The sequence below is a fragment of the Pelodiscus sinensis genome, chromosome 25 (assembly GCF_049634645.1).
Source record: "Pelodiscus sinensis isolate JC-2024 chromosome 25, ASM4963464v1, whole genome shotgun sequence".
Classification (NCBI taxonomy): domain Eukaryota; kingdom Metazoa; phylum Chordata; order Testudines; family Trionychidae; genus Pelodiscus; species Pelodiscus sinensis.
Window position 1 is genome coordinate 12,677,026 of NC_134735.1, and position 127,119 is coordinate 12,804,144.

The 127,119-nt window shown below is 51.3% G+C and overlaps 3 protein-coding genes across 7 annotated transcripts; 2 read left to right on the plus strand and 1 right to left on the minus strand.

Annotated features, from left to right (window-relative positions):
• Positions 1–12,411: 12,411 nt before the first annotated feature.
• LOC102453141 (heat shock 70 kDa protein 1A-like) lies at positions 12,412–14,713 on the minus strand. Its single transcript, XM_014572517.3, has one exon. The coding sequence runs from the start codon at positions 14,496–14,498 to the stop codon at positions 12,546–12,548; it is 1,953 nt and encodes a 650-aa protein (XP_014428003.2). The 5' UTR covers positions 14,499–14,713; the 3' UTR covers positions 12,412–12,545.
• Positions 14,714–19,999: 5,286 nt separating this feature from the next.
• On the plus strand, positions 20,000–63,292 carry FAM76A (family with sequence similarity 76 member A). 3 transcript variants are annotated; one of them, XM_075909140.1, is made up of 10 exons: positions 20,000–20,270; positions 20,975–21,039; positions 22,458–22,512; positions 23,072–23,224; positions 24,244–24,401; positions 28,903–28,989; positions 29,777–29,908; positions 41,160–41,295; positions 42,064–42,165; positions 56,586–63,292. In XM_075909140.1, the coding sequence occupies exons 1-10, from the start codon at positions 20,190–20,192 to the stop codon at positions 56,658–56,660; spliced, it is 1,044 nt and encodes a 347-aa protein (XP_075765255.1). In that variant the 5' UTR covers positions 20,000–20,189; the 3' UTR covers positions 56,661–63,292. The 3 variants fall into 3 exon arrangements, with proteins under 3 accessions (XP_075765255.1, XP_075765254.1, XP_075765256.1); XM_075909139.1 differs by lacking the exon at positions 56,586–63,292 and adding an exon at positions 44,811–50,336 and having other exon boundaries at positions 20,008–20,270; XM_075909141.1 differs by lacking the exons at positions 29,777–29,908; positions 56,586–63,292 and adding an exon at positions 44,811–50,336 and having other exon boundaries at positions 20,013–20,270.
• Positions 63,293–70,876: 7,584 nt separating this feature from the next.
• SESN2 (sestrin 2) lies at positions 70,877–96,604 on the plus strand. Of its 3 annotated transcripts, XM_075908598.1 has the most exons (10): positions 70,877–71,281; positions 84,380–84,445; positions 87,242–87,439; positions 88,227–88,409; positions 88,904–89,116; positions 90,401–90,551; positions 91,598–91,716; positions 92,278–92,468; positions 92,805–92,949; positions 93,470–96,604. In XM_075908598.1, the coding sequence occupies exons 1-10, from the start codon at positions 71,192–71,194 to the stop codon at positions 93,554–93,556; spliced, it is 1,443 nt and encodes a 480-aa protein (XP_075764713.1). In that variant the 5' UTR covers positions 70,877–71,191; the 3' UTR covers positions 93,557–96,604. The 3 variants fall into 3 exon arrangements, with proteins under 3 accessions (XP_075764713.1, XP_075764715.1, XP_075764714.1); XM_075908600.1 differs by lacking the exons at positions 70,877–71,281; positions 84,380–84,445 and adding an exon at positions 86,341–86,705; XM_075908599.1 differs by lacking the exons at positions 70,877–71,281; positions 84,380–84,445 and adding an exon at positions 86,341–86,701.
• Positions 96,605–127,119: the final 30,515 nt, after the last annotated feature.

A 127,119-nucleotide genomic window follows, 5' to 3' on the forward strand; every position in this document is an offset into this window, starting at 1 on the left:
TGGGTCCCTCCCGTCTCCACAAGAGCAGCAGCATTGAGTTATCTCTGCAGCCTGGTTGCCAGGAACAGGGTCATCACGCCCAATAAGGAGCCGCCTAGGACACCATGACATTTGGGACACATGAAGCAGCCGCAGCTTGGTGGCCCAGCCCCCATCCATCGGCTGCTCTCCCCCCAACCCCCTGCACCCAACAGCGCTGTTCTTAGGGGAATGTGGGGCCTGGGCCAGCCCCCGCACTACTCTGCCATCCCCCCTTCCCCTCACCCCCTACCCCGCCACTCCCCACCCCTGCTCTGCCTCCCCCCTGCCAATGTTCCTTCTCATTTTTCCTTGCTGCCTGTGTGGAATGAATTTTATTATGAGTGTTAATATGGAGGTGGTGTGGCCAGGGTAGGGACAAGGGCTTTGGAGTGTGGGAGGAGGCTGGTGGTGCGGGGGGTGGGGGGCTCTAGTTGGGGGTGCAGGCTCTGAGATGGGTCTGCGCACGCGGGGCTTGGAGTGAGGCTGCTCAGGGGTGTGGCGGGGAGAGAGGACTCCCCATTCCTCTCCCTGGCCGCTCAGCATGCTCCGAGCCCCCCCTTCTCCACCACCCCATCACCAGAGTTCCCTGTAAGGAGCCCCCCTGCGTGGGCCTACACCAAAAATGTCAGTCCCGCCCCACCCCCACGGCAGAGCTGCACAGTCACAGCCCCAGCTGCTCCCAGGGGACAAGCTCCTGCCCCATCCCAGGAGCAGCCACCCCACGGCCCTGGCCCGAATGGAGCTGCAGTCCATGTGGCCCGCACTGCGAGTGGCAGCTGCTCCGGCGGCCCACGTGGTGACTGCTCTGACTCAGCCCTGGGCAGCCAGATGCAATAGCTCCATGCCCCGCCTGGGGATCTGCAGCTCCAGCTGGGCATGGAAGGGTCCAGCTGGAACCTGCTTTGCCTCCCCACTGCCGGCTGCTTCCTCCCTGGGCTGCTCTTGCCACTGCCAGGGGCGGCCCTAGACTAGCTGCCTGCAACTGGCGCCCTAGGCGAACCAAGCAATCGGCGCCCCCCCCAACACCAAGGACAGATATCAGTGAGGGTTTTGGTTCTGTGCTGGGGAGAGGGTGGCGGGGGCGGGGGCGGGGGCTGGGGGCTGAGGGGCTGGGGATGGAGTTCTGGGACTGGGGGCCAGGGAGAGGGAACTGGGGGCCAGTCGGGGGAGAGAGTCCCATGCACCCGCCTCCTCCCAAGATCCCCCTCCTCCAGAGAGAAGCCGGCATGTGCATCTCCCGGGGTGACCCCCCCTCCCTCGGCACAGGAGAAGCTGGCGCCTGCCTCCTCTGGGGCCAACCTCCCCTCCCACGGTACAGGGGAAGCCCCCGCATTCCTCCTCCCTCAGGGCCGAACCCCCCTCCCGTGGTGCTGGGGAAGCCAGTGCCTGCCTCCCCTGGGGCCGACCCCCCTTCCCACGGTACAGGGGAAACCCCCACATTCCTCCTCCCCCGGGGCTGACCCCCCCCCACGGTACAGGGGAAACCCCCCATGTTCCTCCTCCCACAGAGCCGACACCTCCCCCTCCCAAGGCACAGGGGGAACCCTCGCATTCCTCCACCCCCCAGGGCCGACCCTCCCTCCCATGGCACAAGGAAAACCCCCCCGCCCGCCGCCTCTCCCAGGACTTACCCCCCTCCTGGCTGCAGGGAAGCCTTGCTCCAGGTAAGGCACCGGAAGGGGAAGAGGAAATGGAAGTGGCAGGGTATTTGGAATTTGTCACCCCATGTAACTTGGCGCCCTAGGCAGCTGCCTAGTTTGCATATAGGCATGGGCCGCCCATGGCCACTGCCAGGTACCGTCCTTCTGCCAGTCCACTCCTCTCCCTCGAGGCACGAAGCCCTGCTCTCCCCTACCCTGCCACTGGTCCCTGCCACCTGTGTGTCACTTGTGTGCAACACCTGGACACATCAGACGAGAGTGCCCAGGAGTAGCAAGTGGGTCAACAAGCCCAGATAATGCTAATCCTGTTGTTCTAAACACCCAGGTGAGCCCCACAGGGCCGAGCGCTGGGGCACTGTGTGCAAATGTGTCTGTTGTCTCTAAAGGGCTCAACTGTCTTCCAGAAGTGATTAAACCTTCGGATCGCTACCCCTTCCTGCTTCTCCATGTAGGAACTAATGATACAGCCAAGAATGACCTTGAGCGGGTCACAGCAGAGTATGTAGTGCTGGGAAGAAGGATCAAGGAATTAGAAGCGCAAGTGGTATTCTCGTCCATCCTTCCAGTTGAAGGAAAAGGTCCGGGTAGAGACAGTTGAATTGAGGAAGTCAATGCGTGGTTGCGCAGATGGTGTCAGAGAGAGGGCTTTGGTTTCTTCGACCATGACACTCTGCTCCGGGCACAAGGATTGTTAGGAAGAGATGGGATCCACCTAACCAAGGGTATGTCTACACTACCCCGCTAGTTCGAACTAGCGGGGTAATGTAGGCATACCGCACTTGCAAATGAAGCCCGGGATTTGAATTTCCCGGGCTTCATTTGCATAAGCGGGGAGCCGCCATTTTTAAAACCCCGCTGGTTCGAACCCCGTGCAGCACGGCTACACGGGGCACGAACACGTGAAATGAGGAGTAACAGTAGTTCGAACTAGGAAGCCTAGTTCGAACTACCTAGTTCATGCCCCGTGTAGCCACGCTGCACGGGGTTCGAACCAGCGGGGTTTTAAAAATGGCGGCTCCCCGCTTATGCAAATGAAGCCCAGGAAATTCAAATCCCGGGCTTCATTTGCAAGTGCGGTATGCCTACATTACCCTCCTAGTTCGAACTAGGAGGGTAGTGTAGACATACCCCAAGAGAGGAAAGAGCATCTTCGCAGGCAGGCTTGCAAACCTAGTGAGGAGGACTTTAAACTAGGTTCGTTGCGGGACCATGACCAAAGCCCCGAGGTAAGTAAGGAAGTCAGACACCAGAAAGAAACACGAGGAATGAGCAACAAAGGAGGACCCCTGATTCGGATGGAGAAAGTAGGGAGATCAACTGGTTATCTAAGTTGTTTATACACAAATGCGAGAAGCCTGGGAAACAAAGAGGAAGAATTAGAAGCCATGGCCCAGTTGAAGAACTATGATTTGATTGGAATAATGGAGACTTGGTGGGATGACTCACATGACTGGAGCACTGTCATGGAAGGGTATAAACTGTTCAGGAAGAACAGGCGGGGGAGAAAAGGAGGAGGAGTTGCACTGTATGTAAGAGAGCAGCATGATGGCTCGGAGCTCCAGTATTTAGAGGGAGAAAAGATTGTTGAGAGTCTGTGGGTTAAGATTAGAGGTGGAAGCAACAGGGGTGATGTTGCGGTTGGGGTCTACTCTAGACCACCGGATCAGGTGGATGAGGTAGACGAGGCTTTCTTTGGACAACCGAGAGAAGCTTCCAGATCACAGGCCCTGGTTCTCATGGGCGACTTTAGCCACCCTGATATCTGTTGGGAGACCAATACAGCAGTACACAGACAATCCAGGAAGTTTTTGGAGAACGTTGGGGATAGCTTCTTGACTCAAGTGCTGAAGGATCCGACCAGGCGCCATGCGCAGCTTGATCCGCTGCTCACAAACAGGGAGGAACTAGTAGGGGAAGTAGAAGTGGGTGACAACGTGAGAAGCAGTGATCATGAGATGGTAGATTTCAGGATCCTGATCAAAGGAAGAAAGGAGAGTAGCAAAATACACACCCTGGACTTCAGAAGAGCGGACTTTGACTCCCTCAGAGAACTGATGGGCACGATTTCCTGGGATGCTTACATGAAGGGGAAGGAGAGCTGGCAGTATTTTAAAGAAGTCTTATTAAATGCATAGGAAGAAACCAGGGTTTTGCCTAATCTTAGGTTCCAACACTCAAAGCAAGCAAATATATTGTGTAGCAGCGCAGCACAAGTCTTTTAAGAAAAACACGGCAGTGTGGACGTGCTCTTGCACAAGGCCTTTGTGCAAGAACTCTTGTGCAAAACAGTTCTTGCACAAGAAGCCTGCAGTGTTGATGTAGCCTGCAGGTATGGGGCGGGGGGGGGGGGGGGGGGAAGAGGAAGAAGGCTTGATGTCTTTTTACCTTAACTGATGGCATGATACAGTACATTGGCACTTAGGCTAGGTCTAGACTACACGGCTCCATTGACAGAGCCATGTAAAATAGTTTATTTGGCATAGGCAAAGAAGAGGGGACTTAAATAATCCACGCTTCATTAAAATAAACATGGCCACCATGCTGTGCTGACAATCAGCTGCTCCGGCACAGCGGGGCAGTCTAGATGCGCCGCGGTCAACAAGGGAAGCCTTTGTCAACTACTCCGGTATGCCTCGTGACTGGGAAAGGGATCTATCTATATACATATAGTGGTAAGGTCAGTCCCACTCCTGGGTCTCTGACCCCTGTTCTGCCCACTATCCCACAGTTTTAGGGCTGCAGCATAAGACTCACTTGCATAGTTTTAGCACTTGACTTTCTATCCCTTAGCATAAACAATGGAGAGTTGGGCTGAAGTCTTGGGCCAGTCAGGGCTGAGTAGTAAGTCCACCTCTGGCCCCTTGGGGATAGGGAGTCTTCCAACACTCCTTGCTCCAGCCCCTCACCTCCCCCTACAGCCATTAGCAGGGCTAGTGGTTCTTCCTGTTCCTCTCCTCTGAATCTCCTCATCATCTGGTTGTTTAGTCCTGGCCCACGCCTCTCCAGGGAAGGCTTTTAAAGAGGCCCTGTGGCAGCCTGAGTCAGCTCACCTGGCCCTTAATTAATTGAGCTGCCTTGTCTCAGCTGCCCCTAATTAGCCAGGGCCATTGCTGTCCCTCTTGTAATGTCTGCCTCTTTCCCCTTTTAATAAGCCCTTTCAAATATATATATACACACACCCAAACAAGTGCATGTGACTTAAATATTGGTGCATAAGACAAAACTCACTCCGCTCATGGATGGAAAATGTTAGCAGGAACACTACCCATCACCCCATGCCCCGAAGCACAGTGTGCATTCCTGCGCAGACCTTGCTGGCCTCTTGCATAGCCGTGCAGATACACACCTTAGCCGGTGTGGATTTGTCAAGAACAATTCATGCCAAAGCAACCAAATTTCCTCTCACAGAGTTACTTGCCTAGTGGGTGGGAGGAGTCTTTTGACACAGTCCCATGTGCATTCCTCCCTCACCTTTATCGAAGGAAAAGCCATGTGACAGGGCCGGCAGGTGCGCACTGGCTGCCGGTTTGTAAACACTGGCCTCATGCTGGACGAGGCAAGCTGGCTCCGCCCCTTGCACACGGATTGGCTGGAACGGCCTGCACGTGGGCAGAGGGAGGGGGCGCTCACCTGCCCTGGCTCAGAGATTTGGGGGAGAGGGAACCCCTGGCCTTGCCCGTTACACTTCCCAGCTGTGTCCACGCACGTCCCCAGGGGGACCCGGGCCACTTTCACCCCTCCCCCAGGGCGCTCTGATGTTTCTGCGCATGCTGTGGGGAGGGGACATGAGGGATTGGCGGGGAGAGGGAAAGGAGACGGAGTTCAGTCAGTGGGGAGAGGGGAGCTGGGTCCGGTCGGGATGGGGGGATCGGGTTTGGCTGGGAGGGAAGAGAGGGCACAGGGTGGATTAGGTGGGGGAGAAAAGAGGGAGTGGACTGGGTCCGGTCACTGAGGGGTCGGGTTTGCCTGGGCGGGGAGAGAAGGTGGAAACTGCGTTCGGTAAGTGGTGGGGGGGGGGGGGTGCTGGGATGTGTGTGGACGGGGATGTGTGTGGAGGGGAGACAGGACATAGGCTGGGTTTGGCCGGAGGGGGTGGTGGGAGTCAAAGAGCCGTAAGGTGAAAGGACCACTTTCCTCCTCAGTGCCTGTCCTGCAGCAGCGGGCCAAGGGGGGCGGGTGGTGAAGCAGCGGCCAAAAATTTTTTTGCAGGGGCGGCAAAAAACCTTGAGTCGTCCCTGCCATGTGAGCGGTTTCAGAGAGGGAGCTGTGTTAGTCGACTTCAGCAAAAGCAACAAGAAGTCCCATGGCCCCATAAAGACTAACAGATTGATTGGGGCATAAGCTTTTGTGGACTGCAGCTCACTTCCTCAGATGCACGAAGTGGAAGCTTCAGTTGGCAGGGATGTATACAGAGATGGGAGTGTTACATCAGGGCTAATGAGGCTAATCCAGTCTGGGTGGATGTAGCCCACTTCCCACAGTTGATAAGGTGAGAAAACCTAAAGGAGGAAAATTACTTTTTTGTAATGAGCGAGCCATTCCCAGTCCCTATTCAGATGATGTCAAGTTTGCATATGAATTAAACCCTGCAGTCTGTTTTTGAAGTTCTTTTGCCTAAGACTGGCAACTTTCAAGTTTGTTACTGAGTGTCCAGGGGGGTTAAAGTGCTCTCCTACTGGTTATCGTTTGCATGTTACCGCTCTTGATGTCTGATTTATGCCCATTTCTTCTTTTGCCTGGAGACAGTCTGGTTTGGCCAATGTACATGGCCAACAACGTACATTGGTGGTACAGTCAACTAACACAGCTTCCTCTCTCAAACTACTCACATGGCTTTTCCTTCGATAAGGTGAGGGAGGAATGCACTTAGAATCCCTGACTTCCAGTCATCACACACAATGGCCACTTGCTTTGAAATGAGTCCTTCCTTCACTTGCATCCATCAAATGTGATTGAGCTGTGTGGGTTATTTAGTTACAGGGGTTTCCACAGTGTAAATGTGTGTGTAACCCTTCTGCCAGGGAGCGCCGGCAGCAGCCATGGCTGGGTTCAGTGGGGGGGTGTTCCTCTTCATCCATCCCACACAGAACTGGCTCGAGCCCCAACCCAGTAGCCTGGAAAATCCACACTCACCCCTGGGCGCCTCCGAGAGGCAACGCTTCCCACTCGCAAGCAGAGTCTGAGCACAGAAAAGAAACTTTTAATGAAAGAGGGAGAGAAGTAACGGGGCATTAATGTGGGAAAACACCACAGACAGAGTTCATAACCAAGCCACGAGTGAACGTCCCAGCTCAAGCGGATTGAGCAATGTCCTTTGCCTCTCAGGCTCACAAGTCCAGCAATGTAAGTGTCCCATTCACATGCCCAACCTGTCTCCGTACCCCACTCACAGTTGCTGCCCTTGGCCAGGGCAGACCAGAGCTCTGAGGTGATTTTCAGAGCTCATTTCCTACCCTTGGGGCAGGTGGGAATAGGAGGCATCTCACCCACTCCGTCGGCAACTCATCGCTGCTCCTACCAACTGCTCCTGCCAGCCACGTGCTCCTGCCAGCCACCCTGCTGGCCGCCTGCTGCCATTGGGTTTGGATCTGGGCCAAACTTAATGATTTCAGCTCTCTGAGATTCCAGCTTGTCAGTGATTGCAGCTCTTGACCCACAGTGCAGGCCAGCAGAAAATAAAGAGACTTCTTATGGCATCTGTTTTAGTTCTATCATTAGAAAAAGGGTGGGGAGGGTAGAGAAACAGGTTGAACCAGTCTTACAGTTCACGTCTAGAGGGCATGTACCTTTTGATTCAGAGCTAAGCTCTGCTCTCTCTCTCTCCTCCCCCAATCAAATCCACTTGAGTCGGGAAGGGAAAGGCTTGTCCATCTGAGAGTCTTTACAATGACAGTATCTCTCCTGCAAGCACTGGTGTCATATTTTATAATTCCTACATTTAGTGTTAACATGGTTTGTGACCTCACAACTGTGAAATTAATTACCAGGGCTCGACAAATACTCTCGCCTGCTCGCCCATGGCAAGTAGATTTTACCAGCTTGCGAGTGCAGGGGAGGACTGGCCTGGTGGGCTGTTGTGATGGGCTGGCCGAAGCCTGAACTATGGGTGGTATGGCCCCATCCAATCCGCCGGCTGGCGGAGGAGCAGAGCGCTGCCGGGGAGGGGGAAGTGCGGCGATTCTTGCAACTGGGCTGCCTGCGTGCAGCTCCAGCGCGAGGAGGAGGGGCGCGAGCCAGAGTGCGGGATACCGGCAGATGCCAGGATGCTGGCGTGACATGGCCCCGCTGATTTTAAAGGGCTGTAGCAGCTCGGCTCTGGCCGCGTGTCCCTGGGAGCTGGCTGTGGCGTGCAATGCAGCCTGGCCCCACCCCACCCCGCCGGCTCCAGTCCTGCCACGGCCCCAGCCCCCTCACCGGTGAGAGACCGCTCCCTGTCGACCGCCCAGCTCGCTGCGCCCTTTGTCTCCGTGCCGCCCGTTCCCCACGCCGCCCCAGTTCCCCTGCACTCCGGACCCCCTGCTCTCCCTCTTTCTTGCAACTCTTTGGCTCTGCACCGCCCTTGCACCCCACACCCTGCTCCACCCAATCCCTGCCCCCCCAGCTCTGTGCTGCCCGTTCCCTGCACTGCCCCTAGATCCCAATTCCTCTGCCCCTCCCTTTCCCCGCGTCCCATTCCCCATGCCTCCACCACACCCCACACCCTGCTCCTCCCAATCCCTGCGTCTCTCTGGCTCTGTGCCTCCCGTTTCCCACGCCACTCCTGTACCCCCCACCGTTCCCTGCACCCCTCTGGCTCTATGCTGTCCCTGCACCTTGCTCCCCCTGTGGGTCGGGGGTGAGGGGTGCTTGTCCATAGGAAGGGGCTGGACAGGGCAGGGAGAAGGCTGCTGTGACCCAGCAGTGAGTGAAAAGGGGAGTTCACTTGAAGCACCTTTGCCTTTATGGAAAAAAACGAATGAAAATGCTATTTGCTATTTATTTATAGGGCTAAAATGCCGGGACAAAGACAAAAACAAACAAAAAAAAACCATTGCAAAATGCAAACCTGTGTAAAAGACAACCAAAAAGGGGGGGGGGGGCTGCCTAAAATGTTTTGCTTGGGGCAGCAAAAAACCTAGAGGTGGCCCTGGGAGAGGGGAAGGGGCTGGGCTGGGCTGGGCTATGGGGAGAGGAGGGGAAAAATATGGGGAAGGGGCTTGTGCTGAGGAAAGGGGAGGGGAGGAGGTCAGGAGAAGAAGAAGAAAGGGGAAGGCACCAAGGGACAGGGGTGCATAAGAGACAAATCCCAGGGGGGCAAGTGCAGACAATGAGGAAAAGGGTTAGGGTTAGGGTTAGGGTTAGGGAGAGGAGAGGGTAAGGGCACTGGGGTCTAGAGAGAGGAGGGGGTGGTGCTGGGAGAAGGCTTGAAAGAAGGGGTGGGCATGAGGAAGGCAGGGATGGAGCAAGGCATGTGTGAGGGCACAGGGGCATTAGGGTGGTGAGGGGGTGGGTATCAGGGAAAAAGAGGGCAAAGGGGGCGGGGGCAGTGAGGGAAGGGGGAGGCACCAGGAGGGTGCAGGGGTAAGGGAAGGTGCAGGTGCCAGGGGATTCTGGGGGTGATGCAGAAGGGCAGACACCTGCAGGGAAGGGACCAGCACCAGAGGAGAGAGGCAGGGCAGGTGTGTAGAGGGAGGTGTTAGGAGAGGGGATGAGGAGGGGTAGCTCACATGATCAGAGTGGGGCTACTGGAGGAGTGGGCACAGAGGGGAGAGAAGGGCTGGTGGAGGGGGGCTGGTCTCAGGAAGGCTGAGGGCAGTGAGAAGGGCAGGCGTCAGGACAGCAGAGGAGGGTGAGGAGTTGGGGGGCAGCAGGCACCAGGGGAGCTGATGAAGGAAGGGGAGGAGACATGGCAGCAGAGGGAAAAGGTAGAGGTTTATAAGATATTTATTAATAACATTATTAATTACTATTCTTATTCTTATTAGGAATTTATGCCATTAAAAAACACTTTTTGTGGGGGAGGGTAGCAAGTCCCTTTTTTGTCTGGCAAGTAGGGTTTTCCATAAGTTGTCGAGCCCTGTTAATTACAATCGGCAAAATATCATTCTAGCAATTGAGCATCCATCAAGCCTATAGCACTGACTGAACTGGATTTACATAAGCACAGACGGGATTTTTCTTTCCCATTCCAGCATGAACTGTATTTACATAACAGTTGAATACCTTACAGGGATAAACAACTGAATGAGCATAACCACACCCAGGGTTCCTTTCCCCTTCCAGCTGGCTACATTGGAAGTAGTGATTCAGACCCTCCTTACATGGGAAACTGAATTATAACAGGATTGAGATAAGTGAAAACAACGCAGGCAACATTGGCTAGCTTTTGTGAAGTTTAAAGATCAAATACACTTAACCACTTAAAAATCACTATGATTTACACGAATACCCTAGGAATTGGCCTGAATACCCTCTGACATGACCTGGCTTGCCAGCATCACAGCCCTCACGGAGGCCACAAAGGGGTCAGACGTAAAACTGGGCAATACATTTCCAATGAATAGCAAATATGCCAAAAATACATTTTTTTTGGACACTGAAACTCATCTCAAATTCAGACTGAACTCAGCAACTCATTTTGGCTGGAAAAAAGCAGAAAATGTCTAAATGTTCTGCCATTTTAAAAATAAAGATTGCAACTTTAAATTTCAAAACAGCCCTATGTTTTGAAATTCAGCTAGTTAAAAAATGAAAAGGGGAGGAGGGGGGAGGGAAGCACCCTAAATGAAAAAGAGTTTGGTTTGGTTTGAGCCTTTTTTCCAGCGGGAGTTTTTTGGTTCAAACCACAAATTTAAAAAAAAATCAGTTATTTGCTCCATTCCAGTCACAGGTGTAGTAACTTCTGGAACTGTGACAGCTGACTCCTCTCCTCCTCTTCATGGAGAGTCCTGGGTTTTTTTTCTGGCATTAATGAATGGATGGAGGTAGCCCAGTCCCTTGTCTCCATCAAGAACCCAAACTAGCTCTGATTCATGGATTAGTCCATAATCAGTCCTGTGTCCAACAGATAGGCTCTCTCTGGGTCAAAGGCCTGGTCTTAACAGTTTTTGTAGTTCGCTGGTTAGAGATGCTGATTGTTGTACTACTACAACAGTTAGGGTAGATGCAGATATAGATGTGTTTATATCAGAACAGTCTATTCCTCTTTCCAAACAGGAATAAGATATGCTAAAATAAGCCACTTTTATGCTGATGTAACTGCATCCACACTGGAACTTTATCATTTTAACTGCACGGTTGTAGTACAATTTGTGCAATGATAAAGGCCTGTGTGTCCTCCTATTTTTACCACACACAAGAATCCTCATGTGGCTCAAGCAGGAGAAGGCTGACACCAGGGTCCTATCCCAGTTCCGGACAGGGTGAGAATCCTCCCTTTTCAGATCCTCCTCCTTGTATGGTCATCACCCTGAGAGCGACTGATCTTCTTTAGGGGGTTAGGATTTTGCCCAGTAGAGGGCAGCAGAGGATTTTCTTGTTTTGTTTCACTTCTGGTTAGACTGATTTTATTTTATTTTACAATGTACTGTGATGACTCTGAAAATGAGCTTGTCCCTCATTCCCAGCAGGCTGCTAACTTGAATTCCTGTTCTACAGACAGAAGGGAGGACGATGCAGGAATAATGCAGAGTGTCAGCTGTATTTGCAAATTATCTTGGGAACTCAATTTTCCAGATCCTTTATCCCCTTGAGCACAGTCACTAAAACACAGTTTTGACTTTTAGAGGGTCCTGAATCTGCTCTTTTCTTTCAACTTGTTAGGAGGTTTTCTATTTGTTACAGAACACATGGGTGAATTGACAAGTTTGTGGGTTTTTTTTCCTTTTCCATAGAAAACGTTTTTCACACTTTTGGCATACTAGCTATGGAAGAAATGGAAGGGATCCAAAGGCAGGCTGATAAGGAATTGTTTTGGAGACCTGGACAGACTCAGGCTTTGTCTACACTGGCATTTGAGTGACAAAGCTTTAGTCCTTCACAAATGCTTAACACTCACCCACCTACCCAACCACCATCACCACCCACCACTAAAACTTTGTCAGGATAAGTACTGGTGGAAACAGTGCTCTCCTGCTGACAAAGCAAAACAAAAACCATGTTTAAGCTGCCTTTCAATTGACATGACTGCGTTACACAGCCGTGTGGCTATGCAGACATACCCTCAGTCAGTTTGAAACAATATGGGCTGCTTAGATTACAGAGAAGACAAAGAAGAGAGAATATGTCTGAAAAGACATGCATCTCCAGAGTCAATACAGATTTACTGCTGGGTAGCAAATCACAATCTGAACCTATTTTGACTTAACTGGAGTTATTCCAGATTTACTCCAGTGAAGCTGCTCCTTACTCTGGTAGCTTCAATGGAGTCACCAGATTTACTCCAGCATAACTGAGACTAGACTCTCTTACTAAAATTCAGGCATTCATAGAAAGGAGACATTTTCTACAGGTTCTGCATCAAACACATAACCATGTTCAAAAGTCCCTACACAAATGACAGATTGACACCAAAGCTTGTATTTTAGGAGTTTAAGGAAGTTACATGCCCAACTCCCAGTGAAATTCAATGGGATTTGGCTCCTAGCTCTCTTAGGTTCCTTTAAACATCCTTTCCAAGCCCTAATACATCTGTGTCACACATTCCATTGAGTGTGCAACTGGCTTATTAATTAGTAAATACACCTGTATAGACATTTGAGAGGCAGAATTTATTGAGAGGCTGATGGTAGGGTCCCATTTATGAATTGGCTATATCAGATGGTAAATCCAGGTAAATCAACAGCAACCAACAAACCTAGCTTCTTTGGCTCCTGCTAGGACTTTCTATGGGTAGATCACGGTGGTTGTTTGGGTAAATTGGAATGTCCAGCTGTACGTGGTGACCACAAACTTGTTTGGTTTTGTTCTGTTGATGCCTGAGGTGCTGTTACTGAGGCGTTTAAGTCCTGGGAGGGAGTTCCCTGAAAGCATTTTCATAGGGCCTGACCTCCTCCTCTTCAGCCATCCAGCTGGACTCAGCCAGGCGAAGGCCTGTTGGCATTTCTCCACCATCTTCTTCTTCGCCTGCAAGGTGAAGTAGTTAAGGATTTCTTCTGAGGTTCGCTTCACGCTGAAAGCGCAGGACTGAAGGTAGTTCTTGGTGGCCAGTTTCCACTTTTGTGCCCGGTCCTCGGCTTGATATTTCTCAGCCTCCACCGCTAACTTCTGTATCTCCTCTCTGCTCAGTCGCCCCTTGTTGGCAACCACAGCAATGGGGTTGGCATTGCCGGCGACTTTATCCAGGGCAAACAGAGTCAGGATTCCATCTGCGTTAATATAGAAGGTCACCTCCACCAAGACCATGCCGCGTGGGGCGGGGGGAATGCCCTTCAAAAGGAAATGGCCAAGCAGGTGGTTCTCCGTGGCAGTAGCTCTCTCCCCCTCATAGGCTCGGATGAGTAGGTCAGGCTGGTGGTCATCGAAGGTGGTGAAGGTACGAGTTACCACTGCGGGGATGGCACTGTTGCGTCTGATCAGGGTGTGCATCTTCCCTGCGCCTGTCTCAATCCCCAGAGACATGGAGCCCACATCCAAGGCAAGGAGGCCCCTGGTGACCTCGGACTTGTCTCCCATGAGGATGGCAGCTTGGACAGCTGCCCCATAGGCGACAGCTTCATCCGGGTTGAGGCTTCTGTTCAGCTGCCGCCCGCCGAAGAAATCCTGCAGCAGCTCCTGGATCTTGGGGATGCGAGTGGAGGCACCCACCAAGACCACATCATGGATATCAGCCTGGCTCAGCTCTGCATCCTGCAGCGCCCTCTCCACAGACTTCAGGGTCTCTTGGAAGAGGTCGGCACACAGCTCCTCAAACTGGGCTCGGGTGATGTCCGCATGGAAATCAATCTCTTTGTACAGGCAATCCAAGTCAATACTGGTTTTGAGGTTGGAGGATAGAGTGCGCTTGGCTGCCTCACAGGCCATCCTGAGCCTCCACACAGCCTTCCTGTCCTTGCTGATGTCCTCCTGATGTTTCTTTAGGAATTCGCCCATGAGGAAGCTCACCAGGCAGTTGTCAAAATCGTCCCCTCCCAGACAGGCGTCCCCGGTGGTGGCCTTCACCTCGAGGATGCCTCCATCAATGGTGAGGACGGAGACGTTGAAGGTTCCTCCACCCAGGTCAAAGATCAGCACATTGCGTTCTCCATTGCTAGGGTTCTCTAGGCAGTAAGCCAGGGCGGCAGCTGTAGTTTCACTAAGGATCCTCAGTACATTGAGGCCAGCGATCACTCCAGCATCTTTGGTGGCCTGGCGCTGGGAGTCATTGAAATGGGCTGGCACAGTAACAATAGCATGGGTGATGGGGTGGCCCACATAGTCTTCAGCCATCTCCTTCAAATGACCTAGTATCATGGCAGAGATCTCCTCTGGGTAGAAAGCCTTCTCCTTTCCCTTGTAGGACACCTGCACCTGGGGCTTCCCCTCAGCTCTCACTATCTGGAAGGGCCAGAACTCCGCATCTGCCTGTATAGCAGGGTCCTCATAGGTTCGGCCAATCAAGCGCTTGGCACTGAATATGATATTAGGAGAGTTGAGGGCTGCCTGGTTCTTGGCCTCATCCCCCATCAACCTCCCTGTCTCAGTGAAGGCCACACAGCTGGGCATGGTGCGGATGCCCTGGTTATTGCCCATTATTTCCACCCTGCCATCTCGGAAGAGGCCCACACAGGATTTAGTAGTGCCCAAGTCAATACCAATTGCTGGGTGTTTCAGTGCAGGCTTGGGGGGATTTTTCTCCATGACATTACTCTCTGCCAAAGAGGGATTCTCTTCATAGGCTGGTAAACTCTCATAAAATTCCCTTTAGCAAGGGCTGTAACCCCTTCTGTGATTCAGCTTTCCCTCAGCAGGGTTAGTACCCTAACCAATTCATCGGGTTCCCCTCAGCAGGGCTGCTGGTAGCCCCTTCCCCTGGGTCCCCACCCAGTCGCTCAGTGCTCTTCCTCCTGGCTGCCTCTCTTGATCAATGCCATCTGCAGCCCTTGCATACGCCTTGGTGACCTCACAGCATGTCACAATACAATTGAAGGTCTCCAGCCAATAAGAGCAGAAACTCTGGATGCAGCCCTCAGCTCTGTCCACTTCACTCACCCGCGGAGCGTTCTCCTGATTATCTTAACCACCATCCCAGCATGGGGGTTGGCAAATAATCATAAGGTGGGAGAGCAGGATGCTCAGGCCCCTAAATCTAACTCCGTGCATCAACAGCAAGCCCCAAACATCCAGAAATAAACCTAGACTAGCCCCCAGATTGGAATGCGTAGATCGAATAATCACATCGTAAAACCAAGCCCCTTCGTGGCTCAAGTTAGGCGTCTTGCTGGTCAGTTTTGAAAGTCTCGATCTGGGGTTATAATGCTCATACTCTTGGGGAAAACAGCAGGGGATCCTTTTTACCAGACACATTCCAGTCTGGAGGGCAGCCTAGATATTTGGACAGAGTATTAGGATGGAGCTTGCTCAAGTTTTTAGCCCAAGCCAGCTAACTCCATCTTTTTTCCCAAGATTTCAAATGGATTGGGTTTTCTCCTCACACTAAACTGTTGCACGACCTGCCATGCCCCACCCCAGAGACAGCTGCACTTTTGGCTGGGGCAAGTGAACTTTGCACAGCTCTGCTAACAGCCTCCATGCTCCATCCCAGAGACGGCTGCATTCACACATTGGATGATTATCTCTGTGAAACATTTTTCATGACTGGCTGAAAAGCAAGTTAATTATTCCAAGTATTGGGCACAAGGAGAGTTAGAAGCTGGAAATATTTGTTTAGAAAACGTACTGGAACAACTGACGGAGTACTGAAGAATCCTAGAACGTAAAAGAGAACAGAAGCGGAATCAAGTTTTCTTTGGCAACTTGTTGTACTCCTTGACCTGCCAGACAATTTCCTCTCCAAGCTGTTGAATATAAACTTCCAAACACAGACTCTATGGAATGGGATGCAGGCTCATTACAGCACCCATTCAAGTCTGAAGAGCCCTACATATCCCCATTTCATATCTGTGGTTATTGATGGACAGCAGAGCAGATACACATGCAGGGCTCTCCCACACACACCCAGCCCCCAGGCAGCGGGGAGGGAGGGAAGGGATGCCAGAGCAGGCCCCTGCACTGCTGGCAGGGAAAGGACGCTACAAGCTATGTCCTAGATCTCCCTGCAGAAGGGGCCATGTGTGGACCCTGCCTGACCTCTTCCCTCCTCCCCCCTGCCTGGTGAGCACTGTCATGTGGAGCCCCAGCCCTGGATTCCTGCTGCCCCTTACCCCAAGTTCCTGCTTTTGTGCTTCCCTGCCCCCTCCTCCTCGCTCAGCAGTACTCCCCTCCAAATGGTTTGCTGTGTGGATGCAAGTAAAATCTGGATTGGATAATGAATTGAACCTGGCAGATGCTGATCAGGCTGGGGATGTAATAGTGGCTGATTAACCGATAACCAAAAGCTTCTATGTTAATGCTCTAGACTACACACATTTCTCCCACCACACCCACCACCAGTAAATTTTTACTAGGCTGGCCAGCAGCTAGGCTCAGTCCTGGCTTGTGCTGGATCCCGGATTTGCAGCTCTGCGTTTAAAGTGTATTAGGAGCCAGACGGGCAGGCAACCTGGCTCAGTTCCAGCTCCTGCCAGGTCTGGGAGCTTGGCACCCTTCCCTCTGGACAGGGGCTGCTTCCACCCCACACTGCACGTATCAGAGGCAGCAGCGCAGGGCGACAGGCAGCTAGTCCATGCAAAGGGAGCTGGTTTTTAAACTGGCTCCCCTCACAGGCCAGCTCCCACCTGGCATCCCACGCTGCTGCCTCTGATACAGAGGCAGCAGCATGGAGCGTCAGGGGGCTCCCCGGGAGTGGGGTCAGAGTACACTGGCTGCCGGCCCCACCCCCAGGAACTACAGAATAATTGAATAACCAATAAGAACTCATGAGATTGACTATTTGATTAACCAATATTTAATGTCCCTAGATCAGACGTGGATCCGCATTTTTGTATACACGCAGGACTCTACCAATCTGGTGCCTGCTTAAGAAGGCTGGCTGGCTCATGGTGGTTGAAGGAAATGGATTACAGAGCCTTTCACTATTAGGTTGATATTGGTTCCAATCCAGCTCCAGGTGAGCTCCGGGGATCTCCACCATTACAAAATGTTTCATCCATTACTTGAGCCATCCATGCATCAATTTTGGCTCAGATAGTTCAGCCAACGTCCAAGCCATCCACTGAGGCAAGTTAGCCTCCCTGATCCAAAACATGCCTGCCAAATTTTGCAAGATAATAAATGAGCCTGAATATTTGACTTGTGGGAGTTGTACTGAGAGACAGGGGCACTTTTAATTGTTGTATTGATTTTCCTGCAGTAGTGTGGCATCTTTGTGAACACTGCTGTTCAGCTGATCAAACACTTTTCCTTGGTGATTATAGCAGTTATGACAGCCTTGTGTTCAAAAAAGCTTGCAAAGAATAGGACATCCCTTTCCTTAGCCAGGTTATGAGGTTTGGCAGACCTCATTCTGTACTGCCATGCAGCTTTATACTCAAGTTTTTGTTCCTTGCATCAAACCAGTTTTAGTCTTTACCTTTTTGCAAGTAGGGTCACATTCAGCAAGCTGGACCGTCATGTTCCCGTATGTCTATATGAATCCCTGCTCCCTATGGGGAACCACTGTGTTTATCAGGTAGGAATTGGGGAAAAAATAACTGTCTTCAGTTTCTTCTGTCAGACCTTTAAGAGATCTTTATCCTGTCTCTTGTTCTAGTCATGACACTAACTTTTCCCAGCCAAGAGTCTCCAGTGAAGCACTATCATTCTCTGTAAAACAACAAGTTTCACATTGTTCATTATTGCTCCTCCACACTGAATACCTACCTGATAATTAAACTAGCCACTAAAATAGTTAAATACAGGAGGAACTCCCTAATTCACACACCCAGTTCCCACCAAATCACAACAGTTTTTCCCCATCTCTTCAGAGGCAAGATTTACCACCAGAGCATGGCAGCAAGACCCTCAAACTTCATTTTCACTACTTCCATAAAATATGCTAAAAACACTTACTGGTATTGTAGTCAACCTGTGGAACTCCTTGCCAGAGGAGGCTGGGAAGGCTAGGACTATAACAGAGTTTAAAGAGAAGCTAGACAATTTCATGGAGGTTAGGTCCATAAAAGGCTATTAGCCAGGGGATAGAAATAGTGTCCCTGGCCTCTGTGAGTCAGAGGCTGGAGAAAGATGGCAGGAGACAAATCGCTTGATCATTGTCTTCGGTCCACCCTCTCTGGGGCACCTGGTGCTGGCCGCTGTTGGCAGACAGGATACTGGGCTAGATGGACCTATGGTCTCACCCAGTATGGCTGTTCTTATGTTCTTATAAAGTGTAATGAAACTTCAACTCTTCAGCAGTTTCAGGTATCCCTCACTGGACTGAGGAGCAGTAGGAAATTAAACAATTATGTGCTAACTTGAAATATGGCACACAAGACTCAAGACAAAAATATTGTGCATTTTTTGCCAGTGTGTTCATAACAAGCCATTTTCTTGACAGATGTTACTTATAATATTTTTAGATCCTTAGAGAGAAAGAATCTTTTAAAATCCAACATACATGTCAGTCTGTTTTCCACATTTCTGTCAGGGAGAGCAATGAAAATCAATTACATCATTTTCACTTTCACATTATTAAGTGGTGCCTTTTTAGAAACATTTTAATTGGTTTTTCAGCTTTATGAAAGCTTTCTTTTGAAAAAAAGTGTTTGGGCCAAATTTAAATTCATAGCATAGTCTACATCAATCAAGATGGCAGTTTCTTGCTGGTTAATTTTTCTTATTACAAGCACTATAATGATGTCCTTCTATTGTTCTAGTAATGACAATTTCTAAGCCTTACTATAGTAGAAATATGGCCTGATTCCCCAACAACTGAGGAAGCTACACCCTGAACGGCAGTGCCAACTTTTAATATAGACAAAGCAAGCTGCAATTTGTAATGCTGGTCTTTACCCAGATTTGACACCAGTGGCAAAGTGCAGCCTGCTTTGTCTCTGTTTCAAGCTAGCAGATGTGCACCGACACTGGCAGCTGGCCCTCAACTGCTAGAATTCCCACGACAAGAAAAGATAAAGTCTCTGGGGTTTTCACACACAAAATCCTATCTCCCTCTCTCACTTCTCTCTCTGACCTACTTTTCTTCAGCTGCTGATACACATACACCATCAACTTCCTCTGTCCCTCACTGCCACTGGCTCTCACACAGGTCTCCCATCACATCTGCTCCTTCTCCAGTGCTCTTGTGTGTCTCCTCAACCCATCTACCCCAATTACATCTCTTCCTTCGGCCCTCCACCCCCCATGTCCTCTGCCTCTTCCTTCGCCCCTCCCCCCCATGTCCTCTGCCTCTTCCTTCGCCCCTCCCCCCATGTCCTCTGCCTCTTCCTTCGCCCCTCTCCCCCCCATGTCCTCTGCCTCTTCCTTCGCCCCTCCCCCCCATGTCCTCTGCCTCTTCCTTCGCCCCTCCCCCCCATGTCCTCTGCCTCTTCCTTCGCCCCTCCCCCCCCCATGTCCTCTGCCTCTTCCTTCGCCCCTCCCCCCCCCATGTCCTCTGCCTCTTCCTTCGCCCCTCCCCCCATGTCCTCTGCCTCTTCCTTCGCCCCTCCCCCCCATGTCCTCTGCCTCTTCCTTCGCCCCTCTCCCCCCCATGTCCTCTGCCTCTTCCTTCGCCCCTCCCCCCCATGTCCTCTGCCTCTTCCTTCGCCCCTCCCCCCCATGTCCTCTGCCTCTTCCTTCGCCCCTCCCCCCCCCATGTCCTCTGCCTCTTCCTTCGCCCCTCCCCCCCCCATGTCCTCTGCCTCTTCCTTCTCCCCTCCCCCCCATGTCCTCTGCCTCTTCCTTCGCCCCTCCCCCCATGTCCTCTGCCTTTTCCTTCTCCCCTCCCCCCACGTCCTCCACTTCTTCCTCCTCACATCTGTCCTAAGTCCCCCTCCCCTCCACCCCGGAAGCCTGCAGCCCCAGCGAGGCCCCTTCCTTCTAACTGATTCCCCCCCCCCGCACTTCCTGGTCGCCACCGCGCGGGGGCTTCTGGGACTCTTCCGCCTCTGCGAGGCTTCCTCCTCTCGCGTGAGCTGCCGCACGCTGGAGGGAGCTCCGGGGACGCGCGAGGGGATGACGTCACCGCGCCGCCCACACCCCGGATGGGAGACCTCCCCGGTGACGTAAACGCTCCCGCTCTACCCAACCTGAAGGACCTCAACGTGCCCGCCCCCTACGACTCGAGTGGCAGACCGGGCCACCAATAGGCGCCGTGAGACGCGACTGGGCCGCGGGCCGCGCCCTCTGAGTGACGTCGATGGGAGCCAATGGCGGTGACGGGTGAATCAGCCCCGCCTCGTGGCTGCCCGACCGCCCGGCCTGGGTTAGGCTGCGCCTGTCAGTGAGGGTATCGGGATGGCGGCGCTTTACGCCTGCACCAAGTGCCACCAGCGCTTCTCCTTCGAGGCGCTGAGCCAGGGGCAGCAGCTGTGCAAGGTCCGGGGGTGGGGGGCGGGGCAGTGGGGGGGATTCTTGGGAAGAATGGGGGAGGGGCTGGGAAGAGTGGGGGAGGGGCTGGGGAGTCCTGGGGAGGGGCTGGGAAGAGTGGGGGAGGGGCTGGGGAGAGTGGGGGAGGGGCTGGGGAGTCCTGAGGAGGGGTTGGGAAGAGTGGGGGAGGGGCTGGGGAGTCCTGGGGAGGGGTTGGGAAGAGTGGGGGAGGGGCTGGGGAATCCTGGGGAGGGGTTGGGAAGAGTGGGGGAGGGGCTGGGGAGTCCTGAGGAGGGGTTGGGAAGAGTGGGGGAGGGGCTGGGGAGTCCTGAGGAGGGGTTGGGAAGAGTGGGGGAGGGGCTGGGGAGTCCTGAGGAGGGGTTGGGAAGAGTGGGGGAGGGGCTGGGAAAGGGCTGGGGAGTCCTAGGAAGGGGCTGCGGGGAGGGAATTGAAGAGTGGGGGATTGTAGGGGTGGGGAGCCCTGGGAGGGGATGGGGGCTCTGGGAAGAATAGGGGAAGGGAGAGATCCCCTAGGAGCAGGGAAGGGAGGAGTGGGGGGTGCACCCTGGAAGGAGTGATTGCAGGATAACGGGCAATGACCATTACCATTCTGCTTTGTCCAAACTGCTCTGTTGTCATGTTGGGGGGGTGGGGATTGTTGAGCCTTTGGGAAACCTGTGTGGTAGAAGCTCTAACTCTACTTTTTGCTGCAGGAGTGTCGAATCGCACATCCCATTGTCAAATGCACATACTGCAGGACTGAATTCCAACAGGAAAGGTAAATTTCTACTGAGCTTGAACACTGAGAAATAAATGGCATCTGCTTTTTTAGTACATATCCACAGTAGTGCCACAAAAGTATATTGATGACCTCAACACAATCCCTTTTTCTATGTGTGAAGGTAGCAGCGATTGGCAGCTCTAGAGACAAAAGTTTTTCAAAGGACAGGTACAGCACAAGCAGTGCCAAAACAAGCTTCTCACACGCTGGCCCACCAACGTAACTGAGCCCTGATCTTTAGGCAACCTAAAGGTGAAAGGCTTCATATCTTGCTACCTAAACCTTTGAGCCATCCTTTCTCTCTGCTGCTGTTTTCTGTTGCAATATGTTCCTGACACTAAACTGCTGTCTCCATCTCTTCTCTTTCCATTTATTTTTGTCTATTACTCCTATGCCATTTGGTTCCATGAATCTCTTGTTATGCCCTTTGCATTGTGCCTTCAAGGATCCAGCCAGGCATGCCAACAGTCTCCACAGGCCTTTGATCAAGGTGTGGAAGGACAGTTCTGTGCTCCTGGGAGAGGTGGGGTCTCGGGCAGAAGGGATGGGGTGGGCAGCTCTCAGGACTGACCAAAATGCAGCACTCCCTCCCCAGCCCTTAGCACATGGTGCAGCATTCCGACGGTGATTTTAAGGACCCAGGGCCCCAGCTGCTGCTGCAGAAGCAGAGGCGGCAGCCAGGAGCCCTAAGCCCCATGAAATTGCCAGGCCTTCTGGGACAACTGCCCTCTTTGCTCCCCCATCAGCGGGCCTGCATCCAGCACTCAAACACATACATCATTTTAGTGCTTGTAGTTGTGCCAGTTGATGAGGCTCTAATCATAGTCCAGTCTCTGTCAGGCAGAAACATTCTGTGCTCTTGATTTTTTTCAATGTGGTGTGTACCCTTTTTTCCTGGATGGTGCTCATCAGCTTTATCTTTCTGTGGAACATCTGGGTGCTTCTAGAAGCTATTCCCCTACAGTGTCTTTTGGCATGTGAAAATTATTCTCATTTTCTATGCTGCAGTGTAAATACCTGTCTTGTAATTCTGCATTTGCAGCAGTAAATATGGTTTTCTGCTTGGTTTTAACTGTATTTTCAAGAGTAGGAGAATTTATGAAGAAGTGGGACCAACCAGCTAACTCTTTTGCGGTGACCAGAATCCCAACTGAGTAAATACCCTCAAAAATTAAAGACTGATGTATGAATTAAATTGAAGAGACTGCCTTATGAAAATGCTGTCTGTTAGTTATACTTCACTCTGTCAGATTATTACACCAGGCGAGAATAGCAAATACATTTTAATATAAAAATGAACATAAAAACAAAATCCTGATAGGAGAAACTCAGCTCTTGAGTGAAAAGGGCTTAATCTGTACCCAGGTATTGCTGACACAGTTATGCTTCATTCTTGTTTTTTAATTTTTTAACAGCAAAACCAACACAATATGCAAGAAATGTGCTCAGAATGTGAAGCTCTATGGAACAGTAAGTACTAGGGATTCTCTTGTCCTCCCTCCTTATAATTCTGTTTCCATTGTTTTTTATCCCAAAGCATGTTAGAGTCTGTCTTTGAAGGGGTTACTTCACCTACTACTAAAATGCAGCATCCTTTGGGGTGGAACATAGTTTCTTATGGTGAATGACAATAGAGTACTTCATTATGAGTTTAGGACAGCAAATGAACTATCCCAGATCGAGTTGAAATTACACTAAGGATTTAGGGAAGCCAGGATTTAATCACCTACATTGAAATTTGACCAGGAAACTAGATAATTTTTTTCCCTTTAGAATGAGGTTTAAAATTGAGGTCCTGACTGCTTGTCATTAAAAATCCCTTGGCACCTTATGCAGAAATCAGCATAACGACAGGTGTCCTGGCCATTCGATTGGATCCCTGATTCGTGGCTTATCTAGGTACTTAAACAAATCTTGGATACTATGAAGACCGGAGCATTTGAGTAATAGAAGAAAACCACAAATGCACATATGCCATGTAATTACCAAGCATTGCTAAACTGTACAGTATCTGTCTTTTTTTTTTAAGCCAAAACCATGCCAGTACTGCAACATAATAGCAGCTTTTATTGGCAACAAGTGCCAGCGTTGTACAAACTCCGAGAAGAAGTATGGGCCGCCACACTCCTGTGAACAGTGCAAGCAACAATGTGCGTTCGACAGGAAGGATGATAGGAAGAAGGTGAGTTTCTATGTAAAGTGGGGCTGGAAAGGTAAAAGAACTAACCTCAGTTCATCTTCTGTACAGAGTCCTAAGATTTCAGCAACAGTAACATATCAGCTATAAAAGTCTTTTCTGGGCAGCCCAATAATTTACATTTGCTATGAGAGGTGTTAAAACACTAAGTTCATTTAATTGCTTTATGTTCTCAACACTGTAGGTCCTTGGTTGAGTCGTAATCTGAACTGGATTGAGTATAGGTACACACACAAGTGAGAAGGGACCCCACTCTGAAATGGATTGTAGAGATAAAGGGACTTAACTTTAGGGTAAAGCACACGCATAAGTCTTTGGGTCCCAGTTTTGGATGCTGTATACATAGTTCCCACCATCTGGACAAAGCCCCATTAGAGAAATGATTTTCAACCTGTGGTCTGCAGACATGTTGGTGTCCATAAACTTTATCTAAGCTTTAAGGAGTCCACAAAATATTGTCATTACCATAGCACAGTGATTCCCAACCTGGGTGCTATACACCCCTGGGGCCCACAGACTGTGTTTAAGACTTCTAAAAGAGTCTGCATCTCTATTTGAAATTATTTAGGGATCACAAATGAAAAAAGTTGAAAATCATTGCCATAGAGTATTAGTGTTTAGGTTCCCGAAGCATGCTCCTTAGAGGTCCAGGTGTTTATTAATGCCCAAATCACATAGGATGTGATTTTGTATTCTAAAATGACCAGGAAAACATGTGATGTAAACAAGCGAAGAAGTGTCAGCTCTGAACTGATAGCAGGCTGGGCCAAGTTTTTATCATTGTGACTGCACTGGCAGTGCTGAATGCAGTCAGCACCCTTTCCAGCCACTTTGGGGACCCCTTGAGTCACTGCTTGTGTGGTGTTTGTGATTGGGTACGTGGGGCCTGTAAATCCTGAGGATGGTTGATCTGAAGTTGCTGTCAGGCAGCTTGTCTATTCTGTGCTTGGAGTGTGGGGAGGAAATAAGGTAAAACTCTCTAACTCTCCTACTTGGCCATTCAGGTGGATGGGAAGCTGCTGTGCTGGCTGTGTACCTTGTCCTACAAACGGGTCCTACAGAAGACCAAAGAGCAGCGTAAACATCTGAGCAGCTCTTCACGGACGAGCCTGCAGGAGAAAGAGCAGTTCAGCAGACTCAGCAGCGGCAGCCACTACAACAGGTACCATGCACATAAATGCTGTATCTGTGCTCCTTTCTAGCACCTTTTTCCTTTGTGCCAGACTCACGTTTCTGGGATGAGACAGCAGGAGAAATGGGTGTTTCAAACTCAAATCCTTTTCCAGGGTATGTCTACGCTACAGCGCTAATTCGAACTAACTTAGTTCGAATTAGTTAATTCGAACTAAGCTAATTCGAATTAGCGCAGCTAGACTTAAAAACTAGTTCGAATTAGCGTTTTGCTAATTCGAACTAGCATGTCCACACAGAGTGGATCCTGAACAGAGGTTAAGGATGGCCGGAAGCAGTGCCGGCAGGGCATCAGATGAGGACTTAGAGCATGGAGCTGCTCTCTCAGGCTAGCCAAGGGCTGTGCTTAAAGGGTCCCGACCCCCACCCCTGACAGACAGTTCTCGGGGTGCCCCGCTTGCAAAGCAGTCCTGGCTTGGAGTGCCTGGAGTACCCACACTTGACACATCACAGCACTCGGCCATCAGACCAGCTGCACTTGCCGCCGGCTGCCATCTGGGGAGAGGAGGCAATTGGGGGGCTGCAGGAGAGCTTCCACCCCCAGAAACTCATAGACTCATAGACTTTAAGGTCAGAAGGGACCATTATGATCATCTAGTCTGACCCCCTGCGCAGTGCAGGCCACAGAATCTCGCCCACCCGTCTTAGAATAATCCTCTCACCTATGTCTCAGATATTGAAGCCCTCAAATACTTTGAAGGCCCCAACATGCAGAGAGTCCTTCAGCTGTGATCTGTGCCCAATGCTACAGAGGAAGGCGAAAAACCTCCAGGGCCTCTGCCAATCTACCCTGGAGGAAAATTCCTTCCTGACCCCAAATATGGCAATCAGCTAAACCCTGAGCATGTGGGCAAGACTCACCAGCCAGACACCCAGAAAGTTCCCTATAGCAACTCTTATCATCCCTCCATTGACCTATTTCCAACCGATAATGAATGGTCAATTAGTTACCAAGATCATGTTATTTCATCCAACCATCCCCTTATCATAGAATCATAGAACTGGAAGAGACCTCAGAAGGTCGTCAAGTCCAGCCCCCCGCTCTAGGCAGGACCAAACCCGCAGAGCCAGCCCAGTCCTCCCCATCGGGGGTTCGTACCCCATTCCTCCCTCACCTCCTTCCACTTACCCTTCCCTAGCCCCCCTTCCTGATGTACAAAATAAAGAAAACGTGTGTTCAAAAACAGAATCTCTCTTTATTGAACAAAACTGGGGGAGACTGGGAAAAGGAGGTGGGAGAGGGGAAGAGAGAGGGTGGGAGAGGGGAGGGCAACTACAATGATGGGGTTTGGAACAGGTCCCATATGAAGAGAGGCTAAAGAGACTGGGACTTTTCAGCTTAGAAAAGAGGAGACTGGGGGGGGATAGGATAGAGGTCTCTAAAAGTATGAGTGGTGTGGAGAGGGTGCATGCAGAAAAGTTCTTCATTAGTTCCCATAATATAAGGACTAGAGGATACCAAAGGAAAGGAATGGGTAGCAGGCTTCAAACTAATAACAGAAAGTTGTTCTTCACAAAGCAAAGAGTCAACCTGTGGAACTCCTTGCTGCAGGAGGCTGTGAAGGCTAGAACTAGAACAGAGTTTAAAGGGAACTTAGAGAAAGTCATGGAGGTTGGGTCATAGATTCATAGAATCATAGAATATTAGGACTGGAAGGGACCTCGAGAGGTCATCGAGTCCAGCCCCCCGCCCTCAAGGCAGGACCACGCTCCGTCTACACCATCCCTGACAGATGTCTATCTAACCTGTTCTTAAATATCTCCAGAGAGGGAGATTCCACCACCTCCCTTGGCAATTTATTCCAATATTTGACCACCCTGACAGTTAGGAATTTTTTCCTAATGTCCAATCTAAACCTCCCCTGCTGCACTTTAAGCCCATTACTCCTTGTCCTGTCCTCAGAAACCAAGAGGAACAAATTTTCTCCTTCCTCCTTGTGACACCCTTTTAGATATTTGAAAACCGCTATCATGTCCCCCCTTAATTTTCTTTTTTCCAAACTAAACAAGCCCAGTTCATGAAGCCTGGCTTCATAGGTCATGTTCTCTAAACCTTTAATCATTCTTGTCGCTCTTCTCTGTACCCTTTCCAATTTCTCCACATCTTTCTTGAAATGTGGCGCCCAGAACTGGACACAGTACTCCAGCTGAGGCCTAACTAGTGCAGAGTAGAGCGGCAGAATGACTTCACGAGTTTTGCTTACAACACACCTGTTGATACAACCTAAAATCATATTTGCTTTTTTTGCAACAGCATCACACTGTTGACTCATATTCAACTTGTGGTCCACTATGACCCCTAGATCCCTTTCCGCCATGCTCCTTCCTAGACAGTCCCTTCCCATCTTGTATGTATGGAACTGATTGTTCCTTCCTAAGTGGAGCACTTTGCATTTCTCTTTATTAAACCTCATCCTGTTTACCTCTGACCATTTCTCTAACTTGCTAAGGTCATTTTGAATTATGTCCCTATCCTCCAAAGAAGTTGCAACCCCACCCAGTTTGGTATCATCTGCAAACTTAATAAGCGTACTCTCTATCCCAATATCTACATCATTGATGAAGATATTGAACAGTACGGGTCCCAAAACAGACCCTTGAGGAACTCCACTTGCTATCCCTTTCCAGCAGGATTTAGAACCGTTAACAACAACTCTCTGACTACGGTTATCCAGCCAATTATGCACCCACCTTATCGTGGCCCTATCTAAGTTATATTTGCCTAGTTTATCAATAAGAATATCATGCGAGACCGTATCAAATGCCTTGGAGTGCTATTAGCCAGGGGGTAGGAATGGTGTCCCTGGCCAAAGTTTGTGGAAGGCTGGAGAGGGATGGCACGAGACAAATGGCTTGGTCACTGTCTTTGGTCTATCCCCTCCAGGGTCCCTAGTGTTGGCCGCTGTCGGCAGACAGGCTACTGGGCTAGATGGACCTTTGGTCTGACCCAGTACGTCCATTGTAAGCTCAGGGTGGGGGGGTCTCACTGGACCACCTTGATTTTCATGCAAACCTGCTCCTGGGTGGCCAGGCTGGCAGCTCTCCTGCCCTAGACGGCCACTTTCCTGTGCCTAGTGCAGAGGTCGTGGACAAGGTCCACAATGTCTGCACTGGACCAGGCGGGTGCTCGCCTCTTGTGGACCAGGGCAGGCTCCCGGGAGCTGCCAGACTGGTCCCGGGAAGAGGGGGAGGGCTGGGGGGCATCGGGTGGCTGGCTCGAGCCGTCCCAGGTGGAGAGTCTGCTGGCTGGGTGCTGGCAGGCTTGCACCTGGCACGGGCACCGTAGCCAGCCCGTGCCCCTTTAAGGAATCTGGGGCCGGGGGGGGGGGGGCAGTAGAGTTTTCCTGGTGTTGGCCAGAGTGGCCACCAGGGAAAGCTGGGGAGGGCTAGCCTCCCACTAGTTCGAGTTAAGGGGCTACACAGCCCTTAATTCGAACTAGGCTTAGTCCTCGTGGAATGAGGTTTACCTAGTTCGAACTAAGCGCTCCGCTAGTTCGAATTAAGTTCGAACTAGCGGAGTGCTAGTGTAGTGCCTATCAAAGTTAATTCGAACTAAAGTCCGTTAGTTCGAATTAACTTTGTAGTGTAAACATACCCATAGATGGGAGAAATTTCTTGGGTTTAATTACTGCGGAACTGTGGTGATCTTTAATATAGTCATACGTATTTTTTCAGTAAAGCCTGAACAATTTTGATATAACCATTATGCAAACCCAGTAATTTTTGCCTAAGTTATAAGAGCATCACAGCACTACTCAGTGAGTCGACTGTAGTGAGATCGTTTTACAGGATCTTTACTGACATGTTATGCTGTTTTCTGAAATAATTAAAGATAAGTGGCATTTGTCAAATTACTGACAGAAGTGCATTGACTCATGCAATAGCCTTGCTCTTCCAGGGAATTGAAATTGGGATACAGACAAGTAAAATGACTTGTCCCAGACGCCATAGCAGGTTAACTGGCAGAGCTAGGACTCCCGACTTCCACTCTGATCTGACCACTAAACATATTTCCCCAGCATTCAAAAGTGACTGTTTCAGATCAAACACTGCAGATGAAATCACCTGGGAGATTCTTGGTGGTGATCCCCATTTCCGACATCTGGGGGCTTCTGCTGGGATGGTCTCAGCCCTTGAATTCCCATCTTGGGATGAGCTGATTGGGGAAGGTAGCCATTTCTGTGCGTTGTGCAGTGTATTACAGTTTGGTGGTGTTGGGCCAACTTAGATTTATTTTAAAATACAGGGCTTTGAACATAGAATGTTCATGTGCCTAGAGGTTTGATTGTATCAAATAAACTCTAGTTCCTCTTTGATTTGCTTCAACCTCTCCTCTCCTCTCCCTAAGCTGCTCGTTATTTTGGGTATGATTTAGGAGGATGGTCTATATCTGTGCCTCTTTCTTGATTTCAGTTTCTGTTTCTCAAGTCTTTTAGGTTCTGACACATATCTTCATTGTTTTTCCTTCATAGCCAGAAAACCTTATCCACTTCCTCTATTCAGAATGAAATTCCAAAGAAGAAACCCAAGTTTGAGGCTATCTCAGCCAATGGTGACAGGTGAGCCAGTTGGTTGGGGAAGATGCCAGTGGGTGGTCTCATTTAATTTTGCATGAGAGAGAGTTCAGTGCAACTAGCAGGATGTTTATATGGTAGAACGAGGCTCTCAAATGTTGGGACTCAAGGGCTGCCTTAGCAGCTTTCTGGGACCCCAAAGGCCAAACCTGCCTGGAACAAAAACGTACATTTGAAAATCAAAAGATGCCCAATGTTTGTACCTACTAGAAACGGTTGGTTGGTTGAGTTCACCAGCAATTCTGACCAGCAGCCTGGATTGTCTATATGCTCATGCTGCAGTGACAAGGAGCATGGCCACAGGATGTGTGATAGGGCTCTGTTTTGCAGTTCGGGTCCCTGTGGGTTAGAATGTTATCTATTGTAGAATAAAAGCGAGGCTGCAGTCAAAATAAAGGCTAGAATGCAGGGAGACAATCACGAGAGAAATATTGATAGGAATCTAAACACCCCCCTCCACCCGGGTCCTGGGGGAGGGAAAGTGAACTTGATTCTGCCACTGCTGTATGCATGCCACTTTCATTGACAGCAGAGCATGCATGCAGCAGAAGCAAACTAACTGTATCAGGAGAATAGTAACAGAGAGGTGTTAGTCTGATCTTGGTAAAACTAAAAAAGGGGGCATGTAGCACTTTAAAGACTAACAAGATAGTCTTTAAAGTGTTACATGACTGCTTTTTTTTTGTTGTTGTATCAGGAGAGAGTGAGATGGATTTTTTTACACTCTTGTACATGCATATTTTCATTCCTCCCTTTCCTCTCTAATTCTCAGCGTTCCTTCCTCTCCCGAGATGCTTTGCCCCCCTACCCAGAGTGCCCCGTCCGTGTTGGTGCAGTGGGCTGCTTCCCAACAGAGTCCCGGTGCCCATCATTATCCTGTTTCTCAAGGCACTGACGTCCTGAAGTGAGATCACCTATTGTTTTCTCCCCTGTTGCCTTCCTGCCCTGGGAATTGTCTCATATATGGAAACTCTCCCTATTGATGACTCTCCTTCCATACTGCATTGAATTGAGAATTCAGAGCACAGCATAGCCCATTAGTGCTGGGGGTCTTTTTAAGTGTGTTGAAGTCACTGGTAAATCGCACACTATCGCTCTCTATTAGTCACCATTTATCATCAGATCACCTCTGTCCTATTGTCTTTGGCTGCTGATGTAAGAAATGCCAAAGCTTGAAACTGAGGTTAAAGAATTCTTTAGGGTGCGTAGTACTAATTGACTGGAGATTGAATGCCACCTCTTCCTGGCTAGAACAGGTACGGCACAAGCAATAGCCATGCAAACTATCCTCTGCTAGTACACCTCAACCTTGACCTCCAGGGTGATCTGTTCAATCTTTGGCTCCTCTGCTGTGGCTGCCAACTGGGTTGTAGAGCAGTGTCGCTTGTGATAGTGTAACTTTTAAAATACCTGAGCACTAGGAGTGGGAGTGAGCGCCTTTAACTCATTTTGCGTAAAGTACCACGCAGCCATTAGCCAGTCACAACGCTTGTTCACACATGACTTGGAAGCTAAAAGGATCCAGGTCTTAATACCAATTCCCAAGTCATCCAATCAGAAAAGTCACAAATGATTAATAAATCAAATTACTTCATTTCAGTTTACTCTGGTACTGTATCTTGTCCTCACTTTAAAGCCCTGGTAGGCTGTGACCCTCAACAAAACCTACTGTGGTCGAGGGAAATCCCATTAATAAGTTGAAGTACTTATAACTACTTTAAGCTCCAACAATGGGCTCTGTACTGTCCAAGACACAAGTTGCAGCCATTTTAAGTACATGTGGCTCAACTTTGGTAGGACAACGGTAACACTTCATGGTTGGTAAAGTTTAATCCTGGGGCTGTAATTCCTTGGAGATGGTTTAAAAAAAAAAAGTTATTTCTATGATGCAACTGCCCCATCTTTAGCTTAGGTGTGTGGCTCACAGAGAGTGTCACTGCATGGATGACCCCTTTGTACTAGAGCTGAGGGCAGTTGTGCTTTTATGAAGAATAGGCGCTGGCCTTGGGCTCTGTAGATTGCCAATGCCCGGCTTTCACATGGGCAAAACTTGTGTGTTCTTGGGCTGAGTGAAGTGGTAACAACCCCTTCATAGTCCAGCTTATCTCTACGCTTCACCTTTTGGGGGCTTTTCTTCCTGGTGGGTGCAGGTGGGAACTCCTCTCTTGCATTTAGCTGCAGAGCTTTCTCTTTGGGCTTCATAGGTTCTTATTTAGTATCTTTGAGTTGATGATTCTCATGTTCTGTCCCATTTGTACTGGGAATTGTTGAGCGACATTTCAGTTTATTTTAAAATGTCCCATTCTGGAGTTTTTGTGGTTAATTTAGAGGGTGACTTCTCCTGTGCTGGGAGCAGAGAGACAAGACCTGGGAGAGCACAGGCTGAAGTTCGGTATGCTTCACCACCCAGCTCTGTCACTGCAGCTCACCACTGACCTGCCTTACAACTCTAACAACAGAGATCACGCAGTTTGCTGCTCTCCCACTCATAGGTCCCACACAATTCGGATGGTGTGTTCCCCACTTTGGCTAGAGCACCTCAGTCTGGTCCGCTGCACCCAGCCCTTAGTTTCTCTTGAATACAGGCTACCCAATGTGTGTAACCCATGTTCCCCCTCCCCATTGTTCTTTGAGGGTACACAGTCTAGGCTCCCCATGCTAGAACTGTCACCTCTCTTGGCCAGAGACCCATGTCTCTCTCCCTCCTGACTGGGGTTTCACCAGGCTGCACAGTTCCCTGTTTTTGCTGTGATTTCCCCAGCAATCCAAACTGTCTCACCAGGTCAGTGTCTGCATTTTACTCAAAGGGGAAGACATGATTGAGAAAACACATTACAAACAATCAAAGAACCTATATGTATTCTCGTAAATTTACCAGAGATTACTGTGACTCCGGGAAAAATTGCTACGTGGGTTTTTGCCAGGGTTCCAAGTTCATAACAGAACTAGCATACCCACGGATAGTTCAGTCTGTTCTTTCCTTGGGCCTTTGATCTTGAGACTCTTGGAAAAGGTGATCAGCAGACCATGGTCCTCACCGGGGCATAGCTCTAAAAGGCGAGGGGCAGAGGGGGTTGCATTGCGGTGGCACGGAATTTGCATTTATCTCCTGCTAGAGGTTCTCCCTGCAAACTGCTCGACACTGTTTGTCCCGAAAGTCCTTGCCTAGTTCAGTGGTTCTCAACCAGGGCACTGGGGGCTGCAAGTAGGTTTCCGGGGGGTCTGTCAGGCAGGGTTGCCATTAGACTTGCTTGGGCCCAGGGCAGAAAGCTGAAGTTCCACCAACTGGGGCTGAAGCTCAGGGCCCCAAGCCTCACCACCCAGAGCTGAAACCAACCCCTGAGCAACTTGGCTTTTCAGGACCCCCAGTGGCATTGGGTCTTGGTAGTTGCCCTGCCTGCTATCCCCTAACTCTGATTCTGGCTTTTATATGCAGAAAAACACTTTGATGAGGCACAGATAGGCTATGGAAACTTTCTAGCATGTTGTGGGGGCCTCAGAAAGAGAGAGGTTGAGAATTCCTGGTCCAGTCCATTGTTCATACAGTCGTTTGAAGTTCATAACAGTCCCAGGGATCACATCATCTGCCTCCCCAAGAGGGGTTACATGCAGTCCCAGCCCACAATAATACATTTTTGCATTTAATACAATGAACTCCCAAGTTACTTAAACTTAGATTTCCAGAAATCTAAAGTTCCTCACCAAAAGCTCTTAAGTAAAGTGAATTGTCATGGGATAAGAGGGGAAGGTCCTTTCATAGATTTGAGAACTGGTTAAAAGACAGGAAACAAAGGGTAGGAATAGAGGGGCCATTTTCAGAGTGGAGAGAGGTAACTAATAGTGTCCCTCAAGGGTCAGTCCTGGGACCAATCCTATTCAACTTATTTATAAATGATCTAGAGAAAGGGGTAAACAGCGAGGTGGCAAAATTTGCCGATGATACCAAACTGCTCAAAATAGCTAAGACCAAAACAGACTGTGAAGAACTTCAAAAAGATCTCACCAAACCGAGTGATTGGGCAACAAAATGGCAAATGAAATGTACTGTTGATAAATGTAAAGTAATGCACATTAGAAAAAATCATCCCAACTATACGTACAATATGATGGGGGCTAATTTAGCTACAACTACTCAAGAGAGAGGTCTTGGAGTCATTCTCTGAAAACATCCACTCTGTACAGCAGCAGTCAAAAAAGCAAACAGAATGTTAGGAATAATTAAAAAAGGGATAGAAAATAAGACAGAGAATATCTTATTGCATCTATATAAAATGATGATACACCCACATTTTGAATACTGTGTACAGATATGGTTGCCTCCTCTCAAAAAAGATATATTGGCATTGGAAAATGTTCAGAAAAGGGCAACAAAATGATTAGGGGTTTGAAACGGGTCCCATATGAAGAGAGATTAAAAAGACTTGGACTTGTCAGCTTAGAAAAAGGAGACTAAGTGGGCTTATGGTAGAGGTCTATAAAATCACGATGGGGTGTGGAAAAAGTGAGTAAGGAAAAGTTCTTGTTCCCATTATGTAAGAACTAGTGGTCACCAAATGAAATTAATAGGTTTAACACAAACAAAAGGAAATTTTTTTCACGTAGTGCACAGTCAACCTGTGGAACTCCTTGCCAGAGGATATTGTGAAGACTAGGACTTTAGAGCTAGATAAATTCTTGGAGGTTAGGTCCATCAGTGGCTATTAGCCAGGATGGGTAGGAATGGTGTCCTTGGCCTCTGTTTGTCTGGAAATGGATGACAGGAGAGGGATCATGTAATGATTGCCTGTTGTGTTCCTTCCCTCTGGGGTATCTGGCATTGGCCACTATTGGCCGACAGGATACTGGGCTAGATGGACCTTTGGTCTGACCCAGTGTGACCGTTTTTGTGTTCTTATTTCATAGCTGGGAGAAAATGTCTCAATTATCTGTAGTATGATGTGAATGTTGACCTTGATTGTGTCTCTGGAAACATTATTACTAAAGTCAGGTAGTTTTACAAACAACTGAAACATCATCCCTGAGAAAAGGATGGGTCATAAGAAAAGAATAACACCCCCAAGATTTGGTTTTCTCTAAGGTTTGTGGGTATCATTGTTTCCCAGTTTGCATATGTCATGGGCATATTGTAGTTAGACTTCTTAAGATGCCCTTTAAAAATGCTTTATTTTTTTTGTAATTTAATTTTATTTCTAACTAGAAGACTCACCCGGCATTGTCCGGGACTGGCCTCGGGTAGAGGGAGCCATACAGACCACCTACTGGCTGCTCCCTGGAGGGAGAGGGGGCCAAGCAGGCTGCCCACCAGCTGCTCCCTGGGAGTGGCCCAGGGCAGAGGGGGCTGTGCCGACTGCCCGTTGTCCTCTGCTCCCCGGGGCTGGGGCGTTTGCTGCCCCTCCTATGGTCATTTGTCAGTATAACTGTTCCCTGTGCTTGCTGCCCCCCTGTGGTCATTCATGAGTCATGAGTATAATTGTTCCTACTATCGCACCCTTCCTTTTCTGTTTGATGCAAACAGTCACATTTCATGCACATCCCATTATCCTGACACAACTAAACCCTGACCTTTCTTTAAAGTTATGGTAAGAGGAAGCTGCATACCAAATGTGATGGTCCTAGCTCTGACCATTTAGGAGCAGTTCTTTAACAAACTCACTTTCAGATGGACAGACAAGTGCACAAACTCTCTCAAATATTGAGTAGATTTTTCAGCTAACTTTGTAGCTTCCACTCCTAAATTGAAGTTAGGGTTTGAGATTCACTCAAGACAGGGAAAAGAAACTCTTCTCTTATTGACGTAACTTTAAAAAAGTACCTTCTGGGTTTTTTTTCACCTTGAGGTAATTGGAGAGATACATGTTATTGCAGTTGGACCTCCAAGTACCTGATTATGCCCATGGGTCAGTTAATCAGATGCCTGACCACTATGAAACATAATCACATTTGCACTTGTATAATTATCTCTCTCTCTGTCTCTCTCTCTCTCTCTCTCTCACACACACAGAGTCTGTTTCTCTTTTTCACTTGAGGCCTCCATTCCTACTTGTGACTTGCTTATATTTCTTAATGATGCAATAGGGTGCGTCTTAAATTCTCTGTCCTTTTAACTCTCTGTTGTGGACAGTAGATGGTTATTTCTTCCAGTCTTGTTTTCTGCTAGTATTTTTGCTCGTGAGCAAGCCAAGGAGTGAAAAATTTCCTGACTGGGTGGCCCTAAGAAGTCTGTGATCTCCTGGCAATGTTTATTATCTTGGAATTCAGCAGGAGGATTCAGGGAACAATCTTGGAAACATTGGTTAGCTTCAATATTGTCTAGTAGCTTTACCAACTCTTAACAGCCCAGTAAGTAGTGGAATTGGATGTTTAGGGGTAAATTAGAGCTAAGTAACAGCACAGAACACTGAGAACTAGGACTGGTGGCTGTAAACAAACATTATGAGACCCTAGGAAACTTGGCCACACGACAAAAAGTGGACATCCAGCTAACTAAAATCATTCCGGATGGTGGATGTTTTCAGACCAGAGAGTTTTGGACTAGAGAGGTTCAACATGTACCTGTCTTTAAAAAGGAGAACAAAGAGGACCCAAGGAATTCTAGATTGGTCAGCCTAGCTTCAGTATCTGAAAAGATACCTCGACAAATTATTAAACAACTAATTTGCAAGCACCTAATTGATAATAGATTGATAAGGAGTAGCCAGCATGGATTTGTCAAGAACAAAACAAACCAAATCTCCTTTGACAGAGTTACTTGCCTAGTGTATCGGGGGAATCTTTCGGCACTGTCCCATGTGACATTATCACAGACAAACTAGAGAAATGTGGTTTGATGGAATTACTAGAAAGTGGGTGCACAGTTGTTTGAAAGGCTGAACTCAAAGAGTAGTTATTAGTGAGTGGTTTGCTATCAAACTGATAGGACATATTTAGTAGGATCCTGCAAAGGTCAGTCCTGGGTCTGGTACAGGTGATCCCCTGCACTTACGACCTAATTGGTCCCTGGAGAACCGTCGTAAGTCGAGCTGTTGTAAGTCGAACCCTTACTTCCCATAGGCGCAATGTTATAAATGACAATTCCATTCCTGGAAATCCATTTCATACCCTAAAAATACCAAAATTGACTACGGAAATGGAGGAAAACTAAACTAAATAGTTCAAATAATGCACAAAAATAACTAAAAAGTGAAGACAGATGTGGTGGAGACACTGTTCAAGCAGCAGCTGCAGGCTGGCGAGTCTGACTGACTTTGTATGTTTCCTGTTTTGGGATGATTCGTAGAGTCTGCATCATTCACTGTCATAAGTGCGAGCTGCAGACGTAAATTGGAGGGTTTTAGGAGCTATCTCGCGTGGAAAAAAATGGTTGTAAATGCAGGGGGTTGTAAGTCGGGGGTCACCTGTACTAACTAATATTTTCATTCATGACTTGGATAATAGAGTGGAGATTATCCTTCTAAAATTTGCAGATGATACCAAGCTGGGAGAGGTTGTGAGCACTCTGGAGGAGAGGATGAGAATTCAAAATGACTGACAAGTTTGGAGAATTGGTCTGAAATCAACAAGATAAAATTCCATAAAGTACTACACTGAGGAAGAAAAAATTAAATATGGAATAACTGGGGCAGTGGTAGAACTGCTGAAAAGGATTCACTAGTTATTGCGAATCACAAACTGAAAGAGCCAACACTGTGGTGCAGCTGTGAACAGTCATTCAGTGGTATACTGAACAGTCATTCAGCGGGAGTGTTGGATGTAAGGCAAGGGGGGTAATTGTCCCACTCTTCTCAGCACTGGGGAGACTTCCGTTGAACACTGTGTCTACTTCTAAGTGCCACACTTTAGGAAAGATGTGGACATGTTGGAGAGGGTCCAGAGAAAAGCAACAAACACAAGGAAAGGGTTAGAAAACTTGGCTATGGAAAGGTTAAAAAACAGTCTTCCAACATATTACATAGGGATGTAATAGTGTAGTCGATTAACTGATTAACCAATAAGCAAAAGCTTATAGGTTAATACTATAGACTACACGCATTTCCCCCCACCCCACCACGCCCCGCCAGAAAATTTTTAGCTCTGCATGTAAAGTTCCAGCTCGTGCTGTGTCCTGTGAGGGGAGCTGGGTTTTAAACTGGCTCCCCTTGCAGACCAGCTCTCAACTGACACCCCACACTGATATGGAGGCAGCAGCGCAGAGTGGCAGGGGGCTCTCCCGGAGTGGGGCCAGAGTGCACTGGTGTTGGCCCCACCCCTTGGGATTATAGACTAGTCAACTAATCAATAAGAATTCATGAGGTTACTCAGCTATTCAGTTAACCAATATTTAATATCCCTACTATAAAAAAGATACTGATTTCCGGGTCCATTGAAGGTAGGACAGGAAGCAATCGGCTCAATCCATTGCAAGGAAGATTTAAGTTAGATCAGGGTGGGCAATAACTTTTGAAGGGGGACCACCCTGGAAGGGGTAGGACCTCAGGCGGAAGGGGCCGGCCTTTATATAGCCAGAGTTGAAAGGGCTCGTGACTCCCAGGCAACAGGTTAGCAGCAGGGCTGGGAGCTGGGAGCCCTTTCAACTGCTTCTTTCAACAGCCTCGGGGAAGACGTGAGCTCTTTAAATAGCAGGAGTTGAAAGGGCTCACGCCTCCCTGGGGGCTCTAGGTAATGCCTTAGGGGGCGGGACCGGGGGCTGTCACGGGCAGGATGAAAGAGCTAGGCAGGCCAGATTCAGCCTGCTGACAGCTTCTTACCCAGTCTTGGGTTAGCTATTGGGGGGCGGGGGAGGAGAAATTCTCAGAATAGTTAAGCACTAGCGATGTAAAATCCGGTTTAATCAGTTAACTGGTTAAACATTACAGTTAAAGAGGATCCCATGGCAGGAGGGGAGGGGTGCTCCTCCAGCCCAGCCACACCCACCACACTGTGGGCTGCTCTGGCTAGGCTGGGCCGCCTGCGGGCAGAGGCTGCTCTAGCCAGACCAGGTCCACCTCAGCCTGGCTGAGGGTGATGCTTTCCGATTAACTGGTGACATCACTATTAAGTACTGGAATAGGTTTCTAAAGGAGGTTGTGGAATCCCTGATATGGGTGGTGTTTAGGACCAGGCTGGACCTTTTAGGGATGGTTTGTTTCCTTGAGCCTGCCTCAGAACAGGGGGCTACACTTGATGGTGTCTCAAGGCCCTTTCCAGCTCTGCCTTTCTATAATTCTGGGAGCCCCCTGTAGCCAAGGAATGGAATACAGTAGGCAAGGGCTTACTTGTAAACAGTTCAGTAAAGAAACTTGGCTTGCCCTGCACAGAGAGTCTTAGTTTTTGTTCTCTTCTGCTCCCTCTCTCCTCCCATGCATCTATGTGATGTGTGGTAACCTAAAGCTCTTATCCAGAGAGTGGTGGTCCTAAGAGTTACATTACTGAATTGTCACATATAAAAGTGCCAGAAGCTGCTTTGATTCCCTACTGCAGTCTGGTACCTGCTTGTCACATTGCAGAGCAGTAATGCGTTACGACATAATAGGATGCAGGCTCTTGTGTGGGATGGCTGCCTGCAATAGTCGATAGGTTTAAGAACAAAAAGTCTCTTCTACTGCATGTGCAAGAGCCATGTCTACTCTCAGCAATGACGATTGTGCTGCAGCACATTTCAATTAAAACTATGCTCAGTATAGTCAAAGACTGGCCGATCCATGTGTAACGTGGGTTTCACCTCAGAGTTAACCCTAACAAGCTGACTTGCAGGTAAATACCTCTTCTTGTTAAATGCTTTATATAAACAACATGCAAAAACAATGAGGTATCCTGGGGCATCTTAGGCTATGTCTAGACTGCAAGCCTCTTTCGAAAAAGAGCGTCTAGACTGCAAGTGCGACGAGGAGTCCTGTGGCACCTTATAGACTAACTGAAGTGTAGGAGCATAAGCTTTCGTGGGCAAAGACCCACTTCGTCAGATGCATGCTCCTGCATCTGACGAAGTGGGTCTTTGCCCACGAAAGCTTATGCTCCTACACTTCAGTTAGTCTATAAGGTGCCACAGGACTCCTCGTCGCTTTTGCAGATTCAGACTAACACGGCTACCCCTCTGATACTAGACTGCAAGTGGAACTTTCGAAAAAGCAAGTCACTTTTTCGAAAGAAAGCAGCGAGTGAGTCTGGATGCTCTCTTTCTAAAAAGCCCTGTTGGCATTCAAGAACGCCTTTTTTCAAAAGAGCATTTTCGAAAAAAGGCATTCTTCCTCGTGAAATGAGGTTTACCGCCGTCGAAAGAAAAGCCGCGTTCTTTCGATTTAATTTCGAAAGAACGTGGCTGCAGTCTAGACGCAGGTGAAGTTTTTTCGAAAAAAGGCTACTTTTTTTTGAAAAAAACCCTGAGTCTGGACACAGCCTTAGAGACTACCTAGTTTATTAGGGCATAAGCTTTTGTGGGTAAAATGCACTGTATCAGATTTGTCCAATTCATCTGATGAAGTTGGTTTTACCTGTGAAAGTTTAAGCACTAATATATCTTAGTCTGTAAGGTGCCACAGGACTCCTTGTTGTTTTTGCAGACATGTATCAATGTGGCTACCCTTCTGAGACACATAACACCATGTTCTATAACAACAAAACTCTCTAATGCAGATACACCCCCACAGTCCTGCAGTATTAAGCTTCCCTTTCCTGCCTGGCCAGAACTTCTTTCCCATCCTTGCAAGACTGCCTTATAACTTTTATCACTTACGCTAACTCCAGTCATTGAATTTCTTCCCTTGGACTCCCAGCAGTGACCTTTTCCCTCCCCCCAAATAAGGGAGGAAAATTCTTTCTCCATCAAATCCCTGAGACCCTGTCCCATGGTTCAAACTATGTCCAATTAGATTCTGTCTTTTCAAAGTACTGCAGCAACTCCCTTGGAAAGCAGGCAGCAGATATTCTTATTCCCATTTTATGAATGGGGAAACTGCTGCACAGGTGACGTGACTTGTCCCAGGCCACAGAGAGTGAGTCGGTAGCAGTTATGGTTATCTTTACAATCTGATCCTTTGCTTTCAGTGTGCTAGGCCACACTGCATTTGCCTTAGACTCTACCACTAGCAGGGCTGAATTCACAATCCAGACACAGGGTCCAGGCTGCATTGTTTGTTTATTAATTTTCAAATAACGTATGCGGCAATAGCATGTAGTATTGGAAACTGTTTCTTAGCACAGAGGGGTATTGTAACGGCTGACTAAACAGTGGTAGCTAGGAGCATACTTCAGGCAGGTGCCTGCTCTTTATTTTGTGTTTGTACAATGCCTAGAACAAGGAGGGGCGGTTGATCCAGGACCGGGGCTCGTAGGCATTATTGCAATATGCTCAATAATAAACTTCGCTGCACAGAACGTTGGTACTTCCCAGGAAACGTCCTGCTTTACCGCAAAGGGCAGTGTGTCTCACCCAAACAAGCCATCAGCCAGGCAGCTAGATTCATAGTGTCTAACGTGTGAGTGGTATCTCAAAAGGACTGTATATCTTTCCTTCTCTCCTCCTTTCATCCTGAGTAGCCTTTTTCTCCTTTGATGTGGTAATGAAGCTTTTTCCCAAATTATTGTGCCATGGCTGGAATCAAAATATGAAAAGACCAATGTTCCTCTTCCTGTTCCCTTCTCCCCCCCATAACTTTGGCTGTCACTTGGGTGTCCTCTTTCTATTGTTTGTTTGCCTTCGAGATTGAATTGGTTTCTTTTCCTGTTCCGTTGTTTACCAGCTCCCTGATTTGCATTTAGTGAAAGGTTTTCTCCCCACTTCTATTGACTCCCTCTGACCTAAAAAGGGTTCGTAGGTGATTGCATAAAGTTTCACCAACTCATTGCTTTTTCCCACTTCTTTGTTTGAAAATAGATTGTGGCTACCGTTATTTGCATGGAAACTGGCTAATGGGTGAAAACGTCCCTAACAGTCCCCAATTGTCTCTTACTGTATATTTTAAACTTGTCACCGATACAAATCAGAATTACATATCTCTGAATTCCCGTGGTGTCTGGTTACTAGGTCGTAGAGATCTCATGTCGCCTTTGAATAGAAGAAGTTATTCAGCTGCAGCTTTCTGCTAAACCTCCTTGTTCCTGATGTCATCTGTGGAAGGGCTTCCGTGCGCCGGTGAGCAAAAGGAGATGTGATGAGGTCCTTTCCCTTCTCTCTCTTCCAGCTTTTCTCCAGACCTTGCCCTGGACTCCCCTGGCACCGACCACTTCGTTATTATCGCCCAGCTGAAGGAAGAAGTGGCCACTCTGAAAAAGATGCTGCACCAGAAGGATCAGATGATCTTGGAGAAAGAGAAGAAGGTACAGCTCTGGGCCCTTCCTCACACAAACTGCAGAGGGGATTATGAACCGCTTACTAAAAGGCCATTCCTTGCATGCTCGCACAGTGTCTGTCTTGTTAGCTTTGTGGGTTACAATCGGGTGGGTGATATCTGCAAGCTGGGTTCGAGGGACCGGCACTGTGGCAGGAAGGAAGGTGGCTTTCTGGCTGTTTGGAGGTGGAGGGGCCAGGATTGCAGAGAGGATCAAATTCTTACCATCTACTGCCACGAAATAAACATTACCCCTTTTTCCTTTGCCTTGTACTCCCGGTATGTCCAGTCATCTTTGCTGCCAGTTCCTGATCATTGCTGCAGGCCATGAAATGACAGTAGGCAGGTAGGTCGCATATGGAGTTGCGTCCAAGAAAGCCCAGAGCAGCAATGTGTGCACAGGAGGAGCTGGCAGTCCTCAGACAAGGCTCCACCCCAACTTGTGGCACCCTCTGCTGTGGCATTCCTGGGCCCCAGGCAGCTCTGCTGATATACCTCTGCCCTGGCTGCTTTCACAGCATGGGGTGAGAATATTCCATTTACTGTCCAGCTGCAAATCCTTGGGCCTGCAGCTGGACAGTAAATGTTCTGAGCCCCTTGTGGCCTGCAGGATCTGGGTTACCCCAGATGGTGCCATTTCTGGACCAAGCTGGCTTCCACAGAGACACTTTCTAGGCCAGGATATCCATTGGGGGCAAAGGATTCTGGGGGTGTCCCTTTTCTCCTCAGTCCCCTAAGCTGCTTGCTTCTCAATTAGATCACGGAGCTAAAGGCCGATCTGCAGTACCAAGAATCCCAGATGAGGGCCAAAATGAACCAAATGGAGAAGACGCATAAGGAAGTGATGGAGCAATTACAGGTGACGTCATTTCTGTTCTAATTTGCCACACTGTGGTCTTTGCAGGAGTGACTGAAAACTAGAGTGGAACACTTCCCAGGCTTCTGCCTCCACAGCTCTGCTAATGCCTCTCAATCCTGACCTGAAGTACTGCCTGAAGTACTGCCTAGAATAGGACGCGGCCCCCACTGACATGCACCTGAAACTTTATAAACCCCTTGCTAGTTTCTCTCTAGGCTCGGTTTCATTGTATTGTCTGGTACAGGTGTACCCCAGTAAACTGGATGGGAACCATGAAACACATTTTACTTTTTACCAGTGTCAAGTTGCTCCACCAAGCTCTTGATTTATTAGTTCAGTAGCCAAAAAGATCAAAGGGTAACAAAAAAAGGATAGAGTTGGTTTTGTTTTGTTTTTCGTTTTGTTTTGTTTGGGTTCTTTTGGTTGGACTAAATAGGACTTCTGTTATCATTGTAAAGAAGTCTATAAGCTTATAGGAAATGTCTATTTTTTGGTCAGGCCATGAAAACAGAGACTGTTGGCAGGGGTGAATTCTGGTTTGCAGAAGAGAGAAGGTCAACAGGCAATTGGTTAAAAGAAAGAATTCATATATAGGGTTCAAAGTTCATCTTCTTAATTACTCTGGCTGGAGTTTACAATCACCCAAAGCTCTAGCAACGAGGAAAAAAACAAAGGTGCAGATAAGACAGAGCAGAAAATGTTCTTTCCCCATCACCACACACCCAAGTTAATTATTAGGGTAGGACTGTTTTTTGTGGATTACACTTGCTGTCAGAAATCTATCGGTGCTTGTGAGTTCCTCTCCACTATGCAACTTCTTAAGTTGTCTGAGACTGTCCCAGACTCTGAGTACAGTTCTGTGGTATATGGTGTTGTCATGTTAGGGATCGGAGTTGAGACTCCTTCTTTTAGAACTGAAAAATTAGAAGACGCTGGATGGCTTGTGGGGCTGGTAGCAGAAGTCAGAGCCCTCTTATGTTGATCTCTTATGTTGCCTACTTGAATCTTCCCATGTGTCCCAAAATTGTTCCCTTGTGCAGGGTGTTAGGTGGCCTGTGTAGAATGAGTTGACATTCTTATTCCAGTTCCTAGTAGGCCAAATGTTCATGCTACATGTTGTTGCCCCTGACTGGTTGTTGGCAGACTCAGCCGAGAGGCCAAGAGGAACTGAGGTCCCTTTTGTTTTTTGATTCCAGCCCTCCACATTAGGTCAGAAGTACATCTGTCTGGCACCATGTGGGGAAGCTGGCACTGCTGCAGCCTGTGCAGTACCTGCTCTGTGGCTGGAGAGAGGACTTCAGTCTCCAAAGCTGTCAGTCCAACACCTTTCAATAGCATCAAACTTGCCCGATTTTAAAATAAAAGAAGAATCAAATAACTGAACTGGCTGGCTCTGGCACACCAGTCATTCCTGGGAGGAGCATTGTGTGGTTTTTTAATACTGAGCTCTAAATGAGTCAGTCCAGAACCTGGTGGTCTTGTAATACTTCAGGTAGCATTGGCAGAGGCAAGTTCAGATTGTGGCAGTGTATTGCAGGTACCTTGAAGTGTTCATAAGAATCATTCTGTTTTAAAAAAAATCCTCTTTAATGTCCTGGTTTTTGGAGGCAGGGAGTGGAGGGACATGTTCAGGTTTGAGTGGGTGCCTCTGTTCTTAAAACCTGCAGGAGGTAGAGGCAATTCCTTTCTGCTCTAGTGCTGCCTATGTGAAGTGTTGATTCTCTTTTTGTGATCCCAGCTGGAGACTTGGCTGCCTCACACCAGCTCTCCACCATAGCACCTCGCATGCCCACTCAAGGCAGTTTGGAAACTGAGCCAGAGCAACCATGTCTGACTTTGCATATTAGCTTGTGCTATACCAACAACATAATCAGAAGGCCAGAGGGTGTGGAGAGAGGTGGTTCCGAGGGGTTGTGATAAGACACAGAGCCTTTCACTTCTAGTTGCCTTGTTTGAATCCAGTCTCAGAGAGAAGTGACTGAAAGTTGAGTGATTGATGAGCTATCATCTGTCTCCTCACCTGTTCACTGAGACCTGGCTTTGTATCTCAGAACTTGCTGTTGCAACGGTGTTTCTTGGTAACATTGGCAAAGCGTGTCAGAGGCCAGTGGTCCTGATCTAGCCACTCGCCCCTAGAGCTGGTCCGTGGAAGAGGATTGGGGGTTCAATGTGGAGGGAGCTTTCACTGCCCCTACTCACCCTGCACCTTGTTCTGTGAACTTTGGTCTCCGAAATGTTAACTCGGCACTTGTCAAACCAAAAAACGAAAGGAGATGGGGGAAGCAAAGGGACGCTTCCCAGGCGACTCCCCATGGAATTGAAAGGCCCCCTCCTTATTTTGTCTAATGAAAAACCACTTACTCAGTTGTGCCTCACGATGGAAGCTGATTGTCAGCAGCAGTTGGGAAGAAATTCCTCCCTCCTCCCATTTAGATTGGTCAGGCACACGGGCTTTTGCTTGCCTCTCTAGCTTCGGGTGCTGCCAGCTGATGGCACTGGAATACCGGACTTGCTGGAGTGATCGAATACAACAACTTTTCCATTGCTTTTGGTCTGCATCCAGGAAGCCAGCCGTGCCTGCCCAGGCAGTTCTTGAATAACAATGATCCATGCCATTAAAATACCCATTTTCACTATGTTTCCAGGCCAAGAACAGAGAACTCCTGAAGCAAGCAGCTGCCCTATCCAAGGGCAAAAAGCCTGAGAAGTCAGGAGCAATAACCTCCCCTTAAAACAAAAACAAATTGGGAGCTTCCCCAGCATTAACCAAGGAGGCATGTCTGTTCGGCTGGAATCCAAAACTTCAGTTTTGTTATTATCCGATTGCTATCGACTCGATGGAAACGCCTGGTGTGTGTTGCCTTTCGACAGCATGTTTGAGTGTGTCTGGTTTCAATATCTGTTGAAAACTGTTTTCTAGAATAGTGATCCACGGGGACCTGTGCCCCACGCATCTTGCTGGCTGCCATGCCGGGCCAATGGTCTCCAGAAGATACCTGTTTGGAAAACAGGTATTACCACTGCCACTTCATACATTAGAAACAAGGACTCCTCTTTATTGGACACCCCTCTCTGCAGTGGAAAATCTACTGGTCTCAGGCACAATCCATGGTTGGCTGTTTTTCAGGCTTGCCAACAGTTTTGGGGGCATGATGAGAGCTTTATTTTTGTTCCTTCTTTCAATGGAAGCCTTTGAATAGCCTTTCCTTGTGGGAGGGACAAGAGCAGAAGGGGGCATGCTGATCTGCCTGGCATGGTTAAGCTATCTTTCCAAAATCCAGGCTATATATTTATCTTGGGTTTTTAAATTAGAGGGTTGACCAACCTAACTGCCTGTTTTGATAGCTTTGGGTTTTAGGGTTTTGCAGAATAATTGCATATACCATCTGGTGGCCCCGTGGAGCTCTGGTCACCAGTAAACATTGGCTTTTCAGTTTATGCTAATAGTGGCTTGGGTCTAAACTAACTTCTCTGGCGCTGCTTTCTGCAGTAAAGGCAGACTGAGAGCTGGAGGCTATATTAGACACTCCCTCAACCTTCCCTCAGTCCCAAATCAAGTTCCCCCTCTTCCTCTCCACCCTACCTCACATTTTATATACCTCCCCTCCTGGCTTAGATGTAGGATGAGGCAAGCTACAAGAAGTGAGTTCTGTCAGGTCAGTAGACACACAAGGTAGGAAGTGTTTCTTGGGTGCTGGGCAGAGAAGCCCCCAACCCCCATTCCCAACAAAAGCCAGCAGGGTCAAAGGCTAAGAAGGTTCTTTGCTTTTCTGAAACAGTCTGACTTCAGAGACAGAGAAACCATAAACAGTTCCAGCAAGGGCAGCTGGAATGTGTGCTCCCAACCCACCCTCATTAGAGGAGAGCTGAGCAGAGCAGCTTCTGAGCCCAGCCCTCAGGGCATTTCTGAAAGGGTGATAAAAAGAACTCTGCTATCTGGAGGAAATGTGCGGATGGGCTCTCCCCGCAGCTTCCAAGCCCAGTTACTCCATGGAATTTCAGTGGCCAGCCCTGTGCACACAAGGTGAAGAGAGAGCGCAAGGGTTGGAGAGGAGTAAAGGAAAGAAACCACCCTATTGCGGGCAGGCACCAAAAGGAAAGAGGTGAAGGCCGACTCTTTGAGACGCCAACGGCTCTAGCTGAGTTTTTATAAATCTTTTTTAGTAGAGAGTGGCGACTTTTTTTTTATTAAAATGAATTTATTCAATGGCACTTCTTGGACATTAGCTTTGAGCGTGGATGAGCACACTTGAAGTGTCAGATACTGTTGCGTGTTTTTGTTTTTAAAAAGATTTTAGGATGCAAAGAAATCATTGCACTTGGCCAGAGTGTGACAGCTGGAAAAAAAACACACCTAATTTTATACTTCACATATTTTTAGAGAGTCTGAAACGCATTAATAGGGTTTTTTAAATGGGGGCTTTCCTTCTTAGTTTCCCTCAGGACACAGAAGTAACAGTAGAGGGAGAAGGACCTTGTATATACAATGTTGTTGTTGTTTTTTTAATTGTGACACATTGATCATGCAACTGAGTAGTTGATGGTTTGTAGTAATAACGTTTCTTTGTATGTTTGTAATAATGGAGATTTTAAAGGGATGCTTTGATTTGTACAAAACTCTGACAAACGTTAAAAGTGTTTTAAAAAAATCCTCTTGATTTGTGTGATATTTTCTGTTTGCCGTTTTTGGGGCCAAGTGTGTAAGAGGCATCTTAGTTCTCAACTGGAACCAATTTGTCTGCTTATCCTGGCTGTGCATTTGAAGCACAGTGGTCTAGCAATGCTAATTTTGGGTGTGTTGTGCACGAAGAATTGAAAAGCATTTTCTTTCATTCAGCTTTCTTGTACTTTTTGGTTCTGTCTCTTTTAATTTCCCATAGTCAAGATTGTAGCAAGAATCATTGTTACCCAGTTATGTCCACACACCCAAACATTTATCCTAGAGGTGCCAGAGAAGAAGAATCTCATTCATTTGACTTCTCTAACCAGAATTCCTTCATGAACCAAAACTAAGCAGAGAACAATGCTGACTTGACAAGTTACGAGTAAGGGATAGATTTTTCAAGGTACAAGGGCAGATGCTTAACAGCCATTTGTACCTCTCCCCTAGAGATTATTTGTTAGTAGCGCTGGTTGAAAAAAAGGGTTTTTGGGCAAGAGAAATTGCAATTTGAAAAAATTTAGTCTGACAACTGAACATTTTCAATTTGGACATGCTGTCATAGAGCCTCATACGAGATGTGTGAGTGTCTCGTGTGTGTATTCTCCTCTATTGATTGGACTTTCATGATGGACCCTGCTGAGCCTTTAGGCCTTGTCTACATTACTGCGGGCAGTCATCCTAACTTATGCAACTTCAGATACATGCAAAAATGAGGAGTCCCGTGGCACTTCAGAGACTAATAGATGTATTAGGGCTTTCATGAGTAAAACCCACCTCATCAGATGGACTGGACTGGACAGGACAAATAATGTAATCTACTCGCCCGTGGAAGAGCCGGCGCAGAGCGATCTGGCAAGTGGGGTTTCGCGCGGTTCTGCGCTCTGCACATGTGCAGATCTCTCTGCGCCGGCTCTTCCGGGTTGTAATCTACTCGCCACAGGTGAGTAGATTACACTAATTGTCGAGGTGTGTGTGTGTGTGTGTGTGTGTGTGTGTGTGTGTGTGTGTGTGTGTGTATGTGTGTATATATATATATATATATATTAAAAATACAAAAGAAAGAGGGAACTTGTGTAAATGAGGCTAATCAAGTCAGGGTGGAAGTGACTCATTCACAGCAGTTGATGTGGAAATGTAGATATCCGAAGAGGGGAAATTTGCCTTTGTAATGTGTTAACCAATTAAGATCCTTATTTAATCCTAAATTGATCGTATTAGCTGAAATGGAATTATTTACAAATGTATCTCCCTTTGTAATCCAGTTTTGAAATTCTTTTGTAGAAGGATGGTTACTTTTAAATCAAGTACTGAATGTCCCTTGCAGGTGTGTTCCCATTCCTGATGTCTGATGTGTCCATTTTATCCTTTGGTGTAGAGACTGTCCAGTTTGGCCAATGTACATGGCAGATTGGCATAGCACTTGCCATGGGCATTGCTGGCACTTGATCACATAGATCGCATCAGTGCGTGTGGATGAGCCTCTGATGGTCCTGTGATGGTGTCACTTGTATAGATCTGAGGTCAGAGTTGGCAACAAGGTTTGTTGCAGGAAAAGGTTCCTGGGCAAGTGTTCCTGTGGTGTGGTGTGTGGCTGCTGGTATTTGCTTCCAGTTGGGGGGCTGTCTGTAGGCGAGGATTCGCCTGTCCCCCAAGGCCTGAGAGAGCGAGGGATCGTTTCTCAGGATAGGTTATAGATTGTCAGTGATGTGCTGGAGGGGTTGTAGCTGGGGGCTGCAGGTGATAACCAGTGGTGTTCTGTTGTTTACCTTTTTGGGCCGGTCCTGAAGTAGGTGACTCGTCTGGCTCTGTCAGTCTGTTTCTGCTGTTCCCCAGGTGGGTATTTAAGTCTTAAGGATGCCTGACAAAGATCTTGTAGGTGTTTGTCTCTGTCTGATACAACTGTATCTCAGGGCTTGGCTGTAGACAGTGGATCATGTGACGTGTCCTGGATGGAAGCTAGAGCAGGGGTGGGCAATAATTTTTTGGTGGGGGCCACTTTGAAAAATTTTGAAGTGGCCCCGGGCTACTCCGGAAGGGGCGGAGCCTCAAATGGAAGGGGCAAGACCAGGATGCTTCCAGGCTTCCCCACCCACAGACCATGATTGGTCTGGGGGTGGAGAAGCCCCTTTGCCTCCCCCCCTCCAAAGTTCCCCATAGGCATCCATGCTCCTGGTGGTCAGAGGAGACTTCTCGTGCTCCTCTGCCCCCAAGCCATTCAGAGCCTGGGGGCGGGGAAGCGTGCCAAGCCTCCTCCCACCCTGCGACATGGAGGGTGGAGGAAACTTTACTCGCTCCTCCTGCCTCCAGGCCCTGGGGGCAGGGGAGCATGTGAAGCCTCCTCCTGCCCTACCAGGAGTGCACAGCACTTCAGAGCACCACGTGCTCCTGGCAGGGCAGAGGAAACTTTGTACGCTTCCCCCCCACCCCCAGACCCTAATTGGCCTTGGGGCGGGGGAGCAGCAGGGCCTCTGTGGGCTGAATCAACCCACTTGGCAGGCCGGATCTGGCCCACGAAGGCCCTTTTGCCCACCCCTAAGCTAGAGACATGTAGCGGTCAGTAGGTTTCCGGTATAGGGTGGTGTTTATGTGACCATAATTTATTTATACTGTAGTGTCCAGGAAGTGGATCTCTTGTGTGGCTTGATCCAGGCTGAGGTTCATAGTGGGGTGGAAACTGTTGAAATCCCTTGCAGTTCGTCAAGGGCCTCCATCAGTGTAGCATGAGTAAAGGAAGGGAGATAAGAAAACCCTGTTCTAGGCCAGCCCTAAAAATGCTGGCATTTTGTGGGGTCATGCGGCTGTCCATAGCAGTGCCTCTGATATGAAGGTATAAATTGTCCCCAAATCGGAAATGGTTGTGGGTGAGGACAGAGTCATAGACCAGCCACCAGGTGTGCCATGGCATCATCGGGGATACTTTTCCTGACAGCCTCGTGTGGAATAACGTGGCTGAATTAATTAAGTCTGCTAACCGCAGTATCTTCACTGCAGTAAGTCGACAGATGACGCTCTCCCATCAACTCCGCTTTACCCTGCCGGTTCTGGCAGCATACCGGAGTTGACAGGACATTTATTGTGACTACTATCAACCCCCCCACTGATCTGATCACTGCCCATCCAGCCAGCCTGTAGTGAAGAGACACATGCTGCCTTCCCTCTCTCTCAGGATATGGGAGGTTTAGTCTGGGCATGGAGCCCAGCCTGTGAAGAATGGAGTGATGAAGCAATCAATCCAACTGCAGCTCATATTGAGCCACCCCCCAAACATTCCTGAATCAAATATCTAGGGTTTGGATTTTGTTTTTCAAAGCCCAATGCATCTTGTCTGCAAAAAGCTGGCATCTTAAGCGCCAGTCCGAGTTTCTGTCAAAACCGTTTTAATGCAGACTTTTGGTCTGCCCTGCCTTTTAGGAGGTAAGTGCAAAAAAGTCTTATGCAAAAAGAGACTGACCATGTAAATTGAGACCGGTTTAAAAATAAACTGGAGGGAGCTTGCTCCAAAGTACCACAGCCTGTTCTAATGCTGTTGTTGTTCACAAGCAGTTGCCATCACAGCTTTTGAACCCCAGAACAGACAACACTGATTGCATCCTAATGCATTTGGATAGGGTCCAGCAACCTTAGTGAAAGGCCAGCGTGTGTTTTCTTTATACTGTAGCAGCTGTCAAAGCCCTTTTCAAACATTTGTGTGACTTGCAGGGGGAGGGGAGGGAGGAAACGGGACACAGTCTCCGTTTTCCCCTCTTATATGTTTATAGAGGTACTGCAGGAGTTGGTTTTTTTTTTTAAACGTCCGTGTTTTTCAACGGAAAAATACCAAGAGTGTGAGACTCTTGTGTCTTGTTTTGCTGGCCCTGCAGTGCTCTAAGCTGGTGGAAGGTCCCTTTAAATGTGGAGAGAGACACATACCCAGGGACTAATTGTTAGGTGGTTCCCTAATAAGGATGACACAAGCAAAGGAAAACCACAACACAGCAATAACACCAGTTATATGGTGCTTTCAGTCTGAGTTCTTTGTAATCATTTTATCCCTGTCTGCAAGATATCCCCCATTTTACAGCAACGAGGGAAAACTGGTAGGTGAATTGGGTTGCTCAAAACTACATGGAGTCAGTGGCAGGGATGGAAACAGAACGCCGTGCTCCTAAGTTCCAACCTTTGCTCTGCTCCCTACGCAATCAGTCCCCTTCACAGTGCCGCTCCTGCCTGGGAATAACTTACATTTGTGTGGGAGTAGGGGTGAAAAAGCCACCCCCCTGACATAGCTCCTGCCCCTTATGCATCTAGTGCGCCCACAGTAGGGATGTGAACAACTAGTCAACTATCTGAAAAGCAAATGCTTATTGGATAGTTGACAGGTTAGTTGCCTCCATCAGAAAGAGGCAGCAAGCAGGGAGCAGAGGAGCTGGATACTTCAAAGCAGCATCACTGCGTGGAGCCTGACCTCCGCTTGGAAACACCGTGTGCAGCCTGGGGTCAGCTGGGGTGTCCGCAGGCTGCATGCAGCGTTTCAAAGCGGCTGCGCCACATGGAGCCCAGGTCAACGGGGGAGTCCCCAGCTAACCCTGGGCGCCACGCAACACTTCATAGGCGGAGGTGCCCTATCGTCTAATTGAATAGTCGATGCAAAAATGCACCGACTATTCGATTAGTTAATTACTTGATATTCAACATCCCTCGCTGACGGGGGAGCGCTCTCCTGCTGGCAAAGAGCATCTGTACCAGCAGCATCTGTGCTGCTGCTCCACTGTCATGATTCTAGTGTCAGTTAGTCCAGTGGCTTTCAAACATGTCACAACCCAGGACTGGGGTGTGTGTGTGGAATGTTAGGCCTGGGTCTTGTTGCTGCAGGGGTATCAGTGGGCGGGCTACGGCAGGTCCCTGCATGTCCTGGCTGTGCAGACTGCGCTGCGCCCCAGAAGCAGCCGGCAGCAAGCCTGGCTCCTAGGTGAGGGAGGGGGGCAGAAGAGAGCACAGAGCTCCACACACTGCCCCTGCCCTGAGCTCTAGCTCCGCACTCCCACTGGCTGGGAACCGGTTGCTTCTGGGTTGCAGCATGGTCTGTGGTGCCAGGACAGGCAGGAAGCTGCCTTAGCACCAGGGTTCCCTCTAAGGTTTTCCATTCGTGAACGGTGAGTTTTGTCTTGTGCACCCATATCGAGGTCACGGGCGCTAGTTCAGATGGGTACCACTGTGGCACTCACCAGTCACGCTGCTCCCCGAGGGAGTCTCCCAGTCCAGAGACTCCAGCCTCATGGGGAGAAGGTGAGACCTGCCACTCCAGGGAGCGCTGCTCCCGGGGGCAGCCTGTGTGCAGGGCAGAGGCTGTCCCAAGCTGGTTCCTGCCGAGCTGGCTGCAAGTCCCAGCCTGGGGCAGAGGGAAGCAGCTGCCAGTGCCCAGGGCTTGCTGGGGGTCGGGCAACGTGGGGAATCTGAGGGGGGGAGCTGGCAGGCGGCTCTGAGAGCCAGGGGGCAGTGAGGTGAGGGAAGAAGGATGCAGGGGGCCCCAGGAGCAGCCACACTGCAGCCTGGCTCTAGTCCTGGCAGCTGCCCACCATGCGGACCTCACCCCGGGAGCAGTTGGGCAGCCATCATGCAGCTCTGGCCCCCTATTCTCCCATTAAGCCCATCACCAGCAGCAGCTTAACCTTCCACATTCAAGGACGGTGAGTGCTCTGTGGGACAGCTGAGGGGGTGGGCGGGATTACAATTCTTTGTGCGCACCCACCCTAGAGGGAATGTAGCTTAGCACTCCTGCTGCACCGGGGACCGGTAGCTGCTTGAGGTAAGCCCCTCCTACCCCAGCCCTGGCCACCCCCAAAGGTGAAGCTCTCATCCTCAGCCCTACCCTACGTCCCGGCCATCAACAATTTTCTTCAACTGGATCATGAGGGAAAAAGCCACTGGATTAGCCCACGAGGAAAACCACTGAATCAGTCCATAGAGTGGAAATGTCATGAGACTTGTGCTTCAAAGTCTTTGGCACTTTGGAAATTTCCACCCCCAGATTGAATAAGAATTCAATAGCTCCTGGCCACTAGCCAGGCTTCCTTCTCCAAAACTATGTAGTCTCTAGATTTAATGTTCAGCATTACAGCTATGGTACGAGCTGGCTTTATTGCAAAGCTTTATGAAAAGATTCTCTAATTTATTTGGTAGAAAGTGACAAGCATTTGCAGACCATTGGCAGATAAGTCTCATATTGACCCCTCCTTCCCTAAAAACAAAATTATAAAACCCACCTTTTTCAGAAACAAATAAGGCAAGAAGGAAGAGCAGAATCCATCTGTAATAACCGAGCAAGGGAGAGAGCCCTGCTATCATTCATTGCATTGCATTGCATTGCTTTGTGTATGAGGCATGGCTGAACTCCAGTGTCAATCAAAAGTTCCATTGCAATTGTATATCTATGTATAAGGGAGACCATGTGGCTTAGTGGTTAGCGCACTGGAGTAGGACTCTTGAGACATTAGTTTTGTTCCTGGCTCTGCCCCTAGCATGCTGAGTGACCTGGGGCACGCCACCCCTTCATGCCTCAGTTTCCCTATGTGTAAAACAGGCTAATGATATTTTCCTTGTCACTTTGAGTTCATCTGATGAAATGTGCAAGTTTATTATTTATTAAGAATGATTCACATTTACATATGCAACGTGCTGGCCATAACTTGGGGCACTCTGGCCGTTAGGTGGAACTGCAGCTGCACGCGTGAGTAACCACCTGGTAGCCGAGCAGCCTTTGCTCACAATAAAAGTAAATTAGCTCGACCAGCTGGTAATTCCCAACTGAAAACAAAACCTCTCCCATTCCTTGAGCACTGCCTAACAGCCCGAGCAAACAAATGAGTTTTGCAATCTGCCCTGAAGGTCAACAGGTTTGGGCGGCTTTGCCTTTTTAACCTAGGATCCCAAAACCATTTTACAAGATGATTCCGCTTTCGAGCTCCCCCAGGAGATGGGCAAACGTTCTCTTCATTTGACAGGTTGGGGCAGGGAAGGACAGAGAGGGGACAAGATTTGCCCATGGCCCATGGGAGGAGACGGTGGAATGGAACCCCCGAGTCCTGGTTCCCAGCCCTGTCTACCTACCAGGCGCCTGGATGTCCATCCCTGTCTCTTCCTAGCAGAATGCCGTCCGTCCACAATGCAGCATTCCACCTGTGCACCTGGTGCCGTACCCTGCTAGTGGCATTAGGGAGCCTTTCGTGCTGAACCCCTGCCGAGGTTCCCTTCCTCTCCGACTGCAGAACAGCCCCTGCAGAACAGTGAGCATTCCATTGTGCTCACCAATGTAACGCGCAGCAAGTACGCTTCCAGAGCAGAGGGTCAGCCTTCCTCTGGCTGCTGCTTGCAGCTCCCACACAAACCTTGTCTACATTGGGGATGTTCCATGAGTGCAGAACCCCTTTTCCAGCTGCAGACCAGGGGCTTTCAAAGTGCGGGTCGTGACCCAGTCCTGGTTGCAGACTAAGGCCCTGGGTCGCCTTGCTCAGCGCCTGGTGGCCAGCGAAGGCTGGGTCACAACCTGCACTTTGAAAACTGTTGGCCCCTCTCACCTGTTCTGACACCAGCCTGCACCCTGGAAGTGGCCAGCAGTAGGTCGGGCTCCTAGGCAGCAAGGCCATGGGGCTCCCCACACTGCCCAGGCCCTGAGCGTGGGCTTCTCACTCCCATTGACCAGAAACCAGCAGTGGGAGCTGGGGAGAGTCTGGGCCTGCAGGTGAGAGCCAGGTGGAGCTGCTTGCACACCTCCCGCCTAGAAGATGGACCTGTTGCTGGCTGCTTCTGGGTACAGCGTGGTCAGTGGTGCCAAGACAAGCAGAAGCCTGCCTTCACACCCCTGCTGATGAGAAGCCATGGGAGGTAAGTCTGTGCCCTAATCTCTTGCCCCAGCATGAATCCCGCCCCCCCAAACCCAGAGTCTCCTGCAACCTAAATCCCCCATCCACGGCTCCATCTCATAGCCTGCATCACCAGCCTTGACCCCAGCCCAGAGGCCGTCCTACACTGTGAACCCTTCACCCCAACCCCACCCCACAGTCCTCTCCTGCACTCCCAAAGCCCTTATCTCCAGCCCCGCTGGTTCTCTGGCATCAACCATGTTCGTCAATTGGGTCACCAGAAAAAAAGTGTGAAGACCGTGGCTGTAGGCTGTCTCCAGTCAGGGTTCCTGCCAGTGCAGCTGTGTCAGTGTAGTTATACAAGTGTCGAATCCTAGAATCCCAGGGCTCAAGAGACCTCAGGAGGCCGAGTTCTGCTAAAAGCAGGACCAAAGCCAGCTACCCCGAAGATAGCTAAGCCCTAGAGCAGGGGTGGGGAAACCTTTTTGGGCCACAGGAAAAATCAGCCGGGGGCCACACACAAGTGAGAAGCCCCTGACTGAGAAGGCGAAAGACCCTCCCCACATTCCCCTCGCACCAAAGCCTAGGGGGCCCCAGGCGAGTAGATTTTGGGTGCTCCAGCTCTGTGGGTGGGTGGCAGGGGAGCTGGAGTGCTAGCACGGGCTCCCCAGTGCAGGGGGGAATCCCTAAGCCTCGGAGGCTGGATCCAGGCAAGCTGGGGGCCCCATTCAGCCCCTGGGCCTAAGGTTCCTCACCGCCGCCCTACAGCCTGATTTTCCAGATGTACTGAGCATCTGCAGCTCCATTTGACTCCAGTTCGAAATGGAAGGGCCTGGCATGTCTGGAACAAACCGGGTGACGAGTAGGAACACATGCCTAAGCATGTTGCTTGGCCTCGGGTGCGTTTTGTGCTGCTGTACAGCTGGATCTTCTCATGCACTTCTTTTAACAGCTCCACTAACCCTCCACGTTCTCCAGCCCGCCGACCGCTTGGCTCTTCACTGCACCCTTGTCCACCCATTTTACACTGTGGTCGCCAGAGCTCTGTGCACCAGGGTCCTATGCAGGGTACAATCCCCATGCCGCGCTGACTCCCTCCTCCCCTGCCTGTGCAGCCATGGATCGCATTAGCCCTCTGTGCTCCGAGGCATGCGGCTGCCGAGGAAGTGGGGAGACGTTACTCTGAGAGCGAGCGTCTCTCCAAGGCACGTTCCGGACGTGGAGCGTTTGCGTCTCCACTCTTGAGTGTGCTGCGCAAAGAGAACTACAAGGCCCAGAAGGCACCTGCACTGGTTCTCCAGGCACTGGGCTACCTGGACAGCTGCAGCCTTGGCTCAGATCAGATTACCAGATGGATGAGGGGCAGGCTGGCCATCTGTCCCGTTTTTTACCGGGGCAGCCCTTTATTTAAGCCGCCCTCCTGGTGTCTCGGTGCCCTTCAAAAGGTCACGTTAGCCCGTATTCCCCCTGCGGCGGGGGAGGGTGCAGCCACCGACACTCAGGGCTCCAGTGGCTGAAGCCCTGCGCATTGGCAGATCCCCTCCCCACCCTGCATGCTGTGGGGCTGAACTTCATCCCCGCAGTGGGGAAGGGAGGGCAGGGAGCCCCCAGCACTCGGAGCATCAGCTGCTGGAGTTCCAAGCACTGGCGGTTCCCTTCCTCCTCCCCCCACTGTGGGGCTAACGCCCCGAGCGCCAGCAGCCCCCTCCCCCTTAGGGCTAACGCCCCGAGCGCCGGCAGCCCCCTCCCCCCTTAGGGCTAACGCCCCGAGCGCCGGCAGGCCCCACCCCTCTCGGTGTCCCGTACTCAGCGTAGGGCGATACGGGCACCGTAACCGGGGCGATGAGGTTGCATCAGCCAAGATGCTTTTGCAGCCTGCTCAGGCACCGCTTTGACTCAGGTCTGTGTTTGCTTTGCAGAACACGCAGCTCGCCTCTTGCAGAGCTGAGGAAGGACCGTGTCTCCGTGGCTGCACATGGCAACCAGCTGGCTGATCTACTGAGCAAAGGGTGGCTGGATGGGCGTGGCCTGTTATGAGGAAGTGGGCTGAGAGCTGCAAATTTGGAAATTCCTTGCGGGGGAAGGTCACCGGCAACCCTGGAGAGCTAGCTCCGGCTGACTCCAGGGGCGTCACGCACCCAGATGACAGAGGAGCTACTTTGTATCTTCCCTGAGCCTTGGTTTCCTCAAGATCCCTTTGCATCCCCGTGGTCGTGTGCCACAGTGGCAGAGGCTGATGTGCAGCCTGCTAGAGACGCCGTGGGGGGATGCGGCAGCCCAGCCCAGTGTCCCTCCCCTGGGAAAGCAGGAAGTGGCAGCCCTGAAGGATTTGGATCCTGGAAGATGGCGGGACTGGCTGGCCGAGGAGAGGGGACCGGACAATGGATGCTCTGGGGCAGGCGCTGATGAACTCGTTCAACGGACCTGCCCTCTCCAGAATGGGCCTGTGAAGGGGGAGCCAGAACGTGCCCCAGCGGGTCTCCGCCAGGTGCTGGTGCATCTCCTCCGGCTCCCTAGGCGCTGCCTGTGTAGAGAGGTCTCAGAGAAACGCTCCGAGATGCGTCAGGCTGCCCAGGGGAGGGCCCAGGAGAGCTGCAGTACCGGATGGGGCTTCGCTTCCTAGGCCTGGGGGAGAAAGCCAAACGGCGGCCGAGTCAGTGTTACGCAGACCGCAGAGGCAGCGGCGGATATAGGGCAGGGCGAGTGGGGCGGCTGCCCCGGGCCCCGCGCTTCAATAGGCCCCACACACATGCTACTACCTGTCGGCTGTGGCTGTGGCACATGCACGAAATTGTGCTGCCCTGGGCCCTGCAAAACTTTCATCTGCCCCTGCCTGGAGGACGTGTCCACCTCCCACTCAAGCCCGTCCTCGTGGCTGGCCCTGTCCTGTCAGACTCAGCAAGGAGGCCAGCGACTGGGTCAGCATGGAGACTAATCCACTTGCCACCCATTATCTAGAGCAGGGGTGGGGAACGTCTTTTGAGTCCGGGGGCTGCTGACCCATAGAAAAATTGGTCGGGGCCGTACACAAGTGAGAAGCGGGGAGGAAAAACCCCCTCACCGTGGCCCCCGAATGAGGAGAAAGACACTCCCCACGTTCCCCTCCCATACCAGAGCTATGGGGGCCCAGCCTGATAGATTGTGTGCTCCAGCCCCATGGGGAGGCAGTGGGGGGGGGGGGGTGGAGCGCCAGCACAGGCTCTCCAATGTTATGGGGGGTCCTGAGCCTCAGGGGCTGGATCTGGCTCTTGGGCCTGCAGTTCCCCATCCCGATCTAGAAGAAGCCAGAGTCTTGTGATTACCCTCATCAGCCTTGGTCCTGATCTCGGCCCCACCTGCTGCGGTCCAGCAGGGGGCAAAGTGGCTGGACAGCCAGGTGATGGGCAGCAGGCGATGGCCCAGCACGGGCATGGAACAGGCCAAGGGCAGTGGCAGCGAAGGGTGGTGACCTAGCAGCACGAATACAGGACTGGGAGCTGTGATGTCTTGCACTGTAAACCCAGCTCCAGCAGTGACTTGCCACAGCGTCTCCCTCTGCAGCACGGGGCAATGGTGCCAGAGAGCGGGGGCCGTGTGGGGATGAACGAGTCAACGCTTTAGCGATGGGTCCAGGACGGCTGCCCCCTGGTCGCCATCTCGAGCACCAGAACGTGAAGACTGCTGCACGCTGCCTGTTAGAAGCTGCTGGACTCTGTTCCTGGGTAGCAACGGAGAATTGGTCAGGCCTTTGCCAAGCTCATCTGCATTGCTGTAAAGCAAAGAGCAAAGCCAGTGAGTCAGGCAAAGCTGCTGACAGCCCAAAGCAGCTGGTAAATGGGAGGAAGCAACACAAACAGCCCAGGAAAACTGCTGAGATTGCAGGTGACGGATTTTATGCCTCTAATTGGCTGTGGATGGATCACCACAGGCTAAGGAGCGGTGGGAGGAGGGGGAGGGGTGTCTGGTGCCACTCCTTATTGCCGAGTTTATTGCTTGTATGTGCTGCAAACAGGCCTTGCTCAATCTGTCCTGCTTCTCTGCTAATTGGGGGCTTCTTACAGAGCTGGGGGTTGGCTCTTGTGCTCCAAATTCTCCTCTGTAGGCAATTGCATGCCTGCAGCCTGTCTTTTCAGAACGGTTGTAGGCTCTGAGCAGCTGCCTCAAGCAAGGCCTGGTCTCTGGTGGTATTTGCTGCAACATTCTGTGATTAGATTTTTTTGTTTGTTTCAAATATTTTGTGTTCTCTGCCACTGTCTCTGCTGAATTAAATCACCAGGGTCGACTGTTGTTTCCTGTCCTAAATGCTTGTATGGTGGTTTTTGTGCGCTGTTAAACAGCTGCTGCATTCTGCCCCAGAGACAGTTGCACTTCTCTGGTAAGTGAAGTGAATTCTGGAAATCTAGAACATGTTTCAATATTCTTCAAGATAAAAGATGCTATGTACACAGGACCTGTTACTGAGTGATGGATCCACTGAGCTAGTGAATCAGACACCTGGATTCTTTTCCTGGTCTCACCATTGACCTGTTCTGTCTTTGTAGTCAAGTTGCTCCCACCCTTCTGTGCCTCAGTTTCCCTTATCCGCCGTTTGCCTGTCTTGTCTGTTTAAGCTCTTCCGAGGAGAGACGCTCCGTGTAGCACATAGCAGAGTGGAGGCTGATCTTGCCGAATGCTTGCTTGCATTATTCTAACAGTGAAGGACAATGTCACTTTCAGCGGGATTGAATTTTGTACACACATATCCAACAAACAAATCAGTTTCACCTGGGATGGGGACGTCTGGCCTGGATTACCACAGGTCAGGGCCCACTATTGCACTGTCATGCTGTGACCCAGTAAAGCACAACTTGAACTGGCAGCTGAACCAGTCCCCTGAAGCCAGCCCCACGGCCTGTGTCTGTGTCCCCTGTAGAGCTGACCAGCCTACTCGTGTGACGTTTGCCTGCCTGGGCCCTGCACCTGCAGTGAGAACGCTCTGCATTTCTCTAGCGCCTTCACAACTGATACCGGCTCTGCTCTGCCTGCTCAGACCCCCTCCTTTTGAGGGCACGGGACAGCCACGTTGCCCCAGTGTGATGCCTCCTACAGAGCATCGTGACTGTCCCACCCTGAGGAGGATGTAGCAAGGGCTCCTCTAGCAGCTTTTGATGAGGCACAGGGGGGACCCCTGGCTCCACCTTCTCCCTCCTAGGGATGTTAAATATCGGTTAAGTGAACAGTCGACTCACCTCATGAATTCTTATTGGTTACTTGACTATTCTATAGTTGCCAGGGGCAGGGCCGGCAGCCAGTGCGCTCCAGCCTCACTCCTGAGGAGCCCCCTGCCACTCAGTGCTGCCTCTGTATCAGAGGCAGCAGCGCAGGGTGCCAGGCAGGAGCTGGTCCATGAGGAGAGAGAGTTTAAAAACCAGATCCCCTCGCGGACCAGCTGCTTGTCACCCTGTGCTGCTGCCTGTGATTGAGAGGCAGTAACATGGGGTGGCAGCAGCCCCTGTCTGGGGGGAGATCTGGGCTCCTGGAACTGGCACGAGCCAGAACAGAGCCGGGCTGCTGGCCAGCCTGCTAAAAATGTACTGGCGAGGGGGAGGAGGGAAATGCCTGTAGTCTATAGCATTAACCGATAAGCTTTATCTTATCGGTTACATCCCTACTCCCTCTCTCTCTTCTTTTAGGGTTGCTAGCCTGCAGCAGTCTTTGCTATAGATGCCCAAAGAGTGCAAATGTCCTTGGCTCCTGCATGGGAGAGAGAGATTCCTCATGTCCTCCCTCTGACAAGAGCCGGGCCCTCTCTGTCCCTATACAGCCAAGATCCCTTCTCCCACCACTGAAGTTCTCTGGGGTGAGAAGCTGCAGGCAGAGCACAGAAAAATGGGCAGGGTAAAATTCTGGCCAAACTCCTTCCCTCCCCTCCCAGAGGAAACCTTGCTCTGATCAGAAACCTCACTGGATCTTGTCTGGGCAGGGCAGGTGGAACTTGGGTTTAAGGCAGCACCTGGAAAATCACATGTGCACAGTGAATTCCACATGACTCCACTTGTCAGCCTTTGCCAGATAAAAGGCTGAGTCAGTCCAGGGCAGCATCATTTGAACCCCTGCTTCCAGTGAGTCTAAATGTCCCATACCTGATGCTCAGGGAATAGCCACCCCATTGACCGGTTAGCTAATGACCCACGGCTCCACAAAGCAGTGGAAAATATACCACATGTGAAACATTCTCTTTCCCTGACACCTCATGGTCATTAATTGTTACTCCTATTGTAGTATTTCCCATGTATCTACACTCCATGCCTGGACTCCTCACAGGAGATCCAACGACAGAGCTGGCAAGAGCCTGTTAGATGCCCCAGTGTTTCCATGCAAACATGTCTGGTGTGTGTCTGCCAGACACAACGCCATGGTCCGTGTGGAGCAGAATGCCTGGTGCTATGTAGGGACAGGTGGTCACTGAGTGGGATAGTACCACACAGAGGTGCTCTGAAAAGCAGGCGTGGAGGCTGGCCTCAGGCAAGACACAGCACGTCGCTAAGTCAGGTTCTGAGTGCGAGGTTCAACCACACTGATGGGAGACCAAGTGGCCATCTGCCACAGCAGCCTGAAAGGTCAATCAATCAATGAAAGCAGGGAGGTTGAGAGGCCCCTTGTAGAGATACTGTAGAGATAAATAGGATGGAGTTTAATAAAGACAAATGCAAAGTAGTCCACTTACGAAGGAACAATCAGTTTCATACATACAGAATGGGAAGCGACTGTCTAGGAAGGAGTACGGCAGAAAGGGATCTAGGGGTTATAGTTGACCACAAGTTGAATATGAGTCAGCAGTGTGATGCTGTTGCAAAAAAAGCCAACATGATTCTGGGAGGCATTAACATTTGTGTGGTGAGCAAGACACAAGAAGTCATTCTTCTGCTCCACTTTGCACTGGTTAGGCCTCAGTTGGAGTATTGTGTCCTGTTCTGGGCACCACATTTCAAGAAAGATGTGGAGAAACTGGAGAGGGTCCAGAGAAGAGCAGCAAGAATGACTAAAGGTCTAGAGAACATGACCAATGAGGGAAGGCTGAAAGAATTGGGTTTGTTTAGTTTAGAAAAGAGAAGATTGAGGAGGGACATGATAGCGGTTTTCAGGTATCTAAAAGGGTGTCATAAGGAGGAAGGAGAAAACTTGTTCATCTTGGCTTCTGAGGATAGAACAAGAAGCAATGGGCTTAAACTGCAGCAAGGGAGGTTTAGGTTGGACATTAGGAAAAAGTTCCTAACTATCAGGGTGGTCAATCACTGGAATAAATTGCCAGGGAGGTTGTGGAATCCCCATCTCTGGAGATATTTAAGAATAGGTTAGATAAATGTCTATCAGGGATGGTCTAGACAGTATTTGGTCCTGCCATGAGGGCAGGGGACTGGACTCGATGACCTCTCGAGGTCCCTTCCAGTCCGAGTATTCTATTGGGGGGGGAGGTCGCCTGCCCCTTTAAGGGCAGCCATTTTGAATTCTGTTCTCCGCGGCACACCTCTAACAGCCTCGGTGTGCCGCGGAACACCATTTAAGAAACACTGATTTAGACGGTGCTTGATCCTGCTATGAGTGCAGGGGACTAGACTTGGTGACCTCTTGAGGTCCCTTCTAGTTCTAGTGTTCTATGATCCTATTATATCAAGCTGACTCTGTTGCTTCCTCGCTGGATTTTTGTGCCTGTCCCAACATAAGCACTCGTGGAGGAAGGAAACAAGAACCTGTGTCATTAGCCCCCAGAAAGCTTTGGAGGCAATCTTGTCTGGCCTCCCACAAACCAAGCCCTGCTCTCCTCCACGCGCTGTGCGGTTCCTCAGCCAAGCCCAGTGCTCTGTTTCCAGTGGTGGCTTGGGGATGGAACGAACCTGCAGGACCTGCCCTTCTTCTTCTGCTCACTTTGCTAGTATGACACTTTGCCTCCATATTTTTATGGAAATATGTTTCTGAACATGCATAACTCATGTGTGCTTCATGCAAAACAGGTAAGTAACCTATCGTTCAAGAGCCTGTGATCTCCAGACTGTGTATATTCACCTTGTGTGCATGTATCATTCTCATGTGTGAAGTTAGAAATATGAAGTGTGAACCTGCTCATTAATCTAGAATTTCTAGTGAGAGCCATTAGTGGTGCTTAAGGAACTTAATGGCCCAGTGCTCAAGACAACAATTTGTGAATGGTTTTGTTTTTCCTGTAAGCCCAAACTGTGGTTGGTCCTACAAAGATATGTGACTATGCCACCGGGTGCCAGACTCCATCTTGAATTTGGTATTTTCCCATGGGGATAGGGCAGGGTTAAACAAAGGGTTTCCACCCTGAGGAAATTCTATGTAAGGAATGGGAAGCAATCAACTTCATCTTCAGCTGACCTTTGGAATGGCCTCTCCACCCTAAAAGGATACATAGGAAGAAACCCAAGAACAAAGGATTCTGAGGACAAGAAGCTATTAAACCTGTCTTGAACCTAGCTCTGTCTTGAACGATTTTAACTGACATAAGGAGGATGAGATGATCTATAACAATTTATCTTCATGTCCTAGACCCAATTGGCATGTTTGTTTCTTTTGGCTTAGTAACTTGTTTTGATCTGTCTGTTTTCACTTGTAATCACTTAAATCCTTTTTATACTTAATAAAACACTTTTCTATATTATCAAATCCAGTGTAATTATTGTTACTTGAGGGGGGGAGCGGGCAGCCGTGCCTGTGCATCTCTCTTTCGTTGGTAAAGAGAGTGAATCTTATGAGTTTTTTCTGTGTAAAACTTTTACACAGAGTAAGACAGATTTATTTGGGGGTTTGGTCCTTTTTGAGGGTTGTGCACTTAGGGGCTAGCAAGTCCATGTAACTGAGCACTTCCAGTGATGAACAGGTTCGGTGTCTGTGATGCATTTCTCTTGTTATCCCAACTCTGTGCCTTTGATGGAGGAGACTAGAACTTTTGGCCCAGCAAGACAGGGTGGTGGGGCATCCCATAGGGCAGGCAGGTGGGATCAGCACACTGGGTGACAGTCTCTAGGCCAGGGGACCTCTGTGATCCAAGCCATCACAGTAGAGTGGCAGGGAGTCGGGCTGATCAGTCAGTTTGTCCTTTCTCCATCTGCACGCCCCTTCTAAAGAGGGATTCCCAGGAGCAGTAGCTTGTCAGCACTGCACCGGCCCAGTGGTCGGGACGAACCCATGCAGGCTGATGATGCTGAATTATAACGTGTATGGTGGTGGTACCTGGAGGCCCCAGCCCCGTTGTGCTAGGTGCTGTATTTACACATAACTAAAATGGTCCCTGATGCCTAACGACTTACAGGCTAACCCAGTGGTGGGCATCCGGCAGCCCACAGGCCACATGCAACCCACTGGCGTTCTAAGTGTGGCCTCAGCTGCAGGTTTGCCAGATTCTGCTGGTTTCCGTCCGCATATTTTTTTTTTCCTACCAGTACTACTGAAGTCACACACATGCAAAGCTGGGGCAAGCTAAGGGAGGTGCGTGCTGATTGCACACAGCACTGACTGCCTCAGAATGCAGCCCAGGTGCTGCTATGGTTCATTTGGCACATCCCGCAAATTCTAGATACACGTTTGCAGTGAGCAAAACGACCCGATCCTGGGAGACCGTCTTGGTGACAAGGAGGTTGCCACCTGCTGCGACTAAGGAAGGCCACTCACGCGCGCCACTCACTGGCCTAGGCTGCCTGTCGCTGATCTAACCAGAGGATGAGACCCAACAAGTGGCTGCAATAAACAAGCGGGGTGGCAGAAGGTAGCAGTGAGAGGTTATGATCCTGGGAGGCTGCAGCTGAGAGGAGATTCCCCTCCCTCCCCCCCCCCCTTGTGAGAAGACAGGTTGGAAGCAGCTTCTAGGACTTGCCTGTGCACTTGGTCCTAAAGCCAATAAGAGATGGAGGAAGCAGGGAGTAGGAGGAGGCAAGAATTGCTGCCTCAGAGATCAGTGTTATAGGGGCCATAGAGGTGCTTGAGTGATCAGGAGGAGTTGCAGAGGAGAAGGTTCTTGAACCACAAAGATCCAAATATGAAGTGCTGGGGGTGGGGTGTGAGGAGGACAGGGAGGAGAGCAGGCAGGCTCCAGGGTCACAGAGGGACCACAGAGCCAAGTAAGACCAAAGATCCCAATTCTGATCTTTCATTCTGTTTACACTGGTCTGACTCCATTGATTTCAGTGGGGTCACTCCTGATTTGCACAGGGTGGGAGAGCAGAGTTAGGCTCAAAGCTGACAGGTTCAGTTTGAGCAAACCCACGGAACTGTGGCCTTGAATAACAGCGGATCTTGCGTTTGCAGGTGGGCATGGCAACATATCGCATCCTGATCTTCAGGTACAATGCAGCTCTGTGCGCTTCCATGCACAAAACCCAGCTGGCCAATCTCCTCCCCCTTCCAGGGCTCCTTGTGTTTAGGCAATAGGGAGACTTAGCAGCCTAAGCCTGGGGCTTGCAATATCCAGACTTCCTGGAGCCAGAAGTTCAAATCTCAGCCTGACCATGCTTGTGTGACAGGCAAACAGCACTCCCAGGGGCTCCCAATAGGGAGGTGTTGGGAGTGAGCTGTTAAAATGCAACATCTTGTCTGCTTCGGATGGATATTAATGATCCTGGAGCTCTTCTCCAGAGGAGGGGGCTTGCCCCAACGACCCCTCCTGCTGCTGTTGGCTCGTCAGTGTACCTGTGCTTTGGGACTCTGCCTGATGAGCTGTCATGAGAACATGCTGCCCCGTACAGCACCTTCCACCAGAGGCTCTCAGATTGGTGCATGAAGCTTCACCCTGCTCTGTGTGACTAAAGGGTCCCACCCATGTCACAGATGGGGAATCTGAGTCACAGAAAGGCAAGTGACTTGCACAAGGCCACACAGCACATCAATAGCAGAGCCAGGAATGGCAGGGAGTCCTATTCTCCAGTCACTAAACCCCACATTCTCCCTCTGGGTAGGGTGATTGTATTTCCCAATGCTGCATACAAGACACCTGGTAAAATTACTCCTATTCAATGCAGCTCAATGGCACTCACTCACAACTATGCAGTTCAAATGCACATTAAGTTGACTTGCCTGACCCCCGTTAAAAATAAACACTGCAGAGTCGGAGTCTTTGTATTTACTTTATCTTTAAGGCTTCAGAGTTCCCACGGGGGGTGACACCCCCCCACACACACACTCCCATACACACACATGGAGAGAGGTGACACACACACCTGTTCTCTTATCTCATATGGGGGGGGAGGGGGTTGAACAACCAATCAATCGTCCCTGCCCAGCACTTTCCTCTCTGGCTGAGCTCCCTACAATAGACCCACCTTGCCCGGTACCTGGTGCTGCATCTGCCCAAGGCAACACGTGGTGGGAGCCATGCATGGTTACATGCTCCCCCAGATATTCACCAGGGTCCACACCACAATGTGGTCAGTCGCCCCCTTTTGACACTGTGTGTGAGGGAAGGGATGGGAGCTGCTTCCAGCCATGGGAGGGAGAGAAGAGGGATGAGCTGGCCCGTTCTTTGCAAAGCTCATCCCTTCCTGCCCGCATCCCCTTGCAAGGCAGCTAACACCTGCAGGCCACTGATATAGCCCAGTTGCCTCCTGTAATGTGTCCCTGCATTGTGGGAACCTAATTGCAGGGCCGTCTGCAGCCACGGAGCCTGGCCAGGGAGGTGCCTCAGCCAGGAGAGGGTGCTTAGGGGATGGCTCTGCACTCCCTGGGGGCGAGACCCAGGGCAGTGTGGGAGGGGCAGGAGAGGAGGGTGCTAAGCCCCCGCAGGTTCAGGGTGGGAGCAGGTTAGAAATCACTTCCCCCGCCACTCCAGAGCCGACACACAACCAGGGCTGCGTTGATGGACCAGCAGGACGGGCCTGGCCCCGTGCACTGCCGCTTCACCCACCAGACTTACACACCCAGCCCCCTCCCTGCTTGTGGGAGGGCGGCAGGTGAGCAGGGATCCGCCAGCAGCAGGACCTGCCAGTTCTGATGGGGGAGGAGGCAGAAAATGGACAACTTGCCCATTTTTAAGAAAAAGTCGGGACACCTGCAGGAGGCCTTAAATACAGTCCTGTCCCTTTAAAAGTGGGATCTGGGGGGCTGGGAAGTCCCTGAGGGAGGGAGGCTGCTCTGCTTGCCAGGGGTGAGGACGTGTCCATCTCAGCCAGGCGAGTTATGGGGAGGAGGGAGCTTTGGGAGCCAGCCAGTCAGAGGGGAGATCTGCCCTTTCCCCCGCTGGTAACAGCTCCTGGGGCCTGGGAGGCTGTGCGGGGAGAAGAATGGGGATGTGTGCCCTCATTAACCAGGCAAAAAGGGGAAGCAGCTCAAGGGAACAGGCTGCATCTCGACCTGCTGCTGCTCCGGGCTTTGTCCAAGTGGCCGGGTGTACAAGGGTCCCTAGCGTTCAGCCTCCGTGCTAATTGCCTCAGCGTCCCCCCACACCCAGCTGCTGCTCAAGGCATCTGTCACTCCTGGGCTCCTGACAAACAGCCGAGCTGGTCACAACAGGCCACACAAGGCTCCTTCTGTGACCCTGCGCGGGGGGTAGTGAGCCCAGGAGAAGCTGCTCTAGCCTTTGACTTTTGCTGCATGTACAGCCTTGTAGGGTAGTGGAGGGGGTAAATCATGGGTAAGTTAGTCACTGGGAGCTGGTGGTGCCCCCTCCTCTTACCCACCCATGCTGCCCAGGCTTGGCAGGGACTGGCTGGCAAACCAGCCAGGAGAGCGGCAAGGGTATGAGATCTGCAGAGCACAGTGTGTTGAGATGGGTCCGATCTCCCCTGAAGAAACGTCACCCTTCTGCCGCCTGATCTACCCCGGGGATGAGGGGCAGTGATTCTGCCCTGCCTCGCCACCTCACGTACCATTTTTACCTGTGAAAAGTGAGTGTGCAACAGGAACACACGGTGCACTTTACACCTTCACGGTCCAGGGGTAAGTGGTGAGGCAGGATGTGATGCCGAGGAGAAAGAATGTCAGAATGTGCAATTTGTTCATGGACCGATGCTTTGCCTCTGCCGGGTGCTTTGCTGCCTAGAGAAATGGGGGCCGCATGGTGGAGTTTGCATTTGAATTCCAGGCTCGAATCAAATTTTGCCAAAGCTCAGGCTATTGAGAGATTCAGTGGTTCTGATTTGGGACTGAGAATAAGCCCAAACGGGGAGATCTGCAGCCCTGGTTCTGCTTTGGGACTATCATAAGGACGGGCCCATCCTTCCTCAGAATTTGGGAGCATGTGGGTCTGTCTTCATCTTAAATCACGTGCCATTAAGAAAAGCACATTACAAAGGCTCTTGCCTCACTGTTTGGCCTCTCCGGAGTTTTAAACCCTAGAGTGAGTCGGAAAGAGTTGGCCCCAATGGAGTAACACAAACTTGGCCTCCCAGATTTCCCTGGTCAAATGCTTAAGGAATCCACTTTGTTACAATGACTTGAGCTGCACCATGCCCAGGTCTGCGGGGGAATGGAAGGCAAACTGGGGTCTCTGCACAGAAGGGTGGTTGAAGGCCACAGAACACCGTCAAGCCAGAGTTTTGCAGTAAAGCTGCAATTGCACAACGCTGCTAAAAATAACACTAGTTGCGCATGGGGTTGATCTATCAGCCAGAGGGGAAAAAAATCCGTTTGACTGTATATAAGCTGCCACTGCAAGCTTCCTCTTTCCCCTTTGTTGTGCTCCTTGCAGGGACTGGCTGAGCCGCCTGCAGCCTCAGCCAACCACACTCTGCCATCCCTTCCTGAGCCGCCTGTCCATTGGCTGTCCTGGGAAGTACCACTCAGCCAAGGTGCAAAGACATTTTCACCTAACTGGCAGGCGTTCTGGATTGGAGCCGGAGGAGGCTGTTGCCAGGCAAATCCAGACCTGTTTGCGCAGCTACTTCTGTTTTCTGGACTTTGCCATGTGTGGCTCTTGACGCCAAAGCAGATTGTTCTCGGCACTATTGTCTGGGGCTCTCTCTTTTGTAGAAATGTGGTGTTTGTTATTCAAATCAGCGGGGGTGGAAATCAACGGGGGCTGCGCCAGGGGAGCAGAGAACACAATTTGGCACTGCGCTTTCTGATTGATTATTCTGTGAAATAACAGACCCAAGTTCATCTCCAGTGTAGCTCCATTCATAATGCTGCCAGTTGTCTGGCCTTCTGTGTTGCTTATGAAGATCTGTGCACTAATGTAGGAATGATAAGCTGTGTCTTAAGACACAGAAAGGACCAGGGATATGGGGTGATCTCTACTCAGTCTCAAGGGTACATCAAAAAATATAACTCAATATGATTGGGACACAGGAAAGCAGAGGAAGCTATAGGGAAGGGCTATAAGGGGACAAGGAACCCACGATGCTGACTTGCAAGTCCCTCTTTTATTTCAGTCCTGGATTCCCTCCTTCCTCTCTTCTATTAACCCATTATCTTATTGGTTGTAAACCCCCCCCCCCCAAAACAGGCACTGTTCCATTATCTCCCTGAACATCAATTGTGCTGACGAAGCACTACTCTGTCAGGGTAGCTGCACCTACACTGAGCATTTTGTCAGCACATGTGTCACTAGGTGTTGTGTTTTTTATGCCCTACGGCTGTGTCTACACTGGCCACTTATTCCAGAAAATCAGCCGCTTTTCCAGATATACTATGCTGCTCCCGTTCGGGCAAAAGTCTTTTTTCCGGAAAACTGTTCCGGAAAAGGGCCAGTGTAGACAGCACAGTACTGTTTTCTGCAAAAAAGCCCCGATCGTGAAAATGACGATCGGGGCTTTTTTGCGGAAAAGCGCGTCTAGATTGGCCACGGACGCTTTTCCGGAAAAAGTGCTTTTCCGGAAAAGCATCCTGCAAATGTAGATGCGCTTTTTCAGGAAATACTTATAACGGAAAACTGTTCCGTTTTAAGCATTTCCGGAAAAGGGTGCTAGTGTAGACGTAGCCTACAAGTGTTAAACGTAGGTGAGGCTTTAGTCCAGCCTGGTGTTAATTGATGTAAGAGGAGAATTGGGCCCAGTATGTGTGAATGTTCATTTCCTTGTGGGCCTCGTGTTCCTTTTCATAGATAATGGGCGTGATTCTCCATTGGCCTACACCTTGTGCTGCCATTTACGCACATGCAAAAGTGAACAGAGCCCTACTGTTTTAATAGTATTTTACATCCACTTTGCACTAGTGCAAATGACAGCACAAGAGCAATGGCAAATGGATGCAGGAACCTATGTGCAGATTTCTTCTCGGTGTGTTCAGAAATCCCATAATGGGAGTTTGTGATCCAGAATCAGCCCTTTGAATCTACAGGGAACAGGGTAATCGTCAACACCCCAACATCACTTCTTTTTATTTCTATGTTGTTTTTCTCCTGATTGGTTGTTTTGCTCCATCCAGGTGCTCTTAATGTTGGTTTGAAATTATTTCCTTTATTTATTTAGTCTCTGTTTGGCAGGTTCACTTAGGTAAGACTTAGGTTTCATTTCAAGTTGTGTTATTTTTAGGTAGATCCAGAGATCTGAGAAAGTGTCTGTGTGTCTGTGTGTGTGTACACGTGGGCGCTCAAAGTGCAGAGGTGGTGAGAAGGGGTCGCAGACTAGGCCAAAAAATGAGATTTAAAAATGGATTCAAGTCAGTGAGGGATGCAAGTCAAGCACTTTTACTCCCAGATTATGACCCCCCCCCCCACACACACACACACAGACACACACGTGCACTTTTCCAAACCACTTTAAGCGCTGCATGCAAACAGGTCGCTAGATTTTGATCCTGCCAGAAGGACCTTTCATATACAATTTGAGTCAGCGTCAAGTGCTTTTCTGCTTGTGCCTAATTTTCTCTCTTCCACTGCAACCCTCCCCCACGAAGGATCAAGTTCTATCTCAGTGTGTTCTCCATTAAAAAAAAAGAAAAAGAAAACCCCGTGAGGGGGCGGGTGGTGCGTGCCTCTGCAGCATTCATTCGGCCGGGTTCCTAGCCCCTGCACCCATTTCTGACTTGATCTGAGGAAGTGGGTCTGGCCCACGAAAGCTCATCATCTAATAAACCATCTTGTTACATTGTCCTGCATTTTGCTTCATCTTCCCAGGAGGTCTCCGTCTGCCCCAAAGTAAACAGCGGTTGAACTAGCACTCCCAAAATCCCCAGCGGCTCTGTCCTTCCCTATTGGAGGAGAAGTTTAGGGGGCTGAGCCCGAGCTCTGGAGGACGCTCCTCCTCCTGCGAGGTGATTGGGCCAGTGGGTCAGTGGGCCGCCGCGGGCAGCTGTTTTCCCCGCCTAGACCTTTATGAGAGGGCAGCTGGGAGGCTGGGAGCGAGTCGCGAGTGGGTTGGCTCCGCGGCGCTCTAGAACCCTGATGCGCCCGGACGTTCCAGAACCCTGATGCGCCCGGACGTTCCAGAACGCGGCCACCTTCGGACGTTCTGCCGTGGAACCCCGGGGCGCCCACCTGCCGCGAAACTGACGTGCCCAGGCGCTGCCCGGCCCGCGATGCACCTTCACCCTCCGGACAGATAACCGGGTCCGAGCGCTGGCGCAGAGCTCGCCCCACGTCTCCCCCGCACCCGAGTCCCTCCCCACCCCGAACGGCACCATGATCGTTGCAGACTCCGAGTGCCGCAGCTGCACGGGCATCGCGAGCTACTTGCCCTGCGAAGGATGTGGCGAGTTGCGGAGTAAGGAGGTAATGGAAAGGGGGGAACCCTCCCCCCCCCCACACACACCCTTTTTTCGGAAGGGGTTTGCTTATTTTCCAGTTTTCTCTTCTCTCCTGCCCTGGTCTGTAACTTCGGAGCTGTTTACTTTCCCAGTCTAAACGATTTGGGGGGAGGGGGCGGCGCTCCAGATCCAGCCTGGTCGCGTAAGGGACTCTTTAACTGTACACTTTTACTCCAGTTGCATCAGCCGCAGTGAAATGGGATGCGAAGGGGGGGCGTGAGGTTGTTCATACCGGTGGCGAATATCGGCGCATTCCCTGGGCCGGTGAATGCTAGATCCGATGGGCAAACAGTTTTGCAGCGTCTGGCATGTGCCGCGAACCGAGTTCTCGCTCCCTCTCTTCTCGACTTTTCTCGGTCATTGGAGGCAAATCAGAGTTTCCATTTGACTTGTTGTTGGGCGAACAGGGCGCAAGTACAGACATGTCCCAAGCTGTGGGCCTGTCACCCCCCTCCCCCCCGGGGTAAACGAAGTAGTCTCACTAGGAGGCTGAGGGGGACGGGTGGCTCGCTAAGGAGGATGGAGATCACTTCTAAGACCGATTCTTACTGACTTCGGAGAGAACAGCCCCTTCTGAAGTTGACAGAATTTAAAATAACTAGCTACCGCTTCCCTTGCAAAAGAAGTTTTCCCAACCTCGACTTTCCATGTTTAATTGGTTTAATTTCCTGTCTTTAATACAGATGAGACACTTGTAACAACCTGGCACCATGCATTAAGATTTTCTTTAACCTCCAGTTTAAGAACAAGATTCCTCCCCCCCCCCTTTTCCTTCCAAAGGGTGATGTGAGGGAGACGAGTCTGCTCCCCCTAGCTTACAGAAACCTCCTGTGACTCTTTAATGGCTAAACTTTAAATAGAGATGCTCAACCCCCTTGAGTTTGAAATCGCCCTTTCTCCTACTTGACTCTTGGGCAGGGAATTCTGCTACCTTAAGGCACAGCTGTCCTCTTCAGGGTGGGTATTCCGCAAACTGCAGTGCAGGACCCTCCAAATGCGCTTCGCCTCCTTTTGCTAAGATGGTGCTATCTGAATGGCGCACAAATTGGTGCTCCCAACAACTTACAATGTACCTTGCTCCTCCCCGGGTACTGAGGACAATACAGTAACTAAAAGCCTTCTTGAGGGCCCTGAGAAAGTTCAGCAGATGAAAAGGTGACCAGCTCTTCTTTTATTTAGGGGGTAAACAAACGCGGGGAAGAGGCAGGTGGAGATAAGAAGAGCAAATAATACAATAGACTGTGTTGATGAGCCCTGTGCAATTTCTCTATGTGGCTTTCATGCACTCTTAATTGTTTGGCCCCATCTGGGCACCTTGTGAGTTTCATAGTTTGAAGATGTGTGCAGGAACTTTACAGCCTAAAAATATGAGGTTGAGAAAGGAAACTGAGGCACAGAAAGGAGTAAAGCTAGGTAGCAGGTCGCTACTAGAGCAGGAAATAGATGATGTAATACCCAAGTTTCCCAAGTTCCAGCTGAGTGATTCTTTGCACATGGCTTTCATCATTCTTGTCTCCCTTATAAGGTCCAGTAGTTACATGAAGAGACCTCGGTTGTGTCCATCTGCTGTGCTTGTTTTTGAAGATGGCAGAACTGAATCCTGTGGGAACAGAACTTCATTGTGCAGAAAACTTTTGTGTCTCTTGCAGATCTGGATGAGGATGGGCAGGCAGCTTTCTCTTCCTTAATCTCTGCTAGGGAGTATTCAAAATACACTGCTGGGGTTTTTTTGTTTGTTTGTTTGTTAATGGAGGAGCTTGGGCTTTGAAACTAGTTCACTGATGGGTTTGGGAGTCCTCTAGAGGAGCAGTCACTGTGTAAGACTCGGAAGTGCTGTGAATACTGTATTTGGTACTTCTCGGACATTATTATTGATCTTGTTAATTACAGTGCCTAAGGATTTGTCCAAATGTTCACCATTGGCTAGGTGCTGTACAGAGTAGCAGACTGTCCTTGTCCTGAAGCATTTACAGTTTTAATATACTAGACAGACACAAGCAACGTGAACAATATCATGGCAGTAAAGAGAGGGGACATTAAAGGAAAAGGTGAGAGGTTGCAAAATGCTTTAGAAGAATAGCTCTCAAACTTTCCAGACCACTGTACCCCTTTTTATACAATCAGACCTTAAAAATACAAAAGTGTCACGGCATGCTACTACTGAAAAATTGCTTACTGGCTCATGTTTCTCATATAATTATAAACTCAATTGTAGTATAACTATTGTACTTCCATGTCAAACAGACTGAATATAGAGCAGTGTAAACAAGTTACTGTATGAAATTTTAATTTGTATGGATTCCACTAGTGTGGTGAATCTAGACCAAATAATTAGATGAGTTGATTTACCCCCCGGAAGACCTCTGTTTACCTCAAGGGATATTTATCACTGTTTTAGAAACTCTGAAAAAAACACTGAGCCAGCTCATCTGTAGAAGTAGGTTTTGCCCATGAGAGCTCATGATCCTATATATTTGTTAGTTTCGAAGGTATCACAGGACTGCTCCTTGTTTGTAAAGTTACAGACCAAGACAGCTACCCCTCTCTGAGACTTAGACACACTGGAGAGACAAGGTGAGTGAGGTAACACCTTTTACTGGACCAACTTCTGTTTTGATCTGGCAGAGCTCTCTTTTCAGGTCTGGGAGAGGTACTACTAGCCTCACCGCTAAGTGCAAGGTGGAACAGACTGTTTACTAAGGGACTATTCAAGATAGAGGGGGTCTCTAAACACTTCTGCAGTCATAGGACAAAAACAGGGGTTAGTGTGATGTGAATTGTAATAATCCATAACTCTAATGTCTATCTTGAATGGTCCCTTGGAATATATGCTAACTACTTATACTAAAAACAACAGAGTGGTCCCGTGGCACCTTCGTGACTAAGAAATATAGTGGATTATGAGCTCTATCTAGGTAAAACCCACTTGATACTCATGATCCTATATATTTTGTGAGTCTCTAAGGTGCCACTGTTGTTTTAGCATAACATGGCTACTTACCCCCTGAGACTTTTTACTTTGCTAAACAATCTGTCCCGTCTTGTGTTTAGCTGTGGCACGTGGAATACCATCTGTATGGCTCAGAATTTCTTTCATTCACAGAAGTTGGTTCTATAAAAAAGATCATCTCCCCCCACCTGGTGTCTCTAATATCCTGGAACAGCTACAGCTACACCTACACACTTCTCCCAACATCCCTGCTGGGTATTATCCTTTTTTATAGCGAGGGGGTGGAGGTGGAACAGGGGCACTGCAAGTTATCCTGCTTGCAAGACTGCAGAGCAAGCTGGGGGCAGAGGAAGGAATGGAGCCCAGGAGTTTGTTACGTTCGGGCATGTTTTAACTAGACGATACTAATGGAGCTCTGAATCTGCCAGGCCCTTGGATGGTGCAGCATATCCCTTCTCCTCTGAGCGGCTAGCATCTGTCTCGCTTTCAAGCCAGTGAGCACACAAGAGCTGCTTGCAATTGTTGGAATTTCAAAGCTTCAGCAAAAACTTTGCGCAACTTTCCCCTGTCTTCCAATCAAATACATGGCCAACTGAAATCTTTTGAATTTCAGAATGTTGACAATTTACATGGGGAAAATACTGTTTTACAAAAATTTGGGACACTTGCCCCCTCCAGAATTTTTTTTTCTTCCTCTTCCGCCACCCCTCCATCTACTGCACTCCAGACCTTGGGAGATTGGGTCTCTCACTCAGAAGTTGTTGAGTTTTGTTGTACAGGATTAACACACTGTAGCTTTTAAGTCCTATCACAAAGTGTTGATCCTAGAAAGAGAATGCAGCTAGAAACTACTGTGCAGCAATCAAGAACCTACATCAAAAATACCCCACGTGGTGATGGTGTAAGCTATGAAAAGCCACATAGGAATGAATGTTTAAATAATGAATATGTAGCAATGATTGAGATGCAATTAAAGTGTTAATGTAAAGCTGATCGCTGCAGATTAAAATCCAAACTGTTTAGCTTAGATCCTGTGCTGCTACACCCAAGGAGATGCCCTTTCATCTCAACTGTTAAGGTAGGAGGGGCTAAGTTCTGCGCTTTCTCTAATACTGGGACTCTAGTGTGAAAGTCAATACTATTGCATGTTTGTCCCGATACAGTGATCTGCACTTCTAAATCACCTTTCATTGAGAAGTCCATTGAGATTTATGGACGGGAGCTAGGCCAGCCAAACGTGCCAGTGTAGTGGGTTCAGGATATTTAGGGTTTCACTTTGCCCACCGTGGAGATGCAGCCATCTCTGGGTTGGAACTCATGCTATGTGCACATGGACATCTGATAGCAGTTGGGGCCTACATCGGAAGAATACCATAACCACCGAAGTTGGGGGAACATCTAGAGAGGCAGAATACAATACACAGAGCTGGCATACAGCAAGGACACTTCCTCATCCCTTTGCCAAGAGTGTCAAGACATTGGCTAACATTCCAGCTGACTCATTCCTATGTCTGAGGCCAAGTCTGCTCTGCTGCTGCTCCTGGGGGTGAGGTAGGTTACATGGTTGGTTTGGACAGCTCTGTTGGCAGGAGCGCTTAACCCAGCAACCCAGGTTCCTCCTCTTGTTCAGGTGGATTTATTATGCAGTGAGAGGGCTCTCTCCTGTCAGCGCAGTGTGTTGTCATCAAGTGAGCTGTTGTGTGTATGTGGCATTTCTACTGTAGAGGAGCCCTATCTCTCCTGTCACTGCTCCCTCCTTTCCAGATACCATGGGTGGATTGCCTGCACTGTTCATTTGCATTTACCTGTATAGATACCTGTAGCTGGCTTTCAGGCATGTTGGGATCCTTTTTTGCTGGGGGGAAGGGGCTGTAATGCTGTTTGCTTAATCTTTGGGTGTGTCTAGACTACAGAGTTTTGTCGACAAAAGTGGACTTTTGTCGACAAAACTATACCTGCGTCTACACTACCGCTGAGTTCTGTCGACAGAAGGTGTTATTGCATGTAAACTGTCCTTTGCGTCTACACTACCATGTTGACACAGCAGCTTGCTTTGTCGACAGAACTCAGTGTAGTCTAGATGCTCTTTGTCGACAGAAGCCTGTAGTCTAGACGTACCCTTTGTGTGTCCTTCTCAATGCCTGATGGGGCTGTGGCAATGCAGACATGCTGCAGTTTACAGTTTAGCCCCTGGAATCCCTGCAGTCAGACCATAAGCTCTTGTTGCTGGTTATCCTATCCCCAGGATGTTGTTGGGAGCAGGGCTTGAACCTTTGACTGCCAGAGGCCTTATCTACTGTGTCATGGAGGAGCCTCCTGATCAGTTGTATGACCTATCTGTTGTATGTCGCAAGGATGCCAGAGCCTTGCTGTGGAAGATGGACTAAGTTCACCCCAGTAGTTACAGTGCAAGAAATCAAAAGACCTGGCACAAACTCTTCTGGTGGTCTTGGGCAAATCAGAACCGTTTGTCAACCAGGATAATACATTAGCAGGTGGTATGAGGCTTAACTGGCTAAAGGGAACCATAAGGCACCCAAATGATTGCTAAACACAAAGCAGCAAAAGTACAAAATCTCCACGCTCAGCATGTCTCTGCACTGCCAGAAAATGCATAACTTCTACGGGTGACTAGGAAAGGGTGGGGGCAGGGACGTGGAAAGGATTTGTGCTGACCTCACTGGTGGAGAGTGGTTGAAATTAGCACAGCTGCCTGCCCATTGGTTCTGCAAGGTGTTCTGTTTCATGACATCAGAAGGTTCTGGTTTTGAAGAGCCATCTGGCTCCTCTGACTGCCTAGGTTTCAACACCTCCCGGGGGTGAAACATGCAGGGTGCATTGCATCACAAGAGAGCCCTGTGTAACACGGAGCAGCCAGGTGCCAAGAGTCTTGTAAACAGGGAAGGAAGGAGGGGACAGGCTGTTGGAAGGGGAGCTGCTGCTGAATGGGATCCAATTGGGGGGGGGTGCAGAGGCGTTTGGCGGAGGAGATGGTGAATTGCACATGTCTAGTTGCAGGAAGGAGGTGGGAATATGACAAAGTTGATTTCTTAAAATCGTGTTTTAAGGGACGAAGGAAAAACCAGCTGCCTAGGACAGGTTGCCCATCTATGGGGGAGCCAAAGTGAGCTGCTACTTGAAGCTGGGATTCCTGGCGCAGCGCTCGCTGTGTGTTAAAGGGCTTGAACTAGAGTTGAGGAATAAATTCTGAGTAGGCTGCTCCTTGGCTGGGGTATGGGGCGAGGGTGGGGGGCACAGAGTGACTCCAGTGGACTCCAGAGGGGGTGTATTTTGCTCTTTCCTTTATCACAGGAGAGGGTTGGTTTTGGCGATCCAGGCAGGATAGGGGCCTGCTGTATGCCTTTGTTTTTGCTGGAATGTGCCACGGGAGTCTCCGGGATGAAGTGCCCAACTCCCATTGGAATTCAGTGGGACTTGGAGGACTAGCTGCCTCAGTTGCCCATTTCTATGGGGCTGTCTGTTGTCCTTTGGGCCATGTGGTCCCTAATCCCCAGCTCTTCCCCTGTTGCCCCTCTTCGTTTGTCTGTCTCCAGCTGCTGATGTGCAATTAGTGGCACGCAGGGCATTGCCAACATTCCCTCCTGTGTCAGAGTGAGGCATGCCAAGCCTGGCCATGCAACTTCCTGTGTCTTGAGGAAGTGCTGTAATTTGATTGGCATGCTCACTGTGCTGGAAACACGGGCTCCTGCCAGACTCCTCCTGGAACGGACTGGCATGAGCCTGGCCTCCTTGGATTCTCGAAGGATCAGGAGGAAAGGCGGGTTTCCAAAGTGAAAAAGTGAGCAGGGTTTGTCCTATTTCAGTAGAATATAAAGAGAAGGGGTGGGGGGGGGGGAATCCAGTTCCCTCCCTTCTCCCCCACCCCCGCTCTCCTGTACTTTTTTACCACGGGCTCTAGCTATCCCAAGTCCCGGTGTGATGTGGCCCTTTGTCCCTTCTGCCCAGAGCCTTGGCACATTCCAGTCTTGTCTTTAATCTACAGTCGGCTACACCAGATTGCTGCCTACTGCAGGTAACTCACCATGAACTTTAGTAACCTGGTGGGCTGGGGTGACAGCCGGGTGCGATTGGCTGAGTGAATGTCTGGTGACAACCCACAGCCTGGTTCAATGACGTAGCCCAGTGTGGGCTGGTTCTCTTGGCCCGGCCTGTCTGCTGCCTCCCAGACAGGCCCACTCTGGACTTAGCTGGGAGCCTGCCCAGAGACCTGCTGAGCTGTTACTTGTGCACCTGCAAGGGGCGGGGGAGGGCGAAGGTGAGCCTGCGTGTGCCTCGGCGTGGATCCCTCCCGTGCCGCGGCCTCCAGCAGCCGGCCTGTGTCTGGAAGTGGAAGCTCTTGAGCCCTTTCACTCTGCCCCTTCCCACCCCCTCGCTAGCCCTGGTTCCAAGGAGCCTGGGGGAGTCCCCCACCCAGGAGCCACCTCAGGTAAGCAGCGCCCAGCTGGAGCCCACACCCTGAACCCCTACCCCAGTCATGAACCCCCTCCTGCACGCCAAGCTCTGCCCCAGCCCTGAGCACCCCTGCATCCAAACACCTTCCCAGAGCTTGCACCTCGGACCCCCTCGAGCATCCCAGCTGCCTGCCCTAGATTCAGCTCAGATCCCTTCATCAAAGACCAGAACCTGCACCCCAACCCGCTGCCCCTGCCTGGTGAAAGGGAGGGAGGATGGGGTGGGCAGGGGTGGGGCCTCAGAGAAGGGGCACGAGGGAGGGGGGGCAAAGGTGTTTGGGTTTGAAGGAGATTTTGGTTTGCACCTACGTTCAAAAAATGATCTTGTGCCTAAAAAGTTGGAGACCACTGGTCTAACACGTCGGGAAGGGCACGCGCCTCGCCCATGTGCATTTAGACTAGTGGTGGGGAACCTAAGGCCTGGCTTGCCAGTGTTGGTGCTCCGGCCCTGTGCCCCCATCCCACCCAGAGTCCCACCCCCACTTTGCTTCTGTGCCCTACCACCCCCCCAACTCACTCCTGCCCCCTCACTCCTGCCCAGACCCTACACCCCAAGCCTTCTTCCCAGCAGCCCCCTCCTACACACTGAACCCCTCATTTTTTACCCCACCCCAGAGCCTAGGGGAGCCCACAAAATCTACTAGCCTGGGCCTCCCTAGGCACTGGTGTAAGAGGGGAATGTGGGGAGGATCTTTCTGCTTCTCAGTTGGGGGCCATGTCAGTGAGGAGTTGGGGGGATGGTTTCTTTATTCTTTCTTCTCCCCCATGTGCGCCCCCAACCCAAAAAAGGTTCCCTGCCCTGATTTAGACTGTTGGGGGTGGGGCAGGCATGTTCTGCCTGTTGAGGGACAGGAGTAGGGTTGGTCTGGGTGACCCCAGTGGTCCCATCTTGCCCTATGGCTGCCTGTTCTCACTGGGTGTGTAGTCTGCTCTGATGCTGTATGGTGAGTTCAGTGTTGCCCTGGTTACCTAGGCTGGTTGTGATCTGTCTTTGGCCCTGCCTTGGTGCAGAGGGGCAGGCGTCTCAAGGGCCCTGCAGCCCAACATTTCTGGTGTGTTTGGTTTTACGCATGGGCCTTATAGCACTTTCACTCCTGGAGGAGGGAGGAGATTTGAAGCTGTTCTAGAGGTGATGTGTCCCAGCCTCCCTGGAGCTGTTGGAGGCAGATGGGGTGACTACCATGGAGTGGGTCTGTTCTGACTCATTACTTTATCTGCTGTGCCACTGGAGAAGCCCTGCAACCTCCCCACATTCTGGGCCCCCCTTATCCATCCTTTGTTCCAAGGGTGCCAGGTCCATCGAGTGCCAAGCTTGCGGTGGTGCAATGGCACAGTAGATAAGGTACCTGCCTCTGGAACCAGAGGTCAAGGGTTTGAGCTCTGCCCTCAACCAATGTGGACCTGGTACTCTTGGAACTAAGGAAGGGGAGGGAGCTGCAGTGGATAAGATACCTTCCCCCAGAGCAAGAGGTGCAGGGTTCCAGGAACACCCCACCACTGCCTGGTAGTGGAAGGAAGAAGGTGCCCCAAGGCCATTCTTCTCTCTGCCAAATAAGGCACTGGGAACCAGGAGACTGTGGATAAGTCATTGAGCAATCAGTGCCTCAGTTTCCCATCTCATGCAGCCAATAGTCTCTTTCCTCCATCCTCTCTTTAGACTGTGAGCACGTTGGGCTAGGGCCTGCCTCTCACCTGGGCTGTGTCTAGACTGGCAAGTTTTTCCGCAAAATCAGATGATTTTGCAAAAAAACTTGCCAGCTGTCTACACTGGCCGTTTGAATTTCTGCAAGAACACTGACGATCTCATGTAAGATCGTCAGTGTTCTTGCAGAAATACTGTGCTGCTCCTGTTCGGGCAAAAGCCCTCTTGCGCAAATCATTTGCACAAGAGGGCCAGTGTAAACAGCACAGTACTGTTTTCCGCAAAAAAGCCCCGATGGCGAAAATGGCGATCGGGGCTTTTTTGCGGAAAAGCGCGTCTAGATTGGCCACAGATGCGTTTCCGCAAAAAGTGCTTTTGCGGAAAAGCATCCTGCCAATCTAGACGCGATTTTCCAAAAATGCTTTTAACGGAAAACTTTTCCATTAAAAGCATTTTTGGAAAATCATGCCAGTGTAGCGTAGCCCTGGTGTGTAGCTCACAGGCTGGTAGCTGTAGGAGCTGTTGTGATGCAAGCCAGGTATTTCCCCCTAGGATTTGGAAATTGGTAACGCTGGTAAGGTGCTGTCTTTGTGAAAGAGAAGTGAGTGAGTCTCGTGTCTCCCGCTGAAATACAAAAGAGAGAAGCATCACAAAAGTGCTATAGACCAGGCTTGGTGCGTGTTTAGTAGTGTGACTGAGGCAGCTTTAAATGAACCCTCTTCCTTGGCATCTCGAGTTCTTTGCTTCTCCCTGTCCTTTCCCAAAGCCCTCGCACTCTTCCAGTTTCAGAAAATTGCCTTTTTCCTCTTCAGTCCCCTCCAGCCGTGGCCTGTTTCCCCAGTGGCACAAGGGGCCTCAACAGGGGAGAAGGAAACAACTGGGTACCTGTGGGTGGGAAGAGACCTGAATTCGAGTTTCTGTCTGTTGGAAATTTGTGCGTAAAGATCCTTGCTAAAGTTGAAGGGCTTTGACCAAGAGTTCTTGGTCAAGGCTGGATTGTTCTCCCTTTCTTCCCTGTACTCTGTGGCATGCTGTCTGCCGCCCTCCATCCCAGAAGTGGCTGCATTTTGGGGGTTGTGGCTGTGTAGTTTGGGACCTCGCGGAGTGTCCCACTACTAATGCCTGTTGAGGCACTAGACTGCGGCGGCGAGGCACGAAACGGCCCTTCCTGATCCTGCTCACAAACACCTACTCTCCGGCGCGCTCCTGGAAGGCAAACCCAACAGTCCTGGAGCATTTACATGTGTATAGCCGGCGGATCTGCTACTGAAAAGCAGCTTTAGGGATGGAGGAGGAGCCTTTATTTGAAGTACACCAGACGCAGCTGTGCATCCTCCCCCTCCCCCCTGCAAAAGTGTTAGCACCCCGCAGTTCTCGAATACCAAAAGCATCCCAGCTACTGCAGTGATGCCTGTAACCATTCAAGGCTCGCTGCCTGGGGGCTGTCCCTATGGCTTTGATGTCGCTCTTGCTTGGTCCCAGATGGTCTCAGGGTGACCTTCAGAGTATTGGGATGGGGAACTTGTGCATCTTTGTTGCTTGGCTTCTTCTTGTTGGCTGCTGCACTGTAAATGACATTTGGGGGGGATTCATTTTCTCATGCAGCCATGGGCTAGCGAGTGGGCCTCATGGGTGACCCTCCTTCAACTCAACGGGCCGCATGGTTGTCGTAACCAAGCCGGTCTCCTGGGATAGTGTCGTTTTGCTCGCTGCGCTTGCCTCCCTAGAATTTGCGGGGTGTGCCGCTCAAACAGTAGCAGCGCTTCGATTGGCTGCAGAGGGCGCGCACGACTCTCGCCATCAGTGTTGTGTGCAATCGGCCGGCTCCTCGCTTTACAGAGTCTCTGTGCGAACCTTTAGTAACACCGGGAGGAAAAAACCCAGCGGAATCGGGCAACCTGTATGGAAATAAAATGTCTCATGGTCCACACCAAGAACCTCAGTGGGCTGCATGTGGCCTATGGGCCACAGATTGTCCAGCACTGTTCTGCTGTGTTTCTAAGTTTCATCAAGGGCTCCTTGCACATCTGGATGGACATCTGTATGCCTGGGCATTGGCAGAACACCCCCTGCACATGGCAGGTTTGGGGATCTCCCCTGCTCTAATGACTGGAAGCTAAACCCTATTGCTTTTCCATCCCCTTTGCTAGCAGCTCCCCCTCCTGCAAGCAGCTTCTCACCTGATCCTCCCAACAGCTTACCCCACCCTCGCTGTCACTCAGGCTATGTCGACGCTGCACTGCTCTTCCGAAAAAAGAAGCGGAAAAAGCTACACAAATTGCAGTTCGCAATTTGCGTAGCTTTTTCCGGAAGAGGCTTTTCCGACATTTGGCCCATCTACACTGGGCCAAACATCGGGGCTGTCTCTACGCTGGCCACTTATTCTGGAAAAGCACCTGTTTTTCCGGAATAACTTGCCAGCTGTCTACACTGCCGCTTGCTTTTCCGGAAAAGCACTGACGATCTCATGTAAAATCGTCATTGTTTTTCCGGAAAAACTATGCTGCTCCCGTTCGGGCAAAAGTCCTTTTCTGGAAAAACTGTTCCAGAAAAGGGCCAGTGTAGACAGCCCAGTAGTCTTTTCCGCAAAAAAGCCCCGATCGCGAAAATGACGATCGGGGCTTTTTTGCGGAAAAGCGCGTCTACATTGGCACGGATGCTTTTTCGGAAAATGTGCTTTTCTGGAAAAGCATCCTGCCAATGTAGACGCGCTTTTTCCGGAAATACTTATAACTGAAAACTGTTCCGTTTTAAACATTTCCGGGAAAGGGTGCCAGTGTAGACGTAGCCCGGGGGGGGGGGGATCCCTCTTTCAGAACATACCCTCTTCCTCGTAAAACGAGGCCTAAAGGGATGCTGAAAAAGCACGTCTGCTCTTCTGAAAAGAAAAAATTGAAAGAGCAGACTTGTTCCCTGGACGCGGCAGAGGTTTTTCCAGGGTACCTCTGGTAGCCCGGAAAAACTCTGCCGTGTAGACACACCCTCTGTGAGGCCTGCTTCCCTCAGCCCCTCGCCCACCCGATTCAGAAGCAACATCCGTGTTTGCTCACCACTCGTGGGCAAAGGTTCATGGCGGGATCTGGGCCTGGCGTGTTACGCCATCAGCGGCAGGTGCCATGCCGGAGTGCTGTTCTGTGCCAGGTCATGGTGCCATCCACTGCCAGGCCAGACATGCGCAGTGCTGAGCGTGCGTTTGAACCCTCCATTGGAGCCGTCTGCTAGCCCGTCTCGATGCCTTGATTACACTGCCCCCCAGCCCTCGCTCCGTGGGTGCTCCGGGTAACCTAAGATCCACTAGGAATAATTCAGACCGCTGGCGCACAGAGTATCTCGGGTGCGCAGAGGACCTAGTGTGATGCCATTCTTCCCTTTTCGGCTACTTGGGCATGGGCCTGGGAACTTGGCACCGAGTCTCCCTGGCCGAACTGGCTGCTGCAGTATAATCTTCCACCTTTACATTCCCTTCTGTGGATCCCCAGAACTGGTGGGGGGGGGGGAGTGGAGTTAAACACTGTAAAAACTCCTCCAGCTTCCTGCCAGACGAGCTCCGTGACGCGACACTTTCCGTGTAATCTCACCCAGCAGCACAAATGCCTGTGAGATGCACCAGCCCCGCTTGGGGACATCCCTTGAAACCTCTCTGCCGCACTTCAAAGGCTGCTTTCTGCCTCCTGCCCAGGCATGCTGTCACTAGGGCGGGTGGCTGTGCATTCCAGCCCCCCTGCTGGGGGGGGGGCTGGCAGGGAGGTGTGCCTGCTGCAATCTCACTGGGGGGACCGCTGCGGGCTGCTTTGGGGGAGGATGCACTCCGAGGAGTCCTCAAAGTAGCCAGCGAACAGCATGAGTCACCCCTTCCTGTCCCACTGCCTTCACCTGGGAGGAGGCGGGACTCGGGCTCTGGAGGGAAGGCAGCCGCTGGCAGGACTGGGGCGGCTCCGGCTTCTGTCAGTGCCACACCGGGGCAATGTCTTCAACTCGATTCCTTGTTTTCTTTCCTAGGACGGAGGAATAAAAATCCCCCGGCAGCTGGGAAGAGGCCCAAGCTCCTTCATCCCTGTGGAAGAGGTAGGAGACAAGGGCTTAAAGCAAATCGATCTCGCCGAGGCTCCTGGGGGGAGGGGTGGTCCCCTCTCTTCTGGGATGGGGGGGGGGGGTGTAGACCTGCTTTCTACTACACATGTAAGTGTCTAGTCGACTACCCGATAAGCAAATGCTTATCAGGTAGCTGAGCAGGAACTGGAGTAGTCACTTCCCCCCTCCGCTTGCTGCCTCTATCAGAGAGAGGCAGCAAGGTGGGGGAACACGAGCCGATGCTGGGGGGAGCCGGCTTAAAAGCTGGTTTCCCCTCCCCCTCGGCACCATCTCCACAGGGGGCAGTGGGGAAACGGTGCGAGCGGGGATTGAAACAGGTCCCACCGCTACTCCCCTCCCTTTGGCATGTTCAAGAGCTGCCCGCGGCTCCTGTACATTTCAAAGGAAGAGGCATAGAGGGGACCCTGCGCCAGCCCGGACTGCTTTCCCCTGCCCCCGCTAGCGTGGTTCCCGCTGCCTCTCTCCCTTTGAAATGTACAAGAGACCACCGGGCCCCTGGACATTTCAAAGGGGAGGCGCAGCAGGATAGCAAGCCCCCCCCCCCTTACCGACCCATCGAGCAGTCGATGGAAAGTCCATCGACTGCTCGATGAGCCGATTAATAGAATTGCAACCTTCCTAATTCCCAGCCCCCGCTTGCCAGGCTGGGAGAGCTACGGAGGAAGCGAACGGTCTGACTGCGCCGTGCGGGGGTGGGGAGAGGAGCTCGGCCAGATGAGCCGCGTGGGGAGGGTTCTGTCCCTGCGGATCAGCGCTGCAGGGGGGTAGCTGGGTGCACGGTAGGTGGGGAGGGGACCCGGGAGAGGGTATAACATTCCCCTTCTGCTCACGCTTCCCACCGTGGCACGTCGCTCTCGTGAGCAAGCTAAGCTGGTGAGTGGGGGAGGGGTGGCAGGGCGTAGTCCTGGTGCACGGCACAAGAGGGCCCCTCGTGACCACAAAGCCCGGGCGGGCCCGAAGGGAGAGGTTTGCTGGCCACCTGCAGGGGCTAGACGCCTGGCTGTTTGGAGCAGAAGATCACTAGTCTTGCTCCCAGCCGGCTGCGTGGAGCGTCTCCAGAAAGAGGGAGACCAGCCTCCGCCCCTGTGCCGGGGCTCCCCACTCACTTGAGGAGCGCAGGAGGGTCAGAACCATGCAGGGGAAGTCGCACAGTCGTGGCTGGCTGGGGTCTGAGTTAGGACCTGGATTTCCCCCTCTGCATTCGCTGCTCCTCTCTGTGCCGGGGGTAGAAACGGGGCCATTTCCCTGGCTCCCCGGAGGGCAGGCTCAGCACCCTGACGCTCCGCTCCGGCGACTCTCCGCCCAATGGGGAGCGTGTCGGTACCTGCAGCCAGGGGGTGGGCTCGTGGGCCCGTCTGAGCTGAGCCCTCGCTGTGCCGTGCCACAAGGCCGGGGGCTTCCCACATCGCCCTGCTGCCGTCACTGCCGTGTCTGTCCCGCAACCTTCACCGCTCGGCTCACAAACAATGAGCTAATTGCAGCCCAGCTGGTTCTGGTTCATGCCCGTCCCATTGCATCATCTGCCTTTCTAGCCCGGGGCAGGGACCCAGGGAGGGTGACTAAACTGCTCCTAATTGCCCTGCTCTGAAAACAAGAACCGCTCGGGTTCGGATACCCTCTGGGCAGGTAGCCACCTCCTCATGCTCCATCAGGGCCCCTCTGCTGCACCTAGCAAGCCGGCGGAGCCCTGCCTGGCCAGCGGCCGTATCGCTATGTTCCCAGGCTAGCTGCACGGACAGTTCTTCCACCAGCTGACGTCAGGGTGCAGAGCTGGGCACCCGCCACTCCTTATCAGGGCTCTCTTGTTGTTGTAACCCGGCCTGCCGTGCTGGGGGGCGTGGCGGGGGAGGAGAAGGCACGGGGAGGGTGGGTTGAGCAAACCGCTCTGTTGCATCAGCTGGCGGGGCGCCAGGCCTGCTGCAGGAAACAAATCCAACCTTTCTCCAGCCCCTATTGGTTCCTCCCCAAAGCCCGGGGAGGCGGGACGATCCCCTCCCGAGAGCTGTTAAGGACCACAAACAGTGCTGACAGAGTGAGGGAAATGAGAGAGGCCCTGCAGGGCATCGGCTGCTTGTTGCCCGGAGGCGCTGGGACTGCAGGGAGGAGAGCAGGGCCACACGCTTGCTCCGGGGCGCACAGTGGCCTGGCTCTGCTCTCGGACTGTGCCTGCCTATTCCCAGTCTTGGTCGCGCTGCACTACGAACCTCGGCTCGGAGGAGGCCCGTTGGGGTAGGTGCGCAAACCTCCCAAGAGACTCGGCGCCCCGGGGAGCTTGCAGCGAAAGGGTGTTCGTTCCTCCCGGCTCCTAGGGCCTTTCCCTGGCGCTGCCGGGGCTTGATTCGGCAGCACGCCACCGCTTACCCTCTTGTATGGGTGTGGGATCCCAGCCTGCGGGGGGCCTGTGTGATCTGGAGAGGGTACCCTGCTCCTGGAGCTGCCGGTGCCGCTGTGCGAGCGGGGTGGGATTGTCCGGCGCGGAGCATTGTTCTCCGTGCTCGGGACAGAAGAGCCCCAAAGCGAAGTTCATTGTTCCCTGGAGCCCAGACGTCCTCAGTGAGGCCCCTGCCGGCCGTGGGGCTGCTGGAGGGTTAGGGGCAGCCGGGGTGTGGAAATGACACTGATGGGACAGGCCTGGACGATTGGCTGGGATGCTTGTGCTGTTAGCACATGAGTGGGGGAGTCGCCTGTAGGCCTCCCATCCGGCCCCCCAATAAATGGGGGGGGGGAGCCTGGTGGGCGGCTGGATTCTCAGCGCCTCTCTCCCCGCAGATCCTGCAGGAGGGTACGGAGAGGGCCCAGCGGCAGCTCCTCATCGAGGCGTTCGTCTCCATGGGCAGGGTGGATAACATCACCATGGTGATGGGGCTGCACCCGGAGTACCTGGCCAGCTTCTGGAAGACGCAGTATCTGCTGCTGCACATGGACGGGCCCCTGCCCTACCACAAGCGCCACTACATCGCCATCATGGTGAGCGGCGGGGGGCACTCAGGGCCCCGTGGCGGGGAGCTGAAGGGTGGGAATGGCTGTAGAAGGGGGCTGGGTGCTTGGGGGAGGAATTGAGAGCAGGGAGAAGAGACAAACCTGGGCTGAAGATCAGCAGCAACTTGCTAAGAGTGAGCGTGGCTGGGCCCTGGCTGGTGTCCCCTGGGGTGGGGAACGGGGCCAGAGGAGGCATCAGAAAGGCCCTGGCTTGAATCCACTGGCCCAAGCACTAGCGCGCTCTTCCTGGAGCCCTGCAAGATGAGCCCGCCCTAAGGGAACCCACCTCCCTTCTCCCCCCAGCCGCCTCCTGCTGCTGAGCCGCTCCCTAGAGATCTGTCCACAGCCCCCAGCCCTCGTAGGCCCATCGGGGCAGCCCCGTGCTCAGGACCTCTTCCTAGTCGGCTGCCTTGCCGCTCCCGTGTTCCCGGTGTTGGTGGGCAAAGGATCATGGGCGTGCACCGGGGCCGCCATTGAGACGAACGAATGGGGCAGCTCCCCCGAGCGCCGTCGTTTCCGGCTCTGCAAATGCTCCATGGTCACTTACACGAGAGTCTCGTTTCTTCCCCACCCGCGCTGCTAGAGCGCCACGTTCCCTCCTTTTAATAAGACAGCTGAGGCTTTGGGGAACAGGTGAGGTGTGTCCGTGTCCCCTGGTCCGCCCCACGCCCCGTGCCTGGGAACAGGCCGCGCTGGAGACTGTGCGAAGGGAAGGCCCTGAGCTGGCCTGGTGTGGGGGCAAGTTCTTTACCCTGGTCTCTGTCCCCACCTCCAGGCAGCGGCCAGGCACCAGTGTTCCTACCTGGTTGGCTTCCACGTGGCGGAGTTCCTGAAGGTGGGCGGGAACCCGGCGTGGCTGCAGGGCCTGCACTGCGCCCCCCAGAAACTCAGGAACCTCAGCGAAATCAACAAGATCCTAGCGCACCGGCCCTGGCTCGTCACCAAGGAGCACATAGAAGTGAGTGCCCAGCAAGCAGCCCCCAGGGCCGCTTCCCCCCTCGTCCCGCCAGCGGGGCAGTCGCTGCACATCTGGCTCGGCCGCGAGGAGGGGAACGGTGAGTGGGGGGGTCTGGCTCCCCCCTGGGATGAGCCTGCCTGAAGTGAGGGACACCGGCTGGCGGAGGTGGATCTGGGCTCTCCTGTCAGCTGAGCGAGCTGCTGCCTTTCCCGGGGTGCTGCTGCCTTTCCCGGGGTGCAGGAATGGAGGCTGCTGCCCTCCTGAAGTCTCCTCCAGTCCCTCTCCTCCCCCTCGTGATCCTGCCACCAGGTGGCGGAAAGGGGCAAATGCAGCATGGGATAGTAGGGGCTGCAGTGATCTGCCCCTCACGCCCCTCTGTCTGCCCCAGCGCCCTGCACTGGTCTCTGCTCCAGGAGGGCCGCACGGGGGCGGGGGGAGCACATGCATCCCCTCTGGGGAGGAGCTGACCAGGGAATGTCGTGCACTTGTTTCAGGCCCTCCTGAAGACGGGCGAGAACAGCTGGTCCCTTGCAGAGCTCATCCAGGGCCTGGTGCTCCTCACGCACTACCACTCGCTCGCCTCCTTCGTCTTCGGCTGCGGCATCAACCCAGAGGCGGAGCCGGAGGGGAGCCACCCCTTCCAGCCGCCTTCGCCACGCAGCTGCGATAGCAGCCCAGCCTCTGAGGACGGAGTGAGCGGCTCCAGCGTAAGTCGGGGGCCCCGGAGCGCGATGCTGAGGCAGAGCTGGGGCGACGGGCGCGATGTGCCTTAATGAGAGACTTGCCTTCTCTCCTCCCGCCCCTCCCCGAGCTCCGCACGCTGGCCCGGAGCTTGACTTCCTGGGAATGGCACTGGGCCCTTCATTGGCGCCAAGCCATGGACGAAGCCAGGCTGCTATGGAAAATCTGGAAGTGTCTCCTGGCGCCGTCTGGGGGCTGTGTCCCGGCTAGAGGGGCTAGGACCGTGGCTCCCAAACTTTTCGGCATCACGCCCCCTTTTTGATTTTTGAGAAGCCCCTCCTCCCCCCCCTAAACTTGTTTGGGGGGGGGGGAAAGGCTGCCATTTTAAGAGCAGAGCAGGCATTGCCCTTCTAAGGCGGCCATTTTGAAGTCTGCTCAGGACGCTCTATCCTCCACCCTGCCTGGGCTGCACAGACCCCCTGGGCTGCTCTTTCTTAGGCGCAGATTGACAGGGGGCTGGGTCGCCTTGCACCCCCCTGGGATTTCTTCACTCCCCTCCCCCCCCCAATTCAGGAATCTATGGGCTAGGAGCTTGTCCGGTCAACTACCAGGCTTTCCAGAGCAGAAAAGGCTGCCGGGGGAAGGGGCTTAAATCTGCAACTTTGTGAACCCTTCCCTGAGCAAGCGCCGGTCCAGGGGAACCTGCCTCCTGCTAACGCCCAAGCTGGCTCTGAGCCAGTTTCCGGGCTGGCTCGGCTGACGTGGCTTCTTTATCGCCTCTCCAGCCATCCCGGGGAGGAGCTGCCCCCCACCGGGCCCCCCTCGGCTGGCTTGAGTGGGGCTTTGTGGTCAGCTGGAGAAGTGGCTGGAGTCTTTTGTGCTGCAGCTATTTGGGATGGTTCCCCATTGAAAGCCTGGGGAGGCAAGTCATAAATTAGAGCAGCCTCGGAGCTGCTCTAAGACACTGGGACCGGCACCAAGTGCTGGAGCCAAATCTGGGAGGGGGAGCGGAGACTTGCCCCTTCCCTTGGGCCCTGCCCCTTCTGCAGGGCTTGCTTTGGGGTGCTGCTCAGAATCTAGCCCCCAAGAGAGGCCCAGGCCCCCACCTTGTACCTGGGCACAGGGCCAACTTCCCATCACATTAGTTGAACAAAGCCCCAGCAGCCGACCGCACTGAACAATGGGCATGTGGGCCCTCCAAGGACTGTTCTCTGCAGGGGGAGTTTTGTGCTTGGAATGAAGTTGGCCACGTCCCTCTCCAAAGCCCCATTGGTGCTGACCCTGCATGCTCTCGCTCTCCCCCCGCCCAGGGCAAAGACGCCATGCAGGAGGTGGAGGTGCTGATGGCGAGGATGAAGCTCCTACAGGAGTGCCAGCTGGAGGAGGAGGGGGTCACGCAGGAGGAGATGGAAACCCGCTTCGAGCTGGAGAAGACGGAGAGCTTGCTTGTGGCCCCCTCGGGTGAGGAGCAGAGTTCCCTCTCTCTTTTTTTCCTTGCGTGTGTGGAATAATTTGTTGTATGCACTAAGGGATGTGCACCACCAGTAGACACACATGCTGTGGGCGCTTGGCTGATCAGCTGGTCAGCATTTAAATCTCACCTGGGTAGCTGCCCAAGCAGTGCTCCAGGAGCACTCAGCTTACAGGGAACACTAGTGAAGAGGGGAGGGCGGGAGGCAGAGGCGCTTGTCCCAACGGGGATCCAAGGCTTTTGGTGGCTCATTTGCATTGGTGGATGTCTGGCAGTGGCTCATCTTGGGCGCGGACGGAGGGAAGGAAGGACAAGTCCTCTCTGCTGCTGCGTGATGCACAGCTGCCATCAGGGAGAAGGGAGGGAGTCCTGTGGGGGATGACCAGCGGCCCCCTTCTCACTGGCCTGCTCCCTGAGCAGGGGAGGGGGGCTGGGCACCACGATAGCTCTTGCGGATTCCTGGTGTGGGGTGTAATTCTCTCCCGGGGAGTTGGGGAACAATGTGGCTGGAGTGAATTGCACTAGGATGTTAAATTGGGTTAATCAATGGATTTTTCATCGACTAGTCGATAAGGGGAGGAGCCACAGCAGGGTTAGCGCCCAGCCCTGGGGAGCTAACCCCGCTGCGACTCTGCCTTTTAAATGCATTAATAGCCGGGACGCTCTTAATACATTTAAACGGCTGAAGCGCAGCGAGGGGGACCCGGCGTGAGCTGGGGCAGCTGATTCCTGGCTCCCGCCCAGTCCCCGTTACCCTCCCTGCTCCCCACAGAGACAGTGCTGGGGGGAACCAGCTTTTACGCCAGCCCTCCCAGCATGGTTCCTGCTTCCAGGGTTCTCCCAGGCGATGGACTAGTTGGCTGGTCACTTACGTCCCTAAATTGCACCTCCCCTGAGGGCCGAGCCTTGCGGCGGGTTTGCTCTGCGCAGGGCTGTGCCGGTGGCTCGCGGCTCAGGAGTGAGGTGGGGCGGTGGCTCCGGGTTTCCTTGAGTGGCTCTTTGGCACGGCGCTAACGTCTCCCCGGTTTCCGTCCAGTGGATATCGCTGAGCACGTGCTGCCGCCCGACGTCCTGTGCTTCGTGGAGGACCCGGAGTTTGGATACAAGGATTTCACGAGGAAAGGGGAGCAGGCCCCGCCCACCTTCCGAGCGCAGGTACCTTGCAGTGACTGGGGGTGCCTGGCTCGCCCGGGGAGCCAGCGTATGGGTGACTGGGGCATCCCGGTCCCCTCTCTCCTTCCTTCCCCTCTGCTGCTGCGGCCCTGCCTGCAGGGGTGGCGCGGCGGGTGCGGAGCAGAGGGGCTGGTGCGAGAGCACGGCCCACAGCAGGCGGCAGAAGGACAGTGGCTTGCCTGGGGTGCCCAGTGCGACGGGCCGGGGCAGTGACACAGCCGGATTCTCCTGCCTCCTGGCTGCTCCTGTGCTCTGTCCACGAGGCTGCCACGACCCTTCCCGCGGGCAGTCACCCTGCAGCGGAAGTCAGAGGGGGTAGGGGCATCAGGGATGGTCTGAGCAGCTGGGGCTGGGGAGCCATACTTGGGGCTGGCAACTGTCTGCCTGCTCTGGGCCTGGCCCCGTCCCCAGCCGGTCCCTGGGTGGAGAGCTGTGTCCTGTGTCCCAGGCTCGTGGTTTCCTCTGGAGGCCTGATCCCAGGTCCAGGGGAAAGGCTCCCAGCAGGGTTTTGGAGCCACTGTCCCAGCATCCTTCTCCTTGCAGGATTACACCTGGGAAGACCACGGCTACTCGCTGATCAACCGCCTGTACCCCGACGCGGGGCAGCTGTTGGACGAGAAGTTCCAGGTGGTCTATAACCTGACCTACAACACCATCGCCATGCACAGCGGGGTGGACACCACCATGCTCCGCAGGGCCATCTGGAACTACGTCCACTGTGTCTTCGGGATCAGGTAGCGAGTCCGGGCCCCGCTCGGCCTCCTGTGCCCTGGCTATGTCTGGTGCCCTCAGACGCACCCGCTTCTCTCCTCCCACCGCTCCCTCTTGCCCCAGCTGACCTGCTGTCAGAGTCAAAGGGCCTGGTTCGAATCCAGCCTCGGGGCAGCCGTCACCCAAGCCCAGACCGTCTGCTCTAAGCGGGTGCAGTTCTGGGCCCAGGGGTGCATGGATGCCCTGCCACTCAGGATGGAGCCATGTTTTTGATGGGGTAAGGGGAGGAATTCAGGAGGAGCTGGGCTGTGGCCCTTGTCTCCCCTCGGGGTAAAGTGGATTCTTCTGGTCCCTCCTAGATACGACGACTACGACTACGGGGAGGTGAACCAGCTCCTGGAGCGCAGCTTGAAAGTCTACATCAAAACGGTGGCCTGCTACCCGGAGAAGGCCACCCGGCGGATGTACACCCACTTCTGGAGACACTTCAAGCACTCCGAGAAGGTGCGGGGGCCACGGGGCAGGGCTGCGACTGAGGCGAAGCCGAGCTACTTGTCTCGCTCACCCCAAGCCGTGCTAGGCAGTTGCTTGGGGTCCCAGGCAGCTCAAGGGAATCCCTGCTCAGTGTGAGAGGGGTTGGGGGTTGAAAATAATCTTGCTCAGGACCCCCCGTGAGCCAGCACCGGCCCTGCCTCCTGTGCCCGTCCTGCCCTCACTGCTGCGGCCCTGGCTTGGGGGCAGCCTGCTGGAAGATCTGCCCAGGTGCCCGAGGCTTTGAGGGAAGGTGTATGGGGAGAACCCAGAATGCACCATTGCGCTGCCCTACACTGCGTGGGGAGGGAACGTTCTTTTTCTGACCACTGCAGCCGTCCCTTTGCTGCTCTCCCCAGGCCCTGACAGATCCTACGTCCCCCTCCCCCGTACTCCCTGCCCCCTCCTGTCTCTGGGGGAGATGGGCTGCACCTGGCTGTTGGTAACTCTCCACCCCCGCCTCTCCCTGACACACGTGCTCCTTCCGTTCCAGGTGCACGTCAATCTGCTGTTGCTGGAGGCCCGGATGCAGGCGGCCCTGCTGTACGCGCTGAGAGCCATCACCCGCTACATGACCTGACAGGGCTGTGCTCCCCACGCCCTGCCCGGGACGCGCCTCGCTGGGCCGCGCTGGGGAGCCTGATTTCACAGACTTGGGTTCGGAACCTGTCCGAAGAGACGTGGGGGGGCCCTGGATCGATGGGCTGGCTGGGGGGCTCCCTCCCCCCCACTCTCCTGGGGCCCCTCAGGCCATTAACCGCCAAACTGTTCAGCCCTTCCCCCGTGCAATGAAGACCCACCCCCGCCATGCCTGGCGTTCCCATGGCTGCTGCCTGGCAGGAGCCCTCCTGCGCCCTCCCGGGGGCCGGGCTCCACGGGGATACTCTTGCTGCTGCCTAGGACCTTGGGGAGGGTCACCGAAGCTGATGTGCCTTTATAGTGTTCGCGTGTAACGAAATTGGACTGAGCTCCCTCGCCGGCTGCGGCTGCCCCCTCGGCCACGCGCGCTCCCTGAGCCTGGTGACTAGTGTGTGGGCCAGGGGAGAACTGAGCGGCCGTGCCTGGCGCAAGGAGCCTTGCCTCGTACCAAAGAGATCTCTGCCGTGTTTACCCGGCTACCGCCAACGGACGTCCTCTGCCGTGTTTACCCGGCTACCGCCAACATACATCCTCTCCTCCGCACCCCCACGGCCCAGCACGGGCTGCCAGTGGCCCATATCGCTGGAAGACTGGGAGCGGCCCTGCTGGCCGTCTCACAGGGCACGGGACTGGCGAGGAGTGCTGCTGTCATGGCTGCCACACTACGTTTCTCCTGTCCGAGTGCCCAGGCTCCTGCTTTCCCCAACTGGCCTCGGGAGTGGGGTGTCTTTCTGCACGGCTGTGAGCAGGGGCTGGGGATAAAACCATGCCAGACTGAGGAGCTGTGGCTGGAGAGGAGCCCAGGATGGGGGGGGTGCCCTGGCGGGTGCGTGTCCTTGGAGCGGAGCCTGAAGCCAGCTCCCTCTTGTGCAGTACTCAGCCCCTCAGGCACCTTGAGCTGGATACTGGGGCATGAACGTCTCTCTATCCTCGCAATAGAGTTGGGGCCAAGAAACTCCTGCTGCGGGGCATGGGGGGGAGGGAGCCGCTGTCACAGTGGCCCCAGCACCTCAGGGACTCTTGGATGCTTGGGCTGGGCGGCTGAGCCCCTTCCTGCCCCGCCGAGCCCTCCTGAAGAACAGGCCGCAGGGTGTGTCCAGTTCCGGGTTCTGGAAGTGCCTAGTGGAAGCAGGGCTTGGCTGGTGGAGGAGGGGGGAAGCTGCAGCAACCCAGTGCCCCCTGGGCGAGTTGGTCTTGCACGCAGCCTGCTCTCTGGGGGCCTGTGGCAGGTTGGCTCCGGCTCCAGCTCCGCCTCCGCTCGGGATGGGTCTGTGCCTTTGTGCGCTGAGATCTAAGTGGGGTGAGACCTCCCGCTCCCAGCACCAGGGGCAGGAGGACGAGGCGCTAAACTGTGAAGGGAAAAAAAAAAAAAAACCTTGGAGGCTGCTGCACCTCTTGCTACTTGTACCTGGCCTAGTCCTGAAACCAGCCTCAGTCCCTTCTCCTGCGTGTTCCCCATTTCAGTCCCAGAGCAACCCTCCGTCTCTCCCACCCCTGGCTCCGCCTCCTTAGCCCTACTGAGAACTGGGGTCTCCCAGAGAGCCCTGGGCTGCAGGGAGGGCGCATGCACCATGGGACACTTTGTGTGTGTGTGCCTGTGAACGCTGGCTCTGCCTTGCATATCTGCGCTTGGTAGCTCATGAGGCCCTGACGGGAAATTCACCCCATAGCACTGCTTACACCCCACGGGGGCTCTGTCCCACTTACTAGGCCTGATTCTGGGATTGCTGCACATCTGTGAATAGCCTCCCTCGTGCCAAGGACCGAGAGACCAGTTTTCCTCTACCCACTGCAGGCAGTTCCTCTGGGGATTCCACAGCGGATTCCCTGCAGGAGTCCAGCTGAGTGGGGATTTTTAGGGTGTCTTAATTGCTGGCAACATTTTGATTAGCTAGAAACTAGCCTGCTTTAACAGGTGCCCTAAGAGACTTTAAGGAGGGCAGTACTTCTGTGCTGATGTCCACTTAGAACCTGAGATGGATTATAAGTTTCAATCGGCTCTGCCTGGGGTCCCAGTACTTTTTTGGAAAACATTCTATGATCCAGGGTGTCACGTGTGTCTTGTACACATCATTGTAAAGCGAAAACGATGTGCACACAGATAGTCCTGCACAGATACATTTGTATCTGCATCCATATCCTCAGAGGCGGGTCCCCGTGGCTATATAGTGGATATCCGTGGATCTGCAGGGTCTCTACACACACTCCACTCCACTGTAAAGCAAGGTTTATGTGCAAACAGGCTGGACAGTGCGTTTATATTTACACGCGCATCTGCCTTGCTCTTACAGTGTAGAGGGGGTGTCTCCTTTTCCCTCTCCAGAGGCAATTTTATTTCACAAGTGCGGGACCTTCTAGCTACTGCTCTGCCCCACTGCAGTGTTGCACAGTCTGGCAGCTGATGCACTGAGAGTCCAAAAGACGGTTGGCCCTGTTTGAAGTGGGCTTCTTCACACTGGCTTCTCTTTCTCACACCCAGGTGTGAGGTGAAATGCGCTTACCCTGCTGGCAGGCTTGCCCAGGGTAGGGGCTGGACAGCAGTCTCCATTTGGGTCCATTTTCTAGGGGTGTTCTTGCGTGAAGCCGGCCAGTCCTGCGTGCTGTTAGGGAGATGCGAGAAGTCTGCGTGTGACTTGGGAGGGAAGGCGGTGAAGTAGATGTCAGTAGCTTTGTCCAGCTGTGCCGCAGCATTTCACACTTGTGCAGGTCACTGTGAAATGTCCATTGTCGAAGCTTTGCTGGTCAGCAGCCGATCCCTTCTTCCCATTCTTGCTTTCCCTGGAGTGACTAGTTTATGGGGGAATTGACAACCCGCCTGTCGCTGCAGCTGAAGGACTGTTCGCTCGGTTTTGCTGACCCGTCGTTCCGTGTAAGTTATTGTGTTGTTTGGATGCGTTTCCTCCCAAGTGGGTGTGAAAATGCTGATTTGTTGTGACTTTTTGCTGCCAATTCTGCTCGGAGGAGAAATAAAGTTGGTTTTTTCTTTTTTTCCAAATGCCTCTGTTCATTTCCTTCCCCGGGCTCTCCCCTTGGAATCCCACTCCTGCGTCTGAACCAGACTAGAGCAATGGCTGCAGCAGGGCTGCTCCGCCTCGGTGGAGAGTGAAATTCACCCCAGGGCAGTGAGCCAGCGCCAGGCCTTGGCTCCGCGTCATCTTGGTGCAATGTACATTGGCTGCGGAACACACTGGCCCCTTGTGTACTGGGAACAGGAGCTGAGCTCTTGGGTCAGTCATGTCCCAAGAGTGGGTGAGAAGCCAGAGCAGGTGCCCCAGGGGTGAACTACCTTGTGAACTTCGGGTAAACAGTGCAAAAGCCTTTCCATGATGAGTGGTGCTTGTAGCAGCTGGAACCAGGATCGGGGCCCTATTGCAGGGAGGCACAACCGCTGCCCTACAGCCAAACAAGGTCGGTGGGGAAGCCCACAGCCGTGGGAGGACAGAGGGAGCTGATCAAGGCTCTGCTCGTTAAACTACCGGAGCATGCGGCCTTTGGGCAGGGTCGCTTCCTCAAGGAAGATTTGCGGCAGGAAAATGGTGACTTCTCGTCATGGCTCGTCAAATTCACATGCCCCAGACAAGCCACCATGCTCCCAGCGCTGAGACGCTGCCTGGGGGGTGGAAGGGCTCCGGCTAGAGCGGCAGGGGAAAGCTGGCATCCCCTTCGAGTGTCCCTCCTCTGTTGGTGAGATCTGTGCCCACCCCCTGCAACTCCGGTGTCAGATCAAGGAAGGGCCGAGCGATGGGATGAAAAGGAAGCGGGGGATTGGCCGAGGGTGGCAAAGGCTTGGTGCCAGAGAATGGACTTATAGAGCCAAGCTGCTGAAATTTCCCTGCCACTGAGGGAGGAGCTGGATTCCTCGGCATGGGCTCCTGGCCATTCGCTGACAGGGCCTTTGCCGGCACCTTTAGAATGGCAGCGTTTATCAGCGGCGAGCAGCGAGCCAAGCGTGTTGTGCGAGGGTTCAGCTGCCAGCCGCTGATAAGAGCAGAGCTAAAAGGAGCTGCAATGCTGTCCCATGACCCCCATCCCTCCTTGCGAGCTGGTGGGGGGCTCCAGCCCTTCTGGGATTGGTCGGGCCTTTGGGATTCAGGCAGCACCTTCTTCCCCACTGCAAAGCCTGGGGGGAGATTGCTGGTTGACAAGGCCCAGTGAAGAATTTGGAGCTGCAAGAGGAAGCTGGGGAGGTGGAACATGCAGCCCAAACTTGCTTGGGACCTGTGGGGCTTGCTGCAGTCTCTCCAGGGTGTGAACGCTCCCCCACCCAGTGTGGAGTCTTGATCTTCCAGGTATGCGGCAAAGCCTGTTGCTTGAGCTGCTGAGCATAGGGCTGAGTCAGGGGAGGGGTCCTGAGCTGCATGGGCTACATGGCTGCGGGGCAGGGCGGGGCAGGCAGTCTAACAGCGCAGGGGCTCAGCTGGCTTCGCAGGCAGTCGCCCTGCAGTCTGCAAATGCATGGGGAGGGCCCCCGAGCTTTGGACGGTGCCTTTCGCCTTGGTGTGAGTGCAGCAGCTTGAGGCCCTGGCTGCAGACGGGACCCCCGGCTTCCAGTGCTGGATCTGCACCGGGTAACCAGCGACTGCCCCAAGAGGATGACAGGCTAAAGAGCCCAAGGCTGGGAGGGGAAACGGCAGAGCGGGGAGGCGACTGGCTATTGTACAGCCCGGCGCTGGCAATAAATCCAGCTCGCGGGAGTCCCGGGCGAGGTCATGGCCTCTTGGCGATAAATAATTCCCCCTGCTGCCCTTGCCTGCTTGCAGCCAGGTAAGACGCAGCTCCTGGGGACCGGTGCTGTCACTAGCTCCTGACCAGGCGCGGCCCGGAAGTTCTGACAAGTGGAGACCAAAAACGTTGGTGGGAAAAGGGACAAAACGCTGGTCGGGAGCGTTCTCAGGCCCAGGATGGAATTTCTGGGGGCGGGGAGGGAGCGGGACCCCAGAGCAGCTGCGCGCCAGGGGCCGGGGGGGACTCGCCTGGAATGTGGGCGAGTCAGTTTCTGTTTGCGTTGGACAAGCGGGGGGGGGGGGGGGGGCCTCTGGAAGCCCTGCGGCAAATCCAGCCCCTGAGCACCTGGCAGATGGTTCTCTTTCCGCACGTCCATGGGAACGGCCTCGGTTTCCTCCTCGTGCAAAATGGGGCAACTTTGAAATCAGAACATGCTGGGGCGGGGGAAAGCTGGGGCGGGTGGGGGAGCTGGTCCCTGCCCTGCTGCTCTCGTGAGACTCTTGTACCTCATCTCTCAACCCCCTGGGACCGGGACTCCACTTCCCCTGTCTGAGAGCCTGGCCTGGTCAGTGCAAGGGAGCAGAAGGCTCAGCTGGGAGGGGATGGGGGCAGAGAGGGCAGCAGGGTGGGGCCCACCGCGGAGCTGTCACTCACAGAGGGGCTGCACTACACTGGTTGGAGGGGTCCTGGTACTGGGACAGGGCTCTCCGCCAGTTCCCCGGCCAGCTGTGTGGACGGGAGGCCTTGCTTATTCCAGGCTGGAGCTCAAGGCCACCTTGGCTGCCTTTTCTCTCTGCCTCTCCCCCTCCTGGCTTGATAACTCTGGGCCAAGTGTCCTTCCCGGGCAGCTGTTATCTGCTGTGGCTTCTCAGTCTTGGCATGGAGTCCCCAGCCGGAGGACCCGGGTGCATGGGCTGAGCTGCCCCTTTTTAGCTGCTCTTCTAGTGGAGAGCCAAGTTTGCTTCAAGTTGGGTTGGGGGCGGGAGGGCGTCTCCTTCCCTCGGCCGCCACAAACCCTGGGGGGCTTGGAAGCTCCTGCTCAGAGCGTGTGGGGTAACCTCTGTGCCCCAGCCAATCGCGCCGTGCCTGCAATGCAGCATGGGGCCCGAGTCCTTAGAGCCCCCCTCCTCCGGCAGCAGCCATCTGAGCACATGTGGGGGGGGGCGCATGGAGGGGGGCTTAACATCAGATCCCAGCTGCACCACGCTTGGCCTCAGCTCCTCCGAGGCATTGCAGCTCCTAAATCCCATCCATGTCTATGGGAGTTGGGGGCCTAGAAGCCTTTGAGGATCGGAGACTCCCTCTGCTGGTGGGGGCCTTTGTCTCTCTGTCCAGCTAGAGGCTCCTTGGGGCCTGGTGGCAGGAGGGGCAGCTGGAGTCGGGGGTGCTGTCCAGTGTGACCTAGCGGGGGTGCTGTCTGCTTTTGTGATCCTGTGCTGCTCTGCAGGGACTCTGCTCCTGAGTGTCTGTGTCTGTGCAGGGCTCAGCCAGGGATGGGGTCTCCTGAGCCAAGACGAGAGTTGCCAGGTGTCCCGTATTTTCACCTCCTGTCTGGTAAAAACAATCAGAAAATACCAGACACCTAAAATGTCCAGTATTTTCTGGGGGGGGGTTCCCATCCAGGAAGCGAAAATACCAGACGCCTGGCAACCCTACTACACTCAGCAACTGGGCCCAGCCCCTGGACCTCCCGCCAGCCTCCCACACCCTTCCCCGCCCCCCGCTTACCTGGTTCTGCAGGGGCTTGTCTTGTGGCTGGAACAGAAAAACAAGATGGCCGTGAGCAAAAAAAAAAAAAAGCCTCTTAAAGGGGCCATACTGATTTTTTATTTTATGTATTTATTTATTTTGTTTAATAACTGCTTTCAGGGCCCTTTTTTATCAACAACTTGGGTCTCCCCCCCTTTTTTTTTCAACGGAATTTTTTTCCCCTGGTTTTTTTTTGGGGGGGGGAGGAGGGGGCAACCCTAGCCAAGACAACAATGGCCAGCAGCTTCACACCTGGCCAGGGGAAGGAGTTTGAACAAAGGAAGGGGTGTGGCTGCGGGGGGGGGAGTGAATGACCGGTGGCTGGAAGGAGGGGCAGTCTGGGGGAGGAAGATGAGCAAGGCAGACTAAAGCCAGGACAGGGGGGTTTCAGGGGCCCTTGAACCCCTACCCCCAGGAGGGATAAGGCTGTCGGCTCTCCGTGTATCCTGCTACCATCACCTGTGTCCCTGAGAACCAATACAACCTCCTACTATGCTGGCTGAGAGTCACTTCTGGCTGCAAATGGGGGTGCAGGGTCGGGGGCTCCCCGACGCATTGTCACACCCAGTGCCACTGAAAATCAGGCCCGAGGTGTCTCAGGCTGGGCACCCCAAGCTGGAGGCTCCTTTTCTGCAGCTGCCTCGGGCCCTCCTGCCATGGGCTGTCTATCGGCCTCCCTCCCCAGCCCGAGCTGCGCTGCTGGAGCGGAGGGCAGAGCCTGGGCCCTAGGGCCGGATTAAGGCCTTCGTAGGCCCTAGGTGCACTCCCACTCGTGGGCCTTTACATTAGATCGCATACAAATATACAAGGGAGAGGCCGAGGCAAACGTGCCCCGGTCGCTTTATCGGCAGCGATAAGTTAATGGCTTGGGGGCTGCAGGCCAGCATGACACCCTGCTCAGCAGCAGAGCAGGGAGGCAGCGTCTTGGATGTCTGGTGTGGAGCAGTGCAGCTGGGTCAGGCCCCAAGGTCTGCTCGGACAGATTCCCCCCCCCCGGTGCCGGGAGATAAAGGTGCAGCCCCAGGGCCGCAAGGCCAGGCCCCCCGCACGCAATCGCAAGTGGAGGAGAGCCAGGGAGAAGTGTTAGTAGGGAGCCTCCCAGCAGGGAGGCCAGGGTAAGCTGTTCCAAGGGCTTTCCACCACTTTCCCCTCCCGGCTGCAAGGGGAAGGGCCCTGTAATCCTTCCTCCCCCGTCCTGCCAACCGACTCCAGCATCAGCACATTTCCCAGCCTCGCCTGGCGTCGGAGAGCCCGTTCCTGCCTGGCAAAGCTCAGCGATTAGCGGCTTGGCCCTACCTGGTCCGGGGGAGGGACAAGGAAAGGCCTGCTAGGGAAAGGCAGGTGAGACGTGGGGCTCCCTCTTGCTCCCTGTGTCCTAGGGCCAGTGCTAGGCAGTGGGTCAGACTATGAACGGAGAGGTCCCCTGGAAGCTGAGTCTGCTGCTGGGACGGAGCAAGGGGGCTGCCGGGTGACGCTCACCCCTCCGGGCTCACTCCCAGAGCTGAGCATTGAGCTGGGGAGGTGGCTCAAGCTCTTGGCTGTGAAGCCGGAGGGCTGGGTTCAAGTCCTGCTGCTGCCTGTGCCCCCTAGATCAGCTGGGCGGGGGCACAGGGAGAGCTGCCCTGATAGGGTCTCTGGGGGCAACTGAGCCATCTTGTCCTGCTACGATTCTCACCTCCTTCCCCCGGCATGCATCCATGTTACAGGAACCAGCCTCGGGGAAGCTGGTAGCACGTACCCCTTAGGGGCTGAGGCAGCAGAGGGGCCAGGAATAGAGCTGGTGAGGGAAGTCCAATCCCTGCTTAACCCTCTAGTGAAAACAGAATCTCCAGTCAGCTCATGATGAAATTGGCAGGTTGCTGCATCCCTGATGGCACAGCTGGCCTGGGGGAGTCCTGCTCCATCTGTGGATGCTGCAGAACTGGCCATACTAATCCCAGAGGCCAGGGTTCTGCCCACCACTGTTTGTGTTGCTGCTGCAAAAGCCACCCTTGCTGGAGGGCTACAGCCCCCTGGGGCTCACGGGAAGGTGGCTGCCCCACAAGAAGCTGATCTGCTGCCCAGGGCCAGGGCTAGAAACGCCTGAGCCAGCCCCGTATCTTTCAAGGGCACCAGCTGCAAGGCCCTGGGCAGCACCCCGGCAACTTCTCCTCGCTAGGCCAGGCAATCCAGTGAGAGCGCGACCTTGAGGAGTCTCGGTGCAGTTGGTGGGGAGAGGGGCAAGTCCGGTTCTCCAGCGTGCCCGCTGGGCATGGGTTATTTTCTGGTTATTTTCTGGCCCTGGGAGGATCCACCCACGACCAGCTGGCATAAAATTACACCGAATTTGCTCCATCCCAGGCTGGGTGCTTATCATGTATGTTACTTCCCAGCCGGCAGGGGAGGGGCCAAAACTGAATTGGGTTCTAACCGGAAAATGGGCACAAGCTGCAACTCTGTGAGCGAGGGAGCAGATGCTTGGGGCTGGAGCTTGGATTCAGCCCACGGGAACTTCCCCACTGCGAGCAGGGCGGTTGTCCCGATGGCCTTTAGAACAGCTGGCTGTGGGCAGACAAGGCGCGGTCTGCCCTGGGGAATGGGAGGGTGCCTGGCTCTGGAGGGGGGCGCCAGGGCATAGGGGAGACCCGGATGCAGGTCCTTGCTGTGCCTAAGGCTCCCTGTGTGACCCGGAGGACTCACTGGGGCGCAGATCCACCAAGGCATGTCAGTTCCTAACGTCTGCTGGAATCCAGGGGAGTCCAGACCCTAAACCCCTTTGCGGCTCTGGGCCTCAGTTCCCGATCAGCACCATGGGGCTAGGAGCGCTGCCCTACCTCCGGAGCTGCTAGCGCCCTGCCTCCTGGGGCTGGCCTGCTTCCGAGCTGTGCTCAGGCCACACGAAGGGGGTCGGCTACCGCAGACTGACAACCCGGCTACCGCCTGCTTCTCGCCTGCGACGCGCAGTGCGTCTGGGCCCTCCTGAGGCCTAACTGATCCCTGAGCTGGGTGACAGCCCAGCTCCGTCTGAGAGCAGGAGCTGTATGCGATTGGGAGGAACTGGGCCGCACCCGCACTGGGAATGGCCCCCGTCAGGCCAAATCTACATGACAGCACCTGCCTAGGAAAAGCCTGAGACAGCTGCCCTGTCTTGTTGCCCCACAGGCCTCTCACTGTTACTAGGGGATACGTTCCCATTGATACAATTAATTCAATGCCTGCAGTTATTCCGACAAGTATCTGGTTGGTGCCCATCATCGCAGCATCTGGGCACCATACAGGACCAGGCGGGCTGCTGCCTGCCACTAGGGTTGCCAGCGTTGGCTGGATGTATTCCTGGAGGCCTCATCCACTGACGTGAGCATTGCTCCAAGATGAATCTTTCGCTCCTGGGGACTCCAGGACGATCCTGGAGGGCTGGCAATGCTGCTGCGGCGTCTGGAGCCGCGGAGGAAGCCCGGGGCTGGGCGAGGAGTTTGTGGCCAGACTTGCATTACTCTTCACGTAGCTGATTGCCCCTGTCTGGAGCAGGCACCCTGTCTGGCTAGCTAGGAGCAGCCGCACGGGCCCCACCTGCCTCCTCCCAGGCTTGATGCAGCCGGAGGCTGATTTCTGGGCTTGTTTCCATTGCAGGCGGCTTTGCAGGCTCATGCTGCAGACGGCAGGGCCTTTGGGATGCTCCACGGCTGATAAGAATTTGCGTGGCTCAGCAAGCGGGAGAATCCAAGGTGCTGCTGGAGATTACCCTCGCTCTGGGCCAAAGGCAGGGAGAGGGGCTGCTGGCTTTTTCCAAGGCCAAAGTCTAGATCACAGCGATTACGCCTCCCTGCCTTGGTGCCAGCAGGCACCATTCGGCTCTGGAGTGCGGCGGGCCATGTCTCTGCCTTCAGAGAAGGGACCAGGGGCTGCCGGATTTGTCTTGCACTAGAAACAAGAGAGTTCCCTGGTCATGGAGGGCCCAGTGGACTCAGAGGCAAAGGACACCCGCCTGCCATGTTGCTCGAGTCCTGTCACTGCTATCTGAAGGGGTGGAACCTAGGGTTGCCAGATGGTTTCAGAAAAAATACTGAAAAAAAAAGGACCCCAAGAGTTGTTAAGAAAAAAAACAACAACCAGCGTGGCCCCTTTAGGAAATGTGAGGTGAGGCTTTTTGGCCCTAACACGCTGCCAGCAGCCGCCCGCCATCTTGCCTCCCTGCCTGGGGCCGGACTGCTCCCCTGCGGAACCTGGTAAGATAGGGTTGCCAGGCAGTCTCCGTATTGAGCCGAACAGCCCGGGATTTTCACCTCCTGGCCGGGAAAAAATCAGAAAGTACCGGACATTTTAAGTATGCGGTATTTTCTGAATTTTTTTTACCGAACAGGAGGCGACAATACCGAACTGTCCGGTTCAATACCGGACACCTGGCAACCCTAGGAACCGCCCACACGTGACCCCTCCCTGATGGCGAGTGCTGGTGGAGCCATGGGGCTTATGCCCCCCATAAGGGTTGGGGGTTGCTACTGCCCTGTCCTTGTCATATTGCTAAATAGGAGCCGGGGTCCCAGGTGTCCAGGGGTGGTTCCCAATGGGGGGCGAGATGGGAAAGGAGGAACCCTAGTCAGAAGTCCCATAGGAACTCCCTGCTGCGGCTGCTCTCTGGCCTTTCCCACATGGTGGCCTTTGCCTGCCTCTGCTCAGAGGACCCCCAGCTGGGAGGGGTATTGCCCTGGGTGGATTGAGGAGGGGGAGCCTCGCGGCAGCATGTGACCTCAGCAGGAAATACTGATTTCTGTGTGGGCCAGGACCAGGCTGTGTGTTCCTGTGAGCGCCCGGAGGGCCCTCCAGGAAAGGGGGCCAAGTGCATGAGTCAAAGGGTTTCTTTCCCTCTTTGCGGCCAGGCACTGTGGGCCTCAGGGCGCGGCGGGTAGTGGGCTGAGTGGCAGCGCCCTCCTCAGGCATCTCGCCGCCGCACTTGTGACTTTTAAGGAAATGTCATTGACGAAGGTTCATAGAATCATAGAACACTAGAACTGGAAGGGACCTCGCAGGCAGGGGGCAGCACCAAACACAGTCTAGACCAGGGCTACTTAACTTTGGAAGCCCCGGGGGCCACGATACTCACAGCACATGCTGAGGGCCGCAACTTCTGTGTGGTTGCATATAAATGCAAATATATATGCAAATATATGCAAATAGCTTCTTTCACATTGACGGGCACGAATACAACGATTAAAGCAAGACTAACACAACAGGCAGGCCCCATTTAAGTCAGTTCTGCCGCTATTAATAAAATGCAACATTTACCCAATTTCTACCCATATGAGAACACTTTTAATGAGCAATGACAGTCCAGGAATTTAACTACTAAAATGCACGTCAGCAGAAGACCATTATATTGACTTTTTTGTTTTGGCTCCCATCTGCAGGCCACAAATGGGCCGGCCCGCAGGCCATGAGTTGAGTAGCCCTGGTCTAGATCATCCCTGATTTTGCCTGCTCTTAAATATCTCTGGTGATGGGGATTCCACAACCTCCCTGGGCAATTTATTCCTGTGCTTAACCACCCTGACAGGTAGGAAGTTTCTCCTAATGTCCAACCTAAACCTTCCTTGCTGCGATTTAAGCCCATTGCTTCTTTTCCTGTCCTCAGAAGCCAAGGAGAACAATTTTTCTCCCTCCTTTTGGTAACACCCTTTTATGTACTTGAAACCCACTACCATGTCCCCTCTCAGTCTTCTCTTTTCTAAACTAAACAAGCCCAGTTCCTTCAGTCTTCCCTCATAGGTCATGTTCTCTAGGTCTTTCCTCATTTTTGTTGCTCTTCTCTGAACACTTGGGCTGTCTACACTTGCGGCTTCTTGCACAAGAACATCTTGTGCAAGTGTTCTTATGCAAGAACTCTTGTGCAAGAAAACGTCCACACTGCCATGTGCGAGCTGTGCTAACAGGAGAGTTTGGAGAGGGAGTTCTCCAGGTAAAAGAGGAGTAAAAACGGGACCCTTGTGGTAAGTGGCTGCCTGGAGTGTGTGTTTGTGTGAGGGGGAGTTATTTGCTGTGTGCTGAGCTTGTGTTTGGTTCATTTGTTTGATTGTTTGTTTGTTTGAGGGAGCTTCTAAAAGGTTTGAAATCTAGAAGCCTCTGTTAATTGGCTGAGCCTCAGTCAGGGGGTGGGGCTACCAGAGCTATATAAGCCTGTGACTCAGAGACCAGGAACAGCTAACAAGAGAGTTTGGAGAGGGAGTTCTCCAGGTACAAGAGGAGTAAAAACGGGACCCTTGTGGTAAGTGGCTGCCTGGAGTGTGTGTTTGTGTGAGGGGGAGTTATTTGCTGTGTGCTGAGCTTGTGTTTGGTTTGATTGATTGATTGTTTGTTTGTTTGAGGGAGCTTCTAAAAGGTTTGAAATCTAGAAGCCTCTGTTAATTGGCTGAGCCTCAGTCAGGGGGAGGGGCTACCAGAGCTATATAAGCCTGTGACTCAGCGACCAGGAACAGCTAACAGGAGAGTTTGGAGAGGGAGTTTAGAGGGCACTAGTGACTTCTGACCTTCTTTAAAACATAACTCTTAGAATAATCTATACTCCAGAGGTTTAAAAAGAATCCCAGTTTAAGTATAAACTTATTCATTAGAAAAATGGAGACAAGCCCAGCAGCAGAGTGGGGGCTATCCTGTTTATTGTGTCGAATGTAACATGTATGATTACCTGCCCTGTGGGCGGGTGGCGTATGTGTGCACCCGTTGCAAGGAGCTCCTGACCCTCAGAGACCGAGTTTGGGCTTTGGAGGCCAGGGTGGCTGAACTGGAGGAGCTAAGGGAGGTAGAGAGATATGTTGATGAGACTTTCCGGGACACTGTAGTACTGTCCCACCTCCGGTCTGAGAGCCCCAGTGCTCTTAAGGAGGATGAAAGTCTCAAGGGAACAGAGCATTCAATGGGAGCAGAGGGAAACCATCCCATAGTTGGGACCCTCCTCCCAGAGGATGTTGCGGTATCCTCTCGCACTGAGGATACCTCTGATGGGGAGGGAATGCCAGTTAGGAAGAGGCAGGTGTTAGTAGTGGGTGATTCGATCGTTAGAAACATAGATAGTTGGGTTTGTGATGACCGGGAGAACGGTATGGTCACCTGCCTGCCTGGTGCAAAGGTTGCGGATCTCTCGAGGCATCTAGATAGACTTATGTGTAGTGCTGGGGAGGAGCCGGTGGTCGTGGTACATGTAGGTACCAATGACATGGGGAAGGGTAGGAGAGATGTCCTGGAGGCCAAATTTAGGCTGCTAGGAAAGAGACTGAAATCCAGGACCTCTATGGTGGCATTCTTGGAAATGCTTCCAGTTCCGCGCGCAGGGCCAGGTAGGCAGGCAGAGCTCCAGAGTCTCAATGCGTGGATGAGATGATGGTGTAGGGAAGAGGGGCTTAGATTTATTAGGAACTGGGGACACTTTTGGGGGAGGGGGAGCCTATACAGGAAGGATGGGCTCCACTTAAACCAGGGTGTAACCAGACTGCTAGTACTAAACATTAAAAAGGCCGTAGAGCAGTTTTTAAACTAAGAGATGGGGGAAAGCCGATTGGTGCGGAAATGCACGTAAATCGGATGGAGACTTCTCTTAGAGGAGAATCTGTTGATAGAGAATCTCTAAGCTGTAGTCAGAAAGAGAGGAGGGGAGAGGGCAAACCATGGGCCAGAGCAGACAAACAACCGCATACAAAGGAATCCAATGCATCAGGGAAGGGCAGACAAATAAGCAGTGGCAAATTTTTAAAGTGCTTGTACACAAATGCTAGGAGTCTGACTAATAAGATGGGTGAACTAGAGTACCTCGTATTAAATGAGGAGATTGACATAATAGGCATCACTGAAACCTGGTGGAATGAGGAAAATCTGTGGGACGCAATCATACCGGGATATAAAATATATAGAAAGGATAGAGCAGGCCGGGTGGGTGGCGGAGTGGCACTGTATGTGAAAGATAATGTAGAATCAAATGAAATAAAAATATTTAGTGAATCAACATGTTCCATAGAATCGCTATGGATAGTAATTCCATGCTCCAATAATAAGAAATTAGCAGTAGGGATATATTACCGACCACCTGACCAGGACAGCGATACTGACATTGAAATGCTGAGGGAGATTAGAGAGGCTACCAAAATAGAGAACTCTATAATAATGGGGGATTTTAATTACCCCCATATTGACTGGATACATGTCACCTCAGGAAGAGAACCAGAGAGAAAATTTCTCAATGGCTTAAATGACTGCTTCTTGGAGCAGCTGGTGCAGGAACCCACAAGGGGAGAGGCAATTCTCGATTTAGTCCTGAGTGGAGTGCAGGATCAGGTCCAGGAAATAACCGTTACAGGACCGCTTGGGAATAGTGACCATAATATAATAACATTCAACATTCCTGTGGTGGGAAGAACACCTCAGCAGTCCAGCACCCTGGCATTTAATTTCAAAAAGGGGTATTACACAAAAATGAGGAGGTTAGTTAAACAGAAATTAAAAGGCACAGTGACTAGAGCCAAATCCCTGAAAGCTGCATGGAAACTTCTTAAAGACACCATAATAGAGGCCCAACTTAAATGTATACCCCAAATTAAAAAACATAGCAAGAGACCTAAAGAAGTGTCACCGTGGCTTAACCACCATGTAAAAGAAGCAGTGAGGGACAAAAAGGTATCTTTTAAGAAGTGGAAGTCCAATCCTAGTGAGATAAATAGAAAGGAACATAAACACTGTCAAATCAAGTGTAAAATTGTAATAAGAAAAGCAAAAAGATTTTGAGGAACAGCTAGCCAAAAACTCAAAAAGAAATAACAAAATGTTTAAGTACATTAGAAGCAGGAAGCCTGCTAAAAAACCTGCGGGTCCCCTAGATGTTCGAGCTATAAAAGGAGCAATAAAGGATGATAAAGCCATTGCAGAGAAACTAAATGATTTCTTTGCTTCAGTCTTCGCGGCTGAGGACGTTGGGGAGATTCCCGAATCTGCACCATCCTTTAAGGGTGATGAATCTGAGGAACTGTCCCGGATTGAAGTGTCATTAGAGGAGGTTTTGGAACAAATAGAGAAACTTAATGTTAACAAATCTCCGGGACTGGATGGCATTCATCCAAGGGTTCTAAAAGAACTCAAATGGGAAATTGCTGAGCTATTATCTGTGGTTTGTAACCTATCCTTTAAATCGGCTTCCGTACCTAATGACTGGAAGGTAGCCAACGTGACACCAATATTTAAAAAGGGCTCTAGAGGCGATCCTGGCAATTACAGCCCGGTAAGTCTAACTTCAGTACCGGGCAAATTAGTAGAAACAATAGTGAAGAATAAAATTGGGAAGCATGTAGAAGAACATAATTTGTTGAACAAAAGTCAACATGGTTTCTGTAAAGGGAAATCCTGTCTTACTAATCTATTAGAGTTCTTTGAAGGGGTTAACAAACATGCGGATAAGGGGGAGCCAGTAGATATAGTATACTTGGATTTTCAGAAAGCCTTTGACAAGGTCCCTCACCAAAGGCTCTTGTGTAAATTACATGGCCATGGGATAAGAGGGAAGGTCCTTTCTTGGATTGAGAACTGGTTAAAAGACAGGAAACAAAGGGTAGGAATAAATGGTAAATTTTCAGATTGGAGAGGGGTAACTAGTGGTGTCCTCCAAGGGTCAGTCCTCGGACCAATCCTCTTCAACTTATTCATAAATGATCTGGAGAAAGGGGTAAGCAGTGAGGTAGTAAAGTTTGCAGATGATACCAAACTGTTTAGGATAGTCAAAACAGAAGCAGACTGTGAGGGACTCCAAGAAGATCTCACCAAACTGAGTGATTGGGCAACAAAATGGCAAATGAAATTTAATGTGGATAAGTGTAAAGTAATGCACATCGGGGAAAAATAACCCCAACTATACGTACAGTATGATGGGGGCTAATTTGGCTACGACAGATCAGGAAAGATCTTGGAGTTATCGTGGACAGTTCTCTGAAAACTTCCACGCAGTGTGCAGCGGTGGTCAAAAAGGCAAATAGAATGCTAGGAATTATTAGGAAAGGGATAGAAAATAAGACCCAGAATATCTTACTGCCCCTGTATAAACTATGGTACGCCCACATCTTGAATATTGTGTACAGATGTGGTCTCCTCACCTCAAACAAGATATTTTGGCCTTGGAAAGGGTTCAGAAAAGGGCAACTAAAATTATTAGGGGTTTGGAACAGGTCCCATATGAGGAGAGTTTAAAGCGATTGGGACTTTTCAGTTTAGAAAAGAGGCGACTGAGAGGGGATATGATAGAGGTCTATAAAATCATGAGTGGTGTGGAGAAGGCTGATAAAGAAAAGTTATTTATTAGTTCCCTAAATAGAAGAACTAGAGGACACCAAATGAAATGAATGGGGAGCAGGTTTAAAACTAATAAAAGAAAGTTCTTCTTCACACAGCGTGTAGTCAACCTGTGGAACTCCTTGCCAGAGGAGGCTGTGAAGGCTAGGACTATAATAGAGTTAAAAGAGAAGCTAGATAATTTCATGGAGGTTAGGTCCATAAAAGGCTATTAGCCAGGGGATAAAATGGTGTCCTTGGCCTCTGTTTGTCAGAGGCTGGAGAGGGAAGGCAGGAGATAAATCACTTGATCATTGTCTTCGGTCCACCCTCTCTGGGGCACCTGGTGGTTGCCACTGTCAGTAGACAGGCTACTGGGCTAGATGGATCTTTGGTCTGACCCAGTACGACCGTTCTCATGTTCTTATGTTTATGGCAGTGTGGACTCTTTCTTGCGCAAGAAAGCTCCGACGGCCATTTTAGCCATAGGGCTTTCTTGCGTCCACACTGCCCTCTTCCGCAAGAGCTCCTGCGCAAGAGGGCTTACACCTGTCAAAAAAGAGCGTAGCTCTTGCGCAAGGAGCCCCCTCTTCCCACGCCGTACTGTAAATTTCCTTGCGCAAGAGCAGGTGGGCAGTGAGGACGCTCTGCAGATTCTTGCGCAAGAACGGCTGTACTTGCGCAAGCAGCCGCGAGTGTAGACACAGCCCCTGTGTTGGCGACATTGCCAATGTTAAGACATCGCCCAGATGCTTTCTCTTAAGTGGAAGGTGGTAAGAGATGGGGCCAGATTCCTTCCTTCCTCCAACCCTCTGGTGTTACTTTCCCCGGGGGTGAAACACAGGGGGACAAGCAGCAAGGGAGAGGCCGATCAGAACCAGAAGGTCACATTCACCCCTAGTATAAGCAGCTGCAGTTACTGACGCGTGTGTGTGGGTCTCCCCAGAGTGGAGTCAGGTCCATGGACCCAGCCCCTCAATGGTATTTAGGTGCCTTTGCCAGTAAGTGCCCTCCCCTGCACTGCCAGGCCCTGCAGAATGGGGACGGCTCTTTGCCACGCCCACGTGGGAGCGGCTCCCACCCGTAGAATCAGCGCCATGATTCACAAAGGGCTCCCATGTACCCACACTGGGGGGCTGGACTCTGTCCCAGCACTTCCTTCAGCAGACCCCCAAGGCCCAGCAAGCTGCCATGCTCAGGCCAGGAGACGTCCGGGGTGCAGCCTGCAGCAGACCAGAGCTCTAGGCATGGCCCCCAAGTATTTCCCAACCTGTTTTTCTCACACGGCTCAGCCAAATATAGCTCACGAGCTGAATGCAGCTCAGCCACAGACAGAGACCTTTGTGCGAGCCCCAGCAGGTTGCGAGACAGCTCCGGGTTATGCTTGATAGCACCCAGCCAGCAGATAACAAAACCCTGATGCCGGCACTTGCTCTAGACACCTGAGCAGGTACAAATATCTGAGGTGATCTGAGTTTTAATGCATTAGGTGAAGCTTACGCAGCTATGGGCATGATAAGGAATGCTTTAGACTGGCCATAGTCTGTCTTTCTTCATCACTCTGATTAGCTTTGACCCATAATGCATTGGGTCTGTGCCTGGTTTTGTTACTAACTAAAGAATGATCTTGTCTTCACTCTTACCTAGCCTCTCAGCACAGATGTTTTACAAATGGGGAAACTGAGGCACAGAGCTGGGCCATTATTTGTCCAAGTCTTTTTTGCTTCTTTATGTAGCATGCATTTCCCCCTCCTCCCCCACCCGCACTTCCCTGCATATTATGGGAGTACAGGTCTGGAACCAAGAGTGGTTTTTTTTTCCCTCATCCTTGTTATTTACAATAAAAAAGTTAATACCATCAGATCTCCTCTCCCCTGGAGTGATGGGAGGGCTTTTTGGTCTGCCTTGGAGACATTTATTATCATCTCAGTGAAAGGGGGTGGGTACTTTGAGCCTTGTGTCTTACCTAAGGATTCATCAAGCATCCGCATTAAACAAGCGCTAACAAAAAGTGGCACCACGTTTTGTGATTTTTGGAAGATTTTCGGAAAGTGACTAAGTGCGGCTGGGTGCTTCCACTTTTGAAGACCCACCGCGGGACACCTTGAAGGGACTGCCCAATTTATCAGAAGGGGCTGAGCGCCTGCCATGTGACGGGCCTTAGGCTGCCCCCCCCCAAATCACTAGCACTTCTGAAAGTCTTGGCCAAAAAGCTGTACAATCTGGTCTCTTATTGCTTGTGACATCATCCCCTCCTACCTACATCTACCCCAACAAGCGGAGACACTCTGGAGCATAGAGGGGTGGGTTCGATCCCACCCCCCTCCGCACACTCAGGAAGTGGCTGGGCAGCCAACATTGGCTGCCCCAGGGATGGACCTGGCTCCCACATTAGGAAAGGAGGATAAAGGACCCTCTGAAGGGGAGAGTTGGGGGTGTGTTCTGGAGTGGCTTTGGGGACAGGACTGTCACCTGGGGAGTGGAGGGTCATGGGTTCAAGTCCTGTTCTCCCCCTCCACTCACTCTCAGAGTAGCTGCACATCCAACACAGGCTGCCCCCAGGGATGAAGCTGGCTGCTGTATTAGGACAACAGGATAAGAGACCTCCTGAAAGCAGGGTGGGTGCTGCAGTGGACTACAGGATAGTGTGTTTTCCTGGGGACTTCGGGTTCAAGTCCCACCCACCCTGGGAGCACCTGGATAGCTGTCCCAGGGATGTAGCAGCAGAGGCAAGGCATCTCCTGCCCTATCCCTGCACCACTCCTGGAAGCAGCTGGCATGTACAGCCATGGCTCCATGTGTAACCCCACATCTATTGGCCACAATTCTCCACTATTGATCAATAGGAGGTGCAGGAGTGCTGTCTGCAAGCAAGGACAGTCTGTGGGGACCCCCTGCCCTGACTTTCTCAGGAGCTGCAGGGACATGCCAGCCACCTCCAGGGGATAATTACTGCAGACATGACAGGTTAGGCATTTTAGAACTCACTAACTCAAAGAATTAAATTTAAGCATGAGATAAATGAAAGTTATGAAATGCATAGACCAGTCAAATATTTAAAATAACCCACTTTTCAAGCAGTAAAAGTGGTAACAACCCCCCATGTACATGTTGGGTCAGGAGCTGAGAGGGAAGGACAGTGTGTGTTTGTGAGAATGACACACACACACACTGTGTGAGAGTGACAGATTTGCATTGCTAAGCTCCCTCCATCTCCTATCCTCTGGAAGACGGGGAATTGGGGGGGGGGGAGGGACAACCTGACATCAGTGCCCCCCCCTTTCTCCCTCCCACACCTGCACAGCAAGCAGGAGGCTCCGAAGGGGGGCAGCTCCAAGGCAGAGGACAGGAGCAGCAGAACCGTAGGTGGAGGGGCAGCTGAAGTGCCAGCACTTGATGGCTTCCTGGCCAGACCAGTCAGGATCCCCTGTCAGAGGCTCCAAGATCGACTGGAAGATCCCGATCAATTGGTTGGTGACCCCTGACCTAGCCCAATGGGGCTCCATGCTTGGCAGGTTCTTAGGGACTCAACAAGAAACACAATCATATGACTTGGTTCCCAGGCTCTGTAGAGGCGTCCAGCATTTTGGTCTTGCCCTTAGTCCCAGCATTGGTTTAAGTCAGCCTCAGCCCCTTGCCTGGTTTCCGCTGGTGGCAAATGGAGCTTTACAAACACAACCCTCTTCTCTAGCTTCCCTAATCCATCACAACAACCAGCAGAAGCTGGGAGCCTCTGCCACCCTGTGGACAACTGAGACAACGCCTGGGAAACACTGCCAGGCTGGGAAGCAAAGCGATCTCAACTGCTGACGCCTGTTCAGCAAATCTGTAGCCGGCTAATCTTGACTCCTGCGCGTATGTGTAATATGAGAAACTTAAAAACCAACAAATAGTCTAGTAACACCTTAAAGACTAACAAAACATGTAGGTGGTATCCCGAGCTTGCGTGGGCACAGCCCACTTCTTCAGAAGCTCATGATCCCATCTACAGGTTTTGTTCGTCTTTATGGTGCTACTAGTCTATTTGTTGGTTTTTAAGTTTTTCCTGTTACAGACTAACTCAGCCACCCCTCTGAAGTATGTGTAATATATTAGCTATTGTGTCCAACTGCTCTGTCGCCTTGTACACAGAATAGACCTTCAGGGGCCCTGGAGAGCAAACCAAATGAGTCAATTGCACCCTACTTGAGTCACGTCTTTCAGCATCTTTGACCTGCAGGATTAAATACTTTGCATAGCTGTTTCAGTGCATGCTAATCTCTACCAGCAGAGGTGTCAGGCCTGGATGACTCAGATCAGGAGTAGGACTTGTGGTTTTTTCTTCTCTCCTGTGGTTTCAAACGTCTGGATTGGAAGTGTCCACTGAGAGGTTCTACAGCCCGTGGGAACTGACCCCATTCACAATGAACAGGTCCTGTCTGTCCGTGTTACAGAATCTGACGTGCGGAGTTGTTCGGGGAGATGTCTGATCTCACCAAATGGGGAATCAGCTGCGTTTTTATGAACGTGATCAGGCCTCTGTGTGTTCAGCCAGGAAGGGCCCCTTGCTGGGGAGTTCAATCAAAGAAGGCTGTAAATGAGGAAACCTGCAGTCCAGGAACAAGGGCAAAGATAAGGCAGCCTTAGGTAGCTCCTTCAAAGCTGCCACCATAACAATGGCTGGGCCATTAAGTGGGAACAAACAGCCTCCAAATAGGCTACCTGGGCTTCCCCTCCCAAGGCCAGGCCTGGGATAAAAAGGAGATCTAAAGGCCCTGAGAGAAGGGGAGTATGATAAGGAGGGAAGGTAGAGAAGATACCAAGGGTGTGTCAGTGAAAAGCTGAGTCCAACAGCTGCCCAGAGGAACAGAGAGACACAGATACTGTCAGGCGAGAGCCGGACTCAGCTGGGCTGAGGGGAACTAACAGAGATTATCCTTGAATAGTAATAGAGAGGTAGCCATGTTAATCTCCTCTTGCTAAAACTAAAGTGCTACATAGTTTTTCCTTTTAAGACTAACAAGATGGTTTAATAGGTGATGAGCTTTCGTGGGCCAGACCCACTTCCTCAGATTATCCTTGGCACTTTTGCATTGTCCCAATCGAGGAGAGAATACACACTGGGCTGGTTTGGAGACACTGGCTCTGGGTCATGGCAAACAGAAGCTGTTCCAGGCTCTCAGAAGCAAACTCCTAGAAATGCCCAAACCAGGTTGGGTCTGTGTCATTGGTACAATTGGGAGCGAGGCCGACACTGGTTGGACAGTGGTTCCACCCAAGGTAGGGGGGGGCAGGGAACTAGGCCTGTCACCTAAGGGGTACACTTGGGAAGGGAAAAGGGCCCAAGGCACAGTTTTCCCAGTATCTTAAGACAGTTTAGAAGTAAAATAAAAAACCCAAACCTATGATGATTTATACTATTTGTGCCCATCCTGACAAAGCAGACAGGCCATGAGCGGAAAGGGCCTCTCTCATGCATAGAAGGTGATTCGCCAGGTGAGGTCTGAGGCTCTTGTCAGATGGGGAGGAAATTTCATTGTGGCTAGAAAAACGTCATTTTTCTGGTGTACTGAAAACTTAAAAAATGGTAAGCTGTCACGTTAAAGCCTAAGAGCACGTCTGCACTAGCAAATTATTTTGAAAGAACTAATTTCGAAGTAACAACTCTCAAAATAACTATTTTGAAATAGCCTGTCTGCACTACAGGGAAGCCTCGAAATTAGTCCAAGGCAGGGTCCCTTAATGTGGATACGCTACCCTGCCTTAGAGCCCCAGGAAGCACTGGGGAGTAATTACTTTGAATGACTCTGGGGAGGAGCTATTTCAGAATAGCAGCAATGGAGCATCCTCACGCCCACTATTTCGAAATAAGCGTTATTCCTCGTGGAAAGTAGGAGTTATTTCGAAATAACCAGCCCATCAGTTCAAAATAATGGGCTTGGTAGGGTGGATGCTCCGCTTATTATTTCGAAATAACTCACTAGCATAGACCAGGGATCAGGGTTTTTCACTGATCCTGCTTACAGGGTAGGGGACTTTATAGGGAAGCATGTGATCTGAGTCAGTTCTTCACATAGCCAGCCAAAAAGTGGTGTGTGTCTGTTGTCGGGAGCAGTCTGTTTTGTCTCTGTCTGACTTCGGGTTCCTCTGTATTATTAGCCAGAACGCTAAGAAGGGGGAACTTTGCTGAGCAGCTGACCCCTTTCAGTCCCTTGGAGATACAGATGGGACCACCGATTTCAAATAGCTTTGCTGACGGGCGTGAAGAGGCTGATTTGGGCTCCTGCAGGAGGCATCTTGGATGACAATCAAACTCATATGACAGTATCCTTGTCATGTGACCTCATTAATTCACAGTTGGATCATTTGTCCTGAACTGCATAAAGGGCACATGGTCAGCTGAAAGGATGGCTATGAGCTTGGAATGGTTGACATGGACAAACGTATAACCCTTTAAGTGTAGCGCCCCCTTCAAGAGGCAGGTATGGAAATAGATATTGTTTGTTAATTCGGGAGCCCTGCTGGGCTGTGTCTACACTGGGCCACTTATTCCAGAAAAGCAGCCGCTTTTCCAGAATAACTTGCCAGCTGTCTACACTGGCCGCTTGCTTTTCTGGAAAAGCAATGACGATCTACTGTAAAATTGTCAGTGTTTTTCCGGAAAAACTATGCTGCTCCCGTTCGGGCAAAAGTCCTTTCCCGGAAAAACTGTTCCGGAAAAGGGCCTGTGTAGACAGCACAGTAGTCTTTTCCGCAAAAAAGCCCCGATCGCGAAAATGACGATTGGGGCTTTTTTCTGGAAAAGCATCCTGCCAATGTAGACGCGCTTTTTCTGGAAATACTTATAACGGAAAACTGTTCCGTTTTAAGCATTTCCAGAAAAGGGTGCCAGTGTAGACGCAGCCCTGGTGTTTACAAAGGTCTTTCCAGCAGGAGAGAGTGGGTGGTCCTGAGATCAAAGCTATGTGCTTGGAGCCAGGATCCCTCCCCGCTCTCTCAGTGCCTGTCAGTTGCATCTTTGCTGCTGTGCTTATTGGTAAGCTAATAACCGTTGCCAACTTTCATGCTGTAAATAAGCACCCCAGCTTTCGCAATAAGCCAAATTCCATTTCAAAACAAGGCCAAAACAAGCCGATATCTACAAGACTTGATGTGCCTGGATCCTGGGCATGCAGGCTGGGACTTTTGGCTCTAAGCCTAACCCTTAAACCCCTTGCCCCTCCAAAAACAAAAAAAGCAACGAGCTACCAGCAGCTTGAAAAGTAGCCAACACGGTAAGCCAGCTGAGCCTCACACCAAATTTCTGCTGGTTTTCCGCAGGTTTAGCAACAATCTCTCGGGGAAAGAAACTGTCCTCATGCTTTGCTTGGGGCAAGTTGGCATGCCTATGGGCACAATTTCAGGCACAATTTTTCAGAGGGAAATAAAGCATTATTTTTCCAAGCATCTTTTTTAAAACACCAGACAATGAAAGCAGATTTCTCAGTTCTGTTACTAATGAAACCTGAGGTTTTTTTCGTTTTTAATCAGAGAGAATTTCAAAGATGTCATTTTTTATCATTAGTGCTGGCTGCTTACTTCCTGCATTTTGCTGAACTTGGGACATAAAAATAAGCTAGACTTTCAGGCTCTCACCTGCTAGATGAATGCAATAGCATTCAAGCTGCAGATGACACAAAAATGTTTTAGAGAAATTTACCAAAACAAAACACAGAAATATTTCTTTTGATCTAAACCAGGGCCACTCAACTTTGGAAGCCCCGGGGGCCACAATGATACAGCCACAACTTAAGTGACCTTGCATATACATGCAAATATATATGCAAATAGCTTTTTTCAGCTAAAAATTCAGCCTTAAGCCACAGCACTGGACCCAAACGTGGCCAGTGTGAGCCAGTCAGCACCTCTCAGGCTCTGCCCATGAGCTAAGCATCCAGCACTTCCCACAATGTCCCAGTGCTCCTGGCACCTCCTCCCTGGGGGCTGGAAACACCGACACCCTGCATCCGCCTGTTCCAGCCAGCCCGTCCGCTTGTATCTTTCAATGCTCACCCCGCCTGGGAGACGCCTCGCCGTTGTGGGATGTGTTCCCAGTGGAGGCCATGTTCAAAGGATCACACCACATGTGGAGCCCCGCGTAATCTCAAACTGCACTGCAGGCCACAAACACATGGGCTGTGGACTGCATGCGTCCCACGTGTTCAGTAGCCCTGATCTAAAACACTACAAAATCTCAAAATGAGGAATACCCAGAGTTTCACCCACAATTCACCTCTAGGGGTTTTCTGCTGCAGATTTAAAACAAATAGATAAATAACTGCTAAGCACCTTGATGTTGCCTGTGTCCTACTCCATTAGCTCTTGTGTCTTCAGCTGGTGGTAAATGATCTATTGAAATATAACAGATGGGGGCTGGGAATTATTAGAGCATACATTGCCTTCCTTTGTCTTCCTGTTTTGTGCTGGGGAGCATTGGAACATCCAACAACTTGCAACCAAGTGGGTGTGTCAGCTGTTTTTGAACAGTGCTCAGGTCATTTTGTGAGCTTAGTTCATCTCTTTCTTCAAATGTCCGTAATTATAAATTCATAAACGCCTTGTCCCAAGCTCTGCAATTAGTCTAAATGTGTATCATTTATTAGCAGTTTTCATTGTCTCTCTCATACCACAATGAGATTTAATAACCTCTCTATGGCCTGGGGCTGATAGTTATCTGATTTAAATGAAGTGTGAAAATTACTTACACTTATTCTTCCTTCCTTTTAAAAAAAAAAATGTTAATAGTGTTTGAAACTTCTAATGCAGGCATGTCCAAAGTCCGGCCCGCGGGCCAATTGCGGCCCGTGTTCCGGTTTAATACGGCCCCCCCCAGGTAATTTGGCAATATCTATCTTTTATGGCCCCCAACGAATCCATATGTATTGAGATGAATACATTGTAAAATCTCAGTTAATGTCAGTTGGTCTAAATCAGTTATAAATATATTTGGACACAACATGTATACTTGGTGTTACGTTCCTGTTCATATTTTTTGAACTTAAAATTGACAGACAACCTTTATTATCAATAATATGTAATGTACTTTACAATGTTCCTGACATATATTTCAGCTTCCTGGATTTTTTTTTCATCTGGCCTTCAGATATGAAAGGCAGAGTGATTTAACACCTGTTTAGATTTGTCATCCATGTGACGAAATGAAAAGTATGCCGTTTGCAATAAACTTTGCATAAAATAGTTAATTTGCATTTAATTTTAATGGTTCAAAGAATGTCAGGCAAAATGGCCGGCCCTCACGCATGTTCACTTCATCAAATCTGGCCCTCTTTGAAAAAAGTTTGGACACCCCTGTTCTAATGTGTCTAGGAGTGACCCAGTAAATGCCAGTAGGAATGGCAGTACTAGATTAAATTTGTACATATTTGCCTTAACTCAAAGATCCTAAAGCACTTTATAAATGTTTCTATTACAAACCATCACCAGGAAAGTGATTCATCCATTACTGAGATGTCGCCGCTTCTGCTGCGGAGCTTCTGTAGCTATTTTAAGACTATACAACAACAATATGGCTTTGTCTCCACTGGCATGTTTTGCCACCAAAATCTTGCCTTTTGGTGACAAAATAGTGAGAGTGTTTACAACTTTTGTAGGGAAAACACCCAGTTTTGGCAGCGAGAGACTTTTATCTTTTCCCCTCCTTCTATTGTCAACAAAGAACCAGTGTGGACTCTGCCATTCATTTTGTTGAGAGAACTGCCTTCTGCCAGTATCCCACAATGCCTGGCCTGATGGCTGTGCTCAGTGTTTAATGATCTCTGCTGTCCTGCAGGCATGCACCCCTCCCCTTTCAAAGGGCCAGGAAGTATCTGACAGCTGAGAGAGCTGCTCTGTTTGGGAAACAGGAATACTGTTCTGCCCTGCTAGGAACACAACAGTTTTCACTTTTGGTGACTTTTGCATGCCAACAGCACGTTTGTCGCCACAGTTTCCTAGTGTAGACACAGCCTAAGTAAGAGTTTAGGACTAGCTCAGCTGAAGCCTAAGGCATCAAGATGAAACTGCGGAAGGAATTTTTAAGTAGACAGCAGAATGGCCTACGCTGACCTGTTGTTGACTGCGCACTGCTGGTGCCACACTGATGCTTGTTTTGCACAACTGTCATTAAGTAGGCATTGGACTGCACCCAGTAGCTAGACGTGAGACACATTCAGACTAACAATAAGGGGCAATATTTTAGCAGTGAAGGTGAATGGAACAATTTACCGAGGGTTGTGGTGCATTCACCATTTCTGGAAATGTTTAGATCAAGATGGGATTTTTTTTCTAGTTCAAAGAGGAATTAATTCAGAGAAGTCCTATGCCCTGTGTTATGCAGGCGGTCACACTAAATGACATTGGAATCTTTTAGCTTTACAATCTCTGAGGCCACACCTACACTATAGGCTTCTTGCACAAGTTGCTTTTTGCCAAAGAGATCTTCCGCAAAAACTTCTTGCACAAGAGAGCGTCCACACTGCAAAAGCACATCGAAAAAGCGGCAGGCTTCTGTGAAAGAGAATGTTCAGACTGCATGACACTCGAAAGTAAGTGCTGATAGCTATCCACAGAATGGCCACCAGGGCATTTGTGCTTTTTCCTCTTTCCTGTTTTTGTGCAAAAAAACCCCGTTGCCTGTCCACATACATCTTTTTGTGCAAGAACTCTTGTGCAAAAATGAGTTATTCCTCACAGAAGACGGAATACCTACACTGGAAAAATCCCTCTGTTCTTTTGTTTTATTTATGCAAAAACGTGCTTGAGGTATCGCTCCGCGAGTTTTTGCACAAAAGCTGCCATTTTTGCGCAAAAACTCTGTAGTTTAAATATAGCATGACTGGCAGAGGAAGATTTCATCTGCTGCTATGCAGAGGAACTGAGTAGGAAGTGTTCTTGTACTGGGTACATACCAACAATTTGCAACCAGTCTAAGGTATATTTCACAACACAGCTGGAGGCATGTACCTAAAATAGAAGCACACACACCTTGTATGTCACTGCTTAATTATTTCATAAGCATAGAATGTGTTTTTCTGTTGTGCCCTAGAATATATGTGCAGCATCCTGTGTACCTCATACAAGAAATATGCCTCTTTCCTTATGTAATCACTATGATCCTCATCCTTTAAGAGCTGGATCTGCAAGTCAGCTCCACAGCTGTGGCACTACATGGCTGCTACTGTGCATGCCAGCACTCCCCGTACACACACATGTGTTACTGCAGTTTACTACACACTGCACCTTAATGATGTTACGCCTTTAAAACTGCCTCTGAAAAGTCACCAGAAACTTCATGCTGGGCTATAAAGCTGGGCTCCTTTGAAAATCTCAGCCTACAGCTATTGGAGTCAATGGGTTTATTCACAAAGTGTATCGTTAAGCATGCGTTTAATGAAATGGGGAACCTTTTTTAGGTCGGGGGGTGGGGCTGCTAACAGAAAAATCAGTTGGGGGCTGCACACACATGAGAAGTGCAAAACAAAACAGTCACTGATGTGGCCAAGGACTGAGAAAGAGAAAGACACTCCCCACATTCCCCTAGCACACAGAGCTGGGAGGGATCCAGGCTAGTAGATTTTGTGTGCTCCAGCCCCATGGTGGGGCGGCAGGAGGGCTGGAGCACCGGCGTGGGCTCCCCAATGCTGGGGGGAATCCTGATCCTCGAGGCTAGACCCAGGTAAGTCTGGAGGTGTTGGAAGCTTGGGAAGAGCAATAGAAGCCCAGGAGGGAAAGTGAAGCCAAGCTACTGCTGTCCTGTGCCATGGGGGGTAGGAGACAGCCACAACCCCAGGCAGCACAGGAGCAAGGGTGGCATGAAATATACAACTGTATGGACACATCTACAAAATGTGCAAAGTCCATTTCCCACTCCCCCATCCAGCACACATCCTGCACTCCCCATTTGAGAGCCTTTGTCCTAAATATAAACAAGATTATCAAAACTAAAAGAGCCACTATGGGGCATCACAATACAAAGATCTTGTGACTTGTCCCTTCACAGCCATGAAGAAGCTCCATGCAAAAGGGCTAGGCTCATCAGCCAGACTTCTGGAAGAGGGAAATAAAAATATATGTATTTGTTATGAATAAATAAAAGTATTATTTATTATTTTATTTTTCTTCTCTCTTTTTTGCTATTTGAACTCCCACAGGACTGAGACAAACATTAAAAAACAAAACCCAGAAGTAAGGATCCCCAGAATCAACCGGGGTTAACCGTAAAAGACAACACGGCTGACAGATTGCTACACCTGTGTCACCTTTTGGAACCAAAGACCGTAACTCATGTAGCTATATGTGTTTGCCTGCTCTCACCTGGAAATAACTCTCCTATTCCTTTTGCCTTGCTAATGAACCCTTGGCTACACCGTGTCTTGGGTGTGAGATCTGAGGTACTGATTGACCTGGGGTAAGTGACTTGGACTGGGAGCAATCTCAATATTTTGTGATCTTTGATGCACAGCAGCCATCACGAAGTCCCGCTTGCCTGGGTGGTACGACAGACTGGAGCGCCCCAGGGGACTGTCTGTGACTCCATGATTAGACTGATCCATTGCTTCAGGAGTTCACATTTGTTACTGGGTCGGTGAAAGCTAATTACAGAACCTACATCCAGGTGGGGGTGTCTGCCTCGCTTTTTGACAGTCTGCTCGGAGGCTGACACTCACAATTGTGAATCACTCCAGACAGCACGAGACTGACACCTCCTATTGGCTAAGCCAGGTGCCACACCTAGCAGCCAGGTTTTTGTGTATCACATTCTGCGGTGCCCATCCCTTCCCATTCATTGAATGGGGAGCCCAGCCCTGCTTTGTGGACATCAGTGCTGTTAGACACAGTGAAGCTCAGCATCTCAATGCCTAAGTCCTCTTGGGGATCCCACCTTCAAGAAACTGGGGCTCATCCAGTCTATCCTGAGGTGTCTGTAATTTATCATGCGTTGCAGGTGATTATTCCATCAGTGACGTTTCTCCTTCCAACATTTAAAAGGCTACATGCTGTCAATGTGTGCCTCTCCGCCTGCTCAGCAATTTTAGAGCAATAATTCTAAGAAAATCCAAAATAACCAAGTTGGGGGATTCTGCAGCAAACTCTCTTTGCTAAATCCCCTCTGGTTTTGCTGAAGTAACTCATGAGCAGGTGTGTCATGCCAAATAAACAGCCACCCCAGTGGCATAAGGGTGTGAAACTAATCACTTTTGCGCTTAGTGTTTGCAACTTCAAAGTGCATAGCTCCTTTTTCTCAGCAACCATTCACTTTTTCTTTTCACCGCCATGTCTTTTAACTCCAACTGCTATCTACACTACAGTCAGAGGGTTGTGGAAAGCAGACCTAAATGTGTGCTGCTCTGTATTAAAAATGAATCCTGCAGGTAGGGATTGTGGGGCTCATGAAAGAAATCAGACCCATACAATGAAATTAGAAATTAGACCCAACAGGGGACCAAATAGAAGGCTCTGATCCTGGAGCTGAAGTAGACTTATACGTGGGATTTTTGCAGAAGTGCCTAACTCCCATTGCTTTCAGTAGGATTTAGGCACCTAATATGTGTAGGCACTTTGAAAATCCCACTATTAGGACTTGATCCAATTCCCACTGAGGAACATTCCATTCACTTTAAGGGGAGTTTGATTGGGCTCCAGAACCAGTGAGCAGTGGTTAAAAATCATTTCCAGCTGTCTGCCTTTCTTCCATTTAGCTCCAGTCAACACAAGCAGCAAGGTTCATGGTTTTCTGGTTCAGGGGAGCCACCTTCTGGATGTTTCTTTCCACTTCTGCTCATCACCCCAGGCTAACAATGACTTTTGCTTAGTAGCTGCTACCTTTACCCAGATGAGGAGGGAAAGGGTCTGTCTGGATTCTCCATGTTTGGTTTTAACCACTTGGTGTCATTTACGTCACTGATAGCTCCGTGGGATTCACTGCTGCATTTTTGGAAATCCCGTGTTGTACCTTGGTGGTTAAGTTTTGAAAAGCTAAAACAGTTGCACTTCCAAAGTGTGTGTGTGTAAGTAAAACATGGCATAATCCAAAGTGTGTGTGTGTGTGTGTGTGTGTGTGTGTGTGTGTGTGTGTGTAAAACATGGCATAATCCAAAGTGTGTGTAACGTGGCATAATGTTTGGTATCTTAGGAAGCCCTGCACAACTCATAAAATATTGGTCTTATTGACCTGTTAAATTCTAGTTAGCCCTTGGGTTTGCTGAAGAAAGCATCAGTGATCCAGCCAGCTCAGTGGTTCTCAGACCATGCCCCCACTTTTCAAGGTAGATCCATCCTCTTACGAAAGCTTTATCTCCTACTCCTGATGCCAGACTATCTCTGCAGCAACTCCCAGGGCTTGGCTACACAAAGTCATCTGAGGACAGCACCAAGGAAACAGGCTCTTCCTTTAATGAGACAGGCTGCACTCTGGCTACGTTCCTCTCCTTCCACTCTGTGTCAGAGTTGTTTATTGCCAAAGGGATTTCCATTTTTTTAGGACTGTATCTCCTTTGCTGCTGGCAGGCCCCACTGCTCCAATCTCTCCATTGTGCCCTTGCTCGTTTGCTCCTGTAATCCTGATGTTTGTGCACCTTCTAATTTTGGTGACATCATTAGTTTGATCATTCATGGTTGAATTTTAACCAAAGAAATAACTAGTAAAGACAGGCCAATATTAAGCATCTGTGCAGGGTACTACAGAAGGGCTCCATATTTACTTTAGATGGCCTCAGAGCTAAATCTCTCTCGGGAATTCTTCAGCGTGTTAGGGTTTGTCTACACAGGAATTTGTAGGGTTTGTCTACACACAAATTTGACCAGAATTGCCTATTGTGATGTACATAATTTTGCAATAGCTATCGTGGAATACCTCACTGAGTGGATACCCTATTCCACAATAAAAATTACTTTATTCCAGAGAAATTAGTGCACTTTAATAGAAGGGTGCACAGGGGGAGCTATTCTGGAATAGCGATTATAGAATAGTGTCTTCTGCATTCACTGTTCTGGTCAATTTCTCTGTGTATTTAAACTCTTAGATTGTGTGCTACTCTCAAAGGCAGTGGTCCCCTTTGAGAACTGTTGATCTAACTCAGCTTTCCTGACCTATCTTCACACCCATGGTAGGGATGTGAATGGTTAACCAGTTAATTCAGTGGTCACCAACCAGTAGATTGGGATCTACCAGTAGATCCTGGAGCCTCTGACAAGTGATCCTGACTGGTTCGGCTGGGAAGCTATCAAGTGCTGGCACGTCAGTTGCACCTCTACCTACTGTCATGCTGCTCCTGCCCTCTGCCTTGGAGCTGCCCTTTGGGAGCCTCTTGCTTGCTGTGCAGGGTGTGGGACGGAGAAGAGGAGGGTATTGATGTCAGGGTGTCCCTCCTCCCCACAATCCTGTACCCTGTCTCCACACAGAGAGAGGAGGATGGAGGGAGTATGACAATGCAAATCTGTCACTTTCACATTGTGTGTGTCATTCTCACAAACACACACTGTCCTTCCCTCTCATCTCCTGACCCAATAGGTACATGGGGCATTGTTACTACTTTTACTGCTAGCAAAGTGGGTTAGTTTTAGTTTTTGACTGATCAGTGCATTTCATAACTTTAATTTCTCTAACTTTCATTTCTCTCTTATGCTTAAATTAAATTATTTGAGTAGTGAGTTCTAAAATGCCTAACCTGTCATCTGGATTAATTATCCCTGTGGCAATTGTGCTCCTGGAAGTGGCTGGCATGTGGCATGTCCCTGAGAAAATCAGAGCAAGGGGGGAGGATCTCTGTATGCTGTCCTTGCCCCTGCAAACAATAGTTGAGAACTAAGTCCAGTAGAAGCCAGAGAGGAGGGGCAGCAGGGGCAGTACACAGAGCCACTACTGTACATACCAGCTAGCTGCTCCCAGGCAGGGCCAGGGCATGAGTAAGCCTGCCTTGACTCTGCTCTACTCTTCCATTCCTGGGACAGCTGTCTGGCTGTGGGTGGGACTTGAACCCATGTCCTGGCCTCCTCCAGGCCACTTCACCACCTTACTGTTTAAGGGTCCCTTCCACTGATTTCCTAATGTGAGAGCTAGCTCCATTCTTTGGGGAGCCAATGTCCATTCCAGGACCCCACCCCGCCCCATCCCTCCTTAATGCAAATGCAAGAGTCAGCCCCATCTGTGGGGCAACTAATGTTGGCTGCCAGGGCCCTGCCTGAGTGGGTGCTGGGAGGTATTTGAGTCCAGAGGCTGATGCCCTATCCCTGACTTCACTAGAGACCCCACTCCATCTCCCTACCTTTAGCAGGTCCATTACCCTGCTTTCCAAAAATGGAAGCCAGCTATTCCCTATACAGGCAGTCCCCGAGTTACACGGATCCGACTTATGTAGGATCCGCAGTTACGAATGGGGCTTTTCTCGCCCCAGAGGACGGGAGCAGCGGGACGCCCAGATGCGCTGCGGTCTGCCGCCACCCTGCCCCCCCTCCCCGTCTCCCTGGTCTGCAGGGAGAGTCTGCAGGGAGACAGGGAGCAAAGCCACACTTGGGCGGTCCCGCCACCCCACCCCCGTCTGCGTCTGCTGGGGGGGGGTGGAGCTAGTGCTCCCCCCCCAGCAGACCAGGCTTTTCTTGCCTACCCCTGGGGTAGAGCAGCTGGGGGCTGCCGGGTTGCTCCAGCAGCACCGCCCCACTGGAGCAACCCAGCAGCACCGCCCCAGGCTTCCTGGAATCAGCCGCTGATCAGTTTCAGCAGCAGCTGACTTGGGGATGCCT

What these genes read in the sequence shown, in the direction of transcription:
- LOC102453141 (XM_014572517.3), bottom strand. Translation starts at nt 14,498, where the DNA reads ATGGAGAAAAATCCCCCCAAGCCTGCACTGAAACACCCAGCAATTGGT.
- FAM76A (XM_075909139.1), top strand. Translation starts at nt 20,190, where the DNA reads ATGGCGGCGCTTTACGCCTGCACCAAGTGCCACCAGCGCTTCTCCTTC. An exon ending in ATCTCAGCCAATGGTGACAG is followed by an intron (nt 28,990 to 29,776) that starts GTGAGCCAGTTG and finishes TCTAATTCTCAG; the next exon opens with CGTTCCTTCCTCTCCCGAGA. An exon ending in CAAGGCACTGACGTCCTGAA is followed by an intron (nt 29,909 to 41,159) that starts GTGAGATCACCT and finishes TCTCTCTTCCAG; the next exon opens with CTTTTCTCCAGACCTTGCCC.
- SESN2 (XM_075908598.1), top strand. Translation starts at nt 71,192, where the DNA reads ATGATCGTTGCAGACTCCGAGTGCCGCAGCTGCACGGGCATCGCGAGC. An exon ending in GCCACTACATCGCCATCATG is followed by an intron (nt 87,440 to 88,226) that starts GTGAGCGGCGGG and finishes CCCCACCTCCAG; the next exon opens with GCAGCGGCCAGGCACCAGTG. An exon ending in ACGGAGTGAGCGGCTCCAGC is followed by an intron (nt 89,117 to 90,400) that starts GTAAGTCGGGGG and finishes CCCCCCGCCCAG; the next exon opens with GGCAAAGACGCCATGCAGGA.